We start from the raw sequence: 144,179 nt of genomic DNA, 5'->3' as shown, positions 1-144,179 counted from the left end.
GAGGGGGAATTGGAATATGTGGTTGAAAAAATTTTGGATTCTCATTTTTCGAGGCGGAGGCTTCAGTATCTTGTCAAGTGGAAGGGTTATGGCCAGGAGGATAATTCTTGGGTGGTTGCCTCCGATGTCCATGGCGCCGATTTGGTTCGTGCTTTTCATTTGGCTCATCCTGATCGGCCTGGGGGCTCTGGTGAGGGTTCGGTGACCCCTCCTCAAGGGGGGGGTACTGTTGTGAATTCCGCTCTTGGGCTCCCTCCGGTGGTTGTAAGTAGCTCTTTTGTGAAATCTGCTCTTGGGCTCCCTCCTGTGGTTTTGAGTGGTATAGCTGCTTCTTGGATTTAGTATCAGCAGCTGCTTCCACTGATCTTCTTTCTGCTCGGCTATTTTAGTCTGGCTTTATCCCTCAATCAATGCCAGTTGCCAATTGTTCTTGCCTGGAGGCACGGCTCTTGGATTTCCCTGACACTCTGACCCGTTCAGCAAAGATAAGTCCTTGCTTGTCCTTTTGCAGTCCACTTGTTGTGGACTTATTGTTCAGCACATTTGTGTTTTGTTCATTTGTCCAGCTTATCAGTATGTATCTATTTAGCTAAGCTGGAAGCTCTGGGCTGCAGATTTAGCCCTCCACACCTTTAGTCAGGTGTGGAGATTTTTGCATATCTCTGCGGTGGACTTTTTCTAGTTTTTTTTTTTTAACCATAAAATTTTTATTTTATTAAACATGGTATAACAAAACAGGGTCGTACAAGTATTTAGTTTCTGTATAGTGTGCATGAATAATAAACGATATAAACGATGTAAGGCTATAAATGACCTTAATTTTACAAAGACGTAAATGACAAAGACAAGACAAGACAGTAAGGAGTAGAAGGAGGGGAGGGGAAGAAAAAAAAAAAAAAAGGGAAAAACCTCAGTTAAATCGACTGTGAAGGAAGCCCCGGTTCCTCCCACGTCACCAATCCGTGACGTCACTACACAGGCCCAGCTCTCCGGCGCCCCCTTTGTCTCTCAGGTCAGTAAGGGAACTGCACCTAGAGCAAATGGCCGCCGGGGAGACTGCCCTGTTACCCACACTGGGTATTCTAAGATTCGCAATCAGAGTAAAAGGATCAGCCCAAAATTAATTTATGATTTAATTGCCTTAAGGGCGCACTAGGTAATTACAAGAAATATACAATCACAATATACCAAGAGTTACAGTCAGAGTACAATATAACAACAATGATACAAGGCTTAAGGTATAAAGCTGGAGGTCACTTTACCAGGTTAGAGGTCGCTTGTGGAAGCCGGGGGGCGCAGCGTTCCGCAGGTCCAAACTTTAGTTGCCGGGCAGCCCCCAGAAAGCGTGTGCTTGCCCCCCTCTGGCTGGCATATGCCCTGTTTCTTAGCTGGTCATCTTCTGTGTGTCACTCTCCACATGTTCCAGCTCTTAACCCTGCCGTGTCCCTCCCCCTGTAGCTGGGTGGGCTTAGCAATCCCCACCCCTCTGCCTCCCTGCGATATCTGTTCCAATATCTAATAAATGGGATAACTGCTCTCAGGATGATCGGATCAGCACACGGGCAGTACCAGCGCCTGTGGTTTGTTCTGCCGGTCGTACTGGGATCAAACCTGGACCCATTCGGTCCCTGTGGGAGGCTGATCTCTATATCTCGGGTTTCAGACCTCCCACGGATACAGGAGTCGCACCATTAGATGCACCATTTCTTTAGGACGAGGGGAATATTTTTTATGAGCCGCTACCTCAGACGATGCGTCCATAATTCACGATTCCATGTCAGAGACGGTTCGGCTGGACGACCATACTAGATGTGTATCCCGTGGCCCCTTGACATGCGTGCTTTAATTAAGCCCTTGAGCATTTCCAAGCCCCCTGCTGGTGTGGCTTCCTAACTGAGCTTTGAAGTACCTTCTGCAATCTCCTCTGAGCTCAGCCGATTACCATACTAATAGGCACTATGTTCATTAGAAAAGGTGGGGGCCAGGAGCACTCCTCTCTGCAGACCTGTGACCAGGAGACAAAATGGAGTCACGCCAATCTGTGTTAGTAGGCCCGTCCAAGATGTCGGCTGTTCCCTCATCACACCTCCCTGCTTTAGAGGGCGCTAGGGGGCATCACATTCCTGTGTTCCCCCGTGCGCCCTTCCGCACCTTCTCCTTGCTGGGACAACCCATCAGCGTTACCATGGTCTCTGCCCCCTCCTCTGCCTCTCCCCGAGGCTGTCTCTGCCTCCTCTGTCTCTCTGAGGCAGTCTCTGCCTCCTCCTCTGTCTCTCTTTGAGGCTGTCTCTGCCCCTCCTCTCTCTGTCTGAGGCTGTCTCTGCCCCCTCCTCCTCCTTTCTCTGAGGCTGCCTCTGTCTCCTCCTCCCTCTGTCTGAGGCTGTCTCTGCCTCCTCCTCTGTCTCTGAAGTTGTCCCTGCCTCCTCCTCTGTCCCTCTCTGAGGCCGTCTCTGCCTCTCCCTCTCTCTTTCTGAGGCTGTCCCTGCCTCCTCCTCTGTCTCTCTCTGAGGCTGTCTCTGCCTCTCCCTCTCTTTCTGAGGCTGTCCCTGCCTCCTCTGTCTCTCTCTGAGGCTCTCTGCCTCCTCCTCTCTGTCTCTGACGCTGTCCCTGCCTCCTCCTCTGTCCCTCTCTGAGGCTGTCTCTGCCTCTCCCTCTCTCTCTGAGGCTGTCTCTGCCTCTCCCTCTCTCTTTCTGAGGCTGTCCCTGCCCCCTCCTCTCTCTCTCTCTGAGGCTGTCTCTGCCTCCTCCTCTCTGTCTCTCTCTGAGGCGGTCTCTGCCTCCTTCTCTCTTTCCCTGAGGCTGTCCCTGCCTCCTCCTCTGTCCCTCTCTGAGGCTGTCTCTGCCTCTCCCTCTCTCTTTCTGAGGCTGTCCCTGCCTCCTCCTCTGTCTCTCTCTGAGGCTGTCTCTGCCTCCTCCTCTCTGTCTCTGAGGCTGTCCCTGCCTCCTCCTCTGTCCCTCTCTGAGGCTGTCTCTGCCTCTCCCTCTCTCTCTGAGGCTGTTTCTGCCTCTCCCTCTCTCTCTCTGAGGCGGTCCCTGCCTCCTCCTCTGTCTCTCTCTGAGGCTGTCTCTGCCTCCTCCTCTCTGTCTCTGAGGCTGTCCCTGCCTCCTCCTCTGTCCCTCTCTGAGGCTGTCTCTGCCTCTCCCTCTCTCTCTGAGGCTGTCTCTGCCTCTCCCTCTCTCTCTGAGGCTGTCCCTGCCTCCTCCTCTGTCTCTCTCTGAGGCTGTCTCTGCCTCCTCCTCTCTGTCTCTGAGGCTGTCCCTGCCTCCTCCTCTGTCCCTCTCTGAGGCTGTCTCTGCCTCTCCCTCTCTCTCTGAGGCTGTCTCTGCCTCTCCCTCTCTCTCTCTGAGGCTGTCCCTGCCTCCTCCTCTGTCTCTCTCTGAGGCTGTCTCTGCCTCCTCCTCTCTGTCTCTGAGGCTGTCCCTGCCTCCTCCTCTGTCCCTCTCTGAGGCTGTCTCTGCCTCTCCCTCTCTCTCTGAGGCTGTCTCTGCCTCTCCCTCTCTCTCTGAGGCTGTCTCTGCCTCTCCCTCTCTCTTTCTGAGGCTGTCCCTGCCTCCTCCTCTGTCTCTGAGCGGATAGGGTACCCCTAACTGTCGGTCCCTGGGCCACGCCTCCGGTGAACCCTGCTGGACCGTTACCTGGAACAGCCATCCCTGGTCCCAGACCACCCGCTCGCGGTCTGACTCCCCAGGAGGCTGTGCCGCCTGCTCCTTGAGAGCTTTCAGGCTAGCATCAGCTTCCAACGCTGCCTGAAATCCCTGACTCGATGTGGCGAGAATGGACGACACTGCCACATCCGCTGTCAGCTCCCCGGGATCTGTCTCCTGGCCGCTGTCTGACTCGGCAGCCACTTGGTCAGAGAGGGGGAAGCCGTCGGACCTCTGCAAGGCTCCTCGGGCTCCGGCGCTCCCACTCCTGGTGACAGCGGCCACGACCGCTGTGCCCATGGGTAGCGCCTGCTTCCCCCCGGCTCCTGAACAAGTCGCCGGGTCAGGCAGACTTCCCTGCCCTCCTGACATCCCGGGTGTGGGGAACTCCTGCCCTGGGGTCTTACCTGGTGGCTCCTCTCCTGGGACGCCCCCTCCCCCCATGGCCTGTTCCTCTTCCTGCAGGGGCCCTAGACTCAGCAGGCTGGATTCACTTAGGGGCCCTACACTGCCCATAGCAGCCCCTTCCTCCTCCTCTGAGCTCTCCCCTACAGTCTCCTCACCTGTCCTCCCTGTGTGCCCTGTGTGTGTGGTGTCAGTGTATGGATTACCCTCAGGTTTCAATCCCTCCTCCACTGTTGGAGGCACATTCAACACATCAACATTCACAGTAGAGTCATGACATTCTTGGGGAGCCCAACTTGGGGGTTCAGTGGCCACATACTGAGACACTATCCGCCCCAAATCGGTCCCAAGTAATACATTGGCAGGAATATTTGACGTTACTCCCACCTCCCGCACTCCCCTCCCGGTGCCCCAGTCCAAAAACACCTTTGCGACAGGCAGCGCCGGTTCCACGCCTCCAATTCCGGAGACGGAAAGGGTTCTCCCCGGCACCAAGTCTTGAGGGGACACCACCTCAGGACGTACCAGGGTTCGTTCAGCGCCTGTGTCCCGCAGTCCCATGACCGCTGAGCGGCCGATAGTGACGGGTTGGTAATTGTCCAGGGACCTCCCATCACCCCCTCCCACACATAAAACAGTGGCCGGTTCCAGGGACAGGGATGGGGCCTTAAGACGCTGGGGACATGCAGACTTGAAGTGTCCCAGCTGGTTGCAGTGATGACAACGTCTGGGTTCTGTGCCTGGCCTGGAGAGGGCAGCAGGGGGGTACACCCCTTGCACTCTGGGGGCTGGGGAAACAGGGGCAGGATTGGGCTTACCCCCTCTCCAGGTGCTGCTGGCAGGCTTCTTCGGCTCAGGCGCCCTGTTATTGGCATACTCATCTGCCAGGGCGGCTGTAGCAGAAGCCCCCTTTGGTTTCCGGTCACGGAGGAACTGCTGGAGGTCCTCTGGGCAGTTCCACAAGAACTGCTCCGTGACAAACAGTTCCTGGACCTCCTGACGGGTGGTGAGCGCTAGACCCGAGGTCCAGTGCTCTGCAGCTCTCAGCAACGCCCGCATGTGGTCGGTCCAGGTGTCCTTTGGGCCCCGCTGCAGGCTTCGGAACTTCTTGCGGTAGGACTCCGGGGTGAGGTTGTAGTGCTGGATCAGGGCCCGCTTGATGCTGCTGTAGTCCTGCTCCGCCCCGGCAGGTAAGTCCCCCAAAACTTCCAGGGACTTACCCCTCAAACGGGGGGTCAGGTATCTTGCCCACTGATCCGGGGCCAGATGGTGTTGAAGGCAGGTCCTTTCAAAGGCCAGCAAGAAGGAATCCAGGTCTCCATCCTTCTCAAGCAGAGGGAAGTCCTCGGCCCGGACTTTGGAAACCCTGGACTCGGGTGGTGCTGGGGCGTCCAGCGGGAGCCCGTGTTGAGCCATCTCCAGTCGGTGCTGGCGCTCCGCTGCTCTCTCTGCCGCTGCTTGCTCTGCTGCCCGCTCTGCAGCTTTCTCGGCCCGCTCCGCTGCCTCACGGCGTTCTGCACGCTCTTGCTCCGCCGCTTCACGGCGTTCTGCACGCTCTTGCTCCGCCGCTTCACGGCGTTCTGCACGCTCGGCCTCCGCTGCCTTCTGTGCAGCTGCCATGAGTCTCATATAGGCGTCTTCATTACCCGCCTCGAGACGTGCCACTGCCGCTGCAACAAGGGCCTCTGATGTGGACAGGCTGGGGCGGGTAGGTGGTGGGTAGTCCCTTGCCGGACTAAGCACAGGTGGCTGGCTCCTTGGGGAATCTGGGCTGAGCTCCCCCTCGCCTTGAACAGTAAAGTCCACCACCACCTCCTCATCGACCATAGCACTGGCCTGCGCCCTCACTGCACTCCTGGTGCCCTCTGCCATCTTTGGAACCTCTGGTTACTGACACAGCTGTAACCCTGACCTTGCACACAACTTATTATATTTACACTCTGACCGTCTAGTGCTGGGCTGACCTTAAGACCCCAGCAGTGAAAGTTACCACTGGTAGCCTTTAGTGTCTGGGAGTAGGGGTCCCATGCACACTATTACTCTGATCCCACGTACGCTGCCACCACTGTGAAGGAAGCCCCGGTTCCTCCCACGTCACCAATCCGTGACGTCACTACACAGGCCCAGCTCTCCGGCGCCCCCTTTGTCTCTCAGGTCAGTAAGGGAACTGCACCTAGAGCAAATGGCCGCCGGGGAGACTGCCCTGTTACCCACACTGGGTATTCTAAGATTCGCAATCAGAGTAAAAGGATCAGCCCAAAATTAATTTATGATTTAATTGCCTTAAGGGCGCACTAGGTAATTACAAGAAATATACAATCACAATATACCAAGAGTTACAGTCAGAGTACAATATAACAACAATGATACAAGGCTTAAGGTATAAAGCTGGAGGTCACTTTACCAGGTTAGAGGTCGCTTGTGGAAGCCGGGGGGCGCAGCGTTACGCAGGTCCAAACTTTAGTTGCCGGGCAGCCCCCAGAAAGCGTGTGCTTGCCCCCCTCTGGCTGGCATATGCCCTGTTTCTTAGCTGGTCATCTTCTGTGTGTCACTCCACATGTTCCAGCTCTTAACCCTGCCGTGTCCCTCCCCCTGTAGCTGGGTGGGCTTAGCAATCCCCACCCCTCTGCCTCCCTGCGATATCTGTTCCAATATCTAATAAATGGGATAACTGCTCTCAGGATGATCGGATCAGCACACGGGCAGTACCAGCGCCTGTGGTTTGTTCTGCCGGTCGTACTGGGATCAAACCTGGACCCATTCGGTCCCTGTGGGAGGCTGATCTCTATATCTCGGGTTTCAGACCTCCCACGGATACAGGAGTCGCACCATTAGATGCACCATTTCTTTAGGACGAGGGGAATATTTTTTATGAGCCGCTACCTCGGACGATGCGTCCATAATTCACGATTCCATGTCAGAGACGGTTCGGCTGGACGACCATACTAGATGTGTATCCAGTGGCCCCTTGACATGCGTGCTTTAATTAAGCCCTTGAGCATTTCCAAGCCCCCTGCTGGTGTGGCTTCCTAACTGAGCTTTGAAGTACCTTCTGCAATCTCCTCTGAGCTCAGCCGATTACCATACTAATAGGCACTATGTTCATTAGAAAAGGTGGGGGCCAGGAGCACTCCTCTCTGCAGACCTGTGACCAGGAGACAAAATGGAGTCACGCCAATCTGTGTTAGTAGGCCCGTCCAAGATGGCGGCTGTTCCCTCATCACATCGACTAATCAAATCCGAACTCAGCCGCACTACAGGTCGGATCCCACTGCATAATAATCCCACGGGGACCATATTGCCTGGAAGCGCACCACCGAGTCATTTAGTAAGGCTGTAAGGTGTTCCATCCTTCTGACATCCATGATCCGTCTAATGAGGATCTGAAGCGAAGGGGGACTCGGCTGCCTCCAAAAACGCGCAATCAGGCATCTGGCCGCCGTAAGGATATGTTGCAATAATCTATTGGAAAGTTTGCCCATACCCGGCGCCCCGTGACCCAGGAGAAGCACCAGCGGGTTTAGTTCTAGATCTGTATGCAATACCTTGTCAATGAGGGACTTAGCTTGACCCCAAAAAGGCACAATTTTTGGGCATGACCAGAATATGTGCATGAGGGACCCAGTGCTTCCTGCACATCTCCAACAGGAGGGAGAGACAGAGGGATTCAGTCCATGCAGAAACTCTGGAGTGTGATACCAGTGCATTAGTATCTTATAGATATTTTCTCTATAGAGAGTACACACTGACGATTTTGCGGCATTCCTCCAAATGACAGACCACTCTCGGGGAGAAATACGCCGCTCCAGGGCGGCCTCCCACTTGCGCATGTATAGAAAAGATTCCCCAGACCCATCCCGTGGATCCGATAAAAGGTTATAAATTTCTGAGATCAGACCCCTGGTGTTCACGCCCCTCCTGCAAATTTTCTCGAGATCCGTGGGGATCGAAGCTCCCGCTTTACCATATAGGGAGTTAGCAAAATCTCTGATTTGTAGGTATTGAAAGAATTCCCTGTTGGAAATCGAGAAATGTTGCTTAAGATAATCAAAGGAGTGAATCTCCATGGTCTCCCCGTCTATAATATCTGCAAATCTAAATAGGCCCGCTTTAAGCCAAGGGTGAACCATAGGAGACTCTAAACTGCTTGGGAGCTGTGGATGATAGATGAAGGACACAAGGGGGGAGCAAGGTGACATGAGGGCGAATCTCCGTGTGCAGGTATTCCAAATGTCACGGGTGAACTGCATGGGGCCTAAAAGGGGCGGAAAGGACTTACATTGTGCTGGCGACCATAAAAAAGAGTTAGGGTGTATTGGGGCAAGCCATAATTTCTCTATTTCATTCCACTTGCTGTAGGCCCATAGGGATGTCCAGCAGGGGATTCTCCTCAGGTGAGTAGCCCAGTAGTAATTAAGAATATTTGGCACAGAAAGCCCTCCCCTGGTATTATGAGCTGTGAGAACCTCCTTAGCCACTCTATGGCGCTTTTGTTGCCATATGAACCTAATAATAGCTGCCTGAAGGGACTTCAATTCCGAGACCGGAACTCCAACTGGGAGGGTCTCAAAGGCGTAGATCAATCTGGGTAAAAGGCTCATTTTTACCGCCGCTATCCGACCCATGCACGAGAGAGGGAGTGATTGCCATTTAGTCAGACGGGCTTTTGATTCTTTAAAGAGGGAGGGGAAATTTAGTTTGTAGAGGGTCTCATATGAGGACGTAATATTCACCCCCAGATATTTCACAGCATCCTGTTTCCACCTGAATTTAAAATTCAGGCGTAGGTGGTCCCATACCTCAGGGGGGATGTTAAGCGGCATAGCCTCCGTTTTGCTGGAATTGATTTTATATCCAGATAAGTCCCCATATCTCCTCAAAGCCCTCATGAGGTTCGGAAGAGACACGTGGAGATTAGTGAGCGTCAATAGGACATCATCAGCAAATAGTGCGATCTTAAAATATTTACTCCCAACCATCACCCCAGAAATATTGGGGTCCCGTCGTATGGACGCTGCCAGGGGCTCTATGCAGAGGGCAAACAGGAGAGGTGACAAAGGGCACCCCTGCCTGGTGCCATTCGATAAAGTGAATGGTTTGGATGTACAGAGAGGGAGTTTTATGGCTGCTGTAGGGTGATTGTATAGGGATCTCAGCGCGGACAGAAATCCGCCCGAGATGCCAAAGACCCGCATCGTACTAAAAAGGAATGGCCAGGAGAGGCGATCGAAAGCCTTCTCGGCGTCAAGGCTCAGTACTAGTGTTTGCAATTTCTTTCGGTTCGAGGTGTCCACCAAGTCCACAACCCTCCTGGTGTTATCACCCCCTTGACGGCATGGAATAAAGCCTACTTGGTCTTTATGAATAATCGAGGGTAGCCATTTATTAAGTCTGGAGGCCAGTAGCTTGGTGAACACCTTCAAATCCATATTCAAAAGGGCTATTGGCCTGTAGTTTGCGCAGTCCAAGGGGTCCCTGGGCGGCTTTGGAAGGAGGATGAGGTGGGAATGTAGCATTGTGGACGGGATTGGGTCGCCTTGCAAGAAGGAGTTAAACAATGAGGCCAAGTGAGGAAGAAGTGTTTTGGCGAATGTCTTATAGTAAAAGTATGTCAGACCATCAGGGCCAGGTGATTTTCCCATGGGCAGGGACTCCAAAACCTCCTCTACCTCTTCATAGGAAACTGCACTATTTAGAGATTCAATCACTTCACTAGGTAGGGAGGGGAGGTCTAAAGGTACCTTCACACGAAGCGACGCTGCAGCGATAGCGACAACGATGTCGATCGCTGCAGCGTCGCTGTTTGGTCGCTGGAGAGCTGTCACACAGACCGCTCTCCAGCGATCAACTATGCCGAGGTCCCCTGGTAACCAGGGTAAACATCGGGTAACTAAGCGCAGGGCCGCGCTTAGTAACCCGATGTTTACCCTGGTTACCAGCGTAAAATCTAAAAAAAACAAACAGCACATACTTACATTCACGTCCCCCTGCGTCCACTTCCTGACTGACTGAGCGCCGTACAGTGAGAGCAGAGCGGTGACGTCACCGCTGTGCTGCTTTCACTTTCACTTTGCGGCGCTGAGTCAGAGGAGGAAGCAGACTGCAGGGGACGCAATGTGAGTATGTGCTGTTTGTTTTTTTTACATTTTACGCTAGTAACCAGGGTAAACATCGGGTAACTAAGCGCGGCCCTGCGCTTAGTAACCCGATGTTTACCCTGGTTACCAGTGTAAAATATCGCTGGTATCGTTGCTTTTGCTTTCAAACACAACGATACACAGCGATCGGACGACCAAATAAAGTTCTGGACTTTATTCAGCGACCAGCGACATCACAGCAGGATCCTGATCGCTGCTGCGTGTCAAACGAAACGATATCGCTAGCGAGGACGCTGCAACGTCACGGATTGCTAGCGATATCGTTATAATGTCGTTTCGTGTGAAGGTACCTTAAGGTAGCAAGATAGTCTTCGATAGCCCCTGAACCCTGGGATCCATCAGCCGATGGGGGACCAAGATTGTACAATTTTTTGTAGAAATTATAAAAAATATCAGCTATGGCATCAGGGTGATAATGCGTCACCCCTGCAGCGTCCTGCAAGGCCTGAGGAGATGAAGCCGCGGAGCGTTCCTTCAGCTGGCGTGCCAGGAGGGTGTGTGCCTTATTGCCCCTTTCATAGAATTTCTGTCTAGAGAAAGTTAGCAGCTTCTCCGCCACCGCCAGATCTTTTAATTTTTCCCTTAGTCTGACCACCTCTTTCAAAGCGGCCAGAGAGGGAGATTCAGCGAGTGTCCTCTCATGAAGCTTTAGTTGAGAAGTCAAATGTGCCCTCTGGACTCCCGCGGATCTCTTGGCCCTGGCGCCCTCCCTAATAAAATGGCCCCTCATCACCGCCTTATGTGCCTCCCACAGAATTCCCAGGGAGGAGACTGAGCCCGTATTGAGCTGGAAGAATTCCTCCAGTTGCTTATGCAGTGAAGCCCTGACTTCGGGGTCCTTGAGTAAAGATTCATTTAAGCGCCAGTGGCCAAATCTAGGTCGAGAATGGGCTCCCTCAAGTTCCATGATCACAGGAGCATGATCTGACCAGGTAATGGAGCCCAGTTCCACCCCCTCCCAGCATCTTAAGAATAGCAGAGTTTACAAAGAAGTAATCGATCCTGGTATGGGTCTGGTGTGGGTGTGAAAAGAAGGTAAAGGCCCTCTCTCCAGGGTGTGCCACCCTCCATGCGTCAAAGAGAACCTCAGATCTTATAATCCTCCGGAAGCCCAAAGACAGCTTCTTTACAGAGTCAGAGGGCGGGAACCCCCCGAGAGAAAGCCTGTCAGATGTTTCAGAGAATGGAAGATTGAAATCTCCACCTACTATAGTCGCCGCATGGGGAAGCCCCCCTATGAGTGAAAATACCCCCCTCAGAAAGCGAATCTGTCCCTCGTTTGGGGCATAAATGTTAGCGAGAATATGAGGTGAGCCCCCCACCTGTGCCTCCAGGATCACGTAATGTCCCTTAGGGTCAGAGTGATTTCCAGTGACTTGTATAGGGCAATTTTTTGCAATCAGGATTGCAACCCCCCCTTTCTTAGTAATCGTGCTTGCTAGATATTGTTGGGGATATAAGTGGGCTGCAAACTTAAATGAGCCTGTAGAGTCAAAGTGGGTCTCTTGGATGAAAGCCACGTCTGCCCTAGTGGAGCGCAGCTCCTGTAACAGCAATTTCCTCTTGCGGGGAGAATTAAGACCCCGCACGTTAATAGATACAATACGTGTCATCTTAGTTGCATTAAGTGGAGTGTAGTGCAGGTGTCGGGACCGTTACCTTTGAAGTTGTAAGTTAACATAGAAGTTGTCTCAGCGCGGCTGGTCCACCAGATGAAGGCTGTCAAGGATCGAACCGAGGGTGGAAACAAAATTTGGGTGGTTGGGTAGGGTAAGAACAACAAGGAAAAGGGAAGACATAGACACTCAGTTAGTAAATTGCATATCCAAAAAGTGAAAAAACATAGAAAAACAATTGATAACAATACCCGGGGTTTAACCCGGAGAGGGATCCCCTGAGGAAACCCACTCTTGGCTCGGAGGGCCAGAGTGGTAGAAAAAGTCGGTCTCAATATCAATCCCAGGGAAGCCCTAGGATAGGTGGAAGTCTCCGAATCCGAGAGAGCCGGTCTATCTCCAGCCAGCCGCCCCTCCAATGTAAAGAAAGGGGTAACTGGGAAGCAACCGAAGTGGCCTTGGCGAAGCCCCCGCCACCTGCCTTCCCGGGTGACGTGCTACAATTGTTTCAGTAAATGATGCGGCTCCAGACACACAGAAGCAGCATTGTGTCCATCCCCCGGTGGGGTTTGGATGTCCCATTTCCAGCATCACAGGCCAGAAGGCAGAGGGGCCAATCAGTAAGGGAGGCTTAGAGAAAAAGAGAATATGCGGCCTGTTCTAAACAAGCCTAAACTAAAAGTCAAGTCAACGGGTACGGGGGTAAGACGGGGCACGGCCTCCTCTCCCCCACGCGCCCCGCGCCTTCTTCCCCCCAACTTGGTCCACACCGGTGGAGGGGGAGCCCCAGGTACATGCAGGACCCATGGTGGAATGTTGACTGCCGGGATCTCCAGGGTTGTACAGAAGGCCGTCACATCAGCAGGGGTACGCAGAGTCGCGGACTTTCCATCTTTCCTGGCTGTCAGGGCAAATGGGAACCCCCATCTATACTTAATTTGGTGTTCCTGGAGTATTAGCAAGAGGGGCCTGAGGTGTCTCCGCTTCTGCAGGGTTATGTGGGAGAGATCAGGGAAGAGCTGAACCTCTGTTCCCCGAAATAAGGGGGTCTGGTTCCGGGTCCTGGCTTTGGACATGATCAATTCTTTAGTAGTAAAGTCGTGAACACAGCATATAATATCTCGGGGTTGAGTAGACATGTTCTTAGGCTGTAGCGCCCTGTGTGCTCTGTCCAACTTAGTTATATTGGTTGGAGGTGCACCCAGAATGTTATTAAAGATGTCCTGCAGGATCAGATCAGGAGACTCAGAGACCTCCACCTCAGGCACTCCTCTCACACGTATGTTGCATCTGCGTCCCCTATTGTCCAAATCCTCCAAGTGGGACTGCATTTCCTCCATCACTTGTTGTTGTGAGGACACTAGCTGGTGAATTTCTGTCATGTGTTTTCTTGTGGTGTCATGTTCCTCTTCCAGGGCCTCAATCCTCCCATTTAAGTGTTGTAAATCTCGTCTCACGTTGGCTATTTCTGCCCTGCATATGTCTTTGACCTCACTAATGAGGATCTTAAAGTCCTCTTTAGATGGTAGAGTTGCCAGAATAGACTGCCAGTCTTGGGAGGGAGGGGCAGGCCCCCTGAAGCTGCCATCAGGCTGTGAGTTAAGATGATAGTTAACTGAATAATCAGGATGATGAGAGGAGTAGTATCCCTGATGGGGTTGGATATAGGCAGTGTCCTGTGTATTATTCTGTCCATGGACCTCCTGATGTAATGAGGAGCTGTTTGTTTGTGTGGGCTGATATGAAGGGTAAAGGAGTGGGGGCCCAACACCCCCCCTCCCCCTCACCTCGTGGCTGCTGTCAGCAGCGGTGCTTATCTGATCTCCATGAAGTCCTGTTCCTTCTGTGTATGGCTCATCCCCCCCCCCCCCCCGATGTAGAGGGGGAGATCTCCTCCTCTCTGCAGCCATCAGTCTCCTGAGTGCCGTCCTGATGCAGAGCGTCTTGCTGGGAAGCTTCCTCCTCACTGCCCTGTCTCTGTAAAGATGGCGCCTGTGTATCTCCTTGGACTTGTTCAAGGCCCAGAAAAGCGTCCAGAGCCGTCCGCTGTGCTGGCTGGTCCACCGCAGGCTGCTGTATGGTCCTAGGTTTCCTGGGCCCTCTGCTGACTGTGGAACCCGGTGATGCAGGGTGATATTATGCTATTTATAGCTGGGAGATGGCAGGAGCTCCTTCACCACACTTCTGCTCAGCTCGGCATACGGACACGCCCCCCTTTTTCTAGTTTTTATTACTGACCGCACAGTGTTTCTTTCCTTACTGTCTATCTAGCTAGAATTGGCCTCCTTTGCTAAATCTTGTTTCATACTACGTATGTCATTTCCTTCTCCTCTCACAGCCAATATTTGTGGGGGGCTGTCCTATCCTTTGGGGATTTTCTCTGAGGGAAGATAGCTTTCCTGTTTCTACCTTTAGGGGTAGCTAGTTCTCCGGCTGTGACGAGATGTCCAGGGAGTGACAGGAACATTCCACGGCTACTGCTACTGTTGTGTTAAGATCAGAGACTGCGGCCTGTATAGTTACCACCTGCCCAGAGCTAGTCTCATGTCGCTCCTAAATTACCAGTCCATAACAGGCAACCAAACCACCCCAGTTCGTGACAAATTGGTGTGATTGGTGGGGACGATAAAGGTATCCTCCCGGGATCCCTGATATACTGTGGGGATCTGTGACATATTGTTGGCAGCACGGTGTGAACCGTGACAGATGTATTCACAGAAAAAAAGGTTATTTTGGGAGAAAGTCCTACCCTAAAAAAATCATTGGAAAAAGTACTCCAATTCTTCAGTAGCTAAAATATAACTTTTAATATTTAAATTCAAATTATCCATTTATGTGAATTAAACACATTCCACCAGCAAAGTATCAAAGACACACAAAAAATGGAAGAAACCTGGGGAGGTGCCTATCCCTGCGATATACTACAGTATGGTTACCATACCCAACAGCGGAGGTTGGCACCCTAAATCCCACGCAATGGCACTCCCGCTCATCAATGTCTCTCTCTGCTGGCCCTGTTGTGGGGAAATAGCACCACCAAGACTGTACATGTGACACCACTGATACTGCAGGTACTTTAGAGGTGGCACCACCACTACTGTGAGTGTAATGCCACCATTACTAGAGAGGTAGCACTACCAAGAGTATGTGTGACACCATCAATACTTGAGAGGTAGCACCACTACTACTGCAGGTGTAATGTCACCAATACTTGAGAGGTAGCACAGCTACTACTATAGATGTAATGCCACTGATACTTGAGAGGTAGTACCATCACTGCTGCAGGTGTAATGCCACCGATACAAGAGAGGTAGCACAGCCACTACTGTAGGTGTAATGACACCAATACTTGAGAGATAGCAAAGCCAGTTGTGACTTGTATTGTTCAAGATTATTGTACCTGTTTCTATTATGTATACCCCTCCTCACATGTAAAGTGCCATGGAATAAATGGCGCTATAATAATAAATAATAATAATAATACAAGAGGTAGCAGCGCCACTACTGTAGGTGTAATGCCACCGATACTTGAGAGCTAGCACCACCACTACTGGAGGTATAATGCCACCGATACAAGAGAGGTAGCACCGCCACTACTGCAGGTGTAATGCCACCGATACTTGAGAGGTAGCACCGCCATTACTGCAGGTGTAATGCCACCGATACGAGAGGTAGCACCGCCACTACTGCAGGTGTAGTGTGACCGATACGAGAGGTAGCGCCGCCATTACTGTAGGTGTAGTGCGACTGATAAAAGAGGTAGCACCGCCACTACTGCAGTTGTAATGCCACCGATACAAGAGGTAGCACAGCCACTACTGTAGGTGTAATGCCATTGGGTAGCTCCACCATTACTGCAGGTGTAATGCCACCAATACTTGAGAGCTAGCACCACCACTACTGCATGTATAATGCCACTGATATGAGAGGTAGCACCGCCATTACTGTAGGTGTAGTGCGACCTAAACGAGAGGTAGCACCGCCACTACTACAGGTGTAATGCCACCAATACAAGAGATAAAACCAAACAACACAGTAAGGATTAATTTCCAAGGAAAATTACCGAAGCATGGGATTATTAAAATAAGCCTTTATTTATGGGTATGGCAAAGGTTACAAATTATACAAATACATATAAAATTAATTATAAAATATCCATTCAGAGGATAACGCTGTACCAGGATTATAAATATGTAATATTTTTCCCCACTTATATCAAGGTAATTTCACTTGTGCTATACAAATCAATCTCTCTTATGTAAAAAATTGTGAAAAGAAAAAATCAAAGCCAAAATTGGAAAAAGTGACGTGCACCGTTATATCTTGCAAGATATAATAATATAATATAAAGTGACTAAGTGCAAATTTCTATTACCAACCATTACTGTGCAAAAGGAAAGGGAAAAAAACTCCTCATTAAGTGTCAGACTAAGCTGAACACGTGTATGGATAATTGTATAGCAGCAATATGGTTATATCTACCTGGGGGAATTTTTGATCCTGTGCCAGCGTCTCACCCGACGCGCGTTTCGGAAATCGTTGTCCTTCGTCAGGGGGAGTAATCCATTAGACTGTAAGGGGCTTTTTATTGTATCTCCAAACGCCGCAGTCCGGGTGTAATTGGCGCGTGCGCGATCAGGAGGCCCTGCAGTTCCGGTCTCCGCGTCACACGTCCGGCCGCATGGGGGCGGAGTACCCAGCGTAGCCAAGGTAACGTGGACACAAAGAAGCCGGAACTGCCAGGCACAGACCACGCACGCGCACAACCAGAGACGCGGTGTGGAAAAGAAAAAAAGGGGGCTCAAACTACAGAGCAATGTGGCTGATAATGCGTAACTGGAAAGATGAATGGGTGATAAGTACATACAGGATTGCAATTGTATATACATGGGAATAATTCCCATATATAGAGAATACTATTTTAACAAATAACCTATACTTTGTTAAAATTAGGTTTATCAACTATTTGAGGGGTTTCACATTATGTTCTTACTGTTACCACCAATATATATATAAATGCTGCATAAAGAAAAAAAATTTTTTACATGAAAGTGCATAAGTGCGATTATTAAAGTTGCACCCCATATATATTTTTTGTGTGGTATTATACCCCCCCAAAAAAATATATTATTATAATAGTATATACCTAATTTTAACAGACACCAAATTATACTACAAACATATAATCAACTTAAATAGTTTAATTGATTAATTATGTCACATTTATTTCCAGAACAATAATTTAATTTAATATTTCTTCTCTTCTTTTTCCATAGATTCAGACATTCCATCCAGAATCCCGACACGCCAATCCGCACAAGGTAAGTTGCCGGTGCACCTGAATCATAATTCATTCATGGAAATAATGAGAAAAGAGAAGAACTAAAATATAAAAATATAAAAAAAGAGAATTATTTAATACCGACATTAATTAAAAAATATATTTTTTTATTCTAAAAATCAGCCATAATAAATATATACAATAAGAAAAAATATTTTATCAAAATTTAAAGAAATTTATTACATGTGTAACATGATTTCTGAAACCTTACAGTAATTTTAAGATAAAAACAGATAAAATTAATAAAATTAATATTAATATGTAATAAAATATATATAATTATAACTGATGGTTGTTACAAAATTAGATGCTAATTATTATAAAAATGGTACAAAACTTAGATTTTCATTTAAACCTTTGGGTGATACAGTATCAAGTGTCCATATCCATTTGGTCTCTTTTTTGGCCAGGGATGTGCTGATTTTGCCACCTCTTTCGCTTACCCTAATCATGTCTATTCCTGTTATCTTTAACAGGGATGCATCGCACTCATGATGTAATTTAAAATGTTTTGGGATCGTTTTTAACAGCGATAGGTCATCTATTTCTTTTGCGGCTAAAATTCCTCGAATATGTTCCCTGGCACGGACCTTCAATTGCCTTGTTGTCATACCCACGTATACGAGGGAACAGGGGCAAGTGGCATGATAAATTACAGCTTTTGAGGTGCACGTTATCGCATGCTTAATTTTATATAAAATTGTACCATCATAATTACAAAATGATTCCGTTCTTAGAATATTAGGACACGCAATACACTGTCCACAGGGTTTACAGCCCAATATCACCCTGGTGTTCATTAAAAAAGAGGGAACTATCGGATTGTGGGTGTAATGGCTCTCAACTAATTCATCCCTCAGATTTCTAGATCTGCGGTAGGTGATGTTCGGTTTCTCCCCTATATACTGTGATAGAACCGGGTCGGCCTTCAAAATGGCCCATGACTTATTCAGGTATGATCGCATTAGTTCAGTCTGTCCATGATACTGTGTAATGTATCTGATCATACGATCAGACTTTACTGGTTTTTTCTCATACAAGGCTTGATGCCGTGTTATATGTTTAGCCCTGTTATAGCCTTTCTTGATCGAGCGTTTACTATATCCTCGTTCCATAAATCTCTTTTTCATGTCCAGGGCTTGATTTTCAAAATCCTCATCATTTGTGCAGATTCTGCGCAACCGCAGGAATTGACCTATTGGTATAGATCTTATCATTGTTGGAGGATGTGAAGAGGAGGCATGGAGGAGTGAATTCACTGCCGTTGATTTTCGGAAGATATCAGTGTATAAACAACCACTGTCATCTTTTCGTATACCCACGTCCAAGAATTCCATATATCCAACATCATATTTGTACGTTAAATGAATATTCAAGGAATTTGAATTAAGTTGTACCATAAATTCCTGAAGAGATTCAATGGATCCCTGCCAAATAAAGAATACGTCATCAATGAACCGCACCCAAAAGGGAATGCGGTCCATAGATGACCCTGACTCAATGTTAAAGATGTCCCTCTCCCACAACCCCAGGAACAAATTAGCGTAAGACGGCGCAAAGGATGCGCCCATCGCCGTTCCCTGGAGTTGTAGGTAGAGGGACCCCTTAAAAAGAAAAAAGTTTTTTGTTAAAGAAAATTCAAGAAGCTGGATTACAAACTTCTTCATGGACGTGGGTATGGGTGATGCCTCCAAAAAATGCCCAACTGCCTGTAAGCCATTCTGATGTCGAATATTCGTATATAGGCTTTCGACATCGCATGATACTAAAAGCACATCCTCTCCCACATGAAGGCCATCAATTTTTCTCAGAAAGTCATTAGTATCTTTTATAAAAGATGGCAAGGTTTCAACCAATGGTTGCAACCTTGAATCCAGGAATTTATTGATGTTCTCGAGATAGTTTCCACATCCCGATACAATAGGTCTACCCGGTGGGGTTTTCTGATTTTTATGAACCTTGGGTATCAAGTAGAATGTTGACACCGTTGGTTCACCTACCTGCAGGGCTGAAAATAGTTCTTTATTAATGACCTCAGCATCTAGAGCTTCCCTTAGGATACTTAAAAGTTCAGTTCTAAATTTATTTAAGGGGTTAAAGGTTAATTTTTTATAAAATGTGTTGTCTTTTAATTGTCGGAATACCTCATGCTCATACATGCGCTTAGGCCAAATCACTACATTACCCCCCTTGTCAGCTGGTTTAATGACCACATCTGACATATGACTTAAATTTGCAAGAGCCATTTTCTCTTTTTTATTCAGATTATCACTAGATGGAAACCGTGGAATCTTATCGAATTCCTTACTTACAGTTTTTACAAACGTGTCAATGATGGGACACGCTGACAAGGGGGGAAACTTGCGGGACTTCGGCCGGATGGAGCTCGGGATCTTACCTCCCATGGGTCCATTGTGCTCCCGAGCTAATTCATCCAAAATCCCTAGTGCCTCCTGCTCCGCCTCTGTGGGAAACAATTGTGACACCTCTTCGTTATGAAAATGTTTTTTAAATAATAATTTTCTCGCGAATAAATGTAGATCTTTTATAGCCACAAATTTGTCAAACTGTGCCGTAGGGCAAAATGTTAGACCTTTCTGTAATACATTAATCTCTGTTTCAGATAAAACATTGGAACTTAAATTAATCACCTTTAAATTGTTTCTGTAATTTTCTGGTGAATATCTGAAATTTCTTTTTGCCGGTGCATACCGTGGTTCACGCTTCCTTTTTGGAGTGGAATTAATGGAAGCCAAAGTAGACACAGAGGCGGAGGAGGAGGCACCAGAGACATTTACTGATGCTTGGTTAGAAGAAGCCGAATCAATCCGATCACGTGTAGTTTCCTTGGGGTTATATTTCCGCCACTTGTAAATCCTGCCCTTAGCAAGATCATCTTGATCTCTTACCAGTTTGTTCTTCTGAGTATTCTGGATGCTTTTTATCCATTGGTCCATTACTTTTTCCAGTAAATTGTCCATAGATGTAAGCTGTTCAGTGGACAGGCAGGCCTTCGCTTTAACATATGCCTCATCCAATAATTTGTCAATATTGTCTATATTGTTGGAGTTATAGTGTACCAGCAGTTCCATTAGCTGTTTAGAGGCTATATTGCATGTTTCCTCCCATTTCTTTACAAATCCCTCATCATTAATAGGAAAAGCGGGAGTACACCCGGACTGCGGCGTTTGGAGATACAATAAAAAGCCCCTTACAGTCTAATGGATTACTCCCCCTGACGAAGGACAACGATTTCCGAAACGCGCGTCGGGTGAGACGCTGGCACAGGATCAAAAATTCCCCCAGGTAGATATAACCATATTGCTGCTATACAATTATCCATACACGTGTTCAGCTTAGTCTGACACTTAATGAGGAGTTTTTTTCCCTTTCCTTTTGCACAGTAATGGTTGGTAATAGAAAATTGCACTTAGTCACTTTATATTATATTATTATATCTTGCAAGATATAACGGTGCACGTCACTTTTTCCAATTTTGGCTTTGATTTTTTCTTTTCACAATTTTTTACATAAGAGAGATTGATTTGTATAGCACAAGTGAAATTACCTTGATATAAGTGGGGAAAAATATTACATATTTATAATCCTGGTACAGCGTTATCCTCTGAATGGATATTTTATAATTAATTTTATATGTATTTGTATAATTTGTAACCTTTGCCATACCCATAAATAAAGGCTTATTTTAATAATCCCATGCTTCGGTAATTTTCCTTGGAAATTAATCCTTACTGTGTTGTTTGGTTTTAGCTCGGTCTAGACTGTGGTCTCCACAGAAGTTGTCACACAGCGCACCCTGGTGGTTAATATTAAACATTGCACAAAGGATCTTTTTATGTATATGCGTATGTGTGTATGTGTATAGATATATATATATATAGAGGTGTGGACTGAAGTAATTGTTCCACCTGTGGGTGCGCTGTGATTTTTAACAATACAAGAGATGTAGCGGCTTCACTACTGCTGGTGTAATGCCACCGATACAAGAGAGGTAGCACCGCCACTACTGTAGGTGTAATGCCACAGATACTTGAGAGGTAGCACCGCCACTACTGCAGGTGTAATGCCACCGATACAAGAGATGTAGCAGCGCCACTACTGCAGTTGTAATGCCACCGATACTTGAAAGGTAGCAGCGCCACTACTGCAGGTGTAATGCCACTGATACAAAAGGTAGCACCGCCACTACTGCAGTTGTAACGCGACCGATATGAGAGGTAGCACAGCCACTACTGCAGGTGTAATGCCACCAATACAAGAGATGTAGCAGCGTCACTACTGCAGTTGTAATGCCACCGATACTTGAGAGGTAGCACCGCCACTACTGCAGTTGTAATGCCACCAATAGGAGAGGTAGCAGCGCCACTACTGTAGGTGTAATGCCACCGATATTTGAGAGGTAGCACTACCACTACTGCAGGTGTAATGCCACCGATACAAGAGGTAGCAGCGCCACTACTGCAGGTGTAATGCCACCGATACAAGAGGTAGCAGTGCCACTACTGTAGGTGTAATGACACCGATACAAGAGAAGTAGCACAGCCACTACTGTAGGTGTAATGCCACTGATACGAGAGGTAGCTCCGCCACTATTGTAGGTGTAAAGCCACCTATAAAAGAGAGGTAGCACCGCCACTACTGCAGGTGTAATGCCACCGATACGAGAGGTAGCACCGCCACTACTGCAGGTGTAATGCCACCGATACAAGAGAGGTAGCACAGCCACTACTGTAGGTGTAAAGCCACCTATACAAGAGAGGTAGCACCGCCACTACTGCAGGTGTAATGCCACCAATACGAGAGGTAGCACCACCACTACTGCAGGTGTAATGCCACCGATATGAGAGGTAGTACCGCCACTACTGCAGGCGTAATGCCACCGATACAAGAGAGGTAGCACAGCCACTACTGTAGGTGTAAAGCCACCTATACAAGAGAGGTAGCACCGCCACTACTGCAGGTGTAATGCCACCGATACGAGAGGTAGCACCGCCACTACTGCAGGTGTAATGCCACCGATACAAGAGAGGTAGCACAGCCACTACTGTAGGTGTAAAGCCACCTATACAAGAGAGGTAGCACCGCCACTACTGCAGGTGTAATGCCACCAATACGAGAGGTAGCACCACCACTACTGCAGGTGTAATGCCACCGATATGAGCAGAGACCACTCCTCTCTGCTTCACACCTGAATGCACTTAGTTGTACATATATTGCATAGTACAAGTCTGCAATGATGTTAGTCTGCTGTGTGATCCCTAGAAGTGTGTCCTAGAAGTGTGAAGATTAATTTAGAATTAAAACCAGAATTGAACCAGAAGTGAACTGAAGGTAACTGGACACAGTAACTGTAAACAATGCTTCTGTTTGTTTTCACTTTCACCCTTATAATTCTTCACTTTCTGCAAACTCCCTAATCCCTTCTCCTAGTAGTAAAGAACTGTTAATCTCCTCTTCAATCCTCCCCATCCATCTCACTTCCTCCTCAGAACTGTTCCTTAACATACAATCCTCTGTCTCCAAGCACAGGCAGCCCCCTCACGCCCTCTCCTGCTCCCACCTTCTAACACTTTCTCTGCTCCTTCTCACTGCTGGTGATATCTCTCCAAATCCTGGTCCTCCTCTCCACATCCCCACAGTCAGTTCTACCTCCCATCCACGCTCCATCACAAACTTCCGTAACCTCTCTAACGTTATACCCATTCGACCAGACCCCACTTCCCCAGTCCCACTAACAGGAGCTCTGTGGAACACTCGCTCTGTCTGCAACAAGCTTTCCTACATCCACGATCTTTTTGTTACTACCAAACTTTCCTTCCTCGCCATCACCGACACCTGGCTCACCCCCTCTGACACAGCCTCTCCTGCTGCACTTTCGTATGGTGGCTTCCACCTTTCTCACACACCCTGCCCAGAGCAGCAAGCATGGCGGAGGAGTTGGTTTTCTCCTGTCAGATAACTGCTCTTTCAGCCCAATCCCACTGCCACCCTCTGTTACCCTTCCTTCCTTTGAGGTGCACTCTGTGCGCATCTATGCCCCCACCAACTTCCAACTGGCTGTCATTTACAGCTCCCCAGGGCCAGCCACTACCTTCTTTGACCACTTCACCACCTGGCTATTTAATTTCCTTTCTGCGGACATCCCCACTATCATGGGCGACTTCAACATCCCCATTGACACTTCCCTCTCAGCTGCCACTAAACTTCTATCTCTCACTTCCTCCTTCGGCCTCACTCAATGGTCTTCTGCAGCCACTCACAAAGATGGTAACACATTGGACCTCATCTTCACCCGCCTCTGCTCCCTATCTAACCTTTCTAACTCTCCTCTTCCTCTTTCTGACCACAATCTACTAACATTCTCTTCCCTCTCCACTTCTTGTCTACAATCCCCACCCCACAAACTTGCACACCTTCGCAGAAATCTTAAACACCTTGATCTACACTCACTCTCTGAATCCCTTCTCCCTCTCACAGACATAAGCTCCCTATACAATGCAGATGACGCTGCCGCTCTATATAACACCACAATAGCTGCAGCTTTGGAATCTCTTGCCCCTCTCACAAATACCAAAGCTCGCAAAATCAACAGACAGCCCTGGCACACCTGCCTGACCAAAGAACTGAGGCGAGCTTCCAGGGCTGCAGAGCGGAGATGGAAAAGATCCCACTCCAACGAGCACTTTATCGCATTTAAACAGTCCCTCACTACTTTCAAGACCACACTTGCCACAATTAAACAAACCTACTTCTCATCTCTCATATCCTCCCTGTCTCACAACCCTAAACAGTTATTCAACACCTTCAACTCTCTCCTCCATCCCCCAGCACCTCCTCACTCCCCACTCATCTCAGCTGAAGACTTTGCCTCATTTTTCAAGCAGAAGATTGAGAACATCAGAGACAGTTTTAGTCGACAACCTCCAGAGTCCTTCCTCCCAACTACTCAGCCCTCCACCTCCAAAACCAACTTCTCCACTATTACAGAAGATCGACTCTCCACTCTACTCTCAAGATCGCATCTCACCACCTGTGCACTTGACCCAATCCCTTCCCACTTCATCCCAAACCTGGCCACAGTCTTCATCCCAACTCTAACCCATCTCTTCAACCTATCACTAACAGCTGTTTTTTTCCCTTCAAACTTTAAACATGCCTCCATCACACCTATCCTCAAAAAACCCTCTCTTGACCCATCCTCTGTATCTGGCTATCGCCCTATATCACTTCTCCCTTATGCCTTAAAACTACTGGAAAAACACGTCCATCTTGAACTGTCCTCCCATCTATCTTCCTGCTCCCTTTTCGACTGATTACACTCAGGCTTCCGGTCACACCACTCCACTGAAACTGCTCTAAGTTCACCAACGACCTCTTAACCGCCAAGAGCAAGCGACACTACTCTATCCTCCTCCTCCTGGACCTGTCGGCTGCCTTTGACACAGTGGACCATTCCCTATTACTACAGACCCTCTCATTCCTTGGCATCACAGACTTGGCCCTATCCTGGATCTCATCATACCTAACAGACCGGACATTCAGCGTCTCCCACTCACACACCACCTCCTCACCTCGCCCCCTCTATGTCGGAGTCCCGCAAGGTTCAGTCCTTGGGCCCCTGCTCTTCTCCATTTACACTTTTGGCCTGGAACAGCTCATAGAATCTCACGGTTTTCAGTATCATCTCTATGCTGATGACACACAGATCTACATCTCTGGACTAGATATCACCACCCTACTAACCAGAATCCCTCAATGTCTATCCACTATTTCATCCTTCTTCTCTGCTAGATTTCTAAAACTTAACATGGAGAAAACAGAACTCATTTTCTTTCCCCCATCTCACGCGACCCCCCCAACGAACCTATCCATTACAGTAAACGGATGCCCACTCTCTACAGTCCCACAAGCTCGCTGCCTCAGGGTAATCCTTGACACTGATCTCTCCTTCAAACCACATATCCAAGCCCTTTCCACTTCCTGCCGCCTTCAACTCAAAAATATTTCACGGATCCGTACATTCCTAAACCAAGAATCTGCAAAAACCCTAGTCCATGCCCTCATCATCTCCCGCCTCAACTACTGTAACCTCCTGCTCTGTGGCCTCCCCTCGAACACTCTCGCACCCCTCCAATCTATTCTAAACTCTGCTGCCCGACTAATCCACCTGTCCCCCCGCTATTCTCCGGCCTCTCCCCTCTGTCAATCCCTTCACTGGCTCCCCATTGCCCAGAGACTCCAGTACAAAACCCTAACCATGACGTACAAAGCCATCCACAACCTGTCTCCTTCATATATCTGTGACCTCGTCTCCCGGTACTTACCTACATGCAACCTCCGATCCTCACAAGATCTCCTTCTCTACTCCCCTCTTATGTCCTCTTCCCACAATCGTATACAAGATTTCTCTCGCGTATCACCCCTACTCTGGAACTCTCTACCACAACATATCAGACTCTCACCTACCATCGAAACCTTCAAAAAGAACCTGAAGACCTACCTCTTCCGGCAAGCCTACAACCTGCAGTAATCACTGATCAACCAAACCACTGCACGACCAGCTCTATCCTCACCTACTGTATCCTCAACCATCCCTTGTAGATTGTGAGCCCTCGCGGGCAGGGTCCTCTCTCCTCCTGTACCAGTTGTGACTTGTATTGTTCAAGATTATTGTACCTGTTTCTATTATGTATACCCCTCCTCACATGTAAAGTGCCATGGAATAAATGGCGCTATAATAATAAATAATAATAATAATAATACAAGAGGTAGCAGCGCCACTACTGTAGGTGTAATGCCACCGATACTTGAGAGGTAGCACCGCCACTACTGCAGGTGTAATGCCACCGATACGAGAGGTAGCACCGCCACTACTGCAGGTGTAATGCCACCGATACGAGAGGTAGCACCGCCACTACTGCAGGTGTAATGCCACCGATATGAGAGGTAGCACCGCCACTACTGCAGGTGTAATGCCACCGATACGAGAGGTAGCACCGCCACTACTGCAGGTGTAATGCCACTGATACAAGAGGTAGCACCGCCACTACTGCAGGTGTAATGCCACCGATATGAGAGGTAGCACTGCCGTTACTGTAGGTGTAATGCCACCAATACAAGAGAGGTTTGGGTTTGTACCCCCCTGAATCTCCATCAGCCTCCATGGCTCTGCATGATTCCCTCACCTCTTTACCAATGGATTTAGGATTCCGGGCGTCTCTTCCTTGATATACCACAGGATTTGGTTTGACTTTTATTATTCTCAAACAATTCACATTCATTAACCATAGTCTTTGTGGTTTCACAGTGAATGAGCCCATTTTTTTGGTCACAATTATTGAACAAATATGCTTTTGGAATACTGCCACCACTAATGTTTGGACCTATGCGGAATACTGCAGTGTCATGCTTTATATTACAGGAATATCCTCAGGAGATCCATGAATAGACAAAGATAAATATCTGGTTGTCTCCCCAGTGACGTGGTGCTACCACTATTGTCTGGACTATTGATGTTTTAGTACATTGTAACCCATTTCCATTTCAGGGGTGTCTTCAGAAGATCCTTGAGGACCCAAGAAACAGTTTCTAGCTATTCCCTTGAATATTCTCTCTGTGATTGACAGGTCTATTAGTTGACTGCTACTCGGGGGTAGGCTCAGCAGACAGAGGAATCGTCACAGTATGGAGATAGGTTCAGATTAGGACACTGCAAGAATCTGCTCAGATTGTCCGCCAGCTTGTCCAACTGATTGGCATCTGCGTATTTCAGAAGATTTGCACGTCTGACGAAGTAATGGCGTAGGAAGCGCTGCTGGGAACATTTCAAGAGTCTTCTCACAATACGTAGGAAACAGGAACCAAAGTCCAGCCAAGCCTTTGAGGAAGGATTGCGCTCACACTCCCAGAGGAGGATCATCTGTCAGAAAGAAAATGGAAGACACAGGGTGTGAAGGATGGGGCGCTCTAATGGCAACTTACTATCATGGAAGCATGTGTAGCTGTAACAAGATCCCTGGTTCTGCAGGTGGTCCCACCTTTCAGCTGCAAAGTCAGAATTCAGACCCTCTCCAGCCAGGCAGAATCCAGTTCCTTCAGGAAGACTCCCTGTAGATCCAAACCATTTGGTCTGCTTTATTAAATCCGCTATGAATCCATGAGGAGTTGTGGAGATACTATAAACTAGATAGCAAAGCTGTCTGGATCTGATGTTGACAGAACCGCCGCCATAGGACCATCCAACCGTGTAACCATCGTGTATTTACTGTGTTGTTTAATGTGCACTTAAGGCCACTAAATCTATAATTTAACCTTGGGCTGCTGTTTTATCTCGATCCACAAATCCACACGTTCATTATTCGGTTTAATTTCCCATGCTACCAGGGCTGGTTCCTGGACCAATATAATCCCATTAATGGACCGGGCTAATATCTAGTGAGGAACTGGTGTCAGTCCTACTGGGCTGGCAGTGCCCTGTTTCACTGGTGCTAGTGAAAAGGGCCTCTCAGCCTGTCAGGGTTGTGATCAAGTTCGGTGCCATGTCAGTAACTGCGTGGGCCAAATTCTCACTCCCCGTCCCTCCCTAGATCTATGTGGACAGAGGATGTCTGTGAAAAACTGTGCCAAGATGACTTTACTCGTCGCCAGGGGCAGGGTCTGTTTTAGAGAAGGTGGGGTCCTGGGCAAAAGTTTAAAGTAGGGCCCCAAATGCTCACATATTCCACATCACACAAACATTTCGGCTATATTTACAGGTGCAGAATTCAGGCCATTAAACGAGCATGATCGACATCACTGAATTTGTTCAACGCTTGTTCCCGAGTTTCTTTACTCCAGCTGAGGAAGAATGATGGGGACAGATAGTACTCGATACAGTATAATGCACTCCCCATGGCCCTTGATAGAGTATAATGCAGCCCCCCTCAGGATATACTGCAGCCCCCTCAGAGCATACTGCAGCTACCCCCACACACACACAGTATAATGCAGCCCCCCTCCACACACAGTATAATGCAGCCACCCTCCATAGTATAGTGCAGCTCCTTCCCAATACACTGTATAGTGCACACCTCCCCCAACACACAGTATAGTGCAACTCCGCATCACACAGTATAGTGCAACTCCCCAACACACAGTTTAGTGCAGCTCCCCCCACACACAGTACAGTGCAGCTACCCCAACACACAGTATAGTGCAGCTAGAACACAGTTAAGTGTAGCTCCCCCCACACACAGTACAGTGCAGCTCCCCAACACACAGTATAGTGCAGCTCCCCCCAACATACAGTACAGTGCATGTCCCCCAACACACAGTACAGTGCAGCTCCCCAACACACAGTTTAGTGCAGCTCCCCCCACACACAGTACAGTGCAGCTACCCCAACACACAGTATAGTGCAGCTAGAACACAGTTTAGTGTAGCTCCCCACACACACAGTGCAGTGCAGCTCCCCCAACACACAGTATAGTGCAGCTCCCCCAACAAACAGTACAGCGCAGCTCCAACACACAGTACAGTGCAGCTCCCCCCTACACACAGTACAGTGAAGCTCCCACACACAGTACAGTGCAGCTCCCCCAACACACAGTATAGTGAAGCTCGAACACAGCTTAGTGCAGCTCCCCAACACACAGTATAGTGCAGCTCCAACACACAGTATAGTGCAGCTCCCCCAGCACACAGTACAGTGCAGCTCCCCAACACACAGTATAGTGCAGCTCAAACACAGTTTAGTGCAGCTACCCCAACAGACAGTATAGGGCAGCTCCAACACACAGTACAGTGAAGCTCCCCCCAACACACAGTATAGTGCAGACACACACACTGGCACAATACTCATCCCCCTCCTTGTTCCCTGTGCTGCTCCAGGCTCTGCTGATCCGGTCTCATCGGTTCCACTGCTCGAACAGTGTGGCGTATGATGATGTGACGCCATCGCGCGCTTGCTGAGTCACAAGCAGAGGGGGAGTGATGGGAGAGGGAGGGTCTGACGCTCTCTCATCCATCACTGCTTTTAACTGTATTGGCGTCTATGATGCTGATAAGTTGAATCAGTGAGGGGTGGGGCCGTATCAGGCCCCTCAGCGGCCGCGTGGTGTGCTGCTATTAGGGACACACCACTGGCTCAGCTGGGGGCCCCTGGAGGAGGGAAGGCCGTAGGCAGCTGCCTGGTCTGCCTGCCCATAACGCCGGCCCTGCCCAGGCGGTATGAAACGTCATGTTGGTACAAGTGGGGAGACCTTACCAAGTGATCCCGCTGACATAGTCTTGACGTCAGGTGGGGTGGCGAGGTGTGGATCCTGATGGCGAGGTGCGGATCCTTCACACAGGGGAATTATAATGACACAGAGAATAAAGAGATTGGAACTGTGGAGTTCTGAGGCTCCTCTTGCAGGGTGTTCTGAGATGGGACCCCACAATCACACATCTCACCTGCAGATGCTGTGAGGTGATAACAGGGCGAGTTCCTGGGCACCACACATCTTCCTTCAGCTGCCGAACCACCCGCAGACACTTCATCCGACATCCTCCATCCTCATCTACCCCGTCCAGCAGGAGACGCTCCACACGCAGGAAGGAAAGCTGCCAGTGGTAGTTACTCCGAGCAACCAGGTCAAATCCAAAGGTCTGAAAAAAGTAGTGATGACATCACCAATCTAATAATACAGCACCGGCCCCTCATCTATTACTGCTGACAACCATCCTGTACACTGTGAGTGGTTGTCAGCTCCACCTTCTGTTACGTACAGTTCTCATTCCTTTATGAATGACAGACCTTCATACAGCGAGCTCGGTCCTTGGAGGGCCATCTCTTAAAGAACCGCGGCCAGCGAGCCTTGCGAGGCCAGCATCCTGGGATTTCCACCATGGGCAGGAGCTCCACCTCAACCGTCTGCCCCGAGGTCTCCACAATCACTCTGATGATGGGACCAGTAGACTCCAGAATGCTCACCCTGTCTGGAGACAGACAGTTACTAAGAACAAATGGGGAAAAACAACATGCAAACTAACATGGGGTCTGGGAGGTCTGGTATATAGAGTCATATTACAGGCAGGGATGGGGCACCGTGTTCTCTTACAGGTCAGGTTACAAGCGGATGGGGGCACCGTGTTCTCTTACTGGTCAGGTTATAGGCAGGGATGGGGCACCGTGTTCTCTTACTAGTCAGGTTACAGGCAGGGATGGGGGCACCGTGTTCTCTTACTGGTCAGGTTATAGGCAGGGATGGGGCACCGTGTTCTCTTACTGGTCAGGTTACAGGCAGGGATGGGGCACCGTGTTCTCTTACTGGTCAGGTTATAGGCAGGGATGGGGCACCGTGTTCTCTTACTGGTCAGGTTATAGGCAGGGATGGGGGCACCGTGTTCTCTTACAGGTCAGGTTACAGGCAGGGATGGGGCACCGTGTTCTCTTACTGGTCAGGTTACAGGCAGGGATGGGGGCACCGTGTTCTCTTACTGGTCAGGTTATAGGCAGGGATGGGGGCACCGTGTTCTCTTACTGGTCAGGTTATAGGCAGGGATGGGGCACCATGTTCTCTTACAGGTCAGGTTACAGGCAGGGATGGGGGCACCATGTTCTCTTACAGGTCAGGTTATAGGCAGGGATGGGGGCACCGTGTTCTCTTACTGGTCAGGTTGTAGGCAGGGATGGGGGCACCATATTCTCTTACAGGTCAGGTTACAGGCAGGGATGGGGGCACCGTGTTCTCTTAATGGTCAGGTTACAGGCGGATGGAGGCACCGTGTTCTCTTACTGGTCAGGTTACAGGCAGGGATGGGGGCACCGCGTTCTCTTACTGGTCAGGTTACAGGCGGATGGAGGCACCGTGTTCTCTTACTGGTCAGGTTATAGGCAGGGATGGGGCACCGTGTTCTCTTATAGGTCAGGTTACAGGCAGGGATGGGGGCACCGTGTTCTCTTATAGGTCAGGTTACAGGCAGGGATGGGGGCACCGTGTTCTCTTACAGGTCAGGTTACAGGCAGGGATGGGGGCACCGTGTTCTCTTACTGGTCAGGTTATAGGCAGGGATGGGGCACCGTGTTCTCTTATAGGTCAGGTTACAGGCAGGGATGGGGGCACCGTGTTCTCTTACAGGTCAGGTTTCAGGCAGGGATGGGGGCACCGTGTTCTCTTATAGGTCAGGTTACAGGCAGGGATGGAGGCACCGTGTTCTCTTATAGGTCAGGTTACAGGCAGGGATGGGGGCACCGTGTTCTCTTATAGGTCAGGTTTCAGGCAGGGATGGGGGCACCGTGTTCTCTTATAGGTCAGGTTATAGGCAGGGATGGGGCACCGTGTTCTCTTACTGGTCAGGTTATAGGCAGGGATGGGAGCACCGTGTTCTCTTATAGGTCAGGTTACAGGCAGGGATGGGGGCACCGTGTTCTCTTACAGGTCAGGTTATAGGCAGGGATGGGGCACCGTGTTCTCTTACTGGTCAGGTTATAGGCAGGGATGGGGGCACCGTGTTCTCTTACAGGTCAGGTTATAGGCAGGGATGGGGCACCGTGTTCTCTTACAGGTCAGGTTATAGGCAGGGATGGGGGCACCGTGTTCTCTTACTAGTCAGGTTACAGGCAGGGATGGGGGCACCGTGTTCTCTTACTGGTCAGGTTATAGGCAGGGATGGGGCACCGTGTTCTCTTACTGGTCAGGTTACAGGCAGGGATGGGGCACTGTGTTCTCTTACTGGTCAGGTTATAGGCAGGGATGGGGCACCGTGTTCTCTTACTGGTCAGGTTATAGGCAGGGATGGGGGCACCGTGTTCTCTTACAGGTCAGGTTACAGGCAGGGATGGGGGCACCATATTCTCTTACAGGTCAGGTTACAGGCAGGGATGGGGGCACCGTGTTCTCTTAATGGTCAGGTTACAGGCAGGGATGGGGGCACCGCGTTCTCTTACTGGTCAGGTTACAGGCGGATGGAGGCACCGTGTTCTCTTACTGGTCAGGTTATAGGCAGGGATGGGGCACCGTGTTCTCTTATAGGTCAGGTTACAGGCAGGGATGGGGGCACCGTGTTCTCTTATAGGTCAGGTTACAGGCAGGGATGGGGGCACCGTGTTCTCTTACAGGTCAGGTTACAGGCAGGGATGGGGGCACCGTGTTCTCTTACTGGTCAGGTTATAGGCAGGGATGGGGCACCGTGTTCTCTTATAGGTCAGGTTACAGGCAGGGATGGGGGCACCGTGTTCTCTTACTGGTCAGGTTACAGGCAGGGATGGAGGCACCGTGTTCTCTTATAGGTCAGGTTACAGGCAGGGATGGGGGCACCGTGTTCTCTTATAGGTCAGGTTTCAGGCAGGGATGGGGGCACCGTGTTCTCTTATAGGTCAGGTTATAGGCAGGGATGGGGCACCGTGTTCTCTTACTGGTCAGGTTATAGGCAGGGATGGGGGCACCGTGTTCTCTTACTGGTCAGGTTACAGGCGGATGGAGGCACCGTGTTCTCTTACTGGTCAGGTTATAGGCAGGGATGGGGGCACCGTGTTCTCTTACAGGTGGGGTTACAGGCGGATGGGGGCACCGTGTTCTCTTACTGGTCAGGTTACAGGCGGATGGAGGCACCGTGTTCTCTTACTGGTCAGGTTATAGGCAGGGATGGGGGCATCGTGTTCTCTTACAGGTCAGGTTACAGGTGGATGGGGGCACCGTGTTCTCTTACTGGTCAGGTTACAGGCAGGGATGGCGGCACCGTGTTCTCTTACAGGTCAGGTTATAGGCGGATGGGGCACCGTGTTCTCTTACTGGTCAGGTTATAGGCAGGGATGGGGCACCGTGTTCTCTTACAGGTCAGGTTATAGGCAGGGATGGGGGCACCGTGTTCTCTTACTAGTCAGGTTATAGGCAGGGATGGGGCACCGTGTTCTCTTACAGGTCAGGTTATAGGCAGGGATGGGGGCACCGTGTTCTCTTACTAGTCAGGTTACAGGCAGGGATGGGGGCACCGTGTTCTCTTACTGGTCAGGTTATAGGAAGGGATGGGGCACCGTGTTCTCTTACTGGTCAGGTTACAGGCAGGGATGGGGCACTGTGTTCTCTTACTGGTCAGGTTATAGGCAGGGATGGGGCACCGTGTTCTCTTACTGGTCAGGTTATAGGCAGGGATGGGGGCACCGTGTTCTCTTACAGGTCAGGTTACAGGCAGGGATGGGGGCACCATATTCTCTTACAGGTCAGGTTACAGGCAGGGATGGGGGCACCGTGTTCTCTTAATGGTCAGGTTACAGGCGGATGGAGGCACCGTGTTCTCTTACTGGTCAGGTTACAGGCAGGGATGGGGGCACCGCGTTCTCTTACTGGTCAGGTTACAGGCGGATGGAGGCACCGTGTTCTCTTACTGGTCAGGTTATAGGCAGGGATGGGGCACCGTGTTCTCTTACTGGTCAGGTTATAGGCAGGGATGGGGCACCGTGTTCTCTTACAGGTCAGGTTATAGGCAGGGATGGGGGCACCGTGTTCTCTTACTAGTCAGGTTATAGGCAGGGATGGGGCACCGTGTTCTCTTACAGGTCAGGTTATAGGCAGGGATGGGGGCACCGTGTTCTCTTACTAGTCAGGTTACAGGCAGGGATGGGGGCACCGTGTTCTCTTACTGGTCAGGTTATAGGCAGGGATGGGGCACCGTGTTCTCTTACTGGTCAGGTTACAGGCAGGGATGGGGCACTGTGTTCTCTTACTGGTCAGGTTATAGGCAGGGATGGGGCACCGTGTTCTCTTACTGGTCAGGTTATAGGCAGGGATGGGGGCACCGTGTTCTCTTACAGGTCAGGTTACAGGCAGGGATGGGGGCACCATATTCTCTTACAGGTCAGGTTACAGGCAGGGATGGGGGCACCGTGTTCTCTTAATGGTCAGGTTACAGGCGGATGGAGGCACCGTGTTCTCTTACTGGTCAGGTTACAGGCAGGGATGGGGGCACCGCGTTCTCTTACTGGTCAGGTTACAGGCGGATGGAGGCACCGTGTTCTCTTACTGGTCAGGTTATAGGCAGGGATGGGGCACCGTGTTCTCTTATAGGTCAGGTTACAGGCAGGGATGGGGGCACCGTGTTCTCTTATAGGTCAGGTTACAGGCAGGGATGGGGGCACCGTGTTCTCTTACAGGTCAGGTTACAGGCAGGGATGGGGGCACCGTGTTCTCTTACTGGTCAGGTTATAGGCAGGGATGGGGCACCGTGTTCTCTTATAGGTCAGGTTACAGGCAGGGATGGGGGCACCGTGTTCTCTTACAGGTCAGGTTACAGGCAGGGATGGGGGCACCGTGTTCTCTTACTGGTCAGGTTACAGGCAGGGATGGAGGCACCGTGTTCTCTTATAGGTCAGGTTACAGGCAGGGATGGGGGCACCGTGTTCTCTTATAGGTCAGGTTTCAGGCAGGGATGGGGGCACCGTGTTCTCTTATAGGTCAGGTTATAGGCAGGGATGGGGCACCGTGTTCTCTTACTGGTCAGGTTATAGGCAGGGATGGGGGCACCGTGTTCTCTTACTGGTCAGGTTACAGGCGGATGGAGGCACCGTGTTCTCTTACTGGTCAGGTTATAGGCAGGGATGGGGGCACCGTGTTCTCTTACAGGTGGGGTTACAGGCGGATGGGGGCACCGTGTTCTCTTACTGGTCAGGTTACAGGCGGATGGAGGCACCGTGTTCTCTTACTGGTCAGGTTATAGGCAGGGATGGGGGCATCGTGTTCTCTTACAGGTCAGGTTACAGGTGGATGGGGGCACCGTGTTCTCTTACTGGTCAGGTTACAGGCAGGGATGGGGGCACCGTGTTCTCTTACAGGTCAGGTTATAGGCGGATGGGGCACCGTGTTCTCTTACTGGTCAGGTTATAGGCAGGGATGGGGGCACCGTGTTCTCTTACAGGTCAGGTTACAGGCAGGGATGGGGGCACCGTGTTCTCTTACTGGTCAGGTTACAGGCAGGGATGGGGCACCGTGTTCTCTTACTGGTCAGGTTACAGGCAGGGATGGGGGCACCGTGTTCTCTTATAGGTCAGGTTATAGGCAGGGATGGGGGCACCGTGTTCTCTTATAGGTCAGGTTATAGGCAGGGATGGGGCACCGTGTTCTCTTACTGGTCAGGTTACAGGCAGGGATGGGGGCACCGTGTTCTCTTATAGGTCAGGTTACAGGCAGGGATGGGGGCACCGTGTTCTCTTACAGGTCAGGTTACAGGCAGGGATGGAGGCACCGTGTTCTCTTATAGGTCAGGTTACAGGCAGGGATGGGGGCACCGTGTTCTCTTATAGGTCAGGTTATAGGCAGGGATGGGGCACCGTGTTCTTTTACTGGTCAGGTTATAGGCAGGGATGGGGGCACCGTGTTCTCTTACTGGTCAGGTTACAGGCAGGGATGGGGGCACCGTGTTCTCTTACAGGTCAGGTTACAGGCAGGGATGGGGCACCGTGTTCTCTTACAGGTCAGGTTACAGGCAGGGATGGGGGCACCGTGTTCTCTTACTGGTCAGGTTACAAACGGATGGGGGCACCGTGTTCTCTTACAGATCAGGTTACAAGCGGATGGGGGCACCGTGTTCTCTTACAGGTCAGGTTACAGGCAGGGATGGGGGCACCGTGTTCTCTTATAGGTCAGGTTACAGGCAGGGATGGGGGCACCGTGTTCTCTTATAGGTCAGGTTACAGGCAGGGATGGGGCACCGTGTTCTCTTACTGGTCAGGTTACAGGCAGGGATGGGGGCACTGTGTTCTCTTACTGGTCAGGTTACAGGCAGGGATGGGGCACCGTGTTCTCTTATAGGTCAGGTTACAGGCAGGGATGGGGCACCGTGTTCTCTTACTGGTCAGGTTACAGGCAGGGATGGGGGCACCGTGTTCTCTTATAGGTCAGGTTATAGGCAGGGATGGGGGCACCGTGTTCTCTTACTGGTCAGGTTATAGGCAGGGATGGGGGCACCGTGATCTCTTACTGGTCAGGTTATAGGCAGGGATGGGGCACCGTGTTCTCTTACAGGTCCGGTTACAGGCAGGGATGGGGGCACCGTGTTCTCTTACAGGTCCGGTTACAGGCAGGGATGGGGGCACCGTGTTCTCTTACTGGTCAGGTTACAGGCAGGGATGGGGCACCGTGTTCTCTTACAGGTCAGGTTATACGCAGGGATGGGGCACCGTGTTCTCTTACTGGTCAGGTTACAGGCAGGGATGGGGCACCGTGTTCTCTTACAGGTCAGGTTATAGGCAGGGATGGGGGCACCGTGTTCACTTACTGGTCAGGTTACAGGCAGGGATGGGGGCATCGTGTTCACTTACTGGTCAGGTTATAGGCAGGGATGGGGGCACCGTGTTCTCTTATAGGTCAGGTTATAGGCAGGGATGGGGGCACCGTGTTCTCTTATAGGTCAGGTTACAAGCAGGGATGGGGGGACCGTGTTCTCTTACTGGTCAGGTTATAGGCAGGGATGGGGGCACCGTGTTCTCTTACTGGTCAGGTTACAGGCAGGGATGGGGGCACCGTGTTCTCTTACTGGTCAGGTTACAGGCAGGGATGGGGGCACCGTGTTCTCTTACTGGTCAGGTTACAGGCAGGGATGGGGCACCGTGTTCTCTTACTGGTCAGGTTACAGGCAGGGATGGGGGCACCGTGTTCTCTTACTGGTCAGGTTATAGGCAGGGATGGGGGCACCGTGTTCTCTTACTGGTCAGGTTACAGGCAGGGATGGGGGCACCGTGTTCTCTTACTGGTCAGGTTACAGGCAGGGATGGGGGCACCGTGTTCTCTTACTGGTCAGGTTACAGGCAGGGATGGGGGCACCGTGTTCTCTTACTGGTCAGGTTACAGGCGGATGGGGGCACCGTGTTCTCTTACTGGTCAGGTTACAGGCAGGGATGGGGGCACCGTGTTCTCTTACTGGTCAGGTTATAGGCAGGGATGGGGGCACCGTGTTCTCTTACTGGTCAGGTTACAGGCAGGGATGGGGCACCGTGTTCTCTTACTGGTCAGGTTACAGGCAGGGATGGGGGCACTGTGTTCTCTTACTGGTCAGGTTACAGGCAGGGATGGGGGCACCGTGTTCACTTACTGGTCAGGTTATAGGCAGGGATGGGGCACCGTGTTCTCTTACTGGTCAGGTTGTAGGCAGGGATGGGGCACCGTGTTCTCTTATAGGTCAGGTTATAGGCAGGGATGGGGGAACCATGTTCTCTTACTGGTCAGGTTACAGGCAGGGATGGGGCACCGTGTTCTCTTATAGGTCAGGTTATAGGCAGGGATGGGGGCACCGTGTTCTCTTACAGGTCAGGTTACAGGCAGGGATGGGGGCACCGTATTCTCTTACTGGTCAGGTTACAGGCAGGGATGGGGGCACCGTGTTCTCTTACTGGTCAGGTTACAGGCAGGGATGGGGGCACCGTGTTCTCTTATAGGTCAGGTTACAGGCAGGGATGGGGCACCGTGTTCTCTTACTGGTCAGGTTATAGGCAGGGATGGGGGCACCGTGTTCTCTTACTGGTCAGGTTATAGGCAGGGATGGGGGCACCGTGTTCTCTTACTGGTCAGGTTACAGGCAGGGATGGGGCACCGTGTTCTCTTACTGGTCAGGTTACAGGCAGGGATGGGGACACTGTGTTCTCTTACTGGTCAGGTTACAGGCAGGGATGGGGGCACCGTGTTCACTTACTGGTCAGGTTATAGGCAGGGATGGGGCACCGTGTTCTCTTACTGGTCAGGTTGTAGGCAGGGATGGGGGCACCGTGTTCTCTTATAGGTCAGGTTATAGGCAGGGATGGGGGCACCATGTTCTCTTACTGGTCAGGTTACAGGCAGGGATGGGGGCACCGTGTTCTCTTACAGGTCCGGTTACAGGCAGGGATGGGGGCACCGTGTTCTCTTACAGGTCAGGTTACAGGCAGGGATGGGGGCACCGTGTTCTCTTACTGGTCAGGTTACAGGCAGGGATGGGGGCACCGTGTTCTCTTACTGGTCAGGTTACAGGCACGGATGGGGGCACCGTGTTCTCTTATAGGTCAGGTTACAGGCAGGGATGGGGCACCGTGTTCTCTTACTGGTCAGGTTATAGGCAGGGATGGGGGCACCGTGTTCTCTTACTGGTCAGGTTATAGGCAGGGATGGGGGCACCGTGTTCACTTACTGGTCAGGTTATAGGCAGGGATGGGGGCACCGTGTTCACTTACTGGTCAGGTTACAGGCAGGGATGGGGGCACCGTGTTCACTTACTGGTCAGGTTATAGGCAGGGATGGGGGCACCGTGTTCTCTTACTGGTCAGGTTATAGGCAGGGATGGGGGCACCGTGTTCTCTTATAGGTCAGGTTACAAGCGGATGGGGGCACCGTGTTCTCTTACTGGTCAGGTTACAAGCAGGGATGGGGGGACCGTGTTCTCTTACTGGTCAGGTTACAGGCAGGGATGGGGGCACCGTGTTCTCTTACTGGTCAGGTTACAGGCAGGGATGGGGCACCGTGTTCTCTTACTGGTCAGGTTACAGGCAGGGATGGGGCACCGTGTTCTCTTACTGGTCAGGTTACAGGCAGGGATGGGGGCACCGTGTTCTCTTACTGGTCAGGTTACAGGCAGGGATGGGGCACCGTGTTCTCTTACTGGTCAGGTTACAGGCAGGGATGGGGCACCGTGTTCTCTTACTGGTCAGGTTACAGGCAGGGATGGGGGCACCGTGTTCTCTTACTGGTCAGGTTACAGGCAGGGATGGGGGCACCGTGTTCTCTTACTGGTCAGGTTACAGGCAGGGATGGGGGCACCGTGTTCTCTTACTGGTCAGGTTACAGGCAGGGATGGGGCACCGTGTTCTCTTACTGGTCAGGTTACAGGCAGGGATGGGGGCACCGTGTTCTCTTACTGGTCAGGTTATAGGCAGGGATGGGGGCACCGTGTTCTCTTACTGGTCAGGTTACAGGCAGGGATGGGGGCACCGTGTTCTCTTACTGGTCAGGTTACAGGCAGGGATGGGGGCACCGTGTTCTCTTACTGGTCAGGTTACAGGCAGGGATGGGGGCACCGTGTTCTCTTACTGGTCAGGTTACAGGCAGGGATGGGGGCACCGTGTTCTCTTACTGGTCAGGTTACAGGCAGGGATGGGGGCACCGTGTTCTCTTACTGGTCAGGTTACAGGCAGGGATGGGGCACCGTGTTCTCTTACTGGTCAGGTTACAGGCAGGGATGGGGGCACCGTGTTCTCTTACTGGTCAGGTTATAGGCAGGGATGGGGGCACCGTGTTCTCTTACTGGTCAGGTTACAGGCAGGGATGGGGCACCGTGTTCTCTTACTGGTCAGGTTACAGGCAGGGATGGGGGCACTGTGTTCTCTTACTGGTCAGGTTACAGGCAGGGATGGGGGCACCGTGTTCACTTACTGGTCAGGTTATAGGCAGGGATGGGGCACCGTGTTCTCTTACTGGTCAGGTTGTAGGCAGGGATGGGGGCACCGTGTTCTCTTATAGGTCAGGTTATAGGCAGGGATGGGGGCACCGTGTTCTCTTACAGGTCCGGTTACAGGCAGGGATGGGGGCACCGTGTTCTCTTACAGGTCAGGTTACAGGCAGGGATGGGGGCACCGTGTTCTCTTACTGGTCAGGTTACAGGCAGGGATGGGGGCACCGTGTTCTCTTATAGGTCAGGTTACAGGCAGGGATGGGGGCACCGTGTTCACTTACTGGTCAGGTTACAGGCAGGGATGGGGGCACCGTGTTCACTTACTGGTCAGGTTATAGGCAGGGATGGGGGCACCGTGTTCTCTTACTGGTCAGGTTATAGGCAGGGATGGGGGCACCGTGTTCTCTTATAGGTCAGGTTACAAGCGGATGGGGGCACCGTGTTCTCTTACTGGTCAGGTTACAAGCAGGGATGGGGGGACCGTGTTCTCTTACTGGTCAGGTTACAGGCAGGGATGGGGGCACCGTGTTCTCTTACTGGTCAGGTTACAGGCAGGGATGGGGCACCGTGTTCTCTTACTGGTCAGGTTACAGGCAGGGATGGGGCACCGTGTTCTCTTACTGGTCAGGTTACAGGCAGGGATGGGGGCACCGTGTTCTCTTACTGGTCAGGTTACAGGCAGGGATGGGGCACCGTGTTCTCTTACTGGTCAGGTTACAGGCAGGGATGGGGCACCGTGTTCTCTTACTGGTCAGGTTACAGGCAGGGATGGGGGCACCGTGTTCTCTTACTGGTCAGGTTACAGGCAGGGATGGGGGCACCGTGTTCTCTTACTGGTCAGGTTACAGGCAGGGATGGGGGCACCGTGTTCTCTTACTGGTCAGGTTACAGACAGGGATGGGGGCACCGTGTTCTCTTACTGGTCAGGTTATAGGCAGGGATGGGGGCACCGTGTTCTCTTACTGGTCAGGTTACAGGCAGGGATGGGGGCACCGTGTTCTCTTACTGGTCAGGTTACAGGCAGGGATGGGGGCACCGTGTTCTCTTACTGGTCAGGTTACAGGCAGGGATGGGGGCACCGTGTTCTCTTACTGGTCAGGTTATAGGCAGGGATGGGGGCACCGTGTTCTCTTACTGGTCAGGTTACAGGCAGGGATGGGGCACCGTGTTCTCTTACTGGTCAGGTTACAGGCGGATGGGGCACCGTGTTCTCTTTCTGGTCAGGTTACAGGCAGGGATGGGGGCACCGTGTTCTCTTACTGGTCAGGTTACAGGCAGGGATGGGGCACCGTGTTCTCTTACTGGTCAGGTTACAGGCAGGGATGGGGGCACCGTGTTCTCTTACTGGTCAGGTTACAGGCAGGGATGGGGGCACCGTGTTCTCTTACTGGTCAGGTTATAGGCAGGGATGGGGCACCGTGTTCTCTTACTGGTCAGGTTACAGGCAGGGATGGGGGCACCGTGTTCTCTTACTGGTCAGGTTACAGGCAGGGATGGGGCACCGTGTTCTCTTACTGGTTAGGTTACAGGCAGGGATGGGGGCACCGTGTTCTCTTACTGGTCAGGTTATAGGCAGGGATGGGGGCACCGTGTTCTCTTACTGGTCAGGTTACAGGCAGGGATGGGGCACCGTGTTCTCTTACTGGTCAGGTTACAGGCAGGGATGGGGGCACTGTGTTCTCTTACTGGTCAGGTTACAGGCAGGGATGGGGGCACCGTGTTCACTTACTGGTCAGGTTATAGGCAGGGATGGGGCACCGTGTTCTCTTACTGGTCAGGTTGTAGGCAGGGATGGGGGCACCGTGTTCTCTTATAGGTCAGGTTATAGGCAGGGATGGGGGAACCTTGTTCTCTTACTGGTCAGGTTACAGGCAGGGATGGGGGCACCGTGTTCTCTTACAGGTCAGGTTACAGGCAGGGATGGGGGCACCGTGTTCTCTTACTGGTCAGGTTACAGGCAGGGATGGGGGCACCGTGTTCTCTTACTGGTCAGGTTACAGGCAGGGATGGGGGCACCGTGTTCTCTTATAGGTCAGGTTACAGGCAGGGATGGGGCACCGTGTTCTCTTACTGGTCAGGTTATAGGCAGGGATGGGGGCACCGTGTTCTCTTACTGGTCAGGTTATAGGCAGGGATGGGGGCACCGTGTTCTCTTACTGGTCAGGTTACAGGCAGGGATGGGGGCACCGTGTTCTCTTACTGGTCAGGTTACAGGCAGGGATGGGGGCACCGTGTTCTCTTACTGGTCAGGTTACAGGCAGGGATGGGGCACCGTGTTCTCTTACTGGTCAGGTTACAGGCAGGGATGGGGGCACTGTGTTCTCTTACTGGTCAGGTTACAGGCAGGGATGGGGGCACCGTGTTCACTTACTGGTCAGGTTATAGGCAGGGATGGGGCACCGTGTTCTCTTACTGGTCAGGTTGTAGGCAGGGATGGGGGCACCGTGTTCTCTTATAGGTCAGGTTATAGGCAGGGATGGGGGCACCATGTTCTCTTACTGGTCAGGTTACAGGCAGGGATGGGGGCACCGTGTTCTCTTACAGGTCCGGTTACAGGCAGGGATGGGGGCACCGTGTTCTCTTACAGGTCAGGTTACAGGCAGGGATGGGGGCACCGTGTTCTCTTACTGGTCAGGTTACAGGCAGGGATGGGGGCACCGTGTTCTCTTACTGGTCAGGTTACAGGCAGGGATGGGGGCACCGTGTTCTCTTATAGGTCAGGTTACAGGCACGGATGGGGGCACCGTGTTCTCTTATAGGTCAGGTTACAGGCAGGGATGGGGCACCGTGTTCTCTTACTGGTCAGGTTATAGGCAGGGATGGGGGCACCGTGTTCTCTTACTGGTCAGGTTATAGGCAGGGATGGGGGCACCGTGTTCACTTACTGGTCAGGTTATAGGCAGGGATGGGGGCACCGTGTTCACTTACTGGTCAGGTTACAGGCAGGGATGGGGGCACCGTGTTCACTTACTGGTCAGGTTATAGGCAGGGATGGAGGCACCGTGTTCTCTTACTGGTCAGGTTATAGGCAGGGATGGGGGCACCGTGTTCTCTTATAGGTCAGGTTACAAGCGGATGGGGGCACCGTGTTCTCTTACTGGTCAGGTTACAAGCAGGGATGGGGGGACCGTGTTCTCTTACTGGTCAGGTTACAGGCAGGGATGGGGGCACCGTGTTCTCTTACTGGTCAGGTTACAGGCAGGGATGGGGCACCGTGTTCTCTTACTGGTCAGGTTACAGGCAGGGATGGGGCACCGTGTTCTCTTACTGGTCAGGTTACAGGCAGGGATGGGGGCACCGTGTTCTCTTACTGGTCAGGTTACAGGCAGGGATGGGGCACCGTGTTCTCTTACTGGTCAGGTTACAGGCAGGGATGGGGCACCGTGTTCTCTTACTGGTCAGGTTACAGGCAGGGATGGGGGCACCGTGTTCTCTTACTGGTCAGGTTACAGGCAGGGATGGGGGCACCGTGTTCTCTTACTGGTCAGGTTACAGGCAGGGATGGGGGCACCGTGTTCTCTTACTGGTCAGGTTACAGGCAGGGATGGGGCACCGTGTTCTCTTACTGGTCAGGTTACAGGCAGGGATGGGGGCACCGTGTTCTCTTACTGGTCAGGTTATAGGCAGGGATGGGGGCACCGTGTTCTCTTACTGGTCAGGTTACAGGCAGGGATGGGGGCACCGTGTTCTCTTACTGGTCAGGTTACAGGCAGGGATGGGGGCACCGTGTTCTCTTACTGGTCAGGTTACAGGCAGGGATGGGGGCACCGTGTTCTCTTACTGGTCAGGTTACAGGCAGGGATGGGGGCACCGTGTTCTCTTACTGGTCAGGTTACAGGCAGGGATGGGGGCACCGTGTTCTCTTACTGGTCAGGTTATAGGCAGGGATGGGGGCACCGTGTTCTCTTACTGGTCAGGTTACAGGCAGGGATGGGGCACCGTGTTCTCTTACTGGTCAGGTTACAGGCAGGGATGGGGGCACTGTGTTCTCTTACTGGTCAGGTTACAGGCAGGGATGGGGGCACCGTGTTCACTTACTGGTCAGGTTATAGGCAGGGATGGGGCACCGTGTTCTCTTACTGGTCAGGTTGTAGGCAGGGATGGGGGCACCGTGTTCTCTTATAGGTCAGGTTATAGGCAGGGATGGGGGCACCGTGTTCTCTTACAGGTCCGGTTACAGGCAGGGATGGGGGCACCGTGTTCTCTTACAGGTCCGGTTACAGGCAGGGATGGGGGCACCGTGTTCTCTTACTGGTCAGGTTACAGGCAGGGATGGGGGCACCGTGTTCTCTTATAGGTCAGGTTACAGGCAGGGATGGGGCACCGTGTTCTCTTACTGGTCAGGTTATAGGCAGGGATGGGGGCACCGTGTTCTCTTACTGGTCAGGTTATAGGCAGGGATGGGGGCACCGTGTTCACTTACTGGTCAGGTTATAGGCAGGGATGGGGGCACCGTGTTCACTTACTGGTCAGGTTACAGGCAGGGATGGGGGCACCGTGTTCACTTACTGGTCAGGTTATAGGCAGGGATGGGGGCACCGTGTTCTCTTACTGGTCAGGTTATAGGCAGGGATGGGGGCACCGTGTTCTCTTATAGGTCAGGTTACAAGCGGATGGGGGCACCGTGTTCTCTTACTGGTCAGGTTACAAGCAGGGATGGGGGGACCGTGTTCTCTTACTGGTCAGGTTACAGGCAGGGATGGGGGCACCGTGTTCTCTTACTGGTCAGGTTACAGGCAGGGATGGGGCACCGTGTTCTCTTACTGGTCAGGTTACAGGCAGGGATGGGGCACCGTGTTCTCTTACTGGTCAGGTTACAAGCAGGGATGGGGGCACCGTGTTCTCTTACTGGTCAGGTTACAGGCAGGGATGGGGCACCGTGTTCTCTTACTGGTCAGGTTACAGGCAGGGATGGGGCACCGTGTTCTCTTACTGGTCAGGTTACAGGCAGGGATGGGGGCACCGTGTTCTCTTACTGGTCAGGTTACAGGCAGGGATGGGGGCACCGTGTTCTCTTACTGGTCAGGTTACAGGCAGGGATGGGGGCACCGTGTTCTCTTACTGGTCAGGTTACAGACAGGGATGGGGGCACCGTGTTCTCTTACTGGTCAGGTTATAGGCAGGGATGGGGGCACCGTGTTCTCTTACTGGTCAGGTTACAGGCAGGGATGGGGGCACCGTGTTCTCTTACTGGTCAGGTTACAGGCAGGGATGGGGGCACCGTGTTCTCTTACTGGTCAGGTTACAGGCAGGGATGGGGGCACCGTGTTCTCTTACTGGTCAGATTATAGGCAGGGATGGGGGCACCGTGTTCTCTTACTGGTCAGGTTACAGGCAGGGATGGGGCACCGTGTTCTCTTACTGGTCAGGTTACAGGCGGATGGGGCACCGTGTTCTCTTTCTGGTCAGGTTACAGGCAGGGATGGGGGCACCGTGTTCTCTTACTGGTCAGGTTACAGGCAGGGATGGGGCACCGTGTTCTCTTACTGGTCAGGTTACAGGCAGGGTTGGGGGCACCGTGTTCTCTTACTGGTCAGGTTACAGGCAGGGATGGGGGCACCGTGTTCTCTTACTGGTCAGGTTATAGGCAGGGATGGGGCACCGTGTTCTCTTACTGGTCAGGTTACAGGCAGGGATGGGGGCACCGTGTTCTCTTACTGGTCAGGTTACAGGCAGGGATGGGGCACCGTGTTCTCTTACTGGTTAGGTTACAGGCGGATGGGGCACCGTGTTCTCTTACTGGTCAGGTTACAGGCAGGGATGGGGCACCGTGTTCTCTTACAGATCAGGTTACAGGCAGAGATGGGGGCACCGTATTCTCTTACTGGTCAGGTTACAAGCGGATGGGGGCACCGTGTTCTCTTACTGGTCAGGTTATAGGCAGGGATGGGGGCACCGTGTTCTCTTACAGGTCAGGTTATAGGCAGGGATGGGGGCACCGTGTTCTCTTACTGGTCAGGTTATAGGCAGGGATGGGGGCACCGTGTTCTCTTACTGGTCAGGTTATAGGCAGGGATGGGGGCACCGTGTTCTCTTACTGGTCAGGTTACAGGCAGGGATGGGGGCACCGTGTTCTCTTACTGGTCAGGTTACAGGCAGGGATGGGGGCACCGTGTTCTCTTACTGGTCAGGTTATCGGCAGGGATGGGGGCACCGTGTTCTCTTACTGGTCAGGTTACAGGCAGGGATGGGGGCACCATGTTCTCTTATAGGTCAGGTTATAGGCAGGGATGGGGCACCGTGTTCTCTTACTGGTCAGGTTACAGGCAGGGATGGAGGCACCGTGTTCTCTTACTGGTCAGGTTACAGGCAGGGATGGGGCACCGTGTTCTCTTACTGGTCAGGTTATAGGCAGGGATGGGGCACCGTGTTCTCTTACTGGTCAGGTTACAGGCAGGGATGGGGGCACCGTGTTCTCTTATAGGTCAGGTTATAGGCAGGGATGGGGCACCGTGTTCTCTTACTGGTCAGGTTACAGGCAGGGATGGGGGCACCATGTTCTCTTATAGGTCAGGTTATAAGCAGGGATGGGGGCACCGTGTTCTCTTGTAGGTCAGGTTATAGGCAGGGATGGGGCACCGTGTTCTCTTACTGGTCAGGTTTCAGGCAGGGATGGGGGCACCGTGTTCTCTTATAGGTCAGGTTATAGGCAGGGATGGGGCACCGTGTTCTCTTACTGGACAGGTTACAGGCAGGGATGGGGGCACCGTGTTCTCTTACAGGTCAGGTTACAGGCGGATGGGGGCACCGTGTTCTCTTACTGGTCAGGTTACAGGCAGGGATGGGGGCACCGTGTTCTCTTACAGGTCAGGTTACAGGCGGATGGGGGCACCGTGTTCTCTTACTGGTCAGGTTATAGGCAGGGATGGGGGCACCGTGTTCTCTTATAGGTCAGGTTATAGGCAGGGATGGGGCACCGTGTTCTCTTACTGGTCAGGTTACAGGCAGGGATGGGGGCACCGTGTTCTCTTATAGGTCAGGTTATAGGCAGGGATGGGGCACCGTGTTCTCTTACTGGTCAGGTTACAGGCAGGGATGGGGGCACCGTGTTCTCTTATAGGTCAGGTTATAGGCAGGGATGGGGCACCGTGTTCTCTTACTGGTCAGGTTACAGGCAGGGATGGGGGCACCGTGTTCTCTTATAGTTCAGGTTATAGGCAGGGATGGGGCACCGTGTTCTCTTACTGGTCAGGTTACAGGCAGGGATGGGGGCACCATGTTCTCTTATAGGTCAGGTTATAAGCAGGGATGGGGCACCGTGTTCTCTTGTAGGTCAGGTTATAGGCAGGGATGGGGCACCGTGTTCTCTTACTGGTCAGGTTACAGGCAGGGATGGAGGCACCGTGTTCTCTTATAGGTCAGGTTTCAGGCAGGGATGGGGGCACCGTGTTCTCTTATAGGTCAGGTTATAGGCAGGGATGGGGGCACCGTGTTCTCTTACTGGTCAGGTTACAGGCGGATGGAGGCACCGTGTTCTCTTACTGGTCAGGTTATAGGCAGGGATGGGGGCACCGTGTTCTCTTACAGGTCAGGTTACAGGCGGATGGGGGCACCGTGTTCTCTTACTGGTCAGGTTACAGGCAGGGATGGGGGCACCGTGTTCTCTTACTGGTCAGGTTATAGGCAGGGATGGGGCACCGTGTTCTCTTACTGGTCAGGTTACAGGCGGATGAAGGCACCGTGTTCTCTTACTGGTCAGGTTATAGGCAGGGATGGGGGCACCGTGTTCTCTTACAGGTCAGGTTACAGGCGGATGGGGGCACCGTGTTCTCTTACTGGTCAGGTTACAGGCGGATGGAGGCACCGTGTTCTCTTACTGGTCAGGTTATAGGCAGGGATGGGGGCACCGTGTTCTCTTACAGGTCAGGTTACAGGCGGATGGGGGCACCGTGTTCTCTTACTGGTCAGGTTACAGGCGGATGGAGGCACCGTGTTCTCTTACTGGTCAGGTTATAGGCAGGGATGGGGCACCGTGTTCTCTTACTGGTCAGGTTACAGGCGGATGAAGGCACCGTGTTCTCTTACTGGTCAGGTTATAGGCAGGGATGGGGGCACCGTGTTCTCTTACAGGTCAGGTTACAGGCGGATGGGGGCACCGTGTTCTCTTACTGGTCAGGTTACAGGCGGATGGAGGCACCGTGTTCTCTTACTGGTCAGGTTATAGGCAGGGATGGGGCACCGTGTTCTCTTACTGGTCAGGTTACAGGCGGATGAAGGCACCGTGTTCTCTTACTGGTCAGGTTATAGGCAGGGATGGGGGCACCGTGTTCTCTTACAGGTCAGGTTACAGGCGGATGGGGGCACCGTGTTCTCTTACTGGTCAGGTTACAGGCGGATGGAGGCACCGTGTTCTCTTACTGGTCAGGTTACAGGCGGATGGGGGCACCGTGTTCTCTTACTGGTCAGGTTACAGGCGGATGGAGGCACCGTGTTCTCTTACTGGTCAGGTTACAGGCGGATGGAGGCACCGTGTTCTCTTACTGGTCAGGTTATAGGCAGGGATGGGGCACCGTGTTCTCTTACTGGTCAGGTTATAGGAGGATGGGGGCACCGTGTTCTCTTACTGGTCAGGTTACAGGCAGGGATGGGGGCACCGTATTCTCTTACAGGTCAGGTTACAGGCGGATGGGGGCTCCGTGTTCTCTTACTGGTCAGGTTATAGGCAGGGATGGGGGCACCATGTTCTCTTACAGGTCAGGTTACAGGCAGGGATGGGGGCACCGTGTTCTCTTACTGGTCAGGTTACAGGCAGGGATGGGGGCACCGTGTTCTCTTACTGGTCAGGTTACAGGCAGGGATGGGGGCACCGTGTTCTCTTATAGGTCAGGTTATAGGCAGGGATGGGGCACCGTGTTCTCTTACTGGTCAGGTTATAGGCAGGGATGGGGGCACCATGTTCTCTTACAGGTCAGGTTACAGGCAGGGATGGGGGCACCGTGTTCTCTTACTGGTCAGGTTACAGGCAGGGATGGGGGCACCGTGTTCTTTTACTGGTCAGGTTATAGGCAGGGATGGGAGCACCGTGTTCTCTTATAGGTCAGGTTATAGGCAGGGATGGGGCACCGTGTTCTCTTACTGGTCAGGTTATAGGCAGGGATGGGGGCACCGTGTTCTCTTACTGGTCAGGTTACAGGCAGGGATGGGGGCACCGTGTTCTCTTACAGGTCAGGTTATAGGCAGGGATGGGGGCACCGTGTTCTCTTACAGGTCAGGTTATAGGCAGGGATGGGGGCACCGTGTTCTCTTACTAGTCAGGTTACAGGCAGGGATGGGGGCACCGTGTTCTCTTACTGGTCAGGTTATAGGCAGGGATGGGGGCACCGTGTTCTCTTACAGGTCAGGTTATAGGCAGGGATGGGGGCACCGTGTTCTCTTACTAGTCAGGTTACAGGCAGGGATGGGGGCACCGTGTTCTCTTACTGGTCAGGTTATTGGCAGGGATGGGGCACCGTGTTCTCTTACTGGTCAGGTTACAGGCAGGGATGGGGCACCGTGTTCTCTTACTGGTCAGGTTATAGGCAGGGATGGGGCACTGTGTTCTCTTACTGGTCAGGTTATAGGCAGGGATGGGGCACCGTGTTCTCTTACTGGTCAGGTTACAGGCAGGGATGGGGGCACCATATTCTCTTACAGGTCAGGTTACAGGCAGGGATGGGGGCACCGTGTTCTCTTAATGGTCAGGTTACAGGCGGATGGAGGCACCGTGTTCTCTTACTGGTCAGGTTACAGGCAGGGATGGGGGCACCGCGTTCTCTTACTGGTCAGGTTACAGGCGGATGGAGGCACCGTGTTCTCTTACTGGTCAGGTTATAGGCAGGGATGGGGCACCGTGTTCTCTTACAGGTCAGGTTACAGGCAGGGATGGGGGCACCGTGTTCTCTTACAGGTCAGGTTACAGGCAGGGATGGGGGCACCGTGTTCTCTTATAGGTCAGGTTACAGGCAGGGATGGGGGCACCGTGTTCTCTTACAGGTCAGGTTACAGGCAGGGATGGGGGCACCGTGTTCTCTTACTGATCAGGTTATAGGCAGGGATGGGGCACCGTGTTCTCTTATAGGTCAGGTTACAGGCAGGGATGGGGGCACCGTGTTCTCTTACAGGTCAGGTTTCAGGCAGGGATGGGGGCACCGTGTTCTCTTATAGGTCAGGTTATAGGCAGGGATGGGGCACCGTGTTCTCTTACTGGTCAGGTTATAGGCAGGGATGGGGGCACCGTGTTCTCTTATAGGTCAGGTTACAGGCAGGGATGGGGGCACCGTGTTCTCTTACAGGTCAGGTTATAGGCAGGGATGGGGGCACCATGTTCTCTTACAGGTCAGGTTATAGGCAGGGATGGGGGCACCGTGTTCTCTTACTGGTCAGGTTACAGGCGGATGGGGGCACCTTGTTCTCTTACTGGTCAGGTTACAGGCAGGGATGGGGGCACCGTGTTCTCTTACAGGTCAGGTTATAGGCAGGGATGGGGGCACCGTGTTCTCTTACTGGTCAGGTTACAGGCAGGGATGGGGGCACCATATTCTCTTACAGGTCAGGTTACAGGCAGGGATGGGGGCACCGTGTTCTCTTAATGGTCAGGTTACAGGCAGGGATGGGGGCACCGTGTTCTCTTACTGGTCAGGTTACAGGCAGGGATGGGGGCACCGCGTTCTCTTACTGGTCAGGTTACAGGCGGATGGAGGCACCGTGTTCTCTTACTGGTCAGGTTATAGGCAGGGATGGGGCACCGTGTTCTCTTACAGGTCAGGTTACAGGCAGGGATGGGGGCACCGTGTTCTCTTACAGGTCAGGTTACAGGCAGGGATGGGGGCACCGTGATCTCTTATAGGTCAGGTTACAGGCAGGGATGGGGGCACCGTGTTCTCTTACAGGTCAGGTTACAGGCAGGGATGGGGGCACCGTGTTCTCTTACTGATCAGGTTATAGGCAGGGATGGGGCACCGTGTTCTCTTATAGGTCAGGTTACAGGCAGGGATGGGGGCACCGTGTTCTCTTACAGGTCAGGTTTCAGGCAGGGATGGGGGCACCGTGTTCTCTTATAGGTCAGGTTACAGGCAGGGATGGAGGCACCGTGTTCTCTTATAGGTCAGGTTACAGGCAGGGATGGGGGCACCGTGTTCTCTTATAGGTCAGGTTTCAGGCAGGGATGGGGGCACCGTGTTCTCTTATAGGTCAGGTTATAGGCAGGGATGGGGCACCGTGTTCTCTTACTGGTCAGGTTATAGGCAGGGATGGGGGCACCGTGTTCTCTTATAGGTCAGGTTACAGGCAGGGATGGGGGCACCGTGTTCTCTTACAGGTCAGGTTATAGGCAGGGATGGGGCACCGTGTTCTCTTACTGGTCAGGTTATAGGCAGGGATGGGGGCACCGTGTTCTCTTACAGGTCAGGTTATAGGCAGGGATGGGGCACCGTGTTCTCTTACAGGTCAGGTTATAGGCAGGGATGGGGGCACCGTGTTCTCTTACTAGTCAGGTTACAGGCAGGGATGGGGGCACCGTGTTCTCTTACTGGTCAGGTTATAGGCAGGGATGGGGCACCGTGTTCTCTTACTGGTCAGGTTACAGGCAGGGATGGGGCACCGTGTTCTCTTACTGGTCAGGTTATAGGCAGGGATGGGGCACCGTGTTCTCTTACTGGTCAGGTTATAGGCAGGGATGGGGGCACCGTGTTCTCTTACAGGTCAGGTTACAGGCAGGGATGGGGGCAGCATATTCTCTTACAGGTCAGGTTACAGGCAGGGATGGGGGCACCGTGTTCTCTTAATGGTCAGGTTACAGGCGGATGGAGGCACCGTGTTCTCTTACTGGTCAGGTTACAGGCAGGGATGGGGGCAGCATATTCTCTTACAGGTCAGGTTACAGGCAGGGATGGGGGCACCGTGTTCTCTTAATGGTCAGGTTACAGGCGGATGGAGGCACCGTGTTCTCTTACTGGTCAGGTTACAGGCAGGGATGGGGGCACCGCGTTCTCTTACTGGTCAGGTTACAGGCGGATGGAGGCACCGTGTTCTCTTACTGGTCAGGTTATAGGCAGGGATGGGGCACCGTGTTCTCTTACTGGTCAGGTTACAGGCAGGGATGGGGCACCGTGTTCTCTTACAGGTCAGGTTACAGGCAGGGATGGGGGCAGCATATTCTCTTACAGGTCAGGTTACAGGCAGGGATGGGGGCACCGTGTTCTCTTAATGGTCAGGTTACAGGCGGATGGAGGCACCGTGTTCTCTTACTGGTCAGGTTACAGGCAGGGATGGGGGCACCGCGTTCTCTTACTGGTCAGGTTACAGGCGGATGGAGGCACCGTGTTCTCTTACTGGTCAGGTTATAGGCAGGGATGGGGCACCGTGTTCTCTTATAGGTCAGGTTACAGGCAGGGATGGGGGCACCGTGTTCTCTTACTGGTCAGGTTATAGGCAGGGATGGGGGCACCGTGTTCTCTTACTGGTCAGGTTATAAGCAGGGATGGGGGCACCGTGTTCTCTTATAGGTCAGGTTACAGGCAGGGATGGGGGCACCGTGTTCTCTTACAGGTCAGGTTACAGGCAGGGATGGGGGCACCGTGTTCTCTTACTGGTCAGGTTACAGGCAGGGATGGGGGCACCATGTTCTCTTATAGGTCAGGTTTCAGGCAGGGATGGGGGCACCGTGTTCTCTTATAGGTCAGGTTACAGGCAGGGATGGGGCACTGTGTTCTCTTACTGGTCAGGTTACAGGCAGGGATGGGGACACCGTGTTCTCTTATAGGTCAGGTTACAGGCAGGGATGGGGGCACCGTGTTCTCTTATAGGTCAGGTTACAGGCAGGGATGGGGGCACCGTGTTCTCTTATGGGTCAGGTTATAGGCAGGGATGGGGCACCGTGTTCTCTTACTGGTCAGGTTATAGGCAGGGATGGGGGCACCGTGTTCTCTTACAGGTGGGGTTACAGGCGGATGGGGGCACCGTGTTCTCTTACTGGTCAGGTTACAGGCGGATGGAGGCACCGTGTTCTCTTACTGGTCAGGTTATAGGCAGGGATGGGGGCATCGTGTTCTCTTACAGGTCAGGTTACAGGTGGATGGGGGCACCGTGTTCTCTTACTGGTCAGGTTACAGGCAGGGATGGGGGCACCGTGTTCTCTTACAGGTCAGGTTATAGGCGGATGGGGCACCGTGTTCTCTTACTGGTCAGGTTATAGGCAGGGATGGGGGCACCGTGTTCTCTTACTGGTCAGGTTACAGGCAGGGATGGGGCACCGTGTTCTCTTACTGGTCAGGTTACAGGCAGGGATGGGGGCACCGTGTTCTCTTATAGGTCAGGTTATAGGCAGGGATGGGGGCACCGTGTTCTCTTATAGGTCAGGTTATAGGCAGGGATGGGGCACCGTGTTCTCTTACAGGTCAGGTTACAGGCAGGGATGGAGGCACCGTGTTCTCTTACAGGTCAGGTTACAGGCAGGGATGGAGGCACCGTGTTCTCTTATAGGTCAGGTTACAGGCGGGGATGGGGGCACCGTGTTCTCTTACAGGTCAGGTTACAGGCAGGGATGGAGGCACCGTGTTCTCTTACTGGTCAGGTTACAGGCAGGGATGGGGGCACCGTGTTCTCTTATAGGTCAGGTTATAGGCAGGGATGGGGGCACCGTGTTCTCTTACAGGTCAGGTTACAGGCAGGGATGGAGGCACCGTGTTCTCTTACTGGTCAGGTTACAGGCAGGGATGGGGGCACCGTGTTCTCTTATAGGTCAGGTTATAGGCAGGGATGGGGCACCGTGTTCTCTTACAGGTCAGGTTACAGGCAGGGATGGAGGCACCGTGTTCTCTTACAGGTCAGGTTACAGGCAGGGATGGAGGCACCGTGTTCTCTTATAGGTCAGGTTACAGGCGGGGATGGGGGCACCGTGTTCTCTTACAGGTCAGGTTACAGGCAGGGATGGAGGCACCGTGTTCTCTTACTGGTCAGGTTACAGGCAGGGATGGGGGCACTGTGTTCTCTTACTGGTCAGGTTACAGGCAGGGATGGGGGCACCGTGTTCTCTTACAGGTCAGGTTACAGGCAGGGATGGGGCACCGTGTTCTTTTACTGGTCAGGTTACAGGCAGGGATGGGGGCACCGTGTTCTCTTACTGGTCAGGTTACAGGCAGGGATGGGGGCACCGTGTTCTCTTACAGGTCAGGTTACAGGCAGGGATGGGGGCACCGTGTTCTCTTACTGGTCAGGTTACAAGCGGATGGGGGCACCATGTTCTCTTACAGATCAGGTTACAAGCGGATGGGGGCACCGTGTTCTCTTATAGGTCAGGTTACAAGCGGATGGGGGCACCGTGTTCTCTTACAGGTCAGGTTACAGGCAGGGATGGGGGCACCGTGTTCTCTTATAGGTCAGGTTACAGGCAGGGATGGGGCACCGTGTTCTCTTACTGGTCAGGTTACAGGCAGGGATGGGGGCACCGTGTTCTCTTATAGGTCAGGTTATAGGCAGGGATGGGGGCACCGTGTTCTCTTACTGGTCAGGTTATAGGCAGGGATGGGGGCACCGTGTTCTCTTACAGGTCCGGTTACAGGCAGGGATGGGGGCACCGTGTTCTCTTACAGGTCCGGTTACAGGCAGGGATGGGGGCACCGTGTTCTCTTACTGGTCAGGTTACAGGCAGGGATGGGGCACCGTGTTCTCTTACTGGTCAGGTTACAGGCAGGGATGGGGCACCGTGTTCTCTTACTGGTCAGGTTACAGGCAGGGATGGGGGCACCGTGTTCTCTTATAGGTCAGGTTATAGGCAGGGATGGGGGCACCGTGTTCTCTTATAGGTCAGGTTATAGGCAGGGATGGGGCACCGTGTTCTCTTACAGGTCAGGTTACAGGCAGGGATGGAGGCACCGTGTTCTCTTACAGGTCAGGTTACAGGCAGGGATGGAGGCACCGTGTTCTCTTATAGGTCAGGTTACAGGCAGGGATGGGGGCACCGTGTTCTCTTACAGGTCAGGTTACAGGCAGGGATGGAGGCACCGTGTTCTCTTACTGGTCAGGTTACAGGCAGGGATGGGGGCACCGTGTTCTCTTATAGGTCAGGTTATAGGCAGGGATGGGGGCACCGTGTTCTCTTACAGGTCAGGTTACAGGCAGGGATGGGGGCACTGTGTTCTCTTACTGGTCAGGTTACAGGCAGGGATGGGGGCACCGTGTTCTCTTACAGGTCAGGTTATAGGCAGGGATGGGGCACCGTGTTCTCTTACTGGTCAGGTTACAGGCAGGGATGGGGGCACCGTGTTCTCTTACAGGTCAGGTTACAGGCAGGGATGGGGCACCGTGTTCTCTTACTGGTCAGGTTACAAGCGGATGGGGGCACCGTGTTCTCTTATAGGTCAGGTTACAAGCGGATGGGGGCACCGTGTTCTCTTACAGGTCAGGTTACAGGCAGGGATGGGGCACCGTGTTCTCTTACTGGTCAGGTTACAGGCAGGGATGGGGGCACCGTGTTCTCTTATAGGTCAGGTTATAGGCAGGGATGGGGGCACCGTGTTCTCTTATAGGTCAGGTTACAGGCAGGGATGGGGCACCGTGTTCTCTTACTGGTCAGGTTACAGGCAGGGATGGGGGCACCGTGTTCTCTTATAGGTCAGGTTATAGGCAGGGATGGGGGCACCGTGTTCTCTTACTGGTCAGGTTATAGGCAGGGATGGGGGCACCGTGTTCTCTTACAGGTCCGGTTACAGGCAGGGATGGGGGCACCGTGTTCTCTTACAGGTCCGGTTACAGGCAGGGATGGGGGCACCGTGTTCTCTTACTGGTCAGGTTACAGGCAGGGATGGGGCACCGTGTTCTCTTACAGGTCAGGTTATACGCAGGGATGGGGCACCGTGTTCTCTTACTGGTCAGGTTACAGGCAGGGATGGGGGCACCGTGTTCTCTTACTGGTCAGGTTACAGGCAGGGGTGGGGCACCGTATTCTCTTACAGGTCAGGTTATAGGCAGGGATGGGGGCACCGTGTTCACTTACTGGTCAGGTTACAGGCAGGGATGGGGGCACCGTGTTCACTTACTGGTCAGGTTATAGGCAGGGATGGGGGCACCGTGTTCACTTACTGGTCAGGTTACAGGCAGGGATGGGGGCACCGTGTTCACTTACTGGTCAGGTTATAGGCAGGGATGGGGGCACCGTGTTCTCTTACTGGTCAGGTTACAGGCAGGGATGGGGGCACCGTGTTCTCTTATAGGTCAGGTTACAAGCGGATGGGGGCACCGTGTTCTCTTACTGGTCAGGTTACAAGCAGGGATGGGGGCACCGTGTTCTCTTACTGGTCAGGTTACAGGCAGGGATGGGGGCACCGTGTTCTCTTACTGGTCAGGTTACAGGCAGGGATGGGGCACCGTGTTCTCTTACTGGTCAGGTTACAGGCAGGGATGGGGGCACCGTGTTCTCTTACTGGTCAGGTTATAGGCAGGGATGGGGGCACCGTGTTCTCTTACTGGTCAGGTTACAGGCAGGGATGGGGGCACCGTGTTCTCTTACTGGTCAGGTTACAGGCAGGGATGGGGGCACCGTGTTCTCTTACTGGTCAGGTTATAGGCAGGGATGGGGCACCGTGTTCTCTTACTGGTCAGGTTACAGGCAGGGATGGGGGCACCGTGTTCTCTTACTGGTCAGGTTATAGGCAGGGATGGGGGCACCGTGTTCTCTTACTGGTCAGGTTACAGGCAGGGATGGGGGCACCGTGTTCTCTTACTGGTCAGGTTACAGGCAGGGATGGGGCACCGTGTTCTCTTACTTTTCAGGTTACAGGCAGGGATGGGGGCACCGTGTTCTCTTACTGGTCAGGTTACAGGCAGGGATGGGGGACCCGTGTTCTCTTATAGGTCAGGTTATAGGCAGGGATGGGGGCACCGTGTTCTCTTACAGGTCCGGTTACAGGCAGGGATGGGGGCACCGTGTTCTCTTATAGGTCAGGTTATAGGCAGGGATGGGGGACCCGTGTTCTCTTATAGGTCAGGTTACAGGCAGGGATGGGGGCACCGTGTTCTCTTACAGGTCAGGTTACAGGCAGGGATGGGGCACCGTGTTCTCTTACTGGTCAGGTTACAGGCAGGGATGGGGGCACCGTGTTCTCTTACTGGTCAGGTTACAGCCAGGGATGGGGGACCCGTGTTCTCTTATAGGTCAGGTTATAGGCAGGGATGGGGCACCGTGTTCTCTTATAGGTCAGGTTGTAGGCAGGGATGGGGGCACCGTGTTCTCTTACTGGTCAGGTTACAGGCAGGGATGGGGGCACCGTGTTCTCTTACTGGTCAGGTTACAGGCAGGGATGGGGGCACCGTGTTCACTTACTGGTCAGGTTACAGGCAGGGATGGGGGCACCGTGTTCACTTACAGGTCAGGTTATAGGCAGGGATGGGGGCACCGTGTTCACTTACTGGTCAGGTTATAGGCAGGGATGGGGGCACCGTGTTCTCTTACAGGTCCGGTTACAGGCAGGGATGGGGGCACCGTGTTCTCTTATAGGTCAGGTTGTAGGCAGGGATGGGGGACCCGTGTTCTCTTATAGGTCAGGTTACAGGCAGGGATGGGGGCACCGTGTTCTCTTACAGGTCAGGTTACAGGCAGGGATGGGGCACCGTGTTCTCTTACTGGTCAGGTTACAGGCAGGGATGGGGGCACCGTGTTCTCTTATAGGTCAGGTTATAGGCAGGGATGGGGGCACCGTGTTCTCTTATAGGTCAGGTTATAGGCAGGGATGGGGCACCGTGTTCTCTTACTGGTCAGGTTACAGGCAGGGATGGGGGACCCGTGTTCTCTTATAGGTCAGGTTATAGGCAGGGATGGGGGCACCGTGTTCTCTTATAGGTCAGGTTACAGGCAGGGATGGGGGCACCGTGTTCTCTTACAGGTCAGGTTACAGGCAGGGATGGGGCACCGTGTTCTCTTACTGGTCAGGTTACAGGCAGGGATGGGGGACCCGTGTTCTCTTATAGGTCAGGTTATAGGCAGGGATGGGGGCACCGTGTTCTCTTATAGGTCAGGTTACAGGCAGGGATGGGGGCACCGTGTTCTCTTACAGGTCAGGTTACAGGCAGGGATGGGGCACCGTGTTCTCTTATAGGTCAGGTTATAGGCAGGGATGGGGGCACCGTGTTCTCTTACTGGTCAGGTTACAGGCAGGGATGGGGCACCGTGTTCTCTTACTGGTCAGGTTGTAGGCAGGGATGGGGGCACCGTGTTCTCTTACTGGTCAGGTTACAGGCAGGGATGGGGGCACCGTGTTCTCTTACTGGTCAGGTTATAGGCAGGGATGGGGGCACCGTGTTCTCTTACTGGTCAGGTTACAGGCAGGGATGGGGGCACCGTGTTCTCTTACTGGTCAGGTTACAGGCAGGGATGGGGGCACCGTGTTCACTTACTGGTCAGGTTACAGGCAGGGATGGGGGCACCGTGTTCACTTACTGGTCAGGTTACAGGCAGGGATGGGGGCACCGTGTTCACTTACTGGTCAGGTTACAGGCAGGGATGGGGACACCGTGTTCTCTTACTGGTCAGGTTACAGGCAGGGATGGGGGCACCGTGTTCTCTTACTGGTCAGGTTACAGGCAGGGATGGAGGCACCGTGTTCTCTTACTGGTCAGGTTATAGGCAGGGATGGGGGCACCGTGTTCTCTTACTGGTCAGGTTACAGGCAGGGATGGGGGCACCGTGTTCTCTTACTGGTCAGGTTACAGGCAGGGATGGGGGCACCGTGTTCTCTTACTGGTCAGGTTACAGGCAGGGATGGGGGCACCGTGTTCACTTACTGGTCAGGTTACAGGCAGGGATGGGGGCACCGTGTTCACTTACAAGTCAGGTTATAGGCAGGGATGGGGGCACCGTGTTCACTTACTGGTCAGGTTACAGGCAGGGATGGGGGCACCGTGTTCTCTTATAGGTCAGGTTATAGGCAGGGATGGGGCACCGTGTTCTCTTACTGGTCAGGTTATAGGCAGGGATGGGGGCACCGTGTTCTCTTATAGGTCAGGTTACAAGCGGATGGGGGCACCGTGTTCTCTTACTGGTCAGGTTACAAGCAGGGATGGGGGGACCGTGTTCTCTTACTGGTCAGGTTATAGGCAGGGATGGGGGCACCGTGTTCACTTACTGGTCAGGTTACAGGCAGGGATGGGGGCACCGTGTTCTCTTACTGGTCAGGTTACAGGCAGGGATGGGGGCACCGTGTTCTCTTACTGGTCAGGTTACAGGCAGGGATGGAGGCACCGTGTTCTCTTACTGGTCAGGTTATAGGCAGGGATGGGGGCACCGTGTTCTCTTACTGGTCAGGTTACAGGCAGGGATGGGGGCACCGTGTTCTCTTACTGGTCAGGTTACAGGCAGGGATGGGGCACCGTGTTCTCTTACTGGTCAGGTTGTAGGCAGGGATGGGGGCACCGTGTTCTCTTACTGGTCAGGTTACAGGCAGGGATGGGGGCACCGTGTTCTCTTACTGGTCAGGTTACAGGCAGGGATGGGGGCACCGTGTTCACTTACTGGTCAGGTTACAGGCAGGGATGGGGGCACCGTGTTCACTTACAGGTCAGGTTATAGGCAGGGATGGGGGCACCGTGTTCACTTACTGGTCAGGTTATAGGCAGGGATGGGGGCACCGTGTTCTCTTACAGGTCCGGTTACAGGCAGGGATGGGGGCACCGTGTTCTCTTATAGGTCAGGTTGTAGGCAGGGATGGGGGACCCGTGTTCTCTTATAGGTCAGGTTACAGGCAGGGATGGGGGCACCGTGTTCTCTTACAGGTCAGGTTACAGGCAGGGATGGGGCACCGTGTTCTCTTACTGGTCAGGTTACAGGCAGGGATGGGGGCACCGTGTTCTCTTACAGGTCCGGTTACAGGCAGGGATGGGGGACCCGTGTTCTCTTATAGGTCAGGTTATAGGCAGGGATGGGGGCACCGTGTTCTCTTATAGGTCAGGTTATAGGCAGGGATGGGGGCACCGTGTTCTCTTACAGGTCAGGTTACAGGCAGGGATGGGGGCACCGTGTTCTCTTACTGGTCAGGTTACAGGCAGGGATGGGGCACCGTGTTCTCTTACTGGTCAGGTTGTAGGCAGGGATGGGGGCACCGTGTTCTCTTACTGGTCAGGTTACAGGCAGGGATGGGGGCACCGTGTTCTCTTACTGGTCAGGTTACAGGCAGGGATGGGGGCACCGTGTTCACTTACTGGTCAGGTTACAGGCAGGGATGGGGGCACCGTGTTCACTTACAGGTCAGGTTATAGGCAGGGATGGGGGCACCGTGTTCACTTACTGGTCAGGTTACAGGCAGGGATGGGGGCACCGTGTTCTCTTACTGGTCAGGTTATAGGCAGGGATGGGGCACCGTGTTCTCTTACTGGTCAGGTTATAGGCAGGGATGGGGGCACCGTGTTCTCTTATAGGTCAGGTTACAAGCGGATGGGGGCACCGTGTTCTCTTACTGGTCAGGTTACAAGCAGGGATGGGGGGACCGTGTTCTCTTACTGGTCAGGTTATAGGCAGGGATGGGGGCACCGTGTTCTCTTACTGGTCAGGTTACAGGCAGGGATGGGGGCACCGTGTTCTCTTACTGGTCAGGTTACAGGCAGGGATGGGGCACCGTGTTCTCTTACTGGTCAGGTTACAGGCAGGGATGGGGGCACCGTGTTCTCTTACTGGTCAGGTTACAGGCAGGGATGGGGCACCGTGTTCTCTTACTGGTCAGGTTACAGGCAGGGATGGGGCACCGTGTTCTCTTACTGGTCAGGTTATAGGCAGGGATGGGGCACCGTGTTCTCTTACAGGTCAGGTTATAGGCAGGGATGGGGGCACCGTGTTCTGTTACTGGTCAGGTTACAGGCAGGGATGGGGGCACCGTGTTCTGTTACTGGTCAGGTTATAGGCAGGGATGGGGGCAGCATGTTCTGTTACTGGTCAGGTTACAGACAGGGATGGGGGCACCGTGTTCTCTTACTGGTCAGGTTACAGGCAGGGATGGGGCACCGTGTTCTCTTACTGGTCAGGTTACAGGCAGGGATGGGGGCACCGTGTTCTCTTACTGGTCAGGTTACAGGCAGGGATGGGGCACCGTGTTCTCTTACTGGTCAGGTTACAGGCAGGGATGGGGGCACCGTGTTCTCTTACTGGTCAGGTTACAGGCAGGGATGGGGGCACCGTGTTCTCTTACAGGTCAGGTTATAGGCAGGGATGGGGGCACCGTGTTCTGTTACTGGTCAGGTTACAGGCAGGGATGGGGGCACCGTGTTCTGTTACTGGTCAGGTTATAGGCAGGGATGGGGGCAGCGTGTTCTGTTACTGGTCAGGTTACAGGCAGGGATGGGGCACCGTGTTCTCTTACTGGTCAGGTTACAGGCAGGGATGGGGGCACCGTGTTCTCTTACAGGTCAGGTTATAGGCAGGGATGGGGGCACCGTGTTCTGTTACTGGTCAGGTTACAGGCAGGGATGGGGGCACCGTGTTCTGTTACTGGTCAGGTTATAGGCAGGGATGGGGGCAGCGTGTTCTGTTACTGGTCAGGTTACAGGCAGGGATGGGGGCACCGTGTTCTCTTACTGGTCAGGTTACAGGCAGGGATGGGGGCACCGTGTTCTCTTACTGGTCAGGTTACAGGCAGGGATGGGGGCACCGTGTTCTCTTACTTGTGAGGTTACAGGCGGATGGGGCACCGTGTTCTCTTACTGGTCAGGTTACAGGCAGGGATGGGGGCACCGTGTTCTCTTACAGGTCAGGTTACAGGCAGGGATGGGGGCACCGTGTTTTCTTATTGGTCAGGTTATAGGCAGGGATGGGGGCACCGTGTTCTCTTACTGGTCAGGTTGCAGGCAGGGATGGGGGCACCGTGTTCTCTTACTGGTCAGGTTGCAGGCAGGGATGGGGGCACCGTGTTCTCTTACAGGTCAGGTTACAGGCAGGGATGGGGGCACCGTGTTCTCTTATAGGTCAGGTTATAGGCAGGGATGGGGGCACCGTGTTCTCTTACTGGTCAGGTTATAGGCAGGGATGGGGGCACCGTGTTCTCTTACTGGTCAGGTTACAGGCAGGGATGGGGGCACCGTGTTCTCTTATAGGTCAGGTTACAGGCAGGGATGGGGGCACCGTGTTCTCTTACTGGTCAGGTTACAGGCAGGGATGGGGGCACCGTGTTCTCTTATTGGTCAGGTTATAGGCAGGGATGGGGGCACCGTGTTCTCTTACTGGTCAGGTTATAGGCAGGGATGGGGGCACCGTGTTCTCTTACAGGTCAGGTTACAGGCAGGGATGGGGGCACCGTGTTCTCTTACTGGTCAGGTTACAGGCAGGGATGGGGGCACCGTGTTCTCTTATTGGTCAGGTTATAGGCAGGGATGGGGGCACCGTGTTCTCTTACTGGTCAGGTTATAGGCAGGGATGGGGGACCCGTGTTCTCTAACTGGTCAGGTTATAGGTAGGGATGGGGGCACCGTGTTCTCTTATTGGTCAGGTTATAGGCAGGGATGGGGGCACCGTGTTCTCTTACTGGTCAGGTTATAGGCAGGGATGGGGGCACCGTGTTCTCTTACAGGTCAGGTTACAGGCAGGGATGGGGGCACCGTGTTCTCTTACAGGTCAGGTTACAGGCAGGGATGGGGGCACCGTGTTCTCTTACTGGTCAGGTTACAGGCAGGGATGGGGGCACCGTGTTCTCTTACAGGTCAGGTTACAGGCAGGGATGGGGGCACCGTGTTTTCTTATTGGTCAGGTTATAGGCAGAGATGGGGGCACCGTGTTCTCTTACTGGTCAGGTTATAGGCAGGGATGGGGGCACCGTGTTCTCTTACTGGTCAGGTTACAGGCAGGGATGGGGGCACCGTGTTCACTTACTGGTCAGGTTATAGGCAGGGATGGGGGCACCGTGTTCTCTTACTGGTCAGGTTATAGGCAGGGATGGGGCACCGTGTTCTCTTACTGGTCAGGTTATAGGCAGGGATGGGGCACCATGTTCTCTTACTGGTCAGGTCATAGGCAGGGATGGGGCACCGTGTTCTCTTACTGGTCAGGTTACAGGCGGATGGGGACACCGTGTTCACTTACTGGTCAGGTTATAGGCAGGGATGGGGGCACCGTGTTCTCTTACTGGTCAGGTTATAGGCAGGGATGGGGGCACCGTGTTCTCTTACTGGTCAGGTTACAGGCAGGGATGGGGCACCGTGTTCTCTTACTGGTCAGGTTATAGGCAGGGATGGGGCACCATGTTCTCTTACTGGTCAGGTCATAGGCAGGGATGGGGCACCGTGTTCTCTTACTGGTCAGGTTACAGGCGGATGGGGGCACCGTGTTCTCTTATAGGTCAGGTTATAGGCAGGGATGGGGCACCGTGTTCTCTTACTGGTCAGGTTACAGGCAGGGATGGGGGCAGCGTGTTCTCTTATAGGTCAGGTTACAGGCAGGGATGGGGGCACCGTGTTCTCTTGTAGGTCAGGTTATAGGCAGGGATGGGGCACCGTGTTCTCTTACTGGTCAGGTTACAGGCAGGGATGGGGGCACCGTGTTCTCTTATAGGTCAGGTTTCAGGCAGGGATGGGGGCACCGTGTTCTCTTATAGGTCAGGTTATAGGCAGGGATGGGGGCACCGTGTTCTCTTACAGGTCAGGTTACAGGCGGATGGGGGCACCGTGTTCTCTTACTGGTCAGGTTATAGGCAGGGATGGGGCACCGTGTTCTCTTACTGGTCAGGTTACAGGCAGGGATGGGGGCACCGTGTTCTCTTATAGGTCAGGTTATAGGCAGGGATGGGGCACCGTGTTCTCTTACTGGTCAGGTTACAGGCAGGGATGGGGGCACCATGTTCTCTTATAGGTCAGGTTACAGGCAGGGATGGGGGCACCGTGTTCTCTTATAGGTCAGGTTATAGGCAGGGATGGGGGCACCGTGTTCTCTTACTGGTCAGGTTATAAGCAGGGATGTGGGCACCGTGTTCTCTTGTAGGTCAGGTTATAGGCAGGGATGGGGGCACCGTGTTCTCTTATAGGTCAGGTTTATAGGCAGGGATGGGGCACCGTGTTCTCTTACTGGTCAGGTTATAGGCAGGGATGGGGGCACCGTGTTCTCTTACTGGTCAGGTTACAGGCAGGGATGGGGGCACCATGTTCTCTTATAGGTCAGGTTACAGGCAGGGATGGGGGCACCGTGTTCTCTTACTGGTCAGGTTATAGGCAGGGATGGGGCACCGTGTTCTCTTACTGGTCAGGTTATAGGCAGGGATGGGGCACCGTGTTCTCTTACTGGTCAGGTTACAGGCAGGGATGGGGGCACCATGTTCTCTTATAGGTCAGGTTACAGGCAGGGATGGGGGCACCGTGTTCTCTTATAGGTCAGGTTATAGGCAGGGATGGGGGCACCGTGTTCTCTTACTGGTCAGGTTACAGGCAGGGATGGGGGCACCGTGTTCTCTTACTGGTCAGGTTACAGGCAGGGATGGGGGCACCGTGTTCTCTTATAGGTCAGGTTATAGGCAGGGATGGGGCACCGTGTTCTCTTACTGGTCAGGTTACAGGCAGGGATGGAGGCACCGTGTTCTCTTATAGGTCAGGTTTCAGGCAGGGATGGGGGCACCGTGTTCTCTTATAGGTCAGGTTATAGGCAGGGATGGGGGCACCGTGTTCTCTTACTGGTCAGGTTACAAGCGGATGGAGGCACCGTGTTCTCTTACTGGTCAGGTTATAGGCAGGGATGGGGGCACCGTGTTCTCTTACAGGTCAGGTTACAGGCGGATGGGGGCACCGTGTTCTCTTACTGGTCAGGTTACAGGCGGATGGAGGCACCGTGTTCTCTTACTGGTCAGGTTATAGGCAGGGATGGGGGCACCGTTTTCTCTTACAGGTCAGGTTACAGGTGGATGGGGGCACCGTGTTCTCTTACTGGTCAGGTTACAGGCAGGGATGGGGGCACCGTGTTCTCTTACAGGTCAGGTTACAGGCGGATGGGGGCACCGTGTTCTCTTACTGGTCAGGTTATAGGCAGGGATGGGGCACCGTGTTCTCTTACTGGTCAGGTTACAGGCGGATGGAGGCACCGTGTTCTCTTACTGGTCAGGTTATAGGCAGGGATGGGGGCACCGTGTTCTCTTACAGGTCAGGTTACAGGCGGATGGGGGCACCGTGTTCTCTTACTGGTCAGGTTACAGGCGGATGGAGGCACCGTGTTCTCTTACTGGTCAGGTTATAGGCAGGGATGGGGGCACCGTTTTCTCTTACAGGTCAGGTTACAGGTGGATGGGGGCACCGTGTTCTCTTACTGGTCAGGTTACAGGCAGGGATGGGGGCACCGTGTTCTCTTACTGGTCAGGTTATAGGCAGGGATGGGGGCACCATGTTCTCTTACACGTCAGGTTATAGGCAGGGATGGGGGCACCGTGTTCTCTTACTGGTCAGGTTACAGGCAGGGATGGGGGCAACGTGTTCTTTTACAGGTCAGTTTACAGGCAGGGATGGGGGCACCGTGTTCTCTTATAGGTCAGGTTACAAGCGGATGGGGGCACCGTGTTCTATTACTGGTCAGGTTACAGGCAGGGATGGAGGCACCGTGTTCTCTTATAGGTCAGGTTACAGGCAGGGATGGGGCACCGTGTTCACTTACTGGTCAGGTTACAGGCAGGGATGGGGGCACCGTGTTCTCTTACAGGTCAGGTTACAGGCAGGGATGGGGGCACTGTGTTCTCTTACTGGTCAGGTTACAGGCAGGGATGGGGGCACCGTGTTCTCTTATAGGTCAGGTTATAGGCAGGGATGGGGGCACCGTGTTCTCTTACTGGTCAGGTTACAGGCAGGGATGGGGGCACCGTGTTCTCTTACTGGTCAGGTTACAGGCAGGGATGGGGGCACCGTGTTCTCTTATAGGTCATGTTATAGGCAGGGATGGGGGCACCGTGATCTCTTACTGGTCAGGTTATAGGCAGGGATGGGGGCACCGTGTTCTCTTACAGGTCCGGTTACAGGCAGGGATGGGGGCACCGTGTTCTCTTACAGGTCCGGTTACAGGCAGGGATGGGGGCACCGTGTTCTCTTACTGGTCAGGTTACAGGCAGGGATGGGGCACCGTGTTCTCTTACAGGTCAGGTTACAGGCAGGGATGGGGGCACCGTGTTCTCTTACTGGTCAGGTTACAGGCAGGGATGGAGGCACCGTGTTCTCTTACAGGTCAGGTTATAGGCAGGGATGGGGGCACCGTGTTCTCTTACTGTTCAGGTTACAGGCAGGGATGGGGGCACCGTGTTCACTTACTGGTCAGGTTACAGGCAGGGATGGGGGCACCGTGTTCACTTACTGGTCAGGTTATAGGCAGGGATGGGGGCACCGTGTTCTCTTACTGGTCAGGTTACAGGCAGGGATGGGGGCACCGTGTTCTCTTATAGGTCAGGTTATAGGCAAGGATGGGGGGACCGTGTTCTCTTACTGGTCAGGTTACAGGCAGGGATGGGGGGACCGTGTTCTCTTACTGGTCAGGTTATAGGCAGGGATGGGGGCACCGTGTTCTCTTACTGGTAAGGTTATAGGCAGGGATGGGGGCATCGTGTTCTCTTACTGGTCAGGTTACAGGCAGGGATGGGGGCACCGTGTTCTCTTACTGGTCAGGTTACAGGCAGGGATGGGGGCACCGTGTTCTCTTACTGGTCAGGTTACAGGCGGATGGGGCACCGTGTTCTCTTACTGGTCAGGTTACAGGCGGATGGGGCACCGTGTTCTCTTACTGGTCAGGTTACAGGCAGGGATGGAGGCACCGTGTTCTCTTACAGGTCAGGTTACAGGCAGGGACAGTTCCACTGGCGGTTCACAGAATCGTTTTTTATTCGGACGTCCCAACTCGAGACCCAACACACGACCCGGAGGCGACCGACTAGGAGGGCCGCAAGGAAATCGAGAACGTATGACTACGAGGTCGCAGGTAAGGCCCCCAACACAGTCATCAACATCTCCTCCTATACCCTGAGTCCCTCTGAATTATCAGTCCTACAGAAAGGTCTATCCTTTTGCCCCACTCCATCATGGGACAAATTCAAATTGACCCAGGACTTACAACGGTTTTACCGTAACCTTCGCCTCAAGACACACTTTGGACTTTCTCAGGACTCTGGTAGGAATAGGACCCCCACGGCTGTGGTGGATCCTATCCCTGAACTTAGTATTGTGAACCTAGGGCTGCGTACCACCAGTAGCTTCAATCCTCCACGCACCAACCATGCTACTGAGGCCTACATTGATTTAACTCAGAAAGGAATCGATGCTATATTAGAACAACATCGTTTGGGGAATTTTCCTACACATAGTAACACCTCCCCCGTTGAAAAACAAGCTATCGAGTCACTCAGGACTAATAAAAGTATCACCATTAAGCCAGCCGATAAGGGTGGAGCCATTGTCGTTCAGAATTCAGCCGACTATTTGGCTGAAATACTGAGGCAATTATCCGACACTACTACATACCGGAAAATCTCATCTGATCCTACCCCTAATATAAGATCCCAAATTACCAATATTCTCCACCAATACCAAATCCTCAAAATCCTGGATTCCAAAACCTGTCTTTTCCTCACCAACCCACACCCGGTTACTCCAGTCATTTATACATTACCTAAAATTCATAAATCACTCCTCAACCCACCTGGTCGACCCATAGTCGCTTCAACCGACTCCATACTGGCCCCCATCTCCATCTATTTGGAGAAAATTCTGACTCCCCTTACTAAAAAGATGAGATCCTTCATTCTCGACACTGGCCACTTTCTCCAAATCCTTAAAGAGTTTGCCACTACTCCGTCTGAATGTCTCCTCGTCACACTTGACGTTAAAAGCCTATATACCTCTATTAGGCATGACCTAGGTTTAGCAGCAGTTGGGGACCTTCTTGAGCTATCTTCATTTTCACACCACTCCAAACAACTATGTCTTGATCTTTTGTCTCTAGTCCTCCACAATAATTTCTTTATTTTTGGCGATCAGTTTTACCTCCAAACCCAGGGCACCGCTATGGGTGCCAACGTAGCCCCAGCATACGCAAACACCTATATGGATTCTTTTGAACAAAACTACATCTACAACAATCCTCTATTCCAGTCGTACAATCTCTGTTGGCTTCGCTACATAGATGACGTGTTTTGTCTATGGACAGGCCCTCAGGATTCTCTCATCGCCTTCACTGATCATCTCAACTCTGTTCGTACTGAGCTCCAATTCACACTGAACTTCAGTACATCCCAAATCTCTTTTCTGGACACCCTTGTCATTAGAAACCCAGATGGAGGCCTCAGCACTGACCTCTTCTCCAAACCCACCGATACTAACAGTCTGTTGCACTACCACAGTTGTCATCCGATTTCTACCAAAAATAGCCTGCCCCGGTCGCAATTTAAACGGGTGTCACGAATTGTCTCTAACCCTGAACTACTGAGCACGCGTCTTGATGACATGTCGAAAAAATTTATAGCAAGACAATACCCCAGCAATCTACTTGCCAAAGAGAAGACACTGGCGCTTAATCCATCTCCTAACCCCCCATCTACTACCAAACCGGAACGTGTTCCCTTTGTTCACACCCACCACCCGGCCATGCCTATTGTCTACAACACCATTCGCAAACACTGGTCTCTTCTGCATAACGCATACCCACACATAGAAGCCTTTCAGACACCGCCTCTCATGTGTAAACGTAGACCTAATAATATCAGGGACCGTGTGGTTAAAGCAGACCTCGGTAGTTTCACCAGGCTACCACGGCAGACCTTTTTGGGCACTGAAAGGCGGGGGACATACCCTTGTCTCAATTGCGCTTGCTGCTCCAATGTGATCAGATCTAACACTATCACCCACCCCCACTCCGGCAAGTTGATCCCAATTAAGGGATTTTTCACTTGTGAATCCAATAACGTGGTCTACGCCGTGAAATGCCCGTGTGGGCTTCTCTATGTGGGCGAAACAACGCAGCATATCCGCGAACGCATATCCAGCCACAAGTCCACCATTAGGTGTAAGAAAACCTGGCTCCCCCTCCCATATCATTTTATAGCAGCCAACCACTCAGTGTCCCAATTACGCTTTCAAGTGTTAGAACAGGTCGAGCGCCCCAGACGGGGTGGTAATCACATAAAGTTATTACGACAACGTGAATCCTACTGGATTTTCACCCTACAGACACTCATGCCGAAAGGTCTTAACAGGGAACTTGATTTGGTTTGATGAATATTTTTCCTCAGGTGGCCACGTGATCTCCTGCTCAGCCTTATGTTATTGTATAACCTATTATGTCCATCTTATTGTATGCTTTCAGCCATTATTACGCTTTCCTTCCCTTATGTAGGTGTAAGCATGCTGACCTTCTTTATTTCCATTTCACTAACCTACCCTCCTACTTACAGGTAGCCTGAATACCGTTGCTCTAATACGCTCCACTGGGGTAAGTACCCAGACCAGTCTTTACTTATATTTTATTTTTATTTTTTATTTTTCATTTTTTTCATTTCTTATACTTTTTATTTTTTATACTTTATTTTATTTTTATTTTTATTTTAATTTTTATCGGTAGTTCTAATTTTATTTTTATTTTTATCATTATTTTATTTTCTTCACATTTTTCATTTTCCTCTTTTTTCATTATTTCATTTTTATTTATTTTTATCTTCATTTTTATTTTTATCTTCATTTTTGTATTATTTATTATTTATTATTATTATTTTTATTTTTATTTCTTAGTCTTATATATTCTTTACATTTTTCCTTTTGGTACCATTATCTATTTTTGATCTTGTTTGCTTTTCTTGTACCTATTGTTTACTATTTTTTACATTGTGGCACTTCTACACTTTCTTTAACATATTTTGTTTCAACCCCCTTTTTTCGGTTTTTAACTTCATTTCTTTTTACAATCCTTTTTGTACATTTATTTTCATTTTTATTTTTATTTTTATTTACTTTTATCCTTGCATGTTTTGGATATATTTCTTTCATTTTTTCATTATTTCATTATTTTTCTACTTTTTCCATTATTTTTCCATTATTTCTTTCATTTTTTCCCCCTTTCCCCCCTTTTTTTGTTGTCTATTATCTTCATCCACTCCTCTGTCCTCTTTCCCTACACTATATGGCTCCTACACAGCTGCTTTTCCGGCACTATTGCAGCATTTTCATGCCCTCCTTATCCCCCCTTCCTATCTTTACAGCAACCCATCAGATCACATCGCGCAGGCGCCGCTCCCTCTCTGCATATACTTCGCCCCTGTCTGCTGTGCCACCGCCGCAGTGCGCATGCGCCGTGGGCGCACACACACCCCGCCCCCCTTCCTGTCTCCAGGCTTCTGCCTGTCCTCAGAGCGCACGCGCGCTCTCTCCACACACCGGCGCCCTGCATGTCACAGGAGCGCCACAGCTCCTTGTGCGGTCCACAGTGCGCACGCGCAGTGCGTCTACTGTTGGCCCGTTCTAGTACAGGAGCGCTCCCTTGCGCCTGCGCTCCTGTGCGTTCCACTTTGTCCCCCACACACCACGCTGACGCTAGCCTCCTTCCCGCCCCCTCTTATTTCCGGTCCTGGGTGTATTTAACATGGCCACCACATACTGGCTACACCACCGCTGCTGCTCCTCCTGACACAGGACCCACCAGGTATGCCACGTGCTGATGTGTACATTTTCACCCACTTCTATGCTACCCATACCAATTAGCTCCGTACCCTTAGTTCTTACAGGGACTCCATCCCCATCCGTGCCGTTCCGGATCCACGCTATTCCCCTACAATTGGTACGTGGATATGATGTGTTTTATTCTCTCCCTGGCTGTAACATCTGTTGTGCTGCGATCTTTACTGTTTTTTACTGCCTTTACTTCTTTTGTCATTTATCCATATTTCCTCCCTTCACCTTCCTAGGAGCCTATGTGTCCTTCTGGACGTTCGCTCACTCTCCCTTTCTTCCTGAAGGTCAGTTTTGTTATACACTTTGCATGCTATGTGGGTTTTCTACCTTTTATCGCTCCATTTGCTATCCCACATATGGGTACAATATCATCATTTTTGTTTGGTTACATGCTTGATATAAGATTGATATTTAGCCTCTTGTGCCCGCGCCTCCTTGTTGCACAGCGGTACATCACGATCATTGATACTCTGCTTTAGGGCTAGTATTGTAAGACATTTTGTGTACATCTCTGTATATATTTTTGTTTTTGTAAATTTTGTATATATTGTATATATCCGATTGTGTTGTTTATTCAGTATAGTGTTACTATACATGTACAATTTTGCTTGGTTATATATTATTTCTAATATTTTGTCTTTTTGCCTTTTTTCAGTGAGGTTTGACAAAGACCTATATGGTCGAAACGTTACCTCAGCTACTGTCTGTATCACTGTGGTGTTCCTATTAAAAGACTTTTCACATTCATGATGCAAATATACAAATTGAGTGCGGTTGTTTTCTTCAATTTTTGAATGGTCTGGATCTCTCCAAGTTCAACCAGCACCTTCCTCATTTAATTCAGAGTGCACGTCATTTCTTGTATATACAGGCAGGGATGGGGCACCGTGTTCTCTTACTGGTCAGGTTACAGGCAGGGATGGGGGCACCGTGTTCTGTTACTGGTCAGGTTATAGGCAGGGATGGGGGCACCGTGTTCTCTTACTGGTCAGGTTATAGGCAGGGATGGGGGCACCGTGTTCTGTTACTGGTCAGGTTATAGGCAGGGATGGGGGCACCGTGTTCTCTTACTGGTCAGGTTATAGGCAGGGATGGGGCACCGTGTTCTCTTACTGGTCAGGTTACAGGCAGGGATGGGGGCACCGTGTTCTGTTACTGGTCAGGTTATAGGCAGGGATGGGGCACCGTGTTCTCTTACTGGTCAGGTTATAGGCAGGGATGGGGCACCGTGTTCTCTTATAGGTCAGGTTACAGGCAGGGATGGGGGCACCGTGTTCTCTTATTGGTCAGGTTATAGGCAGGGATGGGGCACCGTGTTCTCTTATTGGTCAGGTTATAGGCAGGGATGGGGGCACCGTGTTCTCTTACTGGTCAGGTTATAGGAGGATGGGGGCACCGTGTTCTCTTACAGGTCAGGTTATAGGCAGGGATGGGGGCACCGTGTTCTCTTACTGGTCAGGTTATAGGCAGGGATGGGGCACCGTGTTCTCTTATAGGTCAGGTTACAGGCAGGGATGGGGGCACCGTGTTCTCTTATTGGTCAGGTTATAGGCAGGGATGGGGCACCGTGTTCTCTTATTGGTCAGGTTATAGGCAGGGATGGGGGCACCGTGTTCTCTTACTGGTCAGGTTATAGGAGGATGGGGGCACCGTGTTCTCTTACAGGTCAGGTTATAGGCAGGGATGGGGGCACCGTGTTCTCTTACAGGTCAGGTTATAGGCAGGGATGGGGGCACCGTGTTCTCTTACAGGTCAGGTTACAGGCAGGGATGGGGGCACCGTGTTCTGTTACTGGTCAGGTTATAGGCAGGGATGGGGCACCGTGTTCTCTTACTGGTCAGGTTATAGGCAGGGATGGGGCACCGTGTTCTCTTATAGGTCAGGTTATAGGCAGGGATGGGGCACCGTGTTCTCTTATTGGTCAGGTTATAGGCAGGGATGGGGCACCGTGTTCTCTTATTGGTCAGGTTATAGGCAGGGATGGGGGCACCGTGTTCTCTTACTGGTCAGGTTATAGGAGGATGGGGGCACCGTGTTCTCTTACTGGTCAGGTTACAAGCGGATGGGGGCACCGTGTTCTCTTACAGGTCAGGTTACAGGCAGGGATGGGGCACCGTGTTCTCTTACTGGTCAGGTTACAGGCAGGGATGGGGGCACTGTGTTCTCTTACTGGTCAGGTTATAGGCAGGGATGGGGCACCGTGTTCTCTTACAGGTCAGGTTACAGGCAGGGATGGGGGCACCGTGTTCTCTTACTGGTCAGGTTATAGGCAGGGATGGGGCACCGTGTTCTCTTATAGGTCAGGTTACAGGCAGGGATGGGGGCACCGTGTTCTCTTATTGGTCAGGTTATAGGCAGGGATGGGGCACCGTGTTCTCTTATTGGTCAGGTTATAGGCAGGGATGGGGCACCGTGTTCTCTTATATGTCAGTTTACAGGCAGGGATGGGGCACCGTGTTCTCTTATAGGTCAGGTTACAGGCAGGGATGGGGGCACCATGTTCTCTTACTGGTCAGGTTACAGGCAGGGATGGGGGCACCGTGTTCTCTTGCTGGTCAGGTTACAGGCAGGGATGGGGCACCGTGTTCTCTTATAGGTCAGGTTACAGGCAGGGATGGGGGCACCGTGTTCTCTTACTGGTCAGGTTATAGGCAGGGATGGGGCACCGTGTTCTCTTATATGTCAGTTTACAGGCAGGGATGGGGCACCGTGTTCTCTTATAGGTCAGGTTACAGGCAGGGATGGGGGCACCATGTTCTCTTACTGGTCAGGTTACAGGCAGGGATGGGGGCACCGTGTTCTCTTACTGGTCAGGTTACAGGCAGGGATGGGGGCACCGTGTTCTCTTATAGGTCAGGTTATAGGCAAGGATGGGGGTACCGTGTTCTCTTACTGGTCAGGTTACAGGCAGGGATGAGGTGCCGCACTCTCTTTTTGGTCAGGTTACAGGCAGGGATGGGGGCACCGTGTTCTCTTACAGGTCAGGTTACAGGCAGGGATGGGGGCACCGTGTTCTCTTACTGGTCAGGTTACAGGCAGGGCTGAGGTGCCGCACTCTCTTTTTGGTCAGGTTACAGGCCTTGTTGGGAGTGTTGTGCTTTTATTGATCAGGTTACAGGCAGGGAAGGGCCACTGTGGTCTCTTACTGGTCAGGTTACACGCAGGGATGGCTCGCCGGAGTAGGTCTTGGAGAATAGTCAGAACACGACCGGGCACTAGGTCACCCTGGATGGAGACGTCGGCATCATGCCATTGTGAGCTGCTCTTCTGGAACTGCTCCACCTCCAGCCACTGGTGAAGCTTCTCTGGCTCCATCACGGGGCTCATAAGCCGCACTCCTCTTGGAGTGTAGTAACGCCATCTCCTCAAACTCTTCTGGCGATACGCACTCAGGCCCCGTAGAGGAACCGTCACCAGCAATTGCGATGGGGACAAAACCTGCAATATATGGAGCAAAGTCACCAGAGACCTGGTGGTTTCAGAGGTAATAATGGTGCAACCGCACCTGCTGTACACACTCTTATGCTGCAGTCACCTTCACAGATGCATTCTGTGCATTTATCTCCTGTACTTGCTTCTCTGGCCTCCTGCGCGCTCACCGCTCTGACGTCCCGGGTTCATCGCCCTGACAACCTGCACTCATCGTCCTGATATCCTTCAGTCATCACCCAAACCTCCTGCGCTCAACGCTCTGACGTCCCGGGCTCATCACTCTGATGTCCTGGGCTCACCACTCTGACATTCTGCTCTCACCGCTCTGACGTCCCGCGCTCACCGATCTGACATCCCTCGCTCACCGCTCTGACGTCCCGCGCTCACCGATCTGACATCCCTCGCTCACCGCTCTGACGTCCCGCGCTCACCGCTCTGACGTCTTGCCCTCACCGCTCTGACGTCCCGCCCTCACTGCTCTGACGTTCTGCTCTCACCGCTCTGACATTCCGCTCTCACCACTCTGACATCCCGCGCTCACCGCTCTGACGTCCCGCGCTCACCGCTTTGACGTCCCGCGCTCACCGCTTTGACCTTCTGCGCTCACCGCTCTGACATCCCGCGCTCACCGCTCTGACGTCCCACGCTCACCGCTCTGACATCCCACGCTCACCGCTCTGACATTCTGCTCTCACCGCTCTGACGTCCCGCGCTCACCGATCTGACATCCCTCGCTCACCGCTCTGACGTCCCGCGCTCACCGCTCTGACGTCTTGCCCTCACCGCTCTGACGTCCCGCCCTCACCGCTCTGACGTTCTGCTCTCACCGCTCTGACATTCCGCTCTCACCACTCTGACATCCCGCGCTCACGCTCTGACGTCCCGCGCTCACCGCTTTGACGTCCCGCGCTCACCGCTTTGACCTTCTGCGCTCACCGCTCTGACATCCCGCGCTCACCGCTCTGACGTCCCACGCTCACCGCTCTGACATCCCACGCTCACCGCTCTGACATTCTGCGCTCACCGCTCTGACGTCCCACGCTCACCGCTCTGACATCCCACGCTCACCGCTGACATTCTGCGCTCACTGCTCTGATGTCCCATGCTCACCGCTCTGACATTCTGCGCTCACTGCTCTGACATCCCGCGCTCACCGCTCTGACGTCCCGCGCTCACCGCTCTGACGTCCTGCGCTCACCACTCTGAAGTCCCGCGCTCACCGCTCTGACTTCCTGCGCTCATCGCTCTGACATTCTGCGCTCACCGCTCTGACGTCCCGCGCTCACCACTCTGAAGTCCCGCGCTCACCGCTCTGACTTCCTGCGCTCACCGCTCTGACATTCTGCGCTCACCTCTCTGACATTCTGCGCTCACCACTCTGATATTCTGCGCTCACCGCTCTGACATCCCACGCTCACCGCTCTGACATTCTGCGCTCACTGCTCTGATGTCCCATGCTCACCGCTCTGACATTCCGCGCTCACCGCTCTGACGTCCCGCGCTCACCGCTCTGACGTCCCGCGCTCACCGCTCTGACGTCCCACGCTCACTGCTCTGACTTCCCGCGCTCACCGCTGATGTCCCTCGCTCACCGCTCTGACGTCCCGCGCTCATCGCTCTGACGTCCCTCGCTCACCGCTCTGACGTCCCGCGCTCACCGCTCTGACGTCCCGCGCTCACCGCTCTGACGTCCCTCGCTCACCGCTCTGACGTCCCCCGTACACCGCTCTGACGTCCCCCGCTCACCGCTCTGACGTCCCGCGCTCACCACTCTGACGTCCCTCGCTCACCGCTCTGACGTCCCACGCTCACCGCTCTGACGTCCCGCGCTCACCGCTCTGATGTCCCTCGCTCACCGCTTTGACGTCCCACGCTCACCGCTCTGATGTCCCATGCTCGCCGCTCTGACGTTCTGCGCTCACTGCTCTGACGTCCCGCGCCGCTCACCGCTCTGACGTCCCGCGCTCACCGCTCTGACGTCCCACGCTCACCGCTCTGACGTCCCTCGCTCACCGCTCTGACGTCCCGCGCTCACCGCTCTGACGTCCCACGCTCACCGCTCTGACGTCCCTCGCTCACCGCTCTGACGTCCCACGCTCACCGCTCTGACGTCCCGCGCTCACCGCTTTGACCTTCTGCGCTCACCGCTCTGACGTCCCGCGCTCACCCCTCTGACGTCCCTCGCTCACCGCTCTGACGTCCTACGCTCACCGCTCTGACGTCCCGCGCTCACCGTTCTGACATTCTGCGCTCACCACTCTGATATTCTGCGCTCACCGCTCTGACTTCCTTCAGTCACTTCTCTGCTCTCACGCCTCTGGCTTCATGCGCTCATCTCTCTGTCCTCTCGCTCTCACCTCTCTGATCGATTCGTTTTGCGCACAGGATTTTCTGCACTTATACGTTATACCAAATCAAGTATATGAGAAGGTCTGAGGCTCTGGTCACGTCTGCTTCTGCTCCGTCATGTGAAGAAAACCATGACCGGACCCTGACACACTGGATGGCAGTATTGACTTAGGGACCCCTTTTTCTGTATTGTGGTCCGTAATGTTTCAGCTTCTTGTGGCAGAGCCTCCAATTCCGAAGTGACCAGAGTCTAATTCAGGATGAGCTTCTGGAAGGAGAGCAGAGTATTCCCATTCACTGACAGGGAACTTCTCACGGTTGCATTAGATAAGGCGAGCCCGCGGTTTGGGGTTTGTTCTTCCAGCTGCTCTGCCTCCTTGTACCAGATGAGACCCACTGGTTGGACTTTGCCCAGTACAAGACGTAACCGGGTCAGATGGGGTTCTGTACTTTCCTGGTCTCTGGTTGGCTACCTACATAATCATATAGTTGCCTCTGCTCCAGCTCCCCTGGTATACAACAATCAGCATAAATGAGTACACCCCTTTGAAAAGTAAGATTTTAATCAGTATCTCACTGAATAGAAGAACAATTTCCTAAATTCTGATAATTCGGCGTTTCATAGAACATTTTTCCCACCATTACACGACAGTAAGGTTATAATATAACTCTCACTGCAACATCTTCAGTTTTACTCAAATTACTTATTGCAAAAGTGAGTAAACCCCACATCAAACATCCCGACATCTAGTATTTTGTATACCCGTCATGACGGGTAAGGACGGCACCGAGTCTTCTAGGCCTGGTATGAACACATTACAACATGGAACTTTCTCCATTCTTAAAGAAGTTTTTCCATGAACAAAGTTAATTTTAAAGTTGATTTTAATCAATAGATCTTGGAATAATAATATTTTCCACACTTGGATATTACAAAAAATGTCCCTGTACTGAGATAATCTTATACCCGTGCCCCTGCTGTATTGTGCAATGGTCGTGTCTTACCGTACAGGAACATGGTCTGATCATAGCACATCTCCTGGGAGGGCAGGAAGTGATCGAGTATACAGGCAGCACAGCACAGGATCTTAGGTGATTACTTTTGTGTCATAGTAACATAGTTAGCAAGGCCAAAAAAAGCCACGTGTCCATCCAGTTCAGCCTATATTCCTATATTCCGTCAGAATAAATCCCCAGATCTACGTCCTTCTACAGATCCTAATAACTAAGATACAATATTGTTACCGTAAGACATCCAGGCCTCTCTTCAACCCCTCGACTGAGTGCTCAGGAAGGATATAATGGAACTAGAGCGAGAACAATGGAGGGCAACAAAATTAATAAAGGGGATGGGAGAACTACAATACCCAGATAGATTAGCGAAATTAGGATTATTTAGCCTAGAAAAAAGACGACTGAGGGGCGATCTAATAACCATGTATAAGTATATAAGGGGACAATACAAATATCTCGCTGAGGAACTGTTTATACCAAGGAAGGTGACGGGCACAAGGGGGCATTCTTTGCGTCTGGAGGAGAGAAGGTTTTTCCACCAACCTAGAAGAGGATTCTTTACTGTTAGGGCAGTGAGAATCTGGAATTGCTTGCCTGAGGAGGTGGTGATGGCGAACTCAGTCGAGGGGTTCAAGAGAGGCCTGGATGTCTTCCTGGAGCAGAACAATATTGTATCATACAATTATTAGGTTCTGTAGAAGGACGTAGATCTGGGGATTTATTATGATGGAATATAGGCTGAACTGGCGCCAACCAAAAAAACATATAAGTTGAAATACGATAAAGGTTGCACCAAAAACCAAAGTTTTTCAACTTACGGTATATGTTTTTTTTCGGTTGGCACCTGTTCACACTAGCTCGGATGTGCTGGTCTTGTTCTCTATTTGTATTAAGCCTTTTTGGACATGTGCACTTGCAGCGCCCCAGAGTCCTGGTCGTTGCAGTACTGGTGCTCCGCCGCTAAGGGGGGCTATGGTACGTCTGATGGCACTGAAGGAGTTCATCTGACCAGGTATCACAGACACCAATGCACTTCACAGTCTGGCCTCCAGGGGGAGCTAAGGGTTCTATGTATTAGGCCACTCCTCACAATCTGGTAAAACTGGGGGTTAGATAGGAAGTGAGTTCAGAAAGCTGACTGGGTTGGAACCAGGCAACACCTTGTGGCAGAGGGTGTTGTAGGGGAAGATTCAGAGGGGTCCCTGTCAGAGGTGGGATCCTGACAGAGGCCTAGCAACCAGAGAGAACGTTACGGGACCGCACCTGCACGATATAGCGGCGGTACCCCAAGAAAGGACAAGAAGCGAGGTTTATTGTGCTGAGTGAGAAACGAGATCAACGCAACAAGGAGAATACCAGTAGGAGTCGTGCTGTAAGACGAGGCAACATCCTACTGAGGCGCGTAACCGGTGGCCGGAACGCCGAGGAAGTATAGAGCTCCAGGCCAAACTTCAAACCTACGGCAGGACAGTCAGTTATAGGCGGGCTGTCTCACCCAATTGACCTAGGAAGACACAGGGGGGTAACAACAGGAGTGGGGCGACGCTAGAGTCCCGGAAGAGCTCCGAGCCTCCCCGTCATACGGGTGCGTCCTAACCATAAGATCTGGGGGACGTGGAAGAACATCAGAATCGAGTTGTGAGGGAACACGAGAAACAGACACAACAGTTGTGGGGACTATCCCGTAAGCACAGCAGGGAGGACCACAACACACAAGCGCTAGAAGGTAGGCACAGATTTCCACCTGCAAAGGGAGCTCTGGATGTGCCATCGGACCGGCCAGGCTTGCGCAGCCCGGTTAACCGTATTCCGGATTGAGGATCCTGAAGCCTTCAGTAAAGAGGTAAAGAGACTGCAACCTGGTGTCCTCGTTATTTACTGCAACCTGCACCGCACCACCACAACATCATCACCATCACGCACACCTATTATTGGGCGCCCCTCAGCAGGGTCACGGACCGGGTCTAGCCACCGTGACAACCCCAGAACAGAGACTCAGAGGCCCGGTACCGGGTACCCCTCGGCCCTGCGGCAGTGGGGGCACTGCAACTTGGCGTCACGAACAGGATCTACTTAAACCTGAAGAATCGGGTCATGTGTGCCTTGGAACTGTGATTTATTGTGCTTGGACTGTGACTTATTGCAAAGACTGTGGATTGCCATTTGCCGCCAAAACCATCTGCCATTACAGCGCTGAGGAGAGTGCAGGAGAAGAAGAGGGGCGTGGAGTAGGAGTGGACCAGCTGAAGAGCGCGAAAGATAATGGCCGCCCAGTCTAAACATTTTTGCATCCTGAGGACGTGTCCGTCGGCAGCGGAGGTCCGCCTTCTCATCCTCTTTGGAAGGTGGAGACCATGGAGACGGGGCCACCCACGAAAGAGACCGCAGGAAGAAGACGCTGGAGAAGAAGCCAAGATGGCGACGCCGGGAGCACCGCGTGGGGACGACCCGACCCAGCATGAGGCTGCACCACTCGACACAGCTCCAGATGCGCCATCGTTGCAGGGACTGGCCCTTACGGAGCTACCAATAGGCAGACCCAACTGGCCGCCGTCTGAGGAGTGTGTAGCCGCAGCCGAGGCCCGGCAGATAGCACGTCGCCTTGAGGCCGACGCTCGCGTGATCGCTCGACTGGGTCAGCCTATGGAGGTCCGCCTAACTCCGGTGTCCCCTGCTTCCTCCATCCCGGCCACGGCAGAGTGTGAGCTGCAGGCACAGGGCCTGAGGATCCTGCCGGAGGCAGAACACCTGCGGTGCCTGATGACAGCATGGCGGAACAGACCCCAGCCTGCAGCCCAGGTCGATCTGACGAGCATCGAAGAGACCCCGCCGTCACACTGGGGTGTTGTGGTGTCCTTCAACTCCCGGAAAGGAAGGGGAGTTATTCAAGAGATCGGGGAGCCACTACAGGTCCGTGTTGATCGAGAAGAAGTGGAACCCTGCGGGGAAAGGTACGATTGCGACCTGGAGCTTGGCAACGCAGTGACCTATACCCGGTGGAGGAGGGAAACTGGCTGGATAGCTCGAGGCGTCCAATGGTGCGTCGCACTCTAGGCTGCTGCCGGAACGTCGGAGGACGAGCCTCCTGCAGGGAAGGTGCCGAAGCCCGTCCCCGCGGAACCTCAGGAGGTCCGGGCCCACCGCGTGCCTCTGGGTTGCGCTCGCCCACAAGCAAGGAGGGCATCCCGACGAGGGATCCTGTCGTTGCTGGAGCCGGGACCGGTCCTTGTCACGTCGACGCGGCCCGTTGGCCGGGTGAGGCCCGGGAGGAGACCGCCCCCTGCGCAGCCAGAAACTGAGTAAGCAAGAATGCTTCATTATGTAAATAGTTGACTGTTTGTCCTTCTGATGTTTTGCTGCTACAACCCGATCAGGGTTAACTCTTAAAGGGATTCCTTTGTTTACTCGGGATCCCTTCTTTTGCTTTTTGTTTTTGTTTCCTGTTTATTCATCATTGAAAGAACTGCTGAATCATGAACAATGCATGATTACAAACTTTTTGTACATAGTTTGCACCTTCTTAAAGGTGCTCTCTACTGGTTTTACACAAGGAAAGGACTCTTTGCGAAGACACTGGTCTTGGAACCAGCACCGGAGTCCTTGCTGCGAACAGACTTGCAGCTTGAGAAGTTGCACTACCTCATAGAGACTTGGTCCCCTCTTAAAGGGAATGTTCACATATTGCACTTATGAACAGTGTTGCCTTAAGATGGTTAAATGGCAATAATGTCTTGAAAGAAGAAGTTAAATGTAGCTAACTAGTTGATTGTGAGAAATGTTTAATGATGTTGATAAAAGAATGAGGACAGAAAGTGAACCCGTACGGGGTTAGTTAGTGAGTCCTCCTAGGAGCCATACAGAGATGGCTCAGTAATCCTGAACTGAAAGATGGATGATAAGTTCTATACCGTGTATAGTAGTGGAAAGGCAGTAGGCCCGGGCAGAAAGGGGCGGTCCTGTAACAGAAAGGAGAGGCAGTAGGCCTGGAGTAGATAAGACCGGCGGTCCTGCAGATGTAAAGAAGGAGAATGCAGAAAAGTTGATTAGCCTTATAATGTTTTATAAGAAGGTCTTTAGTGGATTCAGCGAGTACATCCTTAAAGGCAATGTTAAATTATTGTTCAAAAATTTTGCACTTAGTAGAATACCCGGTTGGGTAAGAAAAGTTATTTATAGTATGTTATTTAAAGTATTTAACCATGTTTGTAATGTTCAAGTGTCCTCACCTCCTATAAAGGGAAGCTCTGTTAAAAAGTTTACTTGTACTTGCATTTTCAAAATTGTATGTCTTTTTGCTGACATGTATTGTTGTTTTCTTCCCAGTCCAGGAGTACTGGATTTAACCGGGGGGGAGTGCAGCGCCCCAGAGTCCTGGTCGTTGCAGTACTGGTGCTCCGCCGCTAAGGGGGGCTATGGTATGTCTGATGGCACTGAAGGAGTTCATCTGACCAGGTATCACAGACACCAATACACTTCACAGTCTGGCCTCCAGGGGGAGCTAAGGGTACTATGTATTAGGCCACTCCTCACAGTCTGGTAAAACTGGGGGTTGGATAGGAAGTGAGTTCAGAAAGCTCACTGGGTTGGAACCAGGCAACACCTTGTGGCAGAGGGTGTTGTAGGGGAAGATTCAGAGGGGTCCCTGTCACGGGTGGGATCCTGACAGAGGCCTAGCAACCAGAGAGAACGTTACAGGACCGCGCCTGCACGATATAGCGGCGGTACCCCAAGAAAGGACAAGAAGCGAGGTTTATTGTGCTGAGTGAGAAACGAGATCAACGCAACAAGGAGAATACCAGTAGGAGTCGTGCTGTAAGGCGAGGCAACATCCTACTGAGGCGCGTAACCGGTGGCCGGAACGCTGAGGAAGTATAGAGCTCCAGGCCAAACTTCAAACCTACGGCAGGACAGTCAGTTATAGGCGGGCTGTCTCACCCAATTGACCTAGGAAGACACAGGGGGGTAACAACAGGAGTGGGGCGACGCTAGAGTCCCGGAAGAGCTCCGAGCCTCCCCGTCATACGGGTGCGTCCTAACCATAAGATCTGGGGGACGTGGAAGAACATCAGAATCGAGTTGTGAGAGAACACGAGAAACAGACACAACAGTTGTGTGGACTATCCCGTAAGCACAGCAGGGGAGGACCACAACACACAAGCGCTAGAAGGTAGGCACAGATTTCCACCTGCAAAGGGAGCTCTGGATGTGCCATCGGACCGGCCAGGCTTGCGCAGCCCGGTTAACCGTATTCCGGATTGAGGATCCTGAAGCCTTCAGTAAAGAGGTAAAGAGACTGCAACCTGGTGTCCTCGTTATTTACTGCAACCTGCACCGCACCACCACAACATCATCACCATCACGCACACCTATTATTGGGCGCCCCTCAGCAGGGTTACGGACCGGGTCTAGCCACCGTGACAACCCCAGAACAGAGACTCAGAGGCCCGGTACCGGGTACCCCTCGGCCCTGCGGCAGTGGGGGCGCTGCACACTCCCACTCTCATCAGCCACAGGTTAGCTGGTCAAGTCCTGCCCCATAAATTGTAGGCTTTTTTTGCCCAAGAGAGGTGACAAAGGACAGGGACCCAATTATGAAGGATGCCTTGACGTTACAATTGGGCTCACATACATTGGCCAATTTATGCCCGATGTACCTTCCTTTTTTCATAGAAATTTTTGCAGATAAATATTTCATGTGTACATTATATAGCACTTTTATTTCCTATTTTCTATGGCAGTAATGCATTTTCAATGTTCTAGAGTAATCATTCCTGGTAAATAATGGTGCAACCTTTATCGTTTTTCAACTTATAGGCTGAACTGGATGGACAAATGTCTTTTTTCAGCCTTGCTAAGTATGTTACTATGTTACTCCATGTAACCAGGGATTTGTACTGAGGCAGTATAAAGTTCTCATCATGTGTATCCAGACCTCTTTTATGCACCCCCTGTTTGCCTTGGCAGCCGCTGCCTGGCACTGGCTGCTCCAGGTAAGTTTATCATTAAAGGGAATCTGTCACCTCATTTTGCCGCTATAAACTGCAGCCACCGGCATCAGGGGCTTATCTCCAGCATTCTGTAATGCATTCTGTAATGCTGTAGATAAGCCCCCAATGTATCCTGAAAGATAAGAAAAACAAGTTAGATTATACTTACCCAGTACGGTACGGGTCCGATAGGCGTTGCAGGTCTCGGTCCGGCACCTGCAATCTTCATGCGATGACGTCCTCTTCTTTGCTTCCTGTCGTGGCTCCGGCGCAGGCGTACTTTATCTGTCCTGTTGAGGGCAGAGCAAAGTACTCAGTGCGCAGGCATCGGAAAAGGTCAGAGAGGAGCGGTGCCTGCGCACTGCAGTACTTTACACTGCCCTCAACAGGGCAAATCAGTACGCCTGCGCAGGAGCCACGGCAGGAAGCAAAGAAGAGGATGTGATCGTATGAAGGTGGGAAGGACCGGACCCGGACCCGTGACACCCATCGGACCTGGACCACAGTGGGACCGCCCCTGGGTGAGTATAATCTTACTTGTATTTCTTACATTTCAGGATACGTCGGGGCTTATCTACAGCATTCCAGAATGCTGGAGATATGCCCCTAATGATGGTGGCCGCAGCTTATATGCGAAAAATTAGGTAACAGATTCCTATTAACTAGGATCCCCAAGTCCTTCTCCCTGTCAGATTTACCCAGTGGTTTCCCGTTCAGTGTGTAATGGTGATATTGATTCCTTCTTCCCATGTGTATAACCTTACATTTATCATTGTTAAACCTCATCTGCCACCTTTCAGCCCAAGTTTCCAACTTATCCAGATCCATCTGTAGCAGAATAATAATAATAATAATAATTTTTATTTATATAGCGCCAACATATTCCGCAGCGCTTTACAACTTATAGAGGGGACTTGTACAGACAATAGACATTACAGCATAACAGAAATCACAGTTCAAAACAGATACCAGTAGGAATGAGGGCCCTGCTCGCAAGCTTACAAACTATGAGGAAAAGGGGGAGACACGAGAGGTGGATGGTAACAATTGCTTTAGTTATTTGGACCAGCCATAGTGTAAGGCTCGGGTGTTCATGTAAAGCTGCATAAACCGGTTATCAGCCTAAGTATGTAGCAGTACAGACACAGAGTGCTATTAACTGCATAAAGTGTATGAGAACACGATGCAAGGAACCTGATTATGTGTTTTGTTTTTTTTTCTATTTTTAATAGGCCACACAGGGATAGTTAGGTTAATGCGTTGAGGTGGTAGGCCAGTCTGAACAAATGAGTTTTTAGTGCACGCTTAAAACTGTGGGGATTGGGGATTAATTGTATTAACCTAGGTAGTGCATTCCAAAGAATCGGCGCAGCACGTGTAAAGTCTTGTAGATGGGAGTGGGAGGTTCTGATTATTGAGGATGCTAACCTGAGGTCATTAGCGGAGCGGAGGGCACAGGTAGGGTGGTAGACTGAGACCAGGGAGGAGATGTAGGGTGGTGCTGAGCCATGGAGTGCTTTGTGGATGAGGGTAGTAGTTTTGTACTGGATTCTGGAGTGGATGGGTAGCCAGTGTAATGACTGGCACAAGGTAGAGGCATCGGTGTAACGGTTGGTGAGGAATATGATCCTGGCAGCAGCATTCAGGACAGATTGGAGCGGGGAGAGTTTGGTAAGAGGGAGGCCGATTAGTAGAGAGTTACAATAATCCAGACGGGAATGAATAAGAGAAACAGTAAGAGTTTTTGCAGAGTCGAAAGTAAGAAAAGGGCGAATTCTAGAAATGTTTTTGAGATGCAGATAAGAAGAGCGAGCCAGTGATCGGATGTGGGGGGTGAATGAAAGCTCGGAATCAAGGATGACCCCAAGGCAGCAGGCATGTTGCTTGGGAGTAATGGTGGAACCGCACACGGAGATGGCAATGTCGGGCAAAGATAGGCTAGTAGAGGGAGAGAACACGAGGAGTTCAGTTTTTGACAGGTTCAGTTTCAGATAGAGGGAGGACATGATGTTAGAGACAGCGGTAAGACAATCACTGGTGTTTTCTAAGAAGGTCGGAGTGAAAGCAGGAGAAGAGGTGTATAATTGGGTGTCGTCAGCATAGAGATGGTACTGGAAACCAAATCTACTGATTGTTTGTCCAATAGGGGCAGTATACAAAGAGAAGAGGAGGGGGCCTAGGACTGATCCTTGAGGAACCCCAACAGTAAGGGGAAGGTGAGAGGAGGAGGAACCAGCAAAACATACAGTGAAGGATCGGTCAGAGAGATAGGAGGAGAACCAAGAGAGAACGGTGTCCTTGAGGCCGATGGAGCGGAGCATAGTGAGGAGGAGCTGATGATCCACAGTGTCGAATGCTGCGGAAAGATCCAAGAGAATTAGCATGGAGTAGTGACCATTAGATTTAGCTGTTAGTAGGTCATTAGAGATTTTAGTGAGGGCAGTTTCAGTAGAGTGTAAAGAGCGGAAGCCAGATTGAAGAGGGTCGAGAAGAGAGTTATCTGAGAGATAGCGGGTAAGACGGGAGTGGACCAGGCGTTCGAGGAGTTTAGAGATGAAGGGAAGATTAGAGACAGGTCTATAATTAGCGGCACAGTTTTGGTCGAGGGAGGGTTTTTTAAGTAATGGATGTATGATGGCATGCTTAAATGAGGAGGGAAAAATACCGGAAGTGAGGGAAAGGTTGAATATTTTTGTTATGTGAGAGGTGACAGCCGGGGAAAGGGACTGGAGGAGATGTGACGGAATGGGGTCACTGGTGCAAGTGGTCGGGCGAGAAGATGCAAGGAGCCTGCTTACTTCTTCTTCAGTAACTGGTTCAAAGTCAGAGAGTGAACTAGATGCAGTGGGGGAGGGAGGACAGTGCCTGGTATGAAGAGATTGGGAGATGATTTCCTGGCGAATGTGGTCAATTTTTTCTTTGAAGTAATTGGCCAGATCTTCAGCGCGGAGATCTGTGGTTGGGGCCTGCTCTCTTGGGTTGAGTAGGGACTGGAAAGTGTCGAATAGATGTTTAGGGTTATTGGACAGTGAGGTGATGAGGGTGTTGAAATAGGTTTGTTTGGAGAGGTGAAGGGCAGAGTTGTATGTTTTTAGCATGAACTTATAATGGATGAAATCTTCGGGTAGATTAGATTTTCTCCACAGACGTTCGGCGCACCTGGAGCACTGCTGCAGGAAGCGTGTTTGCAGCGTGTGCCACGGTTGTCGCCGTCTGTGTCGAGTTGCTCTATGTATAGGAGGAGCAGCTTCATCCAGGGCACTTTGCAGGGTTTCATTGTAATGGTTCAGAGCAGAATCAGGACATGAGATGGAGGAGATTGGGGCCAATGAGGAGAATACTATCTTCTCTTGTATTAACTGCTTTACATAGTTTTGTATCATCTGCAAATATCAATATTTTACTGTGTAAACCTTCTACCAGATCATTAATGAATATGTTGAAGAGAACAGGCCCCAATACCGACCCCTGCGGTACCCCACTGGTCACAGCGACCCAGTTAGAGACTATACCATTTATAACCACCCTCTGCTTTCTATCACTAAGCCAGTTACTAACCCATTTACACACATTTTCCCCCAGACCAAGCATTCTCATTTTGTGTACCAACCTCTTGTGCGGCACGGTATCAAACGCTTTGGAAAAATCGAGATATACCACGTCCAATGACTCACCGTGGTCCAGCCTATAGCTTACCTCTTCATAATAACTGATTAGATTGGTTTGACAGGAGCGATTTCTCATAAACCCATGCTGATATGGAGTTACACAGTTATTCTCATTGAGATAATCCAGAATAACATCCTTCAGAAACCCTTCACATATTTTACCAACAGTAGAGGTTAGACTTACTGGCCTATAATTTCCAGGTTCACTTTTAGAGCCCCTTTCATTATGTAAAGAATTTCCCTGTCTGTTTATGAAAAATGTGTTACATTACCTGAAAGAAAAAAATAATAATTTAGATCTCGTATCTGTATGCTTTTTCATTCCCCCCCCCCTTGGCCAGGAGCCGTTGTGTGATCAGACCATGTTCCTGCAGACACAGTCATTACACAGTACAGCAGGGGCACGTTTATAAGATTATCTCAGCACAGGAACATTTTTTTTTAAACATCCAATTGTGGAACAGTTATTATTCCAAGATCTATTGATTAAAATTAACTTTGTTTATGGGAAACCCCCTTTAAGAACAAGCAATTCAAGAGCCTGTATGCCGGACAGAGAGTGGTGACAACTTGTCTCCAGAACTCCCCATAAGTGTCTAATTGTCAGATCAGGAAATATATAACACTGGTCAACAGCATTTTTGGTGCCAAAGATATTTCATCGAATTTAGGGTATTTTTGGGGTGCTGATTCTGAATATGTCATCAGTTTTGCCAGATTGGCTCAAGTTTTTGAGATTTTTGGTATCTTATTTATAGCACTTGTTGGTAAATGCGACGCATCATCTCATTAATTTCTTTGGATTAGTACTTGAACTGAGCAGTTCTCAATATAGTTTTGTGTTAATTAGTGTTCTAAAAGTTTGTTCATAGCTTAATGTTTGCACTAACTTTATGTTGTTGTCTGTTTTCCAGTGAAAAGCATGAACTCATCAAGAAGAAGTTGTCTTAACGATCCAGACTCATTCTGTTACATTTGTGGTGAATACACACTGCCAAAACATAGAAGAAACATAACAGACTTCGTAAAAAAAGTGTATTTTGCCTATTTTGGGGTTATGCTTGGGGACCAAGACAAGTTTTGGGCACCACACATAGTGTGCAAAGCATGTATCGAATTATTACGAAAATGGAGCAAAGGACAAAGAAAAAGCTTCAAATTTGGTGTTCCAATGGTGTGGAGAGAGCCAAAAAATCATCATGATGACTGTTATTTATGGTAAACACAGGTACAGGCACATCTTCACAATGAGGGACAGGCCTTCTTGCAGATTCCATGTTACTCCCATTTTCGTTTCTTATGCTTATTGAATCCTTGCACTTGCACTGCACAAAAATAACAGTCATCATGATGATTTTTTGGCTCTCTCCACACCATTGGAACCATTCCTAGCAGTCATTTCATTTCATATATATTTAGTCTGGCTGTGATTGATCATATCAATCTGCTTCTTATTTGTTTTAACTTCTGCTTTCTCACAACTCGCCCGCCCTTTAACACATTCTGGGCACTCTCTCTATATCCACCCCTCCCTTCTCCCCTCTCCCATGTATAACTCTGAGGCTCTACTGACATTTCTTACCCACTCCAAACCAGTCACTACTTCCATGCAGCACTCAAAACGTTCATACAAATCATCCCACCACCTGCTCTTTCAGTTTTTTCTCCTTCTACTAGTTGCAGGAGACATCTCCCCCAACCCTGGGCTTCCCTCCACCAGCATACATTACTCTCCTCCAGCTGCATATAGAAACCCTGCTAATCTTATTAACATTCAGTGCATGCCTTCTCATAACGCTTTCCACTGTGCTCTCTGGAATGCACGGTCTGTGTGTAACAAACTAACTTACATTCACAATCTTTTCCTCTCTAATTCCCTTAACCTTCTGGCTATTACAGAAACCTGGATCCAGCATTCAGACACCACCGCCGATGCTGCTCTCTCATTTGGTGGGCTGAAATTTTCACATACCACCAGACCTGAAAACAGACAGGATGGGGGGTTGGTTTGCTCCTTTCATCACAATGTGCTTCCCAGGTCATCCCCCCAGTTCCCTCACTTACATTTCCTTCCTTTGAAGTCCATGCCGTCAGACTCTTTAAGCCCTTCTCCTTGCGAGTGGCGGTTGTTTATCGCCCTCCAGGCTCCTCCCGCCTGTTTCTAGACCACTTGCAACCTGGCTTACTCACTTCCTATCCTGTGACATCCCCGCTCTCATCATGGGAGACTTTAACATCCCCATCAATGATCCCCTCTCCCAATCAGCCTCTCATCTTCTTTCTCTAACTTCTTCATTCGGCCTCTCACAGTTTACTAATTCTCCTACACATGAGGACGGGAATACTCTGGACCTGGTTTTCTCCTGTCCCGGATAGCTGCACGACTTTACGAACTCCCCTCTCCCGCTCTCGGACCACAACCTTCTTTCCTTCTCTGTCAAGAATTGTCTCCTCACCTGGGACACCCCCACTTACCACACTTATCGGAATACACGTACCATTAATACCCAGCAGCTTATGGACAATCTCCACACATATCTCTAGCCCCCATCTCCTCCCTCTCCTGTCCAGACTTAGCATTGTCACACTTCAATAATACACTGAAGAATGCTCTAGATGAAGCAGCACCTTCTACACGCAGAAAGACCCGACACAGACAACAGCAGCCCTGGCACACTATGCAAACACGCTTTCTTCAGTGTTGTTCAAGGTGTGCAGAGCGGCAGTGGAGAAAATCTCTCTTAGCAGAAGACTTCATTCCCTATAAGTTCATGCTCAAAACCTATAACTCTGCCCTTTATGTGGCCAAACAATCCTACTTCACCACCCTCATCACCTCACTATCCAACAACCCAAAACGACTTTTTGAAACCTTAAACTCCCTCCTGAAACCTAAGGTACCGGCCCCCATCACCAATCTCAGTGGTGAGGATCTGGCCACTTATTTCTTAGAAAAAATCAACCACATCCATCAGGATATCTCAGCCCAATCTCCTCAGTGCCTGGATCCCCCCTTCCCTGCCGCACCTCAAGCTCATTAGACATCTTGGAGCCTGTTTCAGAAGAAGAAGTTTCCAAGCTCCTCACTTCTGCTCGGCCTACAACCTGCAACAGTGACCCCATTCCTTCACATATCCTGCAGTCTCTCTCACCAGTGGTCACCACTCACCTGACTAAAATATTTAACCGCTCTCTTTCTTCAGGTATCTTTCCCTCCTCATTTAAACATGCCATCATAACCCCTTTACTTAAAAAGCCATCCCTGGACCAGAACTGCACTGCTAACTACAGACCTGTCTCTAACCTTTCCTTCATCTCTAAACTCCTGGAACGCTTGGTCCACTCCGTCTAATCCGCTATCTCTCAGATAACTCTCTTCTTGACCCCTTACAATCTGGTTTCCGCTCTTTACACTCCACTGAAACTGCCCTCACTAAAGTCTCTAATGATCTAATAACAGCTAAATCCAAAGGTCATTGCTCTCTGCTGATTCTCCTGGATCTCTCTGCCGCATTTGACACTGTGGATCACCAGCTCCTTCTCACTATGCTCCGCTCCATAGGCCTCAAGGACACAGCCCTCTCCTGGTTCTCCTCCTACCTCTGACCGCTCCTTCACTGTATCCTTCGCCGGCTCCTCTTCCTCTCCTCGTCCCCTTACTATCGGGGTTCCGCAGGGCTCAGTCCTAGGCCCCCTCCTCTTCTCTCTATACACGGCCCCTACTGGACAAACAATCAGCAGATTTGGGTTCCAGTATCATCTCTATGCTGACGACACCCAATTATACACTTCTTCCCCTGACATCACCCCTACCCTAATTCAAAATACCAAGGATTGTCTGTCTGCTGTCTCTAACATCATGTCCTCCCTCTATCTGAAACTAAATCTCTCCAAAACGGAACTTCTTGTGTTTCTCCCTTCTACTGACCTCACTCTACCCAATATCGAAATTGCCCTGGAAGGTTCAACCATAACTCCCAAGCAGCATGCCCGCTGTCTTGGGGTCATATTCGACACCAAACTTTCTTTACTCCCTATATCCGATCACTCACTCCCTCTTGTCACCTGCATCTTAAAAACATCTCCAGAATCTGACCTTTTCTCACCTTTGAAACTGCTAAGACTCTTACTGTCGCTCTTATTCATTCTCGTCTGGACTACTGCAACTCTCTTCTGATCGGTCTCCCTCTTACCAAACTTTCTCCTCTCCAATCCATCTTGAATGCGGCAGCCAGGGTCATATTTCTGTCCAGAAGCTTCACTGATGCCTCCATCTTGTGCCAGTCATTACACTGGCTACCCATTCGCTACAGGGTCCAGTATAAACTCATCTCTCTCACCCACAAAGCCCTCCACAGTTCTGCACCGCCTTATATCTCCTCTCTCATCTCTGTCTATCGCCCTACACGTGCCCTCCGTTCTACAAATGACCTAAGGCTAACATCCCCCGTAATCCGAACCTCACACCTCCATCTCCAAGACTTCTCTCGTGCTGCGCCAGCTCTCTGGAATGCACCTCCCCAGACGATCAGACTGATACCTAGCCCCGACCTATTCAAGCGCGCTCTAAAAACCCATCTCTTCAAACAAGCCTACCACATCAACCACTCAGTAAACTAACTTTGCCCTGTTCCCTCCTTCCAAATATTACTCTGAATCTGCCCCCTACTATTCATCTGTCTCCACACCCTGCATGCACACGATAACTGCACTTGATACTTGACTATTGCACTTAAACACACGGGCTGATGACCGGATCATGCAGCTTTGTATGAAAATCCCTATTTATTATAATTGCCAGACCTGAAATAACAAGCACTTTGCACCTATTGTGTCCCCCCATTTCCTTGTAGATTGTAAGCTTGTGAGCAGGGACCTCACTCCTAATGTCACTGTTTAAATTGTCTTAACTCGTACCGAATTTATTGTCTGTACATGCAGCGCCCCAGAGTCCTGGTCGTTGCAGTACTGATGCTCCGCCGCTAAGGGGGGCTATGGTACGTCTGATGGCACTGAAGGGGTTCACCTGACCAGGTATCACAGACACCAATACACTTCACACTCCGGCCTCCAGGGGGAGCTAAGGGTGCTATTTATTAGGCCACTCCTCACACTCTGGTAAAACTGGGGGTTGGATAGGAAGTTAGTCAGAAGCTGACTGGGTTGGAACCAGGCAAAATCCTGTGGCAGAGGGTGTTGCAGGGGGAAGATTCAGGGGGGTCCCTGTCAGGGGTGGGATCCTGACAGAGGCCTAGCGAACAGAGAGAACGTTACGGGACCGCGCCTGCACGATATAGCGGCGGTGCCCCAGGAAAGGACAAGAAGCGAGGTTTATTGTGCTGAGTGAGAAACGAGATCAACGCAACAAGGAGAAACACCAGTAGGAGTCGTGCTGTAAGATCGAGGCAACATCCTACTGAGGCGCGTAGTATACCCTATTGTTTTTCACATGTGCTGTTGCTTAGCCCTATTCCTCGCATTCTGTAAATGCTTTTTTCATTTTTCTTGCCCAGATGTAGGACTTTGCATTCTCCCTGTTAAAAACCATTCTGTTAGTCTCTGTCCATTGTTCCTGTTTATTTATATCTTTTGAATCCTCTCTCTCTTCTCTAGTATTAGCTATCCCTCCTAGCTTTGTGTCATCAGCAAATTTAATCAGTGTACCCTCAATTCCTTCATCTAAATCATTGATAAAGATGTTGCACGACACTGGGCCCTGGAGAGTACCCTGTGGTACCCCACTTAAGACATCATTTCAACTGATTGTGCAGCCATTTATCAGAGACTTGAACTCATTTATTTAGCTCAGTGATCCCTCACCATCTCTCTGTTTATGGACAGAGTGGATTCCTTTATTCCTTCGATGGCACCGTGAAGATCAGTTGATGTTACATTTCCTTTCTGACAGAGAACAGATGCAAAATTGGAGTTTAAAAGTTCGGCTTCTCAACATTATTTTTGACCACTGAACCATTTTCATACTGTAAAAATCCTATAGCATCTTTGACTTTTCCTTTACTTTAGACATATCCCCAAAATACTTTATTGCTTTTGACGTCTCTTGCAAGCCTTAATTCATTGTCAGCTTTAGCTTTTATTGTCAGCTTTCATCTCCAAAAATTCAGCTGTAGCTATGCAGGGCAAGTGGGTGCTCTTGTCCACTGACCCGGCTGTCTTTAGAAGCCAGTGGGCAGGACACTACTCAGACAACACATGGTGAGGGTAAAACAGGGTGGCAATAATTTATTGAACCACCAACACACAACAGCAAACAGAACCGTCCCTCCCAGCAAATACCCAAGATGGTGCAAATTACAGAGTCTCACCCTTCCAGTGACTCGCCGGGATTAGAGCTGCTTGCAGGGCCAAATACCCCCACCAGTGGCTCCCCACTTTTGGCAGACCCCCACAGCGAGGCGGTAATGACAAGCTTAAGATGCTAACCGAGATTAGTGAGGTATGTGGCCAAGTTACCCGATAGTCCCAACCTGGATTCTTTAAGACATCTCTGGGGTTTCAGTGATGGTTAATGACGCAGTCCTGTGTTCTTCCAGCTGGGCCATAGTCCCCTAAGCTCATCTCCTGTAGAGTCACACGGACCAGAAGAAAAAGTCTCTTTATATAGTTCAGAACTGGCCTTCAACCAGCATCCAGAGGTCAGACAGAGAAGTGAATGAGGCCAACCTGCATTGTTTGATTATGTTTCTAGTTTCTTAGTTTTCCTACTCTGTTTGGGAATGCCAACAGTCTAGTATGGACATTGCATATAATCAACATATACGCAAACATAATTGTTCAGTGGCCAGGCATTACTGTTTTGCAAAGATAACAGAAGATAAACTGTAGAAGATAATATTAGAGATAAATATTGGTTCTACAGGATGAGTCAGTACTTCAGATAACAGTTTATGGTTCTGGGCCTACACAATTTATGTCTGGCGTAATCAAGAAGAAATGCTGTGTCGTCACAGCAGCAGTTGTGAGTTTTGTATAATTGTCATGATGGAAAAGTCCTTTCTACAGAGGGCCTGGAGTGATGGCGGCATCTTTCCTGTCACAGAGCAGGACATCTGTGACTTCAAGATCCCATCAATGACATGTGCCCTCCCCAGTGACACCAGCAGCTCGTGTGCCCCCACAGTGCACACAACCACTACCGGGTCTCACTGGAGGCACAGTTTTCTTCGTACTCCTCACCTTTGCAATGCCATACAGTTTTGAATTCCTCCAGAATACAGAGTCCTTGTGGTATTCATATTTTTATATCCACCAATACGAGGAGAAAGTGGCCCTCAGAGTCCCATAAATGTCCTTTTATTTGGATTCACATGAAGCAAAAAGCAGGAGAGTACAAACTGAAGTCGCCCTGGATGACGGCCGTTTCGTGCTAACAAGCGCTTCTACGGGTCCCAGGTGGAGAGGAAATGACGAGCCTCATATACAGGTATGGAGCCTCCCCTCTACCAATGTCATCCAGGTAACCGGAGACACACTCCACCTTTACAAAAATGCATGTACAACTGAACACACACTGAACTGAACACACATGAACACATAAAATTGGTCTTGTGGTCTTCCCTTCAGATGTTCGCTCTCCATCTCTGTACATATCTTTTGGTAATCAAGTACTTTGCTCGAATGGCTCACTTTAGTTTCTTACTGATGTCTGCTTCCTGCTTGTTACCTTTAACTTTTTCCATTCGTCTTCCTTCGATGATCTTTAGGGTTTCTTCTGGTAGCGATAACTGCAGGGGTCACTTCTGCCCCTTTTTTATGGTCTTACTGGCTTCGTCCGTAGAAAAGATAAACCAGTCTGATGCCGGCGCTCCCGAAAGTTGAGTGGTGTGCTGCATTAACTAAAAAAAGATTTTTATTCTGCACATAAAGTAAAAACAACGCGTTTCGGCTTGAAGAGAGCAAAAGCCTTCATCAGCTAAATTGTACATCCATACTAGAAAAATAACCATGTCTTTTTAAACCCTTTTCCCAACATTTTACAACATGGGGCTTGCTCGATCATTTCTTTCAGCACTGGTGAGGTTTGTGAGATTAATCAACATCTGTTCTACGACAGTGACTATGTTATATACATGTGGTTGTGGCCTCCAATATGTCGGCCGCACAACACAGAGCAAGAATGAATGGACACCGTCATAATACCAAAATTGGTTTCCTTCAGCATAGCTTATCGCGGCACATGTTATTAAAGCACAATAAAAAATTCCAAATCACAGTAACACCAGTAGAAAATGTACCCTCCCGAGTGTTGAATCGCAACCAAACATTAAACCGGAAGGAATCTTTCAGGATCTATCGGTTACAAACTTTGTACCCGAATGGTTTGAATTATGTGATTGAGAAGGTTTAGAGAATAACATAGTGGTTAGATTTATGATGGGTTTTTTCTTGTGTTTTTTTGCGGTGGGCCATATTGGCCCTGTGGTGTGTGATTTATTTTTGCTAGCGTGTACCTTTCCAAGTGCAGTATTGGCTGTAGCAACTAACACCCCACCCCTCCCTTTCCTTTCTTTTCCCCCTTCTTGTTGCGAAAAGGGTTTATGAAGACATGGTTATTTTTGTAGTATGTGTGTACAATTTATCCGATGAAGGCTTTTGCTCTCTTCAAGCCGAAACGCGTTTTTACTTTATGTGCAGAATAAAAACTTTTTTAATACAGCACACCAGTCAATTTTCGGGAGCGCCAGCATCAGACTGGTTTTCTCTATCTTTTCACTTCCACTTTTGGACGATTGAGGATCACCTCGTGGACCAGGAGCCGTGCAGCAGACCGAGAATCGAGGGCCTTGTTGGGGATTCTCATCCAGGGCCTATACGCTGTTTCTTTGACCGAAGTCTGGTGAGAGCACCAGCTCTACACCTTTATGTGTGTTTTTTTAATATTACGCCTAGATCCTGCGTGGCATTGTCCCTTTTACATTCCCAATCCTCAGGATATTATATGAAAATGGCTCCTTCAGTAATAATAGTCTTTTATATGTGTCCATAATTCCTCAGGGTTTCTTTCATCCATGTCCAGTGATGTGAATGCGATGTGCAGACTGTTCCAAAAAACTTCAGGTATGTTGGTCAAATCAAAGTTGAAAAGAGCCTGTTGTCTTATCAGTTTGCTCAGCTTGACTCTAATCTTTCATGTCAAAAGTTCATGATAAGTTCCACAGTCAGCTTCTGGCCTTGCTTTCACAGTAATGATCGACGACAGCAGTCTTTGACGAACACATATGTCAATCTGATTCTTATAGGCCCCATTCAGTGATGTCCATGTGTAGAGTCTCAGTTTGTGATTTTGTGTTCATAATGGAGAGCTGATTTGTCATATAAATATCATTGAATCTTCCTCCAGCCTCATTATGTTCATCAAGTCAAAAGTTTCCCACCATGGTTCCATGTTTCCAGTGGCTGACTTTGGCTCTCCCATGATAATGAGTAAGTCTTGTTTTGGCGTCTGGTTGAATTCCTCTTGAACTTGATGGTAGAATGGTTCAACGTCCTTCTCCTCGGCATCTGTTGTTGGTAAGAAGACTTGTAGAACAGGAATATGAATTGTCCCTCCTTAGAGTCTATCACTGGCTGCATTATACTTCTAGGCATTTCCGACCAATCTTTGGTGAAGAATAAAAGTGATACCATTTTGTCTTCAGTTATCTTTGCAAGAGTAGTAGAGTCAATGTTTGTTTGACTGGAAACGTGCGGACGGAGTCTATCTTAATTTGCTAATCCCAAGTAAATCGAGTCCTATCCATTTGGCTTTGAAGATGTCGAGTTTGCCTTGGTTCATGGTTCATACATTCCAAGTTTCGAACTTAATGATATCTCTGCAGGTTTTGATCTTTACTTTCGACCAAGCAACATCAGCAGAAGATGTCTTTGCGGCTTTGATCCTGGCGTGTCATGAACATTGATCATACTCAGGCCGACCATTGGATCTTAGGTTGTTGATGCACCCTCCAGCACTTTATTGAATTCCATTAGTTGTTCTGTCCATCAAGTTTTCTTGGCATAATATAGAAGCAGATTGCCAGACCTTTCTTCTGCACGGTAATGTGGCACTGCGAAGGAGCCACACTGAATCAGTGTTGTATGTTGTCAATACAATCCACCTTATCACACAATGTCTTGCTGCCGACGCTGGTGCTGGGCAGTATGCTTAGTCCAGCACCTCAGTTGAAACCTGTCCGCCTGGGTTGTCATTGATGGCAAAATACACTGCTGACGACATAGCTTTGAATATCACTGATGTACGCAATAAACTTACATTTTTATTTTCTTCCCCCTTCTCATCAGAAGAGGCTCTTGTTTAGGTAGCGAGTTCCATGGTCGCCTGGACATCTCGGAGAGATGCTCTAGTTCCATCCTTACTAGAAAAACCCTGTTAAAATGTAACCTTTATTGCGTATAAAATTAGAAACACACAATCTAGATACCCTTTAAATAGAAATGCCTTGATAATCTGGACTATAAGATACTGAAAGGAGACAACCAATAACCTTCTCTAGCCTCCTAGTATCGCTAGTATTATGTCTTCCTAGTTAGTAACAACCTCTGTTTACAGAAATTCATACAGAGGTAAGCCCATCCTAAAGCCTCACATAAAACATAGAACACCCAAAATAAGTGACATAGTTGTGCTAACACATTGTCACTCAGCAGATGTGCAGATATAAGTGATCTCACCCTAGATACCAGTCTGTCTGGAGGCCTACCTAGATGCCGAGGTTGGCACCCTAAGACAATCGAGAATGTTGCCCCGCTCGTGTGATGGCTGTCCCTGATCTCCTAATTACATACTATAAGTTATTAGTCAGAAGCAGAAGGCCAGATGGCCGGTGTCAACCATATAATGATGTGTTAGAAGTAGTATATGCACTGAAAATAGATACATAAAACCATCAAGGGGTCACGATGTGTAGATGTGGAAGAGAAAAAGGAGAGTATCAGGGACAGCCATCACACGAGCGGGGGCAACATCCAGACAGACTGGTATCTAGGGCAACTATGTCACTTATTTTGGGTGTTCTATGTTTTATGTGAGGCTTTAGGATGGGCTTACCTCTGTATGAATTTCTGTAAACGGAGGTTCTTACTAGCTAGGAAGACATAATACTAGCGATACTAGGAGGCTAGAGAAGGTTATTGGTTGTCTCCTTTCAGTATCTTATAGCCCAGATAATTAAGGCATTTCTATTTAAGGGGTATCTAGATTGTGTGTTTCTAATTTTATACGTAATAAAAGTTACATTTTAACAGGGTTTTTCTAGTAAGCTGTTGCATTTACCCTTGTTTGATACTTAATTTTGTAAGAGGGACTAGTTCCATCCTTGTTACATTTTTGTATCACTTTTCTCCGGTATCTGATTGATCATTAAAGATTTGCTGACCTTCTTCTAATACTCACCTTTCTTGTGTAAAGAACTTATTTTATAGATTGTGAGCCCTCGCGGGCAGGGTCCTCTCTCCTCCTGTACCAGTTATGACTTGTATTGTTTAAGATTATTGTACTTGTTTTTATTATGTATACCCCTCCTCACATGTAAAGCGCCATGGAATAAATGGCGCTATAACAATAAATAATAATAATAATAATAATAGTAATAATTTTATCTCTCAGGTCTTGTGACATTTCTCTTCCATGTGGTGCCATTGCTGACAGCATAAAATGGTGTGCTAAGTATCGCGCTCTTAGGAATCATACAGGTGTCACTGATTTTTCATCAGTGTTTATATTCCAAAATCAGAAATGTCTCTTAAACACAGAGCAGGTGTCAATCTTTCTATTATAGTTTTTCTCTGTTTTTTTCCACTGGTTTTAGTATACAAGCACTGATGAAAATCACTGACGTCTGAAAGAGCCCTTATAGTCACCCGTCTGCTGGACATGGGTGTAATGAAGAATTAGACTGACCTGCGGGTGAAATCTTATTCATTAGAATTTTGTAGCCTAAACTTTTGATTTGCTCCTACGACTTTCATTGGGGTGTACTGATATTTGCAACATAGTCTTGAATTAATTTGTTAGGAATAAGACTTTTTTGGGCAAAAATAACACATTTTGTTTGCAATCAATGACCGACATTTATGAGAGTATTTTGTAGCGTGGCGTCCCATACAAAATGTTTCTTTTATGAGTAAACTAAGTGTTTTCTGCCAAATCTGTTGGGGTGCACTCATTTAGGCTGAGCACTGTATATATACTGTAGATCCCTGCACCCCCAGCTTCCCAAGTATATGACTGAGGTCAGGGACACTCCTGTGCATCTCCGATCTATACCAAGTGTAGGACAAGGGCATCACTGGGTCCAGGATACATGGCAGTTACAGTATGTACAGCCGCTATATAATCAGCCCTCGTTACCTGTATACAGGGGTGCAGAGAACGTCGCCCCCTGAGCAGAACCGTCCAATGAGCCAGTAAATCTGGCTGCTCCTGATCCAATGGCAGCCGCAGAAAGAGAAAAAGAATCCACAGGTCACGAGACAGATATAATGTAGAGTACGGCAGATGTCAGCTCAGCGTCAGTCTGCTGCTACAGCCAATAAAGGCCCAACATTACATGACAGTATTATACGACAAGCGGTAGGTACTGTAACGTGAACGGTCTGAATTTTCTAAATTGATGGGACCAGGAAGGGTCATAGCTATTACCCTTCCTATGTGACCAGTCCCCATGACTGATATTCTGACTCTGATGATTGCCCCGAGGCCAGGTCTCTCACCTTCAGGTTGTCGCTGTGGATCCCGGAGTTGGAGATGCTGTGAAACCTGGAGTCCCAGGAACTTATCTGAGTCGTCAGCTGCAGCATGATGCCCTGCACCTCCTCCACCATACGGGACACGCGGCGATGGCGGGCATCCCCCTGTAAACAAGCAGGTCAGGGTGAGAGGCCAAGTCACATATGAGCAGACAATTCATGGCGGTGGCATGGACTCTGGATCCTCAGGGAGGAATATCAGATAAAATTATCTGCAACTGACCATTAATGACTTGTGTTCATGATTCTTATTGATGTTCGCTCCATTGTACCGTTCTATACCTGCGATGTCCTCTGCCGATGCCTCCATGCACAACTATACACGCCTCATACACCATAGATCCACTGTCACCTCGAAACCCCTCGTAGCGACTCACATAACCTTACACAAACTCATACTGCTGTATCCGTGTCCTCCATACTAGGTACCTACTGGGTCTGTGCAGGGTAATGGCCGAGAGAGCGAGCAATCATGGCCACACTATCAGTAATGACCAGGAGAGGGCGAGCAATCATGGCCACACTATCAGTAATGGCCAGCAGAGGGCGAGCAATCAGGGCCACACTATCAATAATGACCAGCAGAGGGCGAGCAATCATGGCCACACTATCAATAATGACCAGCAGAGGGCGAGCAATCAGGGCCACACTATCAGTAATGACCAGCAGAGGGCGAGCAATCAGGGCCACACTATCAATAATGACCAGCAGAGGGCGAGCAATCATGGCCACACTATCAGTAATGGTCGGCAGAGGGCGAGCAATCATGGCCACACTATCAGTAATGACCAGCAGAGAGCGAGCAATCAGGGCCACACTATCAGTAATGACCAGGAGAGGGCGAGCAATCATGGCCACACTATCAGTAATGGCCAGCAGAGGGCGAGCAATCAGGGCCACACTATCAATAATGACCAGCAGAGGGCGAGCAATCATGGCCACACTATCAGTAATAACCAGCAGAGGGCGAGCAATCAGGGCCACACTATCAGTAATGGTCGGCAGAGGGCGAGCAATCATGGCCACACTATCAGTAATGACCAGGAGAGGGCGAGCAATCATGGCCACACTATCAGTAATGGCCAGCAGAGGGCGAGCAATCAGGGCCACACTATCAATAATGACCAGCAGAGGGCGAGCAATCATGGCCACACTATCAATAATGACCAGCAGAGGGCGAGCAATCAGGGCCACACTATCAGTAATGACCAGCAGAGGGCGAGCAATCAGGGCCACACTATCAATAATGACCAGCAGAGGGCGAGCAATCATGGCCACACTATCAGTAATGGTCGGCAGAGGGCGAGCAATCATGGCCACACTATCAGTAATGACCAGCAGAGAGCGAGCAATCAGGGCCACACTATCAGTAATGACCAGGAGAGGGCGAGCAATCATGGCCACACTATCAGTAATGGCCAGCAGAGGGCGAGCAATCAGGGCCACACTATCAATAATGACCAGCAGAGGGCGAGCAATCATGGCCACACTATCAGTAATAACCAGCAGAGGGCGAGCAATCAGGGCCACACTATCAGTAATGGTCGGCAGAGGGCGAGCAATCATGGCCACACTATCAATAATGACCAGCAGAGGGCGAGCAATCATGGCCACACTATCAATAATGACCAGCAGAGGGCGAGCAATCAGGGCCACACTATCAGTAATGACCAGCAGAGGGCGAGCAATCAGGGCCACACTATCAATAATGACCAGCAGAGGGCGAGCAATCATGGCCACACTATCAGTAATGGTCGGCAGAGGGCGAGCAATCATGGCCACACTATCAGTAATGACCAGCAGAGAGCGAGCAATCAGGGCCACACTATCAGTAATGACCAGGAGAGGGCGAGCAATCATGGCCACACTATCAGTAATGGCCAGCAGAGGGCGAGCAATCAGGGCCACACTATCAATAATGACCAGCAGAGGGCGAGCAATCATGGCCACACTATCAGTAATAACCAGCAGAGGGCGAGCAATCATGGCCACACTATCAGTAATGGTCGGCAGAGGGCGAGCAATCATGGCCACACTATCAGTAATGACCAGGAGAGGGCGAGCAATCAGGGCCACACTATCAGTAATGACCAGCAGAGGGCGAGCAATCAGGGCCACACTATCAATAATGACCAGCAGAGGGCGAGCAATCATGGCCACACTATCAATAATGACCAGCAGAGGGCGAGCAATCATGGCCACACTATCAGTAATAACCAGCAGAGGGCGAGCAATCAGGGCCACACTATCAGTAATGACCAGCAGAGGGCGAGCAATCAGGGCCACACTATCAGTAATGACCAGCAGAGGGCGAGCAATCAGGGCCACACTATCAGTAATGACCAGCAGAGGGCGAGCAATCAGGGCCACACTATCAATAATGACCAGCAGAGGGCGAGCAATCATGGCCACACTATCAGTAATAACCAGCAGAGGGCGAGCAATCAGGGCCACACTATCAGTAATGACCAGCAGAGGGCGAGCAATCAGGGCCACACTATCAGTAATAACCAGCAGAGGGCGAGCAATCAGGGCCACACTATCAGTAATGACCAGCAGAGGGCGAGCAATCAGGGCCACACTATCAGTAATGACCAGCAGAGGGCGAGCAATCATGGTCACACTATCAGTAATGGTCGGCAGAGGGCGAGCAATCATGGCCACACTATCAATAATGAGCAGCAGAGGGCGAGCAATCAGGGCCACACTATCAGTAATGACCAGCAGAGGGCGAGCAATCATGGTCACACTATCAGTAATGACCAGCAGAGGGCGAGCAATCAGGGCCACATTATCAGTAATGACCAGCAGAGGGCGAGCAATCAGGGCCACACTATCAGTAATGACCAGCAGAGGGCGACCAATCATGGTCACACTATCAGTGATGGTCGGCAGAGGGCGAGCAATCAGGGCCACATTATCAGTAATGACCAGCAGAGGGCGAGCAATCAGGGCCACACTATCAGTAATGGTCGGCAGAGGGCGAGCAATCAGGGCCACACTATCAGTAATGACCAGCAGAGGGCGAGCAATCATGGTCACACTATCAGTAATGGTCGGCAGAGGGCAAGCAATCATGGCCACACTATCAGTAATGGTCGGCAGAGGGCGAGCAATCAGGGCCACATTCTCAGTAATGACCAGGAGAGGGGGAGCAATCAGGGCCACACTATCAGTAATGACCAGCAGAGGGCGAGCAATAATGGCTACACTATCAGTAATGGTCGGCAGAGGGCGAGCAATCATGGTCACACTATCAGTAATGGCCGGCAGAGGACGAGCAGTCATGGCCACACTATCAGTAATGACCAGCAGAGGATGAGCAATCATGGCCACACTATCAGTAATGACCGGCAGAGGGCGAGCAATCATGGCCACGCTATCAGTAATGACCATCAGAGGTCGAGCAATCATGGCCACACTATCAGTAATGACCAGCAGTAAGCAAGCAATTATGGCCACACTATCAGTAACGACCAGCAGAGGGCGAGCAATCATGGCCACACTATCAGTAGTGACCAGCAGAGGGCGAGCAATCAGGGCCACACTATTACTAACGACTAGCAGAGGGCGAGCAATCATGGCCACACTATCACTAATGACCGACAGAGGGCGAGCAATCATGGCCACACTATCAGTATTGACCATCAGAGGTCGAGCAATCATGGCCACACTATCAGTATTGACCATCAGAGGTCGAGCAATGATGGCCACACTATCAGTAATGACCATCAGAGGGCAAGCAATCATGGCTACACTATCAGTATTGACCATCAGAGGTCGAGCAATCATGGCCACACTATCAGTATTGACCATCAGAGGTCGAGCAATGATGGCCACACTATCAGTAATGACCATCAGAGGGCAAGCAATCATGGCTACACTATCAGTATTGACCATCAGAGGTCGAGCAATCATGGCCACACTATCAGTAATGGCCGTCAGAGGGCGAGCAATCATGGCCACACTATCAGTAATGACCGGCAGAGAGTGAGCAATCATGGCCACACTATCAGTAATGACCAGCAGAGAGTGAGCAATCATGGCCACACTATCAGTAATGGCTGTCAGAGGGCGAGCAATCATGGCCACACTATCAATAATGACCGGCAGAGAGTGAGCAATCATGGCCACACTATCAGTAATGAGCAGCAGAGAGTGAGCAATCATGGCCACACTATCAGTAATGACCAGCAGAGAGTGAGCAATCATGGCCACACTATCAGTAATGGCTGTCAGAGGGCGAGCAATCATGGCCACACTATCAATAATGACCGGCAGAGAGTGAGCAATCATGGCCACACTATCAGTAATGGCCGTCAGAGGGCGAGCAATCAGGGCCACACTATCAGTAATGACCGGCAGAGGGTGAGCAATCATGGCCACACTATCAGTAATGGCTGTCAGAGGGCGAGCAATCATGGCCACACTATCAATAATGACCGGCAGAGAGTGAGCAATCATGGCCACACTATCAGTAATGAGCAGCAGAGAGTGAGCAATCATGGCCACACTATCAGTAATGACCAGCAGAGAGTGAGCAATCATGGCCACACTATCAGTAATGGCTGTCAGAGGGCGAGCAATCATGGCCACACTATCAATAATGACCGGCAGAGAGTGAGCAATCAGGGCCACACTATCAGTAATGACCGGCAGAGGGTGAGCAATCATGGCCACACTATCAGTAATGACCAGCAGAGGTCGAACAATCATGGCCACACTATCAGTAATGACCAGCAGAGGGCGAGCAATCATGGCCACACTATCAGTAATGACCAGCAGAGGGCGAGCAATCATGGCCAAACTATCAGTAATGACCATCAGAGGGCGAGCAATCATGGCCACACTATCAGTATTGACCATCAGAGGTCGAGCAATCATGACCACACTATCAGTAATGGCCGTCAGAGGGCGAGCAATCATGGCCACACTATCAGTAATGACCGGCAGAGAGTGAGCAATCATGGCCACACTATCAGTAATGGCCGTCAGAGGGTGAGCAATCATGGCCACACTATCAGTAATGAGCAGCAGAGAGTGAGCAATCATGGCCACACTATCACTAATGACCGACAGAGAGTGAGCAATCATGGCCACACTATCAGTAATGGCCGTCAGAGGGCGAGCAATCATGGCCACACTATCAGTAATGAGCAGCAGAGAGTGAGCAATCATGGCCACACTATCACTAATGACCGGAAGAGGGCGAGCAATCATGGCCACACTATCACTAATGACCGGCAGAAAGCAAGCAATCATGGCCACACTATCACTAATGGCCGTCAGAGGGCGAGCAATCATGGCCACACTATCAGTAACGACCAGCAGAGAGTGGGCAATCATGGCCACACTATCAGTATTGACCATCAGAGGTCGAGCAATCATGGCCACACTATCAGTATTGACCATCAGAGGTCGAGCAATCATGGCCACACTATCAGTAATGATCAGCAGAGGCCGAGCAATCATGGCCACACTATCAGTATTGACCATCAGAGGTCGAGCAATCATGGCCACACTATCAGTATTGACCATCAGAGGTCGAGCAATCATGGCCACACTATCAGTATTGACCATCAGAGGTCGAGCAATCATGGCCACACTATCAGTAATGACCATCAGAGGTCGAGCAATCATGGCCACACTATCAGTAATGACCAGCAGAGGGCGAGCAATCATGGCCACACTATCAGTAATGGCCGTCAGAAGGCGAGCAATCATGTCCACACTATCAGTAATGACCAGCAGAGGGCGAGCAATCATGGCCACACTATCAGTAATGACCAGCAGAGGGCGAGCAATCATGGCCACACTATCAGTATTGACCATCAGAGGGCGAGCAATCATGGCCACACTATCAGTAACGACCAGCAGAGAGTGGGCAATCATGGCCACACTATCAGTAATGGCCGTCAGAGGGCGAAAAATCATGGCCACACTATCAGTAATGATCAGCAGAGGCCGAGCAATCATGGCCACACTATCAGTATTGACCATCAGAGGTTGAGCAATCATGGCCACACTATCAGTATTGACCATCAGAGGTCGAGCAATCATGGCCACACTATCAGTATTGACCATCAGAGGTCGAGCAATCATGGCCACACTATCAGTAATGGCCGTCAGAGGTCGAGCAATCATGGCAACACTATCAGCAATGACCAGCAGAGGGCGAGCAATCATGGCCACACTATCAGTAATGGCCAGCAGAGGGCGAGCAATCATGGCCACACTATCACTAATGACCGGAAGAGGGCGAGCAATCATGACCACACTATCAGTAATGGCAGTCAGAGAGCGAGCAATCATGGCTACACTATCAGTAGTGACCAGCAGAGAATGAGCAATCATGGCCACACTATCAGTAATGGCCAGCAGAGGGCGAGTGATCATGGCCACACTATCAGTAATGGCCAGCAGAGGGCGAGTAATCATGGCCACACTATCAGTAATGGCCGTCAGAGGGCGAAAAATCATGGACACATCTCAGTAATGACCAGCAGAGGTCGAGCAATCATGGCCACACTATCAGTAATGATCAGCAGAGGCCGAGCAATCATGGCCACACTATCAGTATTGACCATCAGAGGTCGAGCAATCATGGCCACACTATCAGTATTGACCATCAGAGGTCGAGCAATCATGGCCACACTATCAGTATTGACCATCAGAGGTCGAGCAATCATGGCCACACTATCAGTAATGACCATCAGAGGTCGAGCAATCATGGCCACACTATCAGTAATGACCGTCAGAAGGCGAGCAATCATGTCCACACTATCAGTAATGACCAGCAGAGGGCGAGCAATCATGGCCACACTATCAGTAATGACCAGCAGAGGGCGAGCAATCATGGCCACACTATCAGTATTGACCATCAGAGGGCGAGCAATCATGGCCACACTATCAGTAATGGCCGTCAGAAGGCGAGCAATCATGTCCACACTATCAGTAATGACCAGCAGAGGGCGAGCAATCATGGCCACACTATCAGTAATGACCAGCAGAGGGCGAGCAATCATGGCCACACTATCAGTATTGACCATCAGAGGGCGAGCAATCATGGCCACACTATCAGTAATGGCCGTCAGAGGGCGAAAAATCATGGCCACACTATCAGTAATGATCAGCAGAGGCCGAGCAATCATGGCCACACTATCAGTATTGACCATCAGAGGTCGAGCAATCATGGCCACACTATCAGTATTGACCATCAGAGGTCGAGCAATCATGGCCACACTATCAGTATTGACCATCAGAGGTCGAGCAATCATGGCCACACTATCAGTAATGGCCGTCAGAGGTCGAGCAATCATGGCAACACTATCAGCAATGACCAGCAGAGGGCAAGCAATCATGGCCACACTATCAGTAATGACCAGCAGAGGGCGAGCAATCATGGCCACACTATCAGTAGTGACCAGCAGAGGGCGAGCAATCATGGTTACACTATCAGTAATGGCCGTCAGAGGGCGAAAAATCATGGCCACACTATCAGTAATGACCAGCAGAGGGCGAGCAATCATGGCCACACTATCAGTAATGACCGGCAGAGAGTGAGCAATCATGGCCACACTATCAGTAATGACCAGCAGAGAGTGAGCAATCATGGCCACACTATCAGTAATGACCGGCAGAGAGTGAGCAATCATGGCCACACTATCAGTAATGACCGGCAGAGAGTGAGCAATCATGGCCACACTATCAGTAATGACCAGCAGAGAGTGAGCAATCATGGCCACACTATCAGTAATGGCAGTCAGAGAGCGAGCAATCATGGCTACACTATCAGTAGTGACCAGCAGAGAATGAGCAATCATGGCCACACTATCAGTAATGGCCAGCAGAGGGCGAGTGATCATGGCCACACTATCAGTAATGGCCAGCAGAGGGCGAGTAATCATGGCCACACTATCAGTAATGGCCGTCAGAGGGCGAAAAATCATGGACACATCTCAGTAATGACCAGCAGAGGTCGAGCAATCATGGCCACACTATCAGTAATGATCAGCAGAGGCCGAGCAATCATGGCCACACTATCAGTATTGACCATCAGAGGTCGAGCAATCATGGCCACACTATCAGTATTGACCATCAGAGGTCGAGCAATCATGGCCACACTATCAGTAATGACCATCAGAGGTCGAGCAATCATGGCCACACTATCAGTAATGACCAGCAGAGGGCGAGCAATCATGGCCACACTATCAGTAATGGCCGTCAGAAGGCGAGCAATCATGTCCACACTATCAGTAATGACCAGCAGAGGGCGAGCAATCATGGCCACACTATCAGTAATGACCAGCAGAGGGCGAGCAATCATGGCCACACTATCAGTATTGACCATCAGAGGGCGAGCAATCATGGCCACACTATCAGTAATGGCCGTCAGAGGGCGAAAAATCATGGCCACACTATCAGTAATGATCAGCAGAGGCCGAGCAATCATGGCCACACTATCAGTATTGACCATCAGAGGTCGAGCAATCATGGCCACACTATCAGTATTGACCATCAGAGGTCGAGCAATCATGGCCACACTATCAGTATTGACCATCAGAGGTCGAGCAATCATGACCACACTATCAGTAATGGCCGTCAGAGGTCGAGCAATCATGGCAACACTATCAGCAATGACCAGCAGAGGGCGAGCAATCATGGCCACACTATCAGTAGTGACCAGCAGAGGGCGAGCAATCATGGTTACACTATCAGTAATGGCCGTCAGAGGGCGAAAAATCATGGCCACACTATCAGTAATGACCAGCAGAGGGCGAGCAATCATGGCCACACTATCACTAATGACCGGAAGAGGGCGAGCAATCATGACCACACTATCAGTAATGGCAGTCAGAGAGCGAGCAATCATGGCCACACTATCAGTAATGGCCAGCAGAGGGCGAGTGATCATGGCCACACTATCAGTAATGGCCGTCAGAGGGCGAAAAATCATGGACACATCTCAGTAATGACCAGCAGAGGGTGAGCAATCATTGCCACACTATCAGTATCGACCAGCAGAGGGCGAAAAATCATGGCCACACTATCAGTAATGGCGGTCAGAGAGCGAGCAATCATGGCCACATTACCAGTAATATTAATAAAAACTAATAAAGGGGATGGGGGAACTACAATACCCAGAGAGATTAGCAAAATTAGGATTATTTAGTCTAGAAAAAAGACGACTGAGGGGCGATCTAATAACCATGTATAAGTATATAAGGGGACAATACAAATATCTCGCTGAGGATCTGTTTATACCAAGGAAGGTGACGGGCACAAGGGGGCATTCTCTGCGTCTGGAGGAGAGAAGGTTTCTCCACCAACATAGAAGAGGATTCTTTACTGTTAGGGCAGTGAGAATCTGGAATTGCTTGCCTGAGGAGGTGGTGATGGAGAACTCAGTTGAGGGGTTCAAGAGAGGCCTGGATGTCTTCCTGGAGCAGAACAATATTGTATCATACAATTATTAGGTTCTGTAGAAGGACGTAGATCTGGGGATTTATTATGATGGAATATAGGCCGAACTGGATGGACAAATGTCTTTTTTCGGCCTTACTAACTATGTTACTATGTTACATTCTCCTCACACCAGTACACGTCCCCTCACATCGCCACATATATACCTCATACTGGCACACGTCTTCCTCACACCGGCACACGTCCCCCACACACATTCCTCTCACACCAGCACACGTCCCCCTCACACCGGCACACGTCCCCCAAACACATCCTTCTCACACCGGCACACATCCTTCTCACACCAACACACGTCCCCCTTACACATGCACACATTCCCCTCACATCGGCACATAGATACCTCATACTGGCACACGTCCCCCACACACATTCTCCGCACACCGGCACACGTCCCCCACACACATTCCTCTCACACCGGTACACGTCCCCCTCACACCGGCACACATCCCCCACACACATCCTTCTCACACCGGCACACGTCCCCCACACACATTCCTCTCACACTGGTACACGTCCCCCTCACACCGGCACACGTCCCCCAAACACATCCTTCTCACACCGGCACACATCCTTCTCACACCAACACACGTCCCCCTTACACATGCACACATTCCCCTCACATCGGCACATAGATACCTCATACTGGCACACGTCCCCCACACACATTCTCCGCACACCGGCACACGTCCCCCACACACATTCCTCTCACACCGGTACACGTCCCCCTCACACCGGCACACATCCCCCACACACATCCTTCTCACACCGGCACACGTCCCCCACACACATTCCTCTCACACTGGTACACGTCCCCCTCACACCGGCACACATCCCCCACACACATCATTCTCACACCGGCACACATTCCCCTCACATCGGCATATACTGTATATACCTCATACTGGCACACGTCTTCCTCACACCGGCACACATCACCCACACACATTCCTCTCACACCGGCACACATCCCCCTCATACCGGCACACGTCCCCACACACATCCCCCTCATACCGGCACACGTCCCCACACACATTCCCCTCACACCGGCACACGTCCCCCACACACATTCCTCTCAGACCGGCACACGTCCCCCACACACATTTGTCTCACACCGGCACACGTCCCCCACACACATCCTTCTCACACCGGCACACGTCCCCCACACACATTCCCCTCACACCGGCACACGTCCCCCACACACATTCCTCTCAGACCGGCACACGTCCCCCACACACATTTGTCTCACACCGGCACACGTCCCCCACACACATCCTTCTCACACCGGCACACGTCCCCCACACACATTCTCCTCACACCGGCACACGTCCCCCACACACATTCCTCTCAGACCGGCACACGTCCCCCACACACATTTGTCTCACACCGGCACACGTCCCCCACACACATCCTTCTCACACCGGCACACGTCCCCCACACACATTCTCCTCACACCGACACACGTCCCCACACACATTCTCCTCACACCGGCACACGTCCCCCACACACATCCTTCTCACACCGGCACACGTCCCCCACACACATTCTCCTCACACCGACACACGTCCCCACACACATTCTCCTCACACCGTCACACGTCCCCCACACACATTCCTCTCACACCGGCACACGTCCCCCACACACATTTCTCTCACACCGGCACACGTCCCCCACACACATCCTTCTCACACCGGCACACGTCCCCCACACACATTCTCCTCACACCGTCACACGTCCCCCACACACATTCCTCTCACACTGGTACACGTCCCCCTCACACCGGCACACATCCCCCACACACATCCTTCTCACACCGGCACACGTCCCCCACACACATTCCTCTCACACTGGTACACGTCCCCCTCACACCGGCACACATCCCCCACACACATCATTCTCACACCGGCACACATTCCCCTCACATCGGCATATACTGTATATACCTCATACTGGCACACGTCTTCCTCACACCGGCACACATCACCCACACACATTCCTCTCACACCGGCACACATCCCCCTCATACCGGCACACGTCCCCACACACATCCCCCTCATACCGGCACACGTCCCCACACACATTCCCCTCACACCGGCACACGTCCCCCACACACATTCCTCTCAGACCGGCACACGTCCCCCACACACATTTGTCTCACACCGGCACACGTCCCCCACACACATCCTTCTCACACCGGCACACGTCCCCCACACACATTCCCCTCACACCGGCACACGTCCCCCACACACATTCCTCTCAGACCGGCACACGTCCCCCACACACATTTGTCTCACACCGGCACACGTCCCCCACACACATCCTTCTCACACCGGCACACGTCCCCCACACACATTCTCCTCACACCGGCACACGTCCCCCACACACATTCCTCTCAGACCGGCACACGTCCCCCACACACATTTGTCTCACACCGGCACACGTCCCCCACACACATCCTTCTCACACCGGCACACGTCCCCCACACACATTCTCCTCACACCGACACACGTCCCCACACACATTCTCCTCACACCGGCACACGTCCCCCACACACATCCTTCTCACACCGGCACACGTCCCCCACACACATTCTCCTCACACCGACACACGTCCCCACACACATTCTCCTCACACCGTCACACGTCCCCCACACACATTCCTCTCACACCGGCACACGTCCCCCACACACATTTCTCTCACACCGGCACACGTCCCCCACACACATCCTTCTCACACCGGCACACGTCCCCCACACACATTCTCCTCACACCGTCACACGTCCCCCACACACATTCCTCTCACACTGGCACACGTCCCCCACACACATTTCTCTCACACCGGCACACGTCCCCCACACACATCCTTCTCACACCGGCACACGTCCCCCACACACATTCTCCTCACACCGGCACACGTCCCCCACACACATTCTCCTCACACCGGCACACGTCCCCCACACACATTCCTCTCAGACCGGCACACGTCCCCCACACACATTTGTCTCACACCGGCACACGTCCCCCACACACATCCTTCTCACACCGGCACACGTCCCCCACACACATTCTCCTCACACCGACACACGTCCCCACACACATTCTCCTCACACCGGCACACGTCCCCCACACACATCCTTCTCACACCGGCACACGTCCCCCACACACATTCTCCTCACACCGACACACGTCCCCACACACATTCTCCTCACACCGTCACACGTCCCCCACACACATTCCTCTCACACTGGCACACGTCCCCCACACACATTTCTCTCACACCGGCACACGTCCCCCACACACATCCTTCTCACACCGTCACACGTCCCCCACACACATTCTCCTCACACCGGCACACGTCCCCCACACACATTCTCCTCACACCGGCACACGTCCCCCACACACATCCTTCTCACACCGTTCTCATAAATCTGTCCTCCTATAATGTCCGACAGTGATCAAATAGGCCACCAGTGTGGGTCATGTATGGTGTGTGAATAACATTTCCAGACATCGGTTCTGCAGTCGGCAATGAAGATGGGTTATGGTCGGCAGGGTTGACTTTTTATTTCTTTTGGACAGATTAGTATAAATCACAGACAATATTTTCATGGACACATTATAAAGCCATAACGGATCCTCCTGACATCAGTGATCGGCGTCCACGGCCTAGAATCCTGATATCAGACATCGGCCGCCATCACTGGAGACTGATGAGAATTACAGTCACAATCATCTGGACAACTTTCTTCATCTTTAAAAATAAATCACAGGCAACTTAACATTTTTTTATGACCAGGGCAAAAATGTGACAAAGTGTCATGGACAGTTGTGGAATCTGTGGAGGGTTCCCAACCCTGATGGTCGGGGATGGCATACATCTTGGTGAGGGTTAGTGGTGGGCAGATATTTTGGAGCTTGGGAGAGGTGAGATGGCGGATCCTGGGGCTTATAGAAAGCACAGTGGTCAAATGCAATGTACGCTGCTCGGGGCTGTGGTATACAGCTCTGCTATGGGTGGATACGGGCAGTAGGGGGCAGCAGACAGCTGTCAATAGCAATCGCCCAGGGCTGCAGTTTGCTCATGAGTGCAGATGAAGGATGATGTTAGGGATGATTATGGATCGGTGATCGCAAGGTGATTGCTGAGTGGTGAAGGTCAGAGGGAAGCAGGGGCCTAGTGATGGCTGCTGGCAGCAGGACAAGGTTTGGTGATGGTAGTAATAAGACGACTGCTAAAACCTTACAGCCTCTTACATATCAGATGAAAAGTAGTAAATGTAATTTATGTGGCCTCACAATTAACTTTAAATTATAAAGTTTAAATAAAATCAAATAAGATCATTTTATTCTTCTGAGAATCAAGCCACAGCCAGAGGAGGACAAAGGAGTCTAGAGGATGAAAGCGAAGGTTAGAGGAGGACATGGGAGTCTACAGAATGAAACAGAGGAGGTTAGAGGAGGACAAAGGGGAGGATAGAGGAGGACATGGGTGTCTACAGAATGAAACAGAGGAGGTTAGAGGAGGACAAAGGGGAGGATAGAGGAGGACAAAGGGGAGGTTAGAGGAGGACATGGGTGTCTACAGAATGAAATAGAGGAGGTTAGAGGAGAACAAAGGGGAGGTTAGAGGAGGACATGGGAGTCTACAGAATGAAACAGAGGAGGTTAGAGGAGGACAAAGGGGAGGTTAGAGGAGGACATGGGTGTCTACAGAATGAAACAGAGGAGGTTAGAGGAGGACAAAGGGGAGGATAGAGGAGGACAAAGGGGAGGTTAGAGGAGGACAAAGGGGAGGTTAGAGGAGGACAAAGGGGAGGATAGAGGAGGACAAAGGGGAGGTTAGAGGAGGACAAAGGGGAGGATAGAGGAGGACAAAGGGGAGGTTAGAGGAGGGCAAAGGGGAGGATAGAGGAGGACAAAGGGGAGGTTAGAGGAGGACATGGGAGTCTACAGAATGAAACAGAGGAGGTTAGAGGAGGACAAAGGGGAGGATAGAGGAGGACATGGGAGTCTACAGAATGAAATAGAGGAGGTTAGAGGAGGACAAAGGGGAGGTTAGAGGAGGACACGGAAGTTTAGAGATTGAAAGGGGTGGTTAGAGGAGGACCCAGGGGAGGTTAGAGGAGGACATGGGAGTCTACAGAATGAAACAGAGGAGGTTAGAGGAGGACAAAGGGGAGCTTAGAGGAGGACATGGGAGTCTACAGAATGAAATAGAGGAGGTTAGAGGAGGACAAAGGGGAGGTTAGAGGAGGACACGGAAGTTTAGAGGATGAAAGTGGAGGTTAGAGGAGGACAAAGGGGAGGTTAGAGGAGAACACGGAAGTTTTGAGGATAAAAGGGGTGGTTAGAGGACAAAGGGGATGTTAGAGGAGGACATGGGAGTCTAGAGAATGAAATAGGGGAGGTTAGAGGAGGACAAAGGGGAGGATAGAGGAGGACACGGAAGTTTAGAGGATGAAAGTGGAGGTTAGAGGAGGACAAAGGGGAGGTTAGAGGAAAACACGGAAGTTTTGAGAATAAAAGGGGTGGTTAGAGGACAAAGGGGATGTTAGAGGAGGACATGGGAGTCTAGAGAATGAAATAGGGGAGGTTAGAGGAGGACAAAGGGGAGGTTAGAGGAAGACATGGGAGTCTAGATAATGAAATAGGGGAGGTTAGAGGAGGACAAAGGGGAGGTTAGAGGAGGACACGGAAGTTTAGAGATTGAAAGGGGAGGTTAGATGAGGACATGGGAGTCTAGAGGAGAACAGATGAGGTCAGAGGAGTCCAAAGGAACCTAAAGGAGGATAGAGGAATCTAGAGGAGGACACGGTAGTCTAGAGCAGTGTTCGCCAACTCCAGTCCTCAAGGCCCACCAACAGGTCATGTTTTCAGGATTTTCTTTGTATTGCACAGGTGATGCAATTATCACCTGGGCAATACTAAGGAAATCCTGAAAACATGACCTGTTGGTGGGCTTGAGGACTGGAGTTGGGGATCCCTGGTCTAGAGGATGAAATAGGGAAGGTTAGAGTAGTCTAGAGGATGAAAGGGAGGGTAGAGGAGACCAGAGAAGGACCCGGGGAAGATGAAAGCGGAGTGTGATATAGTGTGTGGGGTATCATTCTGTCTGTTCATATTTTTACTGATTTTAGGAGTGTTGTCTTGTTGCTCTGTATCATTCTGTGTACTCCTCCTCTGGTTTAGAGTCTTAATTACCTTACAAAAGGTCCGATAATTGAATTAGCTCAGTTAAGGTACCGTCACATTAAGCGGCGCTGCAGCGATATCGACAACAATGCCGATCGCTGCAGCGTCGCTGTGTGGTCGCTGGAGAGCTGTCACACAGACCGCTCTCCAGCGACCAACTATGCTGAAGTCCCCGGGTAACCAGGGTAAACATCGGGCCGCGCTTAGTAACCCGATGTTTACCCTGGTTACATGTAAAAAACCAAACACTACATACTTACATTGCCGTGTCTGTCGCGTCCCTCACCTTCAGCTTCCCTGCACTGTGTAAGCGCCGGCCCTAAGCACAGCGATGACACATTCAGTGCAGGAAGCTCTGAGCAGCAGCGCGGACGACGGGGGATGTGACAGACATCAGAGGGTGAGTATGTACTGTTTTTTTTTTTTACTTTTACAATGGTAACCAGGGTAAATATCGGGTTACTAAGCGCGGCCCTGCGCTTACTAACCCGATATTTACCCTGGTTACCATTGTAAAACATCGCTGGCATCGTTGCTTTTGCTGTCAAACACGACGATAAACGCCGATCTGACGACCAAATAAAGTTCTGGCCTTTCTGCTCCGACCAGCGATATAACAGCAGGATCCAGATCGCTGCTGCGTGTCAAACACAACGATATCGCTATCCAGGACGCTGCAACGTCACGGATCGCTATCATTATCGCTGCAAAGTCATTTAGTGTGAAGGTACCTTTACCATCTACAGCCTGAATGTGTCCATGCCTCTTGATGATCCCCTGCTGACATTTCCCAACCTTGACCGTCCATTCAGTACACCTCTTCCCTCCAAATGCTGCAAATCACCCCTTGTAATGCCCTGATCTCTGAGACACCATTCCCAGGTCTAGGGGGGCCTGAAAAGCATCCGATCTGTCTGCCTACCCCTGGATATAGGGAGGGGTCCTGAGGAGGACATAGAGACCAGTAAGATAGATCCTTTGTGGGATGCTGATGATAAGGCCAGAACCCCAGAGAGCCTTGGAGAAACCCCGATCACCCTGGAAAATACTGCTGGAGGATCCTTATACGGAGAAGTATCTGGAGCAGCACTGCCATATCGATCTCTATCGGGGGACTGTGACTCTCATCTCCCGGGCATGTATCCGATTACTGGACTGAATCCATGTTCCTAGTCTATTTTATCCTCTATGTGGTGGATTGTTTTATGGACCTTTCGGTTTGCATGTTATAAAAGGTTCTTGGGACTGTTCGCTCATCTCTTGCTCTGTTGATTGTGTGATACAGGGAGTTTAGAGGATTACAGGGGAGCATAGAGGATTACACAAGAGTCCAAATGAATTTAGAGGGGGACACAGGAGTCTGGAGAATGACAATGGAGTTTTGAGGAGGACCGGGAACTCTTGATGAAACAAAGGGTAATACAGGAGCAGTTTAGAGGAGGACAGATTAGGCTAGAAGACAGGGGAGCCTTGCGGAAAACAATAAATGAGTCTGAAGGAAAATAAATGGGAAGAAAAGACAAGTTTAGAGCAGGACAAATGGGTATGGAGTGAAGCAAAGGAATAAAGGAGGCATCTAGAGGAGAGATGAGTATAGATGAGGACAGAAAATAAAGAGGAATCTGGATGATTAATGAGTCTGGAGGAAAAAAAAGGGGAACAAAGTGGGAGTATATAGGAAGTCAAAGTGGGGCAAGTGAATCTAAGCAAGACAGAGGAATCTACAGGAGGAGAGACAAGGGAGTCTGGAGGAAAACAAAGGGGAGCAAAACAGGAGTATGTTTACAGAGGAGTTCAGATCTGTAGGCTACAGCAGGGGAATTTAATGAACAGAGAAATCTAGAGGACGACGCAGTAGTCTAGAGGAGGAGAATGGTATTCTAGAAGTGGACAGGGGAATCTAGAGGTGGGCAGGGGAATTTGGAGGACAGAGGAGTCTAGAGAAAAGTAAAGGGGAACAAAGGATGCGTTTAAAAGAGGACAACATAGACTATATGAGGACAGAGCAGTCATAGAATCTTAAAAGTTTCAGTTTCATCCCATTGCTTCTCGTGTTTCCATGTAAAAATGAGAATAATGATGATCCCTCTGCACTGTGACAGCTCTTCAGATATCAATAGACGGCTATTAAGTCTCCTCTAGCCTTCTTTTTTGCAGGCTAAATGTTCCCAGATCCTCCCATGTCCTCGTAGGACATACTTTGCAGTCCGCTCACCATCCTGATACATCTTCTCTCCACTTGTTCCAGTTTTTCAATGTCTCTTTTTTAAAATGTGGAGCCCTTAACTGGACACAATATTCCAGATGAAGTCTGACCATAGAGGAGTAGAGGGGATAATCACTTCACGTGATCTAGACTGTATGCTTCTGCTAATACATCCCAGAATTGTATTTGCTCTTTTTGCTGCTGCATCACACTGTTGACTCATGTTCAGTCTGTGATCTATTAGGATGCCTGTTGTGGATTCTGTTTGTGGGCTCCCTCTGGTGGTTACTGCTGGTACTGGGTGACTTTGGTGGGTTGCGGCCTTTGGTTTCCACCTGTCCATCAGAGGCTGGGTGTTTCCTATTTTACCTGGCCTTTCTGTCATTCCCTTGCCGGCTATCAATGTATTCAGATGTGCTCTGTTTGGTTCCTGCCTACCTGCTCCCAGATCTTTCAGGATAAGCTAAGTGCTGATTTTCAGTTGTTTGGTTTTTTTTGTCCAGCTTGCTTATTATGTCTCTATGCTAGCTGGTAGCTCTAGTGGACTGAGGTTCTCCCCATGTGCCATGAGTTGGCACATGGGTTCTTGTAATCTCAGGATGTTTTTTTTGATTAGGGTTTTTTGCTGACCGCTCAGTCCCCTTTTGTATCGTTCTGCTTTCTAGTTTACAGCGGGCCTCAATTTGCTAAAACTATATATATCATCTCTATGTGTGTGCCTTCCTCTCATTTCACCGTCAATACATGTGAGGGGGCAACTATATCTTTTGGGGTTCATTCCTCTGGAGGCAAGTGAGGTCTTTATTTTCTCTGCAGTACTAGTTAGCTCTTAGGCTGGTGCGTGGCGTCTAGAACCAACGTAGGCACGCTCCCTGGCTATCTCTAGTTGCGTTTGTCAGGCGTAGGGCAGCGGTCAGCCCAGGTTCCATCACCCTAGAGCTCGTCCGTTATCTATTTGTACTTTGCTTGTCCTGTGCTATCCCTAGCCATTGGGGATTCATGACAGTATAGCCGGCCCACAAAGTGTTAATTGTTTGGGCTGAAGCAGGAGAAAAAGAAGTGTTTAAGGGAAATTTTTTTTTTTTTTTTTTTTTCCCTTCAGAGTTTTGCTGCCTAGCCCTTAATTGCTGTCTAGCTGCTTCTTACCTCCTCTTAACCCTTGAATGGCTCTGATCTTAGCTGTTTAACATGGATGTCCAGAGTTTGGCTTCCAGCCTGAGTAATCTCGCGGCAAAAGTTCAAAACATACAGGATTTTGTTGTTCACACTCCCATGTCTGAACCTAGAATTCCTATTCCGGAGTTCTTTTCTGGAGATAGATCTACCTTCCTGAATTTCAGGAACAATTGTAAATTGTTTCTTTCTTTAAAATCTCGCTCCTCTGGAGACCCTGCTCAACAGGTCAAGATTGTAATATCTTTCCTGCGGGGCGACCCTCAGAATTGGGCATTTGCATTGGCACCAGGGGATCCTGCATTGCTCAGTGTGGATGCGTTTTTTCTGGCATTGGGATTGCTCTATGAGGAACCTAACCTAGAGATTCAGGCTGAAAAGGCTTTATTAGCCCTCTCTCAGGGGCATGATGAAGCGGAAATATATTGTCAGAAATTTCGGAAATGGTCGGTGCTTACTCAGTGGAATGAGTGCGCCCTGGCTGCAAACTTCAGAAATGGTCTTTCTGAGGCCATTAAGGATATTATGGTGGGGTTCCCTACGCCTACAGGTCTGAATGAGTCTATGGCTATGGCCATTCAGATTGATCGGCGTTTACGGGCGCGCAAACCCGTGCACCAGTTGGCGGTGTCTTCTGAACAGGCACCTGAGACTATGCAATGTGATAGAATTCAGTCCAGAAGTGAACGGCAAAATTATAGGCGGAAAAATGGATTGTGTTTTTATTGTGGTGATTCAGCTCATGTTATATCAGCATGCTCTAAACGCACAAAAAGGGTTGATAAATCTTTTGCCATTGGTACTCTGCAGCCTAAGTTCATTTTGTCTGTGACTCTGATTTTTTCACTGTCTTCCATTTCCGTCGATGCCTATGTGGATTCGGGCGCTGCCCTGAGTCTTATGGATTGGTCATTTGCTAAACGCTGCGGTTTTAGTCTGGAGCCTCTGGAAGTTCCTATTCCTCTGAAGGGAATTGATTCTACACCATTGGCTAGGAATAAACCGCAGTATTGGACACAAGTGACCATGCGCATGACTCCCGTTCATCAGGAGGTGATTCGCTTCCTTGTACTGTATAATTTACATGATGTACTAGTGCTTGGTCTGCCATGGTTACAAACTCATAATCCTGTCCTGGACTGGAAAACTATGTCTGTGTTAAGCTGGGGATGTCAGGGGGTTCATGATGATGCACCTCCGATTTCAATCGCTTCATCTACTCCTTCTGAGATCCCTGCGTTTTTGTCTGACTATAGGGATGTTTTTGAGGAGCCTAAGCTCAATTCGCTCCCTCCTCATAGAGAGTGTGACTGTGCTATAGAATTGATTCCTGGCAGTAAGTTCCCTAAGGGTCGTTTATTTAATCTGTCACTGCCAGAGCATACTGCTATGCGGAATTATATTAAGGAGTCCTTGGAAAAGGGACATATTCGTCCATCTTCGTCCCCTCTGGGAGCAGGTTTCTTTTTCGTGGCAAAAAAAGATGGTTCCCTGAGGCCTTGTATAGATTATCGCCTTCTGAATAAGATTACAGTCAAATACCAGTATCCATTGCCATTATTAACTGATTTGTTTGCTCGCATTAAGGGGGCTAGGTGGTTCACTAAGATAGATCTTCGCGGTGCGTATAATCTGGTGCGGATAAAACAGGGTGATGAGTGGAAAACCGCATTTAATACGCCTGAGGGCCATTTTGAGTATTTGGTAATGCCTTTTGGACTCTCCAATGCTCCGTCAGTCTTTCAGTCCTTTATGCACAATATTTTCCGTGAATATCTGGACAAGTTTATGATTGTGTATTTGGATGATATTTTGGTGTTTTCTGATGACTGGGAGTCTCATGTTCTACAGGTCAGGAAGGTGTTTCAGGTTCTGCGGGCCAATTCTCTGTTTGTGAAGGGTTCAAAGTGTCTCTTCGGAGTCCAGAAGATTTCTTTTTTGGGGTACATTTTTTCTCCTTCTACTATTGAGATGGATCCCATCAAGGTTCAGGCTATTTGTGACTGGACACAACCTACATCTGTTAAGAGCCTTCAGAAGTTCTTGGGGTTTGCTAATTTTTATCGTCGGTTCATTGCTAATTTTTCCAGTATTGTCAAACCTTTGACTGATTTGACTAAAAAGGGTGCTGATGTTGCTGATTGGTCTCCTGCGGCCATGGAGGCCTTTCAGGAACTTAAGCGCCGGTTTTCTTCTGCTCCTGTGTTGTGTCAACCAGATGTTTCACTTCCTTTTCAGGTTGAGGTTGATGCTTCCGAGATTGGAGCGGGGGCGGTTTTGTCACAGAGAAGTTCTAATGGCTCGGTGATGAAGCCATGTGCATTCTTCTCTAGAAAATTCTCGCCCGCCGAGCGCAATTATGATGTGGGTAATCGGGAGCTTTTGGCCATGAAGTGGGCATTTGAGGAGTGGCGTCATTGGCTTGAGGGTGCTAAACATCGTGTGGTGGTCTTGACTGATCACAAGAATCTCATTTACCTTGAGTCTGCCAGGCGTTTGAATCCTAGACAGGCTCGTTGGTCGTTGTTTTTTTCTCGTTTCAATTTCGTGGTTTCATACCTGCCAGGTTCAAAGAATGTGAAGGCCGATGCTCTTTCCAGGAGTTTTGTGCCTGACTCTCCTGGAGACTCTGGGCCTACTGGTATCCTTAGGGATGGGGTAATATTGTCCGCCGTATCCCCAGACTTGCGACGTGCATTGCAGGAGTTTCAGGTGGATAAACCGGATCGTTGTCCACCAGAAAGACTGTTTGTTCCGGATGATTGGACCAGTAGAGTCATCTCCGAGGTCCATTCTTCTGTGTTGGCTGGTCATCCTGGAATATTTGGTACTAGAGACTTGGTGGCCAGGTCTTTTTGGTGGCCTTCCTTGTCTAGGGATGTGCGTACCTTTGTGCAGTCTTGTGAAGTGTGTGCTCGAGCTAAGCCTTGCTGTTCTCGGGCCAGTGGGTTGTTGTTATCCTTGCCCATCCCGAAGAGGCCTTGGACGCACATTTCCATGGATTTTATTTCTGATCTTCCGGTTTCACAGAAAATGTCCGTTATCTGGGTTGTGTGTGACCGCTTTTCTAAGATGGTTCATTTGGTGCCCTTGCCTAAGTTGCCCTCCTCCTCTGAGTTGGTCCCTTTATTTTTTCAGAACGTGGTCCGTTTGCATGGGATTCCGGAGAATATCGTTTCTGACAGGGGATCCCAGTTTGTGTCTAGATTTTGGCGGACGTTTTGTGCCAAGATGGGCATTGATTTGTCTTTCTCGTCTGCATTCCATCCTCAGACGAATGGCCAGACGGAGCGAACTAATCAGACCTTGGAAACTTATTTGAGGTGTTTTGTTTCTGCTGATCAAGATGACTGGGTTGCTTTTTTGCCACTGGCCGAATTTGCTCTTAATAATCGGGCTAGTTCTGCCACGTTGGTCTCTCCTTTTTTTTGTAATTCGGGGTTTCATCCTCGTTTTTCCTCTGGTCAGGTGGAGTCTTCGGATTGTCCTGGAGTGGACATGGTGGTGGACAGGCTACATCAGATTTGGAATCAGGTGGTGGACAATTTGAAGTTATCTCAGGAGAAGACTCAGCAGTTTGCTAATCGCCGTCGCCGCGTGGGTCCCCGACTTCTTGTTGGGGATTTGGTGTGGTTGTCTTCTCGTTTTGTCCCTATGAAGGTCTCTTCTCCTAAGTTCAAGCCTCGGTTCATCGGTCCTTATAGGATCTCGGAGATTCTTAACCCTGTATCTTTTCGTTTGGATCTCCCAGCATCGTTTGCTATTCATAATGTGTTCCATCGGTCATTGTTGCGGAGGTATGAGGTGCCCGTTGTTCCTTCGGTTGAGCCTCCTGCTCCGGTGCTGGTGGAGGGAGAATTGGAGTATGTTGTTGAGAAGATCTTGGATTCTCGTGTTTCCAGACGCAAACTCCAGTATTTGGTTAAGTGGAAGGGTTATGGTCAGGAGGATAATTCCTGGGTGGTCGCCTCCGATGTTCATGCGACTGATTTGGTCCGCGCCTTCCATAGAGCTCACCCTGATCGCCCTGGGGGTTCTCGTGAGGGTTCGGTGACCCCTCCTCAAGGGGGGGGTACTGTTGTGGATTCTGTTTGTGGGCTCCCTCTGGTGGTTACTGCTGGTACTGGGTGACTTTGGTGGGTTGCGGCCTTTGGTTTCCACCTGTCCATCAGAGGCTGGGTGTTTCCTATTTTACCTGGCCTTTCTGTCATTCCCTTGCCGGCTATCAATGTATTCAGATGTGCTCTGTTTGGTTCCTGCCTACCTGCTCCCAGATCTTTCAGGATAAGCTAAGTGCTGATTTTCAGTTGTTTGTTTTTTTTTGTCCAGCTTGCTTATTATGTCTCTATGCTAGCTGGTAGCTCTAGTGGACTGAGGTTCTCCCCATGTGCCATGAGTTGGCACATGGGTTCTTGTAATCTCAGGATGGTTTTTTTGATTAGGGTTTTTTGCTGACCGCTCAGTCCCCTTTTGTATCGTTCTGCTTTCTAGTTTACAGCGGGCCTCAATTTGCTAAAACTATATATATCATCTCTATGTGTGTGCCTTCCTCTCATTTCACCGTCAATACATGTGAGGGGGCAACTATATCTTTTGGGGTTCATTCCTCTGGAGGCAAGTGAGGTCTTTATTTTCTCTGCAGTACTAGTTAGCTCTTAGGCTGGTGCGTGGCGTCTAGAACCAACGTAGGCACGCTCCCTGGCTATCTCTAGTTGCGTTTGTCAGGCGTAGGGCAGCGGTCAGCCCAGGTTCCATCACCCTAGAGCTCGTCCGTTATCTATTTGTACTTTGCTTGTCCTGTGCTATCCCTAGCCATTGGGGATTCATGACAGATGCCCAAGTCTTTTTCACATGTGCTGTTGCTTAGCCCTATTCCTCCCATTTTCTATATGCTTTTTTCACTTTTATTGCTCAGATGTAGTTGTCACGATCCATGTTTGGATCTGTGGCAGATCTGGTTTCCCTCGGATTAAAACCTTTTTTCTTTTCAGGTCATCGGGGGTTAATTCAATTTTTCCCCTGGTGGCCGCTGGTGTAATTGCATTGCTGCTTGTTCTGCTGATGTGGGTGGTGACCACTCCCATCTTCCTTTAAAAGGTCACCTGGTGCATCAGCTGACTGTTGGTTATACAGGTCCTTTGGATACCAACCTTGCTGGAATAGCTGCTTGCTGAGTGCTGTTGTTCTACAGCTGAATACTCATTCCTGGTTCCTTACTCTGCTGTGCAGTGCATTGCAGCAGAGAAAGCTAAGTGTGGTGTTATTGTTTCTTTGTCCCTTTGTTGTTTGTAACTTCCCCTGTGCTGTATTAGTGCAGCGGTGGGACCAGTGCTCTCACCTGCCAGTTCCCTACATAGGGATTAGAGCAGGGCAAGTGAGAACTAGGTATCCTGGTCGGCGACGGGTTGAAAGAACCCATATAGGGACGGTAGCAAGATCAGAGCACAGCCTCAGGTGAGTGCAGGAGGTGCCCATTCCCCGTTCCCTACCGACAGGGCCCACCATTGTTAAAGTGTCCCCGGTGTACCCTTGTGTGTTTTGCCATTTTGTGACCGACCACCCGCCAGGTCGTGTCACACCAGGACAGTCACATCGTGACATTATAACCAACCATCCCATTTTTTTCTGGTGAGCTATGGCTCAAATGCAGGCCTTTGCCCAACTGCTTCAGACCCTCACCGAGGAGTTTAAGGTGCTGTGTGGTGAGGTGGTGCAGCAGCTGCAGCCGTTGGTGGGGTTTTGGACTTCGGCCCAGGTACCTGCTCAACCAGATCCCAAGATATCTCTTCCTGACAGGTTCTCTGGAGGGATACATTTTTGGTTTTTCAGGAAGCCTGTAAGCTATACTTTAGGCTCCGCCCTCATTCATCAGGGAGTGAGGAACAGCGTGTGGGGATTATAATCTCCCTTCTTAAGGGTGATCCTCAATCCTGGGCTTTCTCCCTGCCGGCCGGTTCTCCATATTTACGGTTGGTGGACGAGTATTTTGCGGCTTTGGCGCTTGTGTATGGGGATCCTGATGGCGTCTCCCTGGCAGAATCCTGACTGCGTAAAATCAAGCAGGGGGCTTGGCCGGCTGAGGAGTACTGCTTGGAGTTCAGGAGGTGGGCCACTGACACACAGTCGAATGACCCTGCCCTTAGGAGCCATTTTAGGCAGGGTCTGTCTCCAAGGTTGCAGGATGCTCTTGTGCAGTATGCCGCCCCCAGGTCATTAGAGGCCGCCATGTCTCTTGCCATCCAGGTAGATAGATGCTTGAGGGAGAGACATACACCAAATGTGCCTCCGGTAGTCCTTACTAGGGAGGGGAACACACCTAAGCAGGTGGACGAACCCATGCAAGTGGGAGTTGTTTCCCAAACGGGGTTGCCTGTGGTTCGCCGTGGTGTGGGGGCATGTTTTTACTGTGGGCAGACTCGTCATTTTATTGGTGTCTGCCCAGCTCGCGTCAAAATACCTGTACCATCTAAGAAGCCGCGTCCCCCTGGTTGTGTGGAGGGAGGCGACCAGGGAGTGTATATTTCCTCCATATCTTCTCCTCAGTGTAACCTGTCAGCTGAAGTAGTGGTTGGCGGGGTAACTGAGTGTATACCGGTGCTTGTAGACAGTGGAGCAGGTGTCAATCTGGTGGATGCTCATTTTGTCCAGACCCATGGCTTGAGGTGTAGAACACTAGCTAAACCCCTAAGCGTCCAGGCCATTGACTCCGTACCACTCAGCCAAGGGTGGGTGACCCAAGTCATGGATGATACACACCTGCGTATAGGGACTCATCATGAGGAGTTTCTGTCGTGCTACATCTTGGGGGGAATACCAACACCCATCGTTATAGGACTCCCTTGGTTGGAAAAACACAACCCGGTCATAGATTGGCAGTCAAGGGGTCAGCTGGGATCAGTGGTATGAGGGCTGCTGCCCAGGGGCTACTGTCTCTGCCGTCCTTCTACAACCCACCCCTTCTTCTCCAGTGGGGGCAGCAGAGGTGCAGCCAGGGAGTAGGGGCAGGACTCATCCCTCACTACATGCTAACCCGGTGTGTCGGAGACCTCTTAGGAGGAGGGGTCAGAGGAGGGTGGTGGTTCCCTCTGAGCATAATGGGAGTGTGAGTTTGGGGACACAGTTGTCAATTCCTCTAAGAATTCACCATCTAGTGGCAGACGCATGCATGGAAATAAACGTTCAGGTCAGGACCTGGGTGTGAATGAGTACGTATGGGTTTCCACCAAAAACATCAGGTGGCAGTGTGCAACTGGGTCCTGGAGTACCAGGGTGATTGGGCCATATCGGGTGTCAGCCATTCTCAGCCCGGGGACTTATCAGTTGGAGTTACCCCCAGTTATGCATGTACACAACTCATTCCCCAGGTTGGCCCTCTGGAGGTTTGTGGCACCTCCAGAGCCTTCGTTGGTGGCATTTTCATCGGGCCACATTTGCCATAGACCTGGAAGTCAGGTGACTGCCGAGGTGAACTTTGGTGGATCGAGGCGTCCTCACCATAGGTTGTTGTGTGGTGAGGTCCGGTGTTGAGTGTCCAGAGGCCCCTCATTGAAAGGGGGGTACTGTCACAATCCATGTTTAGATCTGTGGCAGATCTGGTTTCCCTCAGGTTAAAACCGTTTTTCCTTTCAGGTCATCGGGGGTTAATTCAGTTTTCCCCGCCGGTGGCTGCTGGTGTAATTGCATTGCTGCTTGGTCTGCTGATGTGGGTGGTGACCACTCCCATCTTCCTTTGAAAGGTCACCTGGTGCATCAGCTGACTGTTGGTTATACAGGTCCTTTGGATACCAACCTTGCTGGAATAGGAGCTTGTGAGTGTTGTGGTTCTACAGCTGAATCCTCATTCCTGGTGCCTTACTCTGCTGTGCGGTGCATTGCAGCAGAGAAAGCTAAGTGTGGTGTTATTGTTTCATTGTCCCTTTGTTGTTTGTAACTTCCCCTGTGCTGTATTAGTGCAGCGGTGGGACCAGTGCTCTCACCTGCCAGTTCCCTACATAGGGATTAGAGCAGGGCAAGGGAGGGACAAGGTATCCTGGTCGGCGACGGGTTGAAAGAACCCGTATAGGGACGGTTGCAAGATCAGGGCACAGCCTCAGGTGAGTGCAGGAAGTGCCCATTCCCCGTTTCCTACCGACAGGGCCCACCGTTGTTAAAATGTACCCTTGTGTGTTTTGCCGTTTTGTGACCGACCACCCCCCAGGTCGTGTCACACCAGGACAGTCACATCGTGACAGTAGTACTTTGCATTTTTCCTTGTTAAAAACCATTCTGCTAGTTGCTGCCTACTGCTCTAGACTCTATGCTTCTTTTATACATCCTAGAACTGTTTGCTTTTTTGCTGCTGCATCACACTGTTGACTCATGTGCAGTCTGTGATCTATTAGTATATCCAAGTCTTTTTCACACGTGCTGTTGCTTAGTTCTATTCCTCCCATTCTGTAGATGTAATTTTCATTTTTCTTGCACAGATGTACAATCTTGCATTTCTCCCTGCTAAATACCATTCTATTAGTCGCTGCCCTTTGTTCAAGCCTATCTAGATCCTTCTGAATCCTCTGTCTTCTCCAGTGTTACTATCCCTCTTAGCTTTACATCGTCTGCAAATTTGATTAGTTTACCTTCAGTTCCCTTATTTAGATCATTTATAACAATGTTGAACAACACTGGGGCCAGGAGAGAGCCTTGTGGTACTCCACTTGTAACACTGGGGCCAGGAGAGAGCCTTGTGGTCCTCACTTGTAACATTGGAGCCAGAACAGAGCGCTGTGGTACCCCACTTAAAACACTTTAGATATGCAGCCATTTATTATCACTCTAAGTACGATCACTGAGCCAGTTATGAATCCACCTAACCGTAACCTTGTCAATCCCATAATTGGTCATTATTTCAATAAGGATAGTATGAGATACTTTATCAAATGCTTTGTTGAAGTTGAGATATAGTATATCTACTGTATTTCCCTGATCCACCCAGTCAGTGAAGGAAATTAGAATAGTCTGGCATTACTTATTATTATTGTACATTTTTATAGCTCCATTTATTCCATGGCGCTTTACATGTGAAAAGGGGCAAATATAGACAAATGCAACTAAACATGAGCAAAAAACAAGGCACTAACAGGTACATAAGGAGGGAGGACCCTGCCCGCGAGGGCTCAGTCTGCAGGATTTCTATAAACTCTTGGCTCTAGTTAATTACTGTATTCTTATCCAAGTACTTACATACATGCTGTTTAATAGCAGGCAGTGGCATCTAGAGGACAAAGTGTAAAGTGTGACAGAGGAGATAAATTGGGGGAGGTGGGGCAAAGAAGTCTAGAGATGACTGGAAAGGCTTTGGGAACAGTGTAGTCTGTAGCAAGACAGAAGTGTCTGCAGGGGCACAGAGGAGTCTGAAGTAAAATAATGGAGTCCGGGATATAAGAGAAAAAGATCTGTTGGGAACAAAGATGTCTGGAAGAAACTAGGAAGTCTTTGGGGAACAGTGGATTCTGGAGGACGACAGAAAGGTCTAGAGAAAGACAGAATCTGGAGAAGGACAAAATGGTATGGTGGACAAAAGGGTCTGGAGAAAGGCAGATGAGTCTGAAGGAGGATAGAGATGTTTGGAGAAGAGAGGGGAAAATATCTGTCTTTGGGGAACAGAGAAGTCTGAAGGAGAGCAGTGAAGTTTAAAGGAGGACAGAGAAGTCTAAATGAGGATAGAGGAGACTAAATGGCATCAGAGGAGTATGAAGTGTCACACAGGAGGGGGCAGAGGTGTCTAAAGGGTAAAGACAAGTGTCAGAGAATGAAAGGGAAGTTTCAAGTGGACACAGGTCTGGAAGAAATAGAAGTATGCAGTGAACAGAGGGGTTTGGAGAGTACATTGTAATCTGGAGGGGGCATTGGGCTCTGGAGGAACACGGAGTCTGGAGAAGGACATAAGTCTCATAAAAGACTGGTGTTTGGAGGAAATATTGTTTGAAGAGGACAAGTCATAGATAAATGATGGGCAGAGAGCAAAAGGGATAGGAGGATAACTAGAAAGATCAGTAATATTGGAGATGGTAAAGATCAATAATGGGTGAAGGTAAAGGACCTGTGGCAAGCCATAGATCAGTGATGGGTAGAGAGGGTAAAAGGACTGGGGACAGGACATCAATTAGTGATGGAAAAGGGTAAGGAACTGGGGACAGGCCATAGACAGTGAAGGGTGGAGAGGGTAAAGACTCAGGTACAGGACATAGATCAGTGATGGGTGGAGAGGGCAAAGACTCAGGTACAGGACATAGATCAGTGATGGGTGGAGAGGGTAAAGAATCAGGTACAGGACATAGATCAGTGATGGGTGGAGAGGGTAAAGAATCAGGTACAGGACATAGATCAGTGATGGATGGAGAGGGTAAAGAATCAGGTACAGGACATAGATCAGTGATGGGTGGAGAGGGCAAAGAATCAGGTACAGGACATAGATCAGTGATGGGTGGAGAGGGCAAAGAATCAGGTACAGGACATAGATCAGTGATGGGTGGAGAGGGCAAAAAATCAGGTACAGGACATAGATCAGTGATGGGTGGAGAGGGTAAAGAATCAGGTACAGGACATAGATCAGTGATGGGTGGAGAGGGTAAAGAATCAGGTACAGGACATAGATCAGTGATGGATGGAGAGGGTAAAGAATCAGGTACAGGACATAGATCAGTGATGGGTGGAGAGGGCAAAGAATCAGGTACAGGACATAGATCAGTGATGGGTGGAGAGGGCAAAAAATCAGGTACAGGACATAGATAAGTGATGGGTGGAGAGGGTAAAGAATCAGGTACAGGACATAGATCAGTGATGGGTGGAGAGGGTAAAGAATCAGGTACAGGACATAGATCAGTGATGGGTGGAGAGGGCAAAAAATCAGGTACAGGACATAGATCAGTGATGGGTGGAGAGGGTAAAGAATTAAGTACAGGACATAGATCAGTGATGGGTGGAGAGGGTAAAGAATCAGGTACAGGACATAGATCAGTGAAGGGTGGAGAGGGTAAAGAATCAGGTACAGGACATAGATCAGTGATGGGTGGAGAGGGCAAAAAATCAGGTACAGGACATGGATCAGTGATGGGTTGAGAGGGTAAAGAATCAGGTACAGGACATAGATCAGTGAAGGGTGGAGAGGGTAAAGAATCAGGTACAGGACATAGATCAGTGATGGGTTGAGAGGGTAAAGAATCAGGTACAGGACATAGATCAGTGATGGGTTGAGAGGGTAAAGAATCAGGTACAGGACATACATCAGTGATGGGTGGAGAGGGTAAAGAATCAGGTACAGGACATAGATCAGTGAAGGGTGGAGAGGGCAAAGAATCAGGTACAGGACATAGATCAGTGATGGGTGGAGAGGGTAAAGAATCAGGTACAGGCCACAGACAGTGAAGGGTGGAGAGGGTAAAGAATCAGGTACAGGACATAGATCAGTGATGGGTGGAGAGGGCAAAGAATCAGGTACAGGACATAGATCAGTGATGGGTGGAGAGGGTAAAGAATCAGGTACAGGACATAGATCAGTGATGGGTGGAGAGGGTAAAGAATCAGGTACAGGACATAGATCAGTGATGGGTGGAGAGGGCAAAGAATCAGGTACAGGACATAGATCAGTGATGGGTGGAGAGGGTAAAGAATCAGGTACAGGACATAGATCAGTGATGGGTGGAGAGGGTAAAGAATCAGGTACAGGACATAGATCAGTGATGGGTGGAGAGGGTAAAGAATCAGGTACAGGACATAGATCAGTGATGGGTGGAGAGGGTAAAGAATCAGGTACAGGACATAGATCAGTGATGGGTTGAGAGGGCAAAGAATCAGGTACAGGACATAGATCAGTGATGGGTGGAGAGGGTAAAGAATCAGGTACAGGACATAGATCAGTGATGGGTGGAGAGGGTAAAGAATCAGGTACAGGACATAGATCAGTGATGGGTGGAGAGGGCAAAGACTCAGGTACAGGACATAGATCAGTGATGGGTGGAGAGGGTAAAGAATCAGGTACAGGACATAGATCAGTGATGGGTGGAGAGGGTAAAGAATCAGGTACAGGACATAGATCAGTGATGGGTGGAGAGGGCAAAGAATCAGGTACAGGACATAGATCAGTGATGGGTGGAGAGGGCAAAGAATCAGGTACAGGACATAGATCAGTGATGGGTTGAGAGGGTAAAGAATCAGGTACAGGACATAGATCAGTGATGGGTGGAGAGGGCAAAGAATCAGGTACAGGACATAGATCAGTGATGGATGGAGAGGGTAAAGAATCAGGTACAGGACATAGATCAGTGATGGGTGGAGAGGGTAAAGAATCAGGTACAGGACATAGATCAGTGATGGGTGGAGAGGGCAAAGAATCAGGTACAGGACATAGATCAGTGATGGGTGGAGAGGGCAAAGAATCAGGTACAGGACATAGATCAGTGATGGGTTGAGAGGGTAAAGAATCAGGTACAGGACATAGATCAGTGATGGGTGGAGAGGGTAAAGAATCAGGTACAGGACATAGATCAGTGATGGGTGGAGAGGGTAAAGAATCAGGTACAGGACATAGATCAGTGATGGGTGGAGAGGGTAAAGAATCAGGTACAGGACATAGATCAGTGATGGGTGGAGAGGGTAAAGAATCAGGTACAGGACATAGATCAGTGATGGGTGGAGAGGGCAAAGAATCAGGTACAGGACATAGATCAGTGATGGGTGGAGAGGGTAAAGACTCAGGTACAGGACATAGATCAGTGATGGGTGGAGAGGGCAAAGAATCAAGTACAGGACATAGATCAGTGATGGGTGGAGAGGGTAAAGAATCAGGTACAGGACATAGATCAGTGATGGGTGGAGAGGGTAAAGAATCAGGTACAGGACATAGATCAGTGATGGGTGGAGAGGGCAAAGGATCAGGTACAGGACATAGATCAGTGATGCGTGGAGAGGGTAAAGAATCAGGTACAGGACATAGATCAGTGATGGGTGGAGAGGGTAAAGAATCAGGTACAGGACATAGATCAGTGATGGGTGGAGAGGGTAAAGAATCAGGTACAGGACATAGATCAGTGATGGGTGGAGAGGGCAAAGGATCAGGTACAGGACATAGATCAGTGATGGGTGGAGAGGGTAAAGACTCAGGTACAGGACATAGATCAGTGATGGGTGGAGAGGGTAAAGAATCAGGTACAGGACATAGATCAGTGATGGGTTGAGAGGGCAAAGAATCAGGTACAGGACATAGATCAGTGATGGGTGGAGAGGGTAAAGAATCAGGTACAGGACATAGATCAGTGATGGGTGGAGAGGGTAAAGAATCAGGTACAGGACATAGATCAGTGATGGGTTGAGAGGGTAAAGAATCAGGTACAGGACATAGATCAGTGATGGGTGGAGAGGGTAAAGAATCAGGTACAGGACATAGATCAGTGATGGGTGGAGAGGGCAAAGAATCAGGTACAGGACATAGATCAGTGATGGGTGGAGAGGGTAAAGAATCAGGTACAGGACATAGATCAGTGATGGGTGGAGAGGGTAAAGAATCAGGTACAGGACATAGATCAGTGATGGGTGGAGAGGGCAAAGAATCAGGTACAGGACATAGATCAGTGATGGGTGGAGAGGGTAAAGAATCAGGTACAGGACATAGATCAGTGATGGGTGGAGAGGGTAAAGAATCAGGTACAGGACATAGATCAGTGATGGGTTGAGAGGGTAAAGAATCAGGTACAGGACATAGATCAGTGATGGGTGGAGAGGGCAAAGAATCAGGTACAGGACATAGATCAGTGATGGGTGGAGAGGGTAAAGACTCAGGTACAGGACATAGATCAGTGATGGGTGGAGAGGGCAAAGAATCAGGTACAGGACATAGATCAGTGATGGGTGGAGAGGGTAAAGGATCAGGTACAGGACATAGATCAGTGATGGGTGGAGAGGGCAAAGGATCAGGTACAGGACATAGATCAGTGATGGGTGGAGAGGGTAAAGAATCAGGTACAGGACATAGATCAGTGATGGGTGGAGAGGGTAAAGAATCAGGTACAGGACATAGATCAGTGATGGGTGGAGAGGGTAAAGAATCAGGTACAGGACATAGATCAGTGATGGGTGGAGAGGGTAAAGAATCAGGTACAGGACATAGATCAGTGATGGGTTGAGAGGGCAAAGGATCAGGTACAGGACATAGATCAGTGATGGGTGGAGAGGGCAAAGGATCAGGTACAGGACATAGATCAGTGATGGGTGGAGAGGGTAAAGAATCAGGTACAGGACATAGATCAGTGATGGGTGGAGAGGGTAAAGAATCAGGTACAGGACATAGATCAGTGATGGGTGGAGAGGGTAAAGAATCAGGTACAGGACATAGATCAGTGATGGGTGGAGAGGGCAAAGAATCAGGTACAGGACATAGATCAGTGATGGGTGGAGAGGGTAAAGACTCAGGTACAGGACATAGATCAGTGATGGGTGGAGAGGGCAAAGAATCAGGTACAGGACATAGATCAGTGATGGGTGGAGAGGGTAAAGAATCAGGTACAGGACATAGATCAGTGATGGGTGGAGAGGGTAAAGAATCAGGTACAGGACATAGATCAGTGATGGGTGGAGAGGGCAAAGAATTAAGTACAGGACATAGATCAGTGATGGGTGGAGAGGGTAAAGAATCAGGTACAGGACATAGATCAGTGATGGGTGGAGAGAGTAAAGAATCAGGTACAGGACATAGATCAGTGAAGGGTGGAGAGGGCAAAGAATCAGGTACAGGACATAGATCAGTGAAGGGTGGAGAGGGTAAAGAATCAGGTACAGGACATAGATCAGTGATGGGTGGAGAGAGTAAAGAATCAGGTACAGGACATAGATCAGTGATGGGTGGAGAGGGCAAAGAATCAGGTACAGGACATAGATCAGTGATGGGTGGAGAGGGTAAAGAATCAGGTACAGGACATAGATCAGTGATGGGTGGAGAGGGTAAAGAATCAGGTACAGGACATAGATCAGTGATGGGTGGAGAGGGTAAAGAATCAGGTACAGGACATAGATCAGTGATGGGTGGAGAGGGTAAAGAATCAGGTACAGGACATAGATCAGTGATGGGTGGAGAGGGTAAAGAATCAGGTACAGGACATAGATCAGTGATGGGTGGAGAGGGTAAAGAATCAGGTACAGGACATAGATCAGTGAAAAGTGGAGAGGGCAAAGAATTAAGTACAGGACATAGATCAGTGATGGGTGGAGAGGGTAAAGACTCAGGTACAGGACATAGATCAGTGATGGGTGGAGAGGGTAAAGAATCAGGTACAGGACATAGATCAGTGATGGGTGGAGAGGGTAAAGAATCAGGTACAGGACATAGATCAGTGATGGGTGGAGAGGGTAAAGAATCAGGTACAGGACATAGATCAGTGATGGGTGGAGAGGGTAAAGAATCAGGTACAGGACATAGATCAGTGATGGGTGGAGAGGGTAAAGAATCAGGTACAGGACATAGATCAGTGATGGGTGGAGAGAGTAAAGAATCAGGTACAGGACATAGATCAGTGAAGGGTGGAGAGGGCAAAGAATCAGGTACAGGACATAGATCAGTGAAGGGTGGAGAGGGTAAAGAATCAGGTACAGGACATAGATCAGTGATGGGTGGAGAGGGTAAAGAATCAGGTACAGGACATAGATCAGTGATGGGTGGAGAGGGCAAAGAATCAGGTACAGGACATAGATCAGTGATGGGTTGAGAGGGTAAAGAATCAGGTACAGGACATAGATCAGTGATGGGTGGAGAGAGTAAAGAATCAGGTACAGGACATAGATCAGTGATGGGTGGAGAGGGTAAAGACTCAGGTACAGGACATAGATCAGTGATGGGTGGAGAGGGTAAAGAATCAGGTACAGGACATAGATCAGTGATGGGTGGAGAGGGTAAAGACTCAGGTACAGGACATAGATCAGTGATGGGTGGAGAGGGTAAAGACTCAGGTACAGGACATAGATCAGTGATGGGTGGAGAGGGTAAAGACTCAGGTACAGGACATAGATCAGTGATGGGTGGAGAGGGCAAAGAATCAGGTACAGGACATAGATCAGTGATGGGTGGAGAGGGCAAAGAATCAGGTACAGGACATAGATCAGTGATGGGTAGAGAGGGTAAAGAATCAGGTACAGGACACAGATCAGTGATGGGTTGAGAGGGTAAAGACTCAGGTACAGGACATAGATCAGTGATGGGTGGAGAGGGTAAAGAATCAGGTACAGGACATAGATCAGTGATGGGTGGAGAGGGTAAAGAATCAGGTACAGGACATAGATCAGTGATGGGTGGAGAGGGTAAAGAATCAGGTACAGGACATAGATCAGTGATGGGTGGAGAGGGTAAAGAATCAGGTACAGGACATAGATCAGTGATGGGTGGAGAGGGCAAAGAATCAGGTACAGGACATAGATCAGTGAAGGGTGGAGAGGGCAAAGAATCAGGAACAGGACATAGATCAGTGATGGGTGGAGAGGGCAAAGAATTAAGTACAGGACATAGATCAGTGATGGGTGGAGAGGGTAAAGAATCAGGTACAGGACATAGATCAGTGATGGGTGGAGAGGGTAAAGAATCAGGTACAGGACATAGATCAGTGAAGGGTGGAGAGGGCAAAGAATTAAGTACAGGACATAGATCAGTGATGGGTGGAGAGGGTAAAGAATCAGGTACAGGACATAGATCAGTGATGGGTGGAGAGGGTAAAGAATCAGGTGCAGGACATAGATCAGTGATGGGTGGAGAGGGTAAAGAATCAGGTACAGGACATAGATCAGTGATGGGTTGAGAGGGTAAAGAATCAGGTACAGGACATATATCAGTGATGGGTGGAGAGGGTAAAGAATCAGGTACAGGACATAGATCAGTGATGGGTGGAGAGGGTAAAGACTCAGGTACAGGACATAGATCAGTGATGGGTGGAGAGGGTAAAGAATCAGGTACAGGACATAGATCAGTGATGGGTGGAGAGGGTAAAGAATCAGGTACAGGACATAGATCAGTGATGGGTTGAGAGGGTAAAGAATCAGGTACAGGACATAGATCAGTGATGGGTGGAGAGGGTAAAGACTCAGGTACAGGACATAGATCAGTGATGGGTGGAGAGGGCAAAGAATCAGGTACAGGACATAGATCAGTGATGGGTGGAGAGGGTAAAGAATCAGGTACAGGACATAGATCAGTGATGGGTGGAGAGGGCAAAGAATCAGGTACAGGACATAGATCAGTGATGGGTGGAGAGGGTAAAGAATCAGGTACAGGACATATATCAGTGATGGGTGGAGAGGGCAAAGAATCAGGTACAGGACATAGATCAGTGAAGGGTGGAGAGGGCAAAGACTCAGGTACAGGACATAGATCAGTGATGGGTGGAGAGGGTAAAGAATCAGGTACAGGACATAGATCAGTGATGGGTGGAGAGGGTAAAGAACCAGGTACAGGACATAGATCAGTGAAGGGTTGAGAGGGTAAAGACTCAGGTACAGGACATAGATCAGTGAAGGGTGGAGAGGGTAAAGAATCAGGTACAGGACATAGATCAGTGATGGGTGGAGAGGGTAAAGACTCAGGTACAGGACATAGATCAGTGATGGGTGGAGAGGGTAAAGAATCAGGTACAGGACATAGATCAGTGATGGGTGGAGAGGGCAAAGAATCAGGTACAGGACATATATCAGTGATGGGTGGAGAGGGTAAAGAATCAGGTACAGGACATAGATCAGTGATGGGTGGAGAGGGTAAAGAATCAGGTACAGGACATAGATCAGTGATGGGTGGAGAGGGCAAAGAATCAGGTACAGGACATAGATCAGTGATGGGTGGAGAGGGCAAAGAATCAGGTACAGGACATAGATCAGTGATGGGTGGAGAGGGTAAAGAATCAGGTACAGGACATAGATCAGTGATGGGTGGAGAGGGTAAAGAATCAGGTACAGGACATAGATCAGTGATGGGTGGAGAGGGTAAAGAATCAGGTACAGGACATAGATCAGTGATGGGTGAAGAGGGTAAAGACTCAGGTACAGGACATAGATCAGTGATGGGTGGAGAGGGCAAAGAATCAGGTACAGGACATAGATCAGTGATGGGTGGAGAGGGTAAAGAATCAGGTACAGGACATAGATCAGTGATGGGTGGAGAGGGCAAAGAATCAGGTACAGGACATAGATCAGTGATGGGTGGAGAGGGTAAAGAATCAGGTACAGGACATATATCAGTGATGGGTGGAGAGGGTAAAGAATCAGGTACAGGACATAGATCAGTGATGGGTTGAGAGGGTAAAGAATCAGGTACAGGACATAGATCAGTGATGGGTGGAGAGGGCAAAGAATCAGGTACAGGACATAGATCAGTGAAGGGTGGAGAGGGTAAAGAATCAGGTACAGGACATAGATCAGTGATGGGTGGAGAGGGTAAAGAATCAGGTACAGGACATAGATCAGTGATGGGTGGAGAGGGTAAAGAATCAGGTACAGGACATAGATCAGTGATGGGTGGAGAGGGCAAAGACTCAGGTACAGGACATAGATCAGTGATGGGTGGAGAGGGTAAAGAATCAGGTACAGGACATAGATCAGTGATGGGTGGAGAGAGTAAAGAATCAGGTACAGGACATAGATCAGTGATGGGTGGAGAGGGCAAAGACTCAGGTACAGGACATAGATCAGTGATGGGTGGAGAGGGTAAAGAATCAGGTACAGGACATAGATCAGTGAAGGGTTGAGAGGGTAAAGACTCAGGTACAGGACATAGATCAGTGATGGGTGGAGAGGGTAAAGACTCAGGTACAGGACATAGATCAGTGATGGGTGGAGAGGGTAAAGAATCAGGTACAGGACATAGATTAGTGATGGGTGGAGAGGGTAAAGACTCAGGTACAGGACATAGATCAGTGATGGGTGGAGAGGGTAAAGAATCAGGTACAGGACATAGATCAGTGATGGGTGGAGAGGGCAAAGAATCAGGTACAGGACATAGATCAGTGATGGGTGGAGAGGGTAAAGAATCAGGTACAGGACATAGATCAGTGATGGGTGGAGAGGGTAAAGAATCAGGTACAGGACATAGATCAGTGAAGGGTTGAGAGGGTAAAGACTCAGGTACAGGACATAGATCAGTGATGGGTGGAGAGGGTAAAGACTCAGGTACAGGACATAGATCAGTGATGGGTGGAGAGGGTAAAGAATCAGGTACAGGACATAGATCAGTGATGGGTGGAGAGGGCAAAGAATCAGGTACAGGACATAGATCAGTGATGGGTGGAGAGGGTAAAGAATCAGGTACAGGACATAGATCAGTGATGGGTGGAGAGGGTAAAGAATCAGGTACAGGACATAGATCAGTGATGGGTGGAGAGGGTAAAGAATCAGGTACAGGACATAGATCAGTGATGGGTGGAGAGGGTAAAGAATCAGGTACAGGACATAGATCAGTGATGGGTGGAGAGGGTAAAGACTCAGGTACAGGACATAGATCAGTGATGGGTGGAGAGGGTAAAGACTCAGGTACAGGACATAGATCAGTGATGGGTGGAGAGGGTAAAGAATCAGGTACAGGACATAGATCAGTGAAGGGTTGAGAGGGTAAAGACTCAGGTACAGGACATAGATCAGTGATGGGTGGAGAGGGTAAAAAATCAGGTACAGGACATAGATCAGTGATGGGTGGAGAGGATAAAGACTCAGGTACAGGACATAGATCAGTGATGGGTGGAGAGGGTAAAGACTCAGGTACAGGACATAGATCAGTGATGGGTGGAGAGGGCAAAGAATTAGGTACAGGACATAGATCAGTGATGGGTGGAGAGGATAAAGACTCAGGTACAGGACATAGATCAGTGATGGGTGGAGAGGGTAAAGAATCAGGTACAGGACATAGATCAGTGATGGGTGGAGAGGGTAAAGAATCAGGTACAGGACATAGATCAGTGATGGGTGGAGAGGGCAAAGAATTAGGTACAGGACATAGATCAGTGATGGGTGGAGAGGGTAAAGAATCAGGTAATGGAACAAAAGGAGGAGAAAATCCAGCTTCCAAAAATATCAAAATTTATTGAAGATAAAATCCAAGATCCAAAAACATGGTTCACAGGAGAAGAAATGGCAGCATGCATGCTGCCATTTCTTCTCCTGTGAACCATGTTTTTGGATCTTGGATTTTATCTTCAATAAATTTTGATATTTTTGGAAGCTGGATTTTCTCCTCCATTTGTTCCATTGCCTTACGTGAAGACTGCACGTTATCCGGGCTTCCCCACAACAAATGCCTAGTAGGTGAGCTGGTTTTGTCAATTTTTTTTTTTTTTTTTTTCACTTTTGTAAAGAATCAGGTACAGGACATAGATCAGTGATGGGTTGAGAGCGTAAATAATGGCGATCGGCTGATAGATCAGTGATGAGGGGAGAGATAAAGGATGGGGTCAGCAGACAAATCAGGGATATATTAAAAGGTAAAGAATGGGGGACAGCAGATAGATCAGTGATTGGGGAGAGAGTAAAGGAGAATGAAGGTTAGAGGACTCTTTGCATTGTGTAGCTCCATCACTGACAGCTTTCAGATTCATCTCATGCTTGTATGGATAATTAGTACACCCCTCATTAGTGCTCAGCTGGTTTTTGATAGGATAATACAGAAATGTACAGTGCCCTGCGAAAGTATTCGGCCCCCTGGAACTTTTCAACCTTTTCCCACATATCGTGCTTCAAACATAAAGATACAAAATGTAAATTTTTGGTGAAGAATCAACAACAAGTGGAACACAATTGTGAAGTTGAACGAAATTTATTGGTTATTTTACATTTTTGTGGAAATTCAAAAACTGAAAAGTGGGGCGTGCAATATTATTCGGCCCCTTTACTTTCAGTGCAGAAGTTCATTGTGGATCTCTGAATGATCCAATGTTGTCCTAAATGCCTAATGATGATAAATATGATCCACCTGTGTGTAATCAAGTCTCCGTATAAATGCAGCTGCTCTGTGATAGTCTCAGGGTTCTGTATGAAGCACAGAGAACATCATGAAGACCAAGGAACACAACAGGCAGGTCCGTGAAGACCTGAGACTGGGACGGAGATTTGTCTTCCAACAAGACAATGATCCCAAACATAAAGCAAAATCTACAATGGAATGGTTCACAAATAAACGTATCGAGGTGTTAGAATGGCCAAGTCAGAGTCCAGACCTCAATCCAATGGAGAATCTGTGGAAAGAGATACAAACGATCTCCAATAAACCTCAATGAGCTCGAGCTGTTTGCCAAGGAAGAATGGGCGAGAATTTCAGTCTCTCCATGTACAAAACTGATAGAGACATACCCCAAGGGACTTGTAATCGCAGCAAAAGGAGGCACAACAAAGTATTAAGTTAAAGGGGCCGAATAATATTGCATGCCCCACTTTTCAGCTTTTGAATTTCCTCAAAAATGAAAAATAACTAATACATTTAATTCAACTTCACGATTGTGTTCCACTTGTTCATTCTTCACCACAAATTTACATTTGGTATCTTTATGTTTGAAGCCTGATATGTGGGAAAAGGTTGAAAAGTTCCAGGGGGCCGAATACTTTCCCAAGGCACTGTACCTGTGATCTCCAGGACCAGGGAAGGAGAAGATGTCAGGAGTGGGATTAACATTCCATTACAGAAGACAGGGATTGTACATTAATGGAAGGCAGCAGGGAGGATCTCCTGTTCTGTGACCACTGAAGCCACCAGGTCCCGGCTACACACACACACACACACAGTACCGTGTTAATGATAAAATTGTGCAGCTCTTCCTCTGTGATCGCCTTCATCTCCGGCCTGTGTGCACTGCGGTCCACTCCACCTGCGGGTAGCTGCACTATGAATGTGGCTGTGGGATCTGCATGGCTGTGTCACTCCTCCCTCCTGTCCCAGCTTGTTGACACTACAGCGCCCTCGTTCTCCGAGTCTTTACTGTAAACAGCCGGCAATCCAATTGTTTAACTGGTTCCCCCCCCGGACGTGGAAACGTTACCGAGCGTTCTCCCCAGCACACGCTTATAGAGAGGCGCGGGAGGAGCACTATTTACATGTGACGGTTGTCGGGAGATTATTAATTTATGAAGACTTTGCTCTGATTTTCTCCTATATTGTAAACATTCACAAGAGGCCACGTGATAACCACGCACCTGACGATCACCACGTCTGCCATGCCGCCTATCGGCGAGGACATTTTCATGGTTACTGAGCGATCAGTGAGGATACAGTTGATATAATAATTCCACACACCCCTGGGAGGTGCCAGGTTTTTGTCATGTAAAAAAATCCTACCACAAAGAATCATAAGAATTTAATGTCGCCGCAATCTGTACAAATCCTAAGGCTACGTTCACATTTGCGTTGTGCGCCGCAGCGTCGGCAAGGCAACGCACAGCGCAAACAAAAACGCAACAAAACGCACGCTAAAACGCTGCGTTTTGCGACGCATGCGTCCTTTTTTGCCTAAAGTTGGACGCAAAAAAAATGCAACTTGTTGCGTTATCTGCGCCCAACGCTTGCGGCCAAAAAAACGCATGTGTCGCAAAACGCAGCACAATGCATGTCCATGCGCCCCCATGTTAAATATAGGGGCGCATGACGCATGCGGCGACCGACGCTGCGGCGCCGAACGCTAATGTGAACGTAGACTTACTCTTTGCCACATGTTTTTTTTTGCCTTCCTCTGGATCAACATGTTAGGGCATGTTAGGCTATGGGTTGGGCTAGATGGACTTAAAGTCTTCCTTCAACCTTAATAACTATGTAACTATATATGTAATACAGTGCTTTGTTGCAGTCCCCTGTGAGCTTCTGGTAGCATTCAGTCTTCTTGGGTGTATCAGTGCGGGACATCTAGAAATGGTAATTTTTGCCGGCTCCTCCTCGAAGCAGCTTCACATTTGTCAGATTGCGGGGACATCTCCTGTGTACAGTGTCCTCTTCAGGTCACCACAGATTGCGGGGACATCTCCTGTGTACAGCGCCCTCTTCAGGTCACCACAGATTGCGGGGACATCTCCTGTGTACAGCCCCCTCTTCAGGTCACCACAGATTGCTGGGACATCTCCTGTGTACAGCGTCCTCTTCAGGTCACCACAGATTGCGGGGACATCTCCTGTGTACAGCGTCCTCTTCAGGTCACCACAGATTGCGGGGACATCTCCTGTGTACAGCGTCCTCTTCAGGTCACCACAGATTGCGGGGACATCTCCTGTGTACAGCGTCCTCTTCAGGTCACCACAGATTGCGGGGACATCTCCTGTGTACAGCGTCCTCTTCAGGTCACCACAGATTGCGGGGACATCTCCTGTGTACAGCGCCCTCTTCAGGTCACCACAGATTGCGGGGACATCTCCTGTGTACAGCGTCCTCTTCAGGTCACCACAGATTGCGGGGACATCTCCTGTGTACAGCGCCCTCTTCAGGTCACCATAGATTGCGGGGACATCTCCTGTGTACAGCGTCCTCTTCAGGTCACCACAGATTGCGGGGACATCTCCTGTGTGCAGCGCCCTCTTCAGGTCACCACAGATTGCGGGGACATCTCCTGTGTACAGCGTCCTCTTCAGGTCACCACAGATTGCGGGGACATCTCCTGTGTACAGCGCCCTCTTCAGGTCACCACAGATTGCGGGGACATCTCCTGTGTACAGCGTCCTCTTCAGGTCACCACAGATTGCGGGGACATCTCCTGTGTACAGCGCCCTCTTCAGGTCACCATAGATTGCGGGGACATCTCCTGTGTACAGCGTCCTCTTCAGGTCACCACAGATTGCGGGGACATCTCCTGTGTACAGCACCCTCTTCAGGTCACCACAGACTGCGGGGACATCTCTTGTGTACAGCGCCCTCTTCAGGTCACCACAGATTGCTGGGACATCTCCTGTGTACTGCACCCTCTACAGGTCACCACAGATTGCTGGGACATCTCCTGTGTACAGCGCCCTCTTCAGGTCACCACAGATTACAGGGACATCTCCTGTGTACAGCGTCCTCTTCAGGTCACCACAGATTGCGGGGACATCTCCTGTGTACAGTGCCCTCTTCAGGTCACCACAGATTGCGAGGACATCTCCTGTGTACAGCGCCCTCTTCAGGTCACCACAGATTGCGGGGGCATCTCCTGTGTACAGCGCCCTCTTCAGGTCACCACAGATTGCGGGACATCTCCTGTGTACAGCGCCCTCTTCAGGTCACCACAGATTGCGGGGACATCTCCTGTGTACAGCGCCCTCTTCAGGTCACCACAGATTGCGGGGGCATCTCCTGTGTACAGCGCCCTCTTCAGGTCACCACAGATTGCGGGACATCTCCTGTGTACAGCCCCCTCTTCAGGTCACCACAGATTGCGGGACATCTCCTGTGTACAGCGCCCTCTTCAGGTCACCACAGATTGCGGGGACATCTCCTGTGTACAGCGCCCTCTTCAGGTCATCACAGATTGCGGGGAGATCTCCTGTGTACAGCACCCTCTTCAGGTCACCACAGATTGCGGGGGCATCTCCTGTGTACAGCGCCCTCTTCAGGTCACCACAGAGTTCAGGGACATCTCCTGTGTACAGCGTCCTCTTCAGGTCACCACAGATTGCGGGGACATCTCCTGTGTACAGCACCCTCTTCAGGTCACCACAGATTGCGGGGGCATCTCCTGTGTACAGCGCCCTCTTCAGGTCACCACAGAGTTCAGGGACATCTCCTGTGTACAGCGTCCTCTTCAGGTCACCACAGATTGCGGGGACATCTCCTGTGTACAGCGCCCTCTTCAGGTCACCACAGATTGCGGGGACATCTCCTGTGTACAGCGCCCTCTTCAGGTCACCACAGATTGCGGGGACATCTCCTGTGTACAGCGCCCTCTTCAGGTCATCACAGATTGTGGGGTCATCTCCTGTGTACAGCACCCTCTTCAGGTCACCACAGAGTGCGGAGGCATCTCCTGTGTACAGCGCACTCTTCAGGTCACCACAGATTGCGGGGACATCTCCTGTGTACAGCGTCCTCTTCAGGTCACCACAGATTGTGGGGACATCTCCTGTGTACAGCGCCCTCTTCAGGTCACCACAGATTGCGGGGCCATCTCCTGTGTACAGCACCCTCTTCAGGTCACCACAGATTGCGGGGACATCTCCTGTGTACAGCGCCCTCTTCAGGTCATCACAGATTGTGGGGTCATCTCCTGTGTACAGCACCCTCTTCAGGTCACCACAGATTGCGGAGGCATCTCCTGTGTACAGCGCCCTCTTCAGGTCACCACAGATTGCAGGGACATCTCCTGTGTACAGCGTCCTCTTCAGGTCACCACAGATTGTGGGGACATCTCCTGTGTACAGCGCCCTCTTCAGGTCACCACAGATTGTGGGGGCATCTCCTGTGTACAGCGGCCTCTTCAGGTCACCACAGATTGTGGGGGCATCTCCTGTGTACAGCGGCCTCTTCAGGTCACCACAGATAGCGGGGGCATCTCCTGTGTACAGCGCCCTCTTTAGGTCACCACAGATAGCGGGGGCATCTCCTGCATACAGCGCCCTCTTCAGGTCACCACAGATTGCGGGGACATCTCCTATGTACAGCGTCCTCTTCAGGTCACCACAGATTGCGGGGACATCTCCTGTGTACAGCGTCCTCTTTAGGTCACCACAGATTGCGGGGACATCTCCTGTGTACAGCGTCCTCTTCAGGTCACCACAGATAGCGGGGGCATCTCCTGTGTACAGCGCCC

The 144,179-nt window shown here is 50.5% G+C and overlaps 1 protein-coding gene across 4 annotated transcripts; it reads right to left on the bottom strand.

The window, feature by feature from the left end:
* Positions 1-26,429: 26,429 nt before the first annotated feature.
* Positions 26,430-140,397, bottom strand: MAB21L3 (mab-21 like 3). Of its 4 annotated transcripts, XM_077299337.1 has the most exons (8): positions 140,206-140,397; positions 99,352-99,492; positions 98,990-99,061; positions 73,316-73,607; positions 29,962-30,143; positions 29,619-29,813; positions 27,224-27,293; positions 26,975-27,105 (listed from the first exon to the last, which is right to left on the bottom strand). In XM_077299337.1, the coding sequence occupies exons 1-7, from the start codon at positions 140,251-140,253 to the stop codon at positions 27,246-27,248; spliced, it is 978 nt and encodes a 325-aa protein (XP_077155452.1). In that variant the 5' UTR covers positions 140,254-140,397; the 3' UTR covers positions 26,975-27,105; positions 27,224-27,245. The 4 variants fall into 4 exon arrangements, with proteins under 4 accessions (XP_077155449.1, XP_077155448.1, XP_077155451.1 ...); XM_077299333.1 differs by lacking the exon at positions 27,224-27,293 and having other exon boundaries at positions 26,445-27,105; XM_077299336.1 differs by having other exon boundaries at positions 26,966-27,293.
* Positions 140,398-144,179: the final 3,782 nt, after the last annotated feature.

This window comes from Ranitomeya variabilis, chromosome 3 (genome assembly GCF_051348905.1).
Source record: "Ranitomeya variabilis isolate aRanVar5 chromosome 3, aRanVar5.hap1, whole genome shotgun sequence".
Lineage (NCBI taxonomy): Eukaryota > Metazoa > Chordata > Amphibia > Anura > Dendrobatidae > Ranitomeya > Ranitomeya variabilis.
The sequence above is the reverse complement of the archived record's forward strand: the minus strand, read 5'-3'. Positions and strand labels throughout refer to the sequence as shown.

Excerpts from the sequence above, each read along its gene's own strand:
- MAB21L3 (XM_077299333.1), bottom strand. The coding sequence starts at position 140,253 with ATGAAGGCGATCACAGAGGAAGAGCTGCACAATTTTATCATTAACACG. Across the intron at positions 99,493-140,205 it reads ACAATTTTATCATTAACACG|GGGGATGCCCGCCATCGCCG; the intron begins GTACTGTGTGTG and ends GCTTGTTTACAG. Across the intron at positions 30,144-73,315 it reads CCCTGCGTGTAACCTGACCA|ACAGGGTGAGCATTCTGGAG; the intron begins GTAAGAGACCAC and ends GTCTGTCTCCAG.